Here is a 135,339-nt window from a genome sequence, read left to right on the forward strand (position 1 = left end):
ACATTTGTGCTGGACTGGACGGGGTTGCAGATCTCTCCATGGTACAAACTGGTCATGCTATTCTTCAACCATTAAAAAGCTCAAGCTCAGCTAAATGAATAGCACATGCAGCATGAAGGCTTGGCACAGATGTGTTGCCTTATTAGGGCCCCCAGGACGACTTGTGCACCAGAGAAATGTGGAGACTAAACACAAAACGGATCCCATCTCAAACTAACAGGAGTCGCATGCATGAGAAGAGTCTAGGGAGTGGACGTTCAGACGGTTTCTTGAAACAGAGAAAACTATTCGAGCTTCAGCTTGTGTTGACAACACCTTTTACCTGCTTGCATTTGAGGTGAGCTTGGAGACGAAAATATCCACGGCCATGACATTGGTCCCAACAGCGCCGCCCGGTGGCAGAGGAAAGACTAATCCTGAGTGCAGTCGTCGCCACTAAACTGATCGAGGTGGATAAACCACACGAGGGGCAAAGCGTCTCGAGTGAAGTCGATGCAGCAAGCAAATGCTGTTCCTATCCGTCCTCTCCCTGCCGTTGCTCTCCCCTCCTTGGTAACAGTTAATAACCTTGGGTCTCAGACGGTTTATTGCACTGCACTCCAATTGTACAAATGCCCCAGACTCAGACAGCTTTTATGGCCACGTTGCTGCGGCAACGGGGAGGATGTCCCGTAATTAGGGACGGAATTCCAGCGCGCAGTAAAGGATGCGCAAGGCAAGGCCGGACTATGGCAGAGAGAGGCAACCATAAACTTCAGCCTCTCTCCCCGCGTTTATGGCCCTTTTGACTGTCATATATGAACGCCAATGCGCCGCGGCTAGCTCCCATAAACACGGTGATAACAACAGCAAATATGGCGACCCTCGCCAAAGGAGACTGCTGTTGGAACAGTGTTTCCAAAGCCAATCAGCGTAATGACAGCTTGCACACATAAACTACAGAAAGTGAGAGAGAAATTGTGAAAAACGAATAGAAAATAAAGTGCACATGGTAAAAATGTACACATTTAATGGAAACGGATAAAGGTGGATCTGCATTGGTTCAATAACATACGTTTTCTTCAGTTGGAATGCAAGAGCTGCAAAATGTCGTTAATGGCTAAAAATATTGATCAGCTCGGGATCAACGTAATTGCAGCACAACAGGACAATATTTGACAGCAGAGGAATTATACTTCTTTTTAGTTTACGTCTATATTTGATCAATCGAAACCCATTACAATGTAAGGTTATTTGAAAGTAATTAAGAATCAACAGCTTTATTAACTTTTATTTTAAAGGCCTAACATAAAATGTATACTCTGTGTGCCTCTATCAGGTTGGACAGTTCATATTTTGTATGTATGTTTGCAACATTCGTTGGCACATGCTTGTGATAAAACTATTGAGTTGAATGAGTTGAATGTGTTTAGTGCGTAAAATGTTTCTCATGCACCTTTTCATTCACCAAAACCTAAAGCTTGTGGGGGAAAAAACAATGACAAGGCAGCATTTTTTTCTCAATGATCTTTTCATTTGTTTTTTTATTTGGAAATATAGTACAATACACAATTGGGCATACCAAGCAATTGATTCAATGCGATGACCCTGACCAGCATTGCCTTGTTAGCACACTTGAAAATGTAGTATTTTATCGTCTTTAGACAGCAAGTACCAAAGGATCACGAGTAATGAAAAAAATATTCTGTTATGCGTATCAATATCAGACCAAACAGGCCCGCTGCATATATACCTGTGTGTGCATGTTGGGCGTGTACCTCAGTGTAACTCCACACGGATCCAGTGGACAAGCTTATCTCTCTGGTTTTGGCCTACATTATCAATACTCGACTGATAGGCTCCAAAAATCCAAAAGGACAACATGGATTGGGGTGTTGTAGATACGCAACATATAAATACGTATAGCCCTCATTCTGCAGGCTATACAGGAAAGACGACAAAAGGCCAGCCAAGACTCAACACGGAATCCCTATAGCCTGTTTGTAATAATGGACTTCGACTTGGTTAGCCGTGGCATTAAAGGAAATAGTAAACGAGTGGCTAGAAAATAAATAAGCACATAAAACATAAACACATTACAATCTCATCCGTTCGAACTCACTGTTTGGTCACACCAATATAATTTCAGTTATTTAAGTACATAGCCACCATCCTCCTAAATCCACCACTTTTCTGACTTTAAAAACAGAAAAAAAAGTTAAACAAATCTTGTGATTACAAAATACACTGGGTCAGTCGATCAGTGACTACTAATATTCTACCTGCGTGAAAGAAAAATAAACAAGGCGTCTGTGAGTCACAATAATATTAACAAGGGCAACAATCCGTTTGTACATTTTCCTCAAAAAAAGAGAGTCTGAAGAGTGAAATCAAAGTCCACAGACTGACTGATTCATGCTCACTCTGTGGGTAATTCCCATCGCAGGATACTGTTGTCCTCGAACTTGAAATGAACCATTGAGCAGTGTTGCTGCTGTCGCGGCCAATGTGGTACACAGTGTACACTGGAAGAGTCACAGCCGGAGAACCAGTCTGTCTGTAAACGCAGTCGGTCCCACAGCGGAGGACTATGGAAGCTGTGACGGGGCTTCGTTGACCCCTAAAGCAGAGGATTGGACGTATAATAGTGTAATCTATCTCTGTTCAGTTTCTTCTCCTTCATACGACGGTTCTGAAACCAAATCTTCACTTGTCGGTCGGTGAGGTTAAGCATCCGAGATAGTTGCAGGCGTTTCTCCTTGTTAATGTACACACTGAAAAAGAATTCCCTCTCAAGTTCTCTGATCTGATATTTTGAATAAGGGCACCTTTTCTTACGGGTCCTCTGTCCATCTGGAAGAAACAAAAAGAAAGTGTACTGGTCACAGAAAATATAAACATTTCAAATAAGCCCTGAGCATGTTAGAAAAAGATCTGTATGTCCTGGGTGTTGCCAGATTACGCGAGAGCGGCTTTCCTCTACATTAAGCATTCAAAACACATTTTATATTTCAACATTTCAAGTGTCACATATAAATACATTAGATTACACTGGAAAGATTACCAAACCATTCGTGCTGGTTCGCTAAAGACAATACTTGAGCTTTGACCTTTTCCTGCAAATGAAAACAATAAGGTCGCTTTTAAACATTAGCAACTAAGAGCAACAGGGAAATGAGACCACGTTGCATTAGACAGTTTTTATAATAGTACAGTAGTAGTAGTGGTATAGTAGTTTTATAGAACACAAAGGAGTAAATCTACAAATGGGAACACAAGAGTCCATGATGACTTTAACACAAGAGCTCATGTCCGCTAACCCTTAAACCAGAGGCACGAACCTCATTACATGGAAGTGCTGTTTTAATGCTAAGAAACCATGAAACAATTAAGTTTATAGCACGTGGAATTAACGCAGGCCTGTATAAGAATTCACATTGATACCTGGGTGTTTTTGCAAAACGTCAGGGAGTGTCACAGGCAAACCACCGACCTCATGTCTTTCACGGCCAATTTCAATTCCAAACACGTGATCCTGCAGTTTATAACAAAGTTTTGTTGGGGGTGGGGGGTCTACAGGCCCTCTGTAAACCTTATATGCTTATAAAACAGCATATAAAAATTTTAACAGCAGCGCGCAAGATTGCAAACTTTCTCTCATAACCAAGGCGCTGACTTTAATACGTACTGCTGCTGCTGGATTTCTCCTCATTGTTGCCGGAAGATAACTGCGGGCTGTTCGCCTCATCCCGCTGTTCCTTCGCCTCGGTGTCTCTGCACGACGGTTCGTCCTCTGGCGAGGAGCTGGGCTGCTTGGTCGTCGTTTTTTCCCCTGAATAGCCATGCGTGGAGGAGCTCTCCGACGCGTTCGCGTACGCCGATTCGTAAAACTGGTCGAATACTTGTGGCAGCACGCCATTTCTGCCCACATTACCGTAGAAATTGGTGGCAGCGGAGCCGGCGCTTGTATGGTGGTGGTGGTGGTGGTACGCAGCGGCGGCAGCTGCGGGGCTGTTTTTACCGAACATGTCTCCTACGACGGCAGTTTGAGCCGAAAGACAGTCCCGGTGCACCATGTCCTCCGTGGTGGGGTAGCCGTGGGGCAAGTTCCCCCGGTGCGGCCATTTACCGGACGCTTCAATGGCTGCATAGTCCCTAAACGTCACCTCTCTGACGGGTTGGACCTGCGGCAGGTTAGAGGAGTAAGAGTATGTCATAGGGCGGGTGGACGGGGTCTGGGATAAAAACGAGGGAAGACCGGAGAAATCAGCCCCCGCCGAGACATAATAAGTGCAGCTGGGCAAATACATGTTCGATCCGACGGGGACCCTTTCGTCAAAATCCATCATCGTTGTTCACCCTCTACTATCACTCTATGTTGGGGTTTGATTCCTCTATAACCGCCCTGAACATGGCTCTGAAGCGCCGTGCCTCTCGCCTCTTTGAAGCAGGTTCGCTAAGCAGAAATTTGGAGACGTAGGCTGACGTGGAGAGCCATCTCCATCCACTCTACGGAGGAGGAGGTCACGTGATCACGCGGCAGAAATTGACAGATTTTCAGGCTGTGTATATGTGTGTGTGTGTGCGTGCTTGCGTGCTTGCGTGTGTATGTGTGTGTGTGTGTGTGTGCGTGTGTGTGTGTGTGTGTGTGTGTGTGTGTGTGTGTGTGTGTGTGTGTGTAGGGGAGAAAATGAGTGTGTGTAAGAGTGTAAGAGACATGACTGCTATGTGTCCTAAAGCTTGGCATTGTTGCTTTATCGCCATGTCGCCTTTTAGAGGAATTCCTTAACATGCAACGAAGTCAGAGGAAGACAACTTGAATGCTACTTTTAAGAGAGAAGGTGGATTTCAATCGGAGCTTTAGCCCGATTATTATTATCAATGTTCCAGATGTTCACTGCTTTTCCACACTACGTGCCCTAGAAAAATAATTGTGCGTAATCTAAGCTTTTCTAGTTTTCCTTGTTTTTTAAATTGTGTACACAATGCGCGAAAAATGAAATGATTATGCAAGATAACAATTCCAAACCCCACCTGACAATAACATGATTGAACCAGCATTACTGTGCATTGACAACATTGACCTGAATTGGAGGAAGGAGAGAACCAGCTTATCTGTAAAGTCTGCTTTTAGAAACCTCTTAGTCATCATCACTTGGTGGTTTTACAACATAGCATTTGGCCCAGTGGGCATTTAGGTATCAGGGTCATGTTCAAAGTAGCGGCTAATGTTTCAACAGGCTACAGCCGTGTGTTAGTAACAGTAGCCTATAACAAAGACCAAACTAAAATGTTGACTAAATAAACACAGGACAGGATCTTAATATTTAGAGTGAATGTTTTAATTGTAATGTTTAGAGTAATAAACACATTTTATTATTATAATATTTTGTATTTGTGTGAGTATCAACAGAAAAAAACAACACATGCTCAAGAATTGACAATAAAGCAGTCTGCTAAAAGTCAAATGTAACAACCTATTTAGAATAGTACACCTATTCTATTGCTGACTTATTCTTGTCTTATTTCTCTGCTTTATCTCATATTTAATGGATCCAACAACGGCTAAAAAACTCGCAACATACAAGCCTCCTCGACTTTTACGCACGGAAGTTTCTTAACGTTTTGGTGCCAATATTTATTCAAATGTGCGTTGTCCGGTTAGAAGACAAATTCTACAAATTTAGAAAATGCTTAGGTTTTGATGAATACTAATTTCCATCAGATCACTATTTTTTCTATTTATTGCTGTGACGCATCTATACATTTGCGTAAATACCAACTCACGCACATAATAAAATGAGTAAACATTTCTTATTTTGCAGGATTTCTAAATACCTGCAGCTGTATTTCAAAGTTACATTGTCTTTAAAATCCAGATTGTGAATAACGTTTGTTATTGCCACACATGAATTGCAAATTATGTTGTATTAAAGGTCTCCTTTCCCCTGAAGCTATACAAATTAAGAAAACAATTGTCCATTATGTTTTTTAAATGAATGGATTTTTTGTATTTGCTTTGGTAAACATGCCACAGTGCACATTCCCTGGCTGTGTGCTATGAGGCCACCGTGCAGCTTGATTAGGAGAAGCTGCAACTTGACTCTAATGTGCTGTGAATGAGAGACGTGAGCTCGGATTAAGACCGCCGCGGCTGGCCCCCCATCCTGATGTGTACATTCGGATCCAAGAGGTTCCTGATGCCACATGTGAAACACAACCTTAAAATATCACACACACTAAGACTGTGCAAGCACCAACTAACGCAATGTGAGTTTATAAAAACAGGAGAAAAACCGTCCTGCTTGCAAGCAATTGCATTTGCTCAATTGCAAGGTCACAAACAACTCGAGTGTCTTTGCGACCATACGCTCCGCCTCTCAGTGAATCCAGACAAATTCTATGACTTGTGCTGAAGCTTTTAAGCTGTAATTGAGCACAGGATGCACAGGAAAACCAAAGCCAGCTCTGGACAGACCTGCATTTTTATAGCTGCTGTAGTATTCTGCTGCGTTTTTTCCCCTCCCCGGCCAGACAGACATCACAAAACAGGCCAAGCGTGATAGGAAGTCGCCACCAACGCGGACGCAAAGTCAGCAGCTGAGGATTTTTAACGAAATAGAAACATATCATGTCTGTAAACAACTAAGGTAAGATTTCCACCGACAATAAATGCACTTTTTCTAACCATTTGACTAAACAAATGAAAACAATTAGTTCAATAATAATGACTATTGAATAATGACTATTGTATGTGAAATGTGTGTTGTAGTTCTGTTGATCCTGCATCCCGCTTGTGTGATTTTTTTGGTCACCAAAACCGCAGTCTGGTGCTGCGTAAAAACTCTCAAAGCCAAAGCTTTGACTGCCCGGTCGACTTCAAGTTCGGGGGAGGGTCCTTTACAGAGAGCAAAGGGCCCACTGTGCCCCGGATGGAGTTCCTTTAATTGCTTCTAAGTTTACAAAGGCTTTAGGTTACAAGACTCCTCGATAATGTGAACTTCTAACTCTGAGCTGAGGAAAAGTCTAACGAATCATGAGAGATGTAGGCCTTTAATGTACCGTCTTGTATACATTTGGTTAGCTTAATGTAGCTGTAGTAATTTGAACTCTTACTATTTCGGAGAATTGCTCTCATCAAAACTCCTTATGTTTATAATAAGTTGATCTTGACAATATTAAGTCAATATCAGATTTGGATACTTAAAGATAACCATTAATATACAGACTTTTGGTAATACATGACCACGAATGACTATGGAAGATATTTGACATGAGATATGCAGTATGTACTCAGGCACACGGTTTTTATGGCCTTTAAGTCAAGAGAGGAGCTCTCCTGCCGTTTTTGTATACCTTAGACCACATACCCAGATACAAATAGACACACTTGTCATTTGGATTAAATCAAACACTAGGATTAAACAATTATATATAAATTCACAGATATTAACACAACATATTTAACTTTAAATTAAGTGTAACTTCCATTCTGGAGTGATATAAGCGCAGTGGTTGTGTCAGGGAGCGAGTGAGGCAGACAGACAAAGCCGTGTGCCATAAAACCTTGTTAGACAACAAGTAAACAATCAAGTGTGGGGAGGATCTGAAAGTACAGTTTAACGCCAGGTAGGCCCATAGGCTGTAAAGCAGGCTAAATAGGCGCATTCGGTGTCCTGTAAAGAAACCTCCTGTAGTTTAAGTCTTGAAGTGAAATAAAAAGCCCAGACCTTTAGTACAGGCTGTTTTTGTTTTCATTTTATGGTGGAAAAATGGGCCACCACACCTGCGCCTCAAAGCATCTATAGACTATATTCTTTATCTCAAAAGGAGAACACGGTCTGTATGTGTGCTGAGCAGGAGTCCGAAAAGATACACAGGCATTTGACTATACAATAACAATACGGGTACCAACTGTCACCTTTTGATGCACAGACTATTATACATACATTCAACTTAACTCAAACACAACTTAAACTTGGCGGTTTGTGATATGTACACTGAGCAGTGGGCGTACAACCAAAACTGTGAGCTAATTAATGAATGTAGAACATTTACTTTATGCGTTTACTTTTGGTTTTCCACAATATGAGATTGTTTTAAAAGCGTTTTCGAACTTGAAAGGTGGGCTACATTGATACGACTCTGATGGTTTTATAATCCCCCCTGTACTCCAGACTGAAACATCAAACAATCACAGCACTTAGTTGCGTACAAATGAACGAGGAGGGGAACAAATGTGTATATATATTTGTAAATTTGAACCTGATTCGGCGAACAACTGTTGATGTATCCACAGGTGATAGAAATGTGGGCCGTCAGCGATGGCGACGACAGAAGGGCCAGGCGGACCACACAGGCATGCAGGGAAACTGACCAACTCCACGGTCAACGGGAGCACCTCTGACTCACCAGTGGAGGCTCACAATGCTGGATTCGCCTGTAGAGGGTACCCTGGGAAACGAGGCGTCAGCAGGAGTGGGCCTGTATGGACAAAAGGACATAAACTGCACTTCAGTGGGGGACACATTTTACAAAGGAAAAAAGATAGAGAGGAAAAGAAAGACAGAATAAAATGTAAGTGTATTGATAGGGCTTCATCTAATTTTGCAAAGGGAAGCCACAATGTAGAAACTAGGCTATTGCGGCACACAATCCTCGTCTTAATTGCGCATTAATTGATGGCTGAACGAACACGATATTCAGAGCACAATTGGAAAGTGAATTCCCAGTTCCGTTACTTGAATTATGTGCACATGCTCAGAAAGTACATTATAATCATTTGAATAAGAAATACTTTTTTAAAAAAGAGTCTGAATTGAGCTGGTGGGCCAGAACTTTATTATTTGAAAGGTGTCTTTCTCCCTTAGTTGATTTTAAGATCTATATTTTATATACGACTCTATACTCTATATGTTTGATTGGCTTTCAGCATCTTTTAAATAAAAAAACATCTTAATAAATATTTATAGTTGCTGACGTGGCATTTGGAATATGTTTAAATCAAACCAATGTGACGTCTGTAGTCTTTTTTGATAGGAAATGCAGATGACATTGCGTTGTCCTCATTTTGTGAACATGGCGTTTAACAGTCAAATACACGTGCATCGTTTAGACTCTTAGTCACCTAGAGCCTTCAGATTAAATATATTTCGACTCATTGTTGTTCAACTGAACGAGGAACTTCAACGAAAACGTCGCTGCTGAATTACATTTCTCGCTCTTGTCTTTTACTTATATATATAGAATGTTATTTGATAATCACTTTTGTCTCGCATCATTGTTTCCAACCAAGCTAAAATAACGAGGAACGAATCTCATGACTGCCTATTGTAGTTTCATTCACATATCTGAACTGATCCAGGACCGGATTCATATTAAGAGTGGCCACCAAATAATCCTACAATCATAGTTTCTAAAAACATTGTAGTTTAACGAATGACCCATTTTACTCGGGTAAAGCCCCAAACACCCCTTAAATCCAATTATTGTGGATTAAACCCGTAGGTACTGCGTAGATAATACACCAATATGAAGCATCTGCAGCTGCCAGAAAAGACAGATTTCCACAGTCTCCCATATCGCCTTTTGTAAACATGTATGGATTCAAATATCCAATAAGAACACGCGTTTTGCTGCACAAACTTGCCTTATTATATCTTCTGCACTTTTATATGTAATCGTTGAGTATTATCACTGCGAAATATGTATTTTGTCTTAAGGGAATTGCCAGGGAATGGCAAACAAATCCCACACGAAGCAAACAGACCTTCTGTCTTCACTGTAATCCACGACTCATACACATACAATGTGTATCTTTCCTTTAAAGACATGCACCCTTCATAAATGAACACGGTAAATTATTTGGCATTTATATTTCAAACCACATGAGACCAGGACAGGAAAACCCCGTCTGAGGAAGTAAAAGGCGCCGACTGAGGCTTTAACGTAATCTCGGTCAAGTGCTCCTATTTGACCGCTGCCACGCTCTTTGATAAATGCATGTCTGCTCAGGTCTTAGTGGTGTATTACGAGATTATCTTCCAAACTCGTTCTTTCAAGCTTGACCAGAGCTCTATTGTTGAGTGACTCAAGGTTGCAGGCCTAGCCACCATTACGCATAGAGACAGCGAAGGTCAATGTAAAGAGCAATGCCCAGTGTCGGCCCTGTCTGTGTGTTCAACCACACACAGGCAGGCCAGAGACATACTAATCGGATATGTAATCTATTTGACCAATTCACTGATCCGAAAACCTCAACACATATTAGTATATTTGATAATATTGAGTTTCTGACCTAAAGATTAGTCTTTACGGACTATCTGGGAATAGTACATTCAGTTACTTGATGAATAGAAAGCGTGACATGATTATTTCTTTAAAAGAGAACATTTTCACTGTTAGTGTCAGACGGAATCGAATAATAAAAATGGATCATGCTTGATCATTTGTTTAGTTTGAAAGCGCCTTTAACGGACAAATATTTCTTTCACGGCTACACTTTGCTTTGCTTAAAACAAATAATGCATGGAAGTCCATGTATAGCTTTTTAAATTGAATAATAGGCTAAATTTAACCCTTTCTGAAAACTGAAATGAACTGTAATTCACTATTTTTGCCTTAGTGTGGCGGCAGAACTCCATTTTTGCACAGCCCCGACGTGCTGTGCGTCAAAGACGTGAGGAGGAGGAGTGATGGGCGGAGCATTGTGCTGTGAGCTTTGGACTATCACGCGATGTGTCAGAGGGGAGGCGGGACCTGTAGCATTGTTTTGGTCCTCACGAACCAATAACATGTGGCTGTGCTCGTTTGCAGCCAATGAGCTGCCTAGCTGATCACGTGACTGCACTAAACTTCCGCTCTAAAGCATCAGCTCTTCCGCTCGTTAGTGTTTTCTGGACTACAAGACTCACTGAGCAGTCAGACATCACACATTTATCCCATCTCTGAGTTTATTGTGTAACACGTGCGCGCCCCGCCGTGCCTACGTCTGAGGACGTGGGACCAGGGCGACGCTGCATTCCGTGCTCGCGGGCGTATGCTTCTGTCTCACATTTCTGTGGCGTTTCTCTCAATCAGCAAGCTGGCCGTGTAGATATCATCAATACCAGATATCTGACTGTTTACTAGTTTAGAAAACAATCCAGCCTTCAGTCGACTGTGTAAATAATCCCTAATCACGTTCGTTTACGTTACTGAACATTGGCCATTTTTACAAAACTGAAACAAGGAGGCTGAACTATTTATAGTAAATGAAACTCGATGACGAGCATGTTACAAATGTTGAAAAAACTCCCACTTAGATGAGGTATTATTTGTTAAAAAATCAAAATAAATGAAAACAACAATATGTAGCCTACATATATAACTAACAGCCACAACTACAACTAACAGCTACAACTGACACAAATAGGCTTAATAATATGTATAGTAGCCAAATAATTTAGCATCCAGGTTCTGGGTAAGGACTTAAAGATTTCTTTATTAAAAAAAAGATATTTAGTTTTCTAGGCTATATAAAAAGATATTTAGTTTTCTAGGCTATATATATATACTATATATATCAAGTAAAGCTATTCACGTTTAGGCTTATAACGCATGCAAAGCAACAACTAACAAATATAATAAATTAAAATAACTATAAAACCATACGAGTATAACCCACAGGACTATGTGCTTTCAATTATTGCAAAAAAAAATTAAAAAAGGGATTGATAAGCCCTATGTACAGAGTAGGATATGTGCTTGGAATTATTGAAAGAAGACAAACTGTTCCATATCACAAAATTGGATGAAACAGTTAAATCGCCAAGTAAATCAGGCAGCCTAACAGGTGTGAAGGCCAGCTAGAGGAGCTGGAGCTCTGAATAAGGAGGGATTTGGTTTGACAAGTGACTGCCAGTAAGACTGAATCACATGCATTAAAGCAGTCAAAACAAACATGTTGGGAAGTTGCGTTTTTGGTTGCGTGGTTAGCTGTGTAAAAACTGCACTTAGTCGTTTAAAAGGAAGTATCACACAAGCTCCAAATGTCAGTGAACAATGAACGATGCGAGTGACTGTGGACGCAGTTAATACGTTTCTGCAAGCACAGGTTTTCAACACCACGAAACTGCAAAAAGTTCAAATTAACTCTTTCTATTGAATTAAAAGTGCAATTCACCTCATGTTGACACCACCGATATTTTTCTATAGGGCCCATTTTGTAAGTGACTCGTTGCCATGCAAAACGTTTCCACGAATCATTCAGGTATTGCACCAAATTAATATTCAATATTACATCAATACATTTTAAAACCGACCGAGAGTATTTTACGACTAATTATATTTGATTTCTTGTTCGCGATGAATCCAATAACAATAGAAAGCTTACAGAAATTGTAATAAATGAAATACAATGATTTATTTTGCATTCTGACATTTGTGAATAGGCCTTTGAATATTTACACACTCATATGTATTAGGCCTATAGGCCTACGCTTAAGGGAGAAACAAAATAACGCGGTTGATGCGTATAAAGTAGGCTAGTAATGTGCAGTCGTACAAAACAGATTGACACGCGGTGGCCTGCGCCGTTTAAAAATAGTTGCACACATGTTGTTATATGGAGTCAAAAATGTGGTTTTCAAGCTGACAATTCAATAAGTATTTTTTCTTTGATCAGAATAAAGATACACATATATCAACTTTCAACGTAAATGTAAACTAGCTGCATCTCAGTAAACTCAACCCAATAAGGCAATGTAGGCCTAAATATTACAGGAATTTATTAAAAGGGTGACTAGAATTTAGGAAGTAACTTCGAACTGTATGAATATTACTTTTAACTTGTAACAAAAGCACTACGAAATATATTTGGAGAATTAAATACACAACTTCACCTCACTACCCTTCAATATTAAATGTCCGTGCAAACATTTAAATATTCAGGTAATTATTTGTAATGTTAGTCACTACGAATGAGCAAGAGGAAATGTGTTTAATAGGCCTATATGTTTATTATTAAAATAAAGTTGTTCCTGATATTTACACCTGCGTTGGTTTATTACGGTAGCTGTCTCGATCATAGACCAAATCAATAGCTAATTATTATAGAATTAAATGAAAATGAAATAATTATAACTATAATTATTATCATTAACATTATTATTATAATTATTATTAAGTAAAGTCTGTATAGCACTATTTGACCATTGATCATTCCTTTGGGTATGATCATAAATTCGCCGCTAGATGGCAATGTCAGCCTATATTTCAATACAAACCAGCCTCAACTAACTGATTTCCTCTTTTCCCAGAGCCAGCCAGAACTCTACTACACACTGCAAATATTGAACTTTCAAAATAGAAATTTGCCTAAAGTAGCCTTCTTCTGGATAAAGAAAGCTGCTACAAACCCAGAAAAGCTGCCACAAAACACCATTTAAACCATAGTTGTCACATGCAGCAGAAGTGTGGGCCTTAAAACAATTTTTAAAAAGTGCAGCGATAATGGAGGAGCAAATTCGCCAAAAAGATTAAATAAAAGTGTAAACTGAGCTAGCATCGTGTCATGCCATGAAATTGGTACATGTTCAACATAACTAGATACAGTTCAACAAAGTCCATATTTTATTGGGACGGACTTTAACACCGACATACTGGACTCACACAAATAACCTGGATAACAAGCCGGAATTTACTTTATATACAACCACATGAATATGCACACATTCTAAAAAGCTATGATTGACATGATCACATGTCCCGAACGATTATCTAAGCGTTATAGTAAGAACTGCACCATGGATTGGATATGGATGAGAGCACGGGTTCATATGATAAGACTAAACTTCATACAAGCGAAGCGTGTGAGTTAGGTTTTAAAAAAGGAAGCCAGTAGAGATTAATATTTAACATTTCCAAGGTCCAAATCCTTAACACCATCACTTCCTGTGAATCTTCGCATTTTTATCACCGTCGATAAAGTTGCAGATAAAGGCGTAGCTCGGTGGCGCACACCTCTCTGGGTCAGTTTTCCTGTGTTGGGTGAGCATGTCGGGAAGAGAGGAAAAAAAAGAATAAAAAATATTCACAAAAACTGCAGCTATGTTTTGTCTTTTTCTCTCCACTTGACTCCTTAAATAAAAAGCCATTTAACAGCAAGTGGCAGGAGGGTCCAGTATTCATAGGCCTCAGAAATGTTGTTCCAGAAGCTCCGGGAAATCATTTGGTAACATACAAATAAATCATGTTCAGTCAGAAAGGAGTTTTGGTGTTCCAATCCATGAGTCCAAACGCGCGCATATACATGCGTGTGTGTGTATGTGTGTGTGTGTGTGTGTGTGTGTGTGTGTGTGTGTGTGTGTGTGTGTGTGTGTGTTTGTGTGTGTGTGTGTGTATGTGTGTGTCTAGTGTATATCCCACAGATAGCCTATTGTCCGTAATAAAAATATAAATAAACTAGCTGATGGGTTTCAATTTGTTGACAACTTTCTTCTCCTTTACGCGTCTGTTCTGAAACCATATCGTGACCTGTCTCTCGGACAGGTTGGTCTGAGCAGATATCCTCCTCCTCTTGTCCTTCGTGATAAATTTATTGGCGCCGTACTCGCGCTCGAGTTCCTTCAGTTGCACCTTGGTGTATGGCACGCGCTTCTTTCTTCCACGACGATAAGAACCAGACTCTCCTCCGGAGTGGGAAACCGCGTCTTTAAAAAAAAGACATAATATGCTGTCATGAGCTGCTTCTCAACAAGTGGTTCAGTTTCACATTTAACTCTCAAAATTGAATTTTATCAATAAATGGTAATTTGTTTATTACTGAGCCACACATTTCCACTAGCTATAGAATCAAATCAAATATTTCTGGATTTGCTATGGAGAGTGACGTGTTATAGTATAAAACAAGTTAAAATAAGGTTGACATACTCTTTGATAATGACCGTTAATTAATCTTTATTAATTAAAATAAAGATATGTATCTCTATGCGCTGAGATTATGTCTTCACTTTTAAGGAAACTAAAAGATTTTTTCCCCATTCCATTACTTCAGTAATTTGGTTACCAAGCTATTTGTTGTGCTGTTTGTTCTGCAGGTTGACACAGCAACTGACATTTCAAACACCCCATTCTATACAATGTGCATCCTGTTTACTGTGTGGTAACAAACCAACATGTCAAGCAGCAGCTCTGTCCAGAAACGGCTGGACCTTGAGGGATGTAGCCTACCTTGTATAGAGGACTTCCACATGTGGCCGGGCTGGGGCTGCTCCTTCGCGCAGTAAACCTGGCCGTTCCAGCCGTTGGTGGCGAGAGTCCACGGTTGGTAGGTCTCCATAGGTAGCAGGGACTCGTGCCTGGCCTCTGACTGGCTGAGAGTTGGCACGACAGGAACGTCCAGGTAGCTGGGGACAGGTTGGTAGGGGCCTGTGGAGTAGGTCGGATAAAAAGCGAATTCCTTTGCCCGGGAGGTGAAGTCGTCGCTCGAGGCAGACGTGTCCATGTATTTTTCTCCATACGCGGAGGGGGGCTGCGCTCCGCATGACTTAATGCTGCTGTGATGCGACATTCTGCACGGATAATAACCGCTACCGAAATACCCATATGGCAGGGACGCGCTGGAGGAATTCTGAGCTGCAGAGCAAGGACTGCATTGTTTCACTGACTCGCCAATACCGGAGGTGGGCACGTCGCTTGACGAATAAGCCGTGCTGGGTGCCAGGGACGCGGGGTGCGCCATCAGATTCCGACACTGGCTCGCAGCAAAGTTGCCACCAGCAAAACCCTCCATGTTCTTGATTTCATCGGAACCTCCGCCGTTGTCGTAGAGGAACATCACCGACGGGTCGACCCAGCGAGGACGGAGGAGCAGTGACGTTGTCATAGCACGGCATCCAACATTGAAGCTTCTGGCTCTTTTTTAAAAAGCACAGAGACTGAGAAAAGGAGATACTGGTTCCCAGAGAGTAATACCACTCTGACGCGCACAAGAGCGCAGAGGTTGCGCCGTCATTGGTTCAGATGTTGTCACGTGACGTGGTTATGCAAAGAGGACGGTAAACATCACCCTGTACAGATAATTAAATGGAGAAAAATGCGGCGAGGGTGACCGTACCTATTTGATTTGGCTTTCGCCGTGTTTGATTCTGTTGAGATTTATGTTTCTTTATTCTTAAAAAGTAAGACACACAAGAGCCTAATATTATATTCAAATTAGGTTATATTTCAGAATTTCAAATGCTTGATTTGGATAATGAATGGCTGAAAAATATATTTGTATGTCTGAAGCTCAGATAAGAGTCGATTATTAAAAAGTGGTCAACAATTTTAAAAAAACAGCTACTACACGTTATGACTAATATGCATAGCCTTATGGCCTTTACGCACGCACACTGGCCAGCCTTTGTCTGCTTCGCTACAGGAACAAGGTATCATCACACAGCCATTTACTGAAAGAGATTCCCAGTAATACAAACAATATTCAATTGTGTTCCAATGTTGCACACGATCTACAAGAAATTAAACATATTCTGCCGCCCACCGATGCATCGATACACTATGTAGTCTGTTATACTGTCCGTCTGTATACTGCGTAAAAAACAGCGCATTCAGTATGGGATGTGGAAATGCTAAGCACAAGTCGACATATTTTAAGCAATTTAATTCAACCATTCAAAATGTTTCTCGAAACACAGTCAGTAGGCCCCCCCTTTCAATAAATCCACATCAATTTCAGATGAAAACAAAGAAACAGATTCAACATCGTGGTTTTGGGTGAATATTTAAGAAACTAGACTTCCGACATGTTTACAATATGCAAAGAGAGAAAACAGCACTGGACTCGGCAGTGCCTGCCTGTTTTGACATAGGAGGAAGACGCGGCTGGAGGCCAAGGTCAAGTTGAAAGTTGCTGTCTAGCCATCCAGCCTGTCGGGCCATTCAGGCTGTAAAGGAACCGTCTGAGCGCTTGAAAAGGGCGGAAGAGGGGTGAGAATTCCTGTCCCAATGAAAGCTATTGGAGGACATTAACTTTTACTATCATTTTGTTTTCTCCACTGCTTATTCTCATGAACTAGTCCGTACCCGCTTCACTTGGCTGGTGTCTACTTTTGTATTCCAGCTTTGGAAATATAAAAGGAACGTTGCCGTTTTTTATTTGAAGATCTTTTGGAGGTGTTTTTGGCAGATACGTGTGAAAATGATCTTGATCTCTGAAATGAGGGGACGGGATAAGGTGTGTGTGGTTGTGTGCGTGTGTGTGTGTGTGTGTGTGTGTGTGTGTGTGTGTGTGTGTGTGTGTGTGTGTGCGTGCGTGCGTGCGCGCGCGTGTCCGGTATGCTGCTATGTGTTTACGATCAGTCGCTCTCCGTCTATTCTTTGCTATAGGAAATGGACCTGGTGGAGTGGAGCCTTCACTGGATTTGTTACCAGAGTTTCAACATGCAGCATTGATTTTGGCCCATTTGAGTGTAATTGTACTGGTATTGTATCTGTTATTCAAGGATAATAATCAACTAAACAGAAGCTGCCACTCAAGTGCGTAAAAGACCGATGAAGACGTAAAGTGAAAATGAGAAAAAAATGTGTATTAGTCTCATTTGCTTCCTTTGATATGTCAAACGCTAAACTTCAACCCAGAAAACAGAAACCTTAAACAACATATCAAGTAATTTAGAAATTGAACACAAGTATAAATGATAAACTAAACATTTTCAAAGCCCAAAATGATTAACGTGAACAATGTCAGCTAAATGTTGTTCACAGTTAGGCTATACAGGAATGTTCTGAAGCATTTGGGGTTTTGTGTTTAAGGCCTATTGGCACTGAAAAAAAATAGTACTTTGGAAATGTAATCAAAAATGCCAAATAGAGGAAACAATGATGAACTAATATCATTTTACTTAGCAAGAATCAAGGATGGAAGGTGTTGTGTGTTGTAACCACGAACATGTTCAAATAGGCTACATAATGTTTTGTCTATGGGAGAGGTGCATCCTTTCTTGAATATATAATACAATATGTAGGACTGCATTATCTTTTATGTTTTTGTAAATTAAAGTCATTTGGTAGAGGTATTGTGTCAACGTAAATCGCAATAACAAAACTATTATTTTGTAATTGTTTAATATCATGCTGTGTGTTTGATTAAATATGAAAATATGAAAAATAGCCAATTAATACAAGGCCTTTTGAGGAACAGTCATTAAAGACAGGGTTAAACCGCATATTAGACCAATAGTTACTTTATAATAACATTTGAGAGTTAATCGTAGACAATTGCAATTTTATAAAACACAATATGCTTTTTTTGGGCTCCAAATGCTAAATATCGTCCGTATGCATTTGCATTGCAAAGACTCAACTCGTTCAATATGTACTTTCTATTTTAAGTAACATTTTACATGCACTATTTATCTAGTTTACGATTCAGCTAATCAAGTTCGGTTATCTTATTACGTATGCAATGATTTTAATAAATTAAGTTTGAATGTCCGAATTCCTTTAGCAACTTCGCGTTTCAAAATAAATACATACCAGGTCAAATGAAACGTGATTCAAACTATGATCGACAGGCAGGATGTGTCTTAACGTTATCATACAAGGTAGGTTAATGAACTCATTCAGCAGCAACATGCAGCAACAACAATGAGTCATAGCTGTGCAAGGCCAAGCCTGTTGCCTGCCCTGTGGCGCTTTACTCGATGTAAGCAAATCAAGCTTCAAAATAAACAAGGTGGCGTTAATCATTAACCGTTCCTTAACTTGTCATGTTATATGTCAAGTGAGATTTCTATCCATTCATCTATCCGGATGATAGCCATCAGGCCTTTTTTTTTTATTTGCTTCAGGGTTGGTATTAAATTCACAGATACGTTATGCTTTATTCAGGTTTAGATCATGTTATCCTAAACACCTTAACAACAGTCCTACAGTCACAACAACCATGCGCCATCGCCAAGGTGGCCGCTGGCGTGCACATGTGGTCAGTCCAGACATGAGACATCCCAAAGTACAATGGACACAGACACTTTACTGGAGTGGCGCACACAGTGCCCCGCCAAATAGATACCCATTACACCATGGAGTTAGACTTAATACACACACTTGAGAACACACTTGTTGATTTTGCATTGAATCATTGTTCAGTTGTCAAAAATATGTGGAATATAGCAACGATCCGACTGAATGACGATTTAAAATTGTATTTGTTTAATGCTCTATAATAAGTTTCAAGTGAGATAACTAAATAATGATGAGATATGACGATTCCTGATTTTGATATGGACCCTTCTTGAGCTATTTGAATGACCCCTAGAGGTTTCTAGCACTCCACTGGGATTTGGCAGCAGCCTAGTGGCTTTTCTCCGAGACCAGTATTAAGGTTCAACCCCCCCGGTTGTAGCTACTGGCATCCAAATTACGCAGCGCAAAAGAGAAAGAGCACATTTATTCCATGGCCTATACGCGCCTGAAGCCTGTGCAAAGTGGGGAAACGTCTATTCAAAGTTATGCTCAGCTGTAAATTTCCATCGTTAATAGAATACATTGTGTACCAACAAGACTGCAGTCTTGTTGATGGCACGGGTTTAAAGTAGACGGTTGTCAAAAAGTTGTCAAAACATAACAACCAATATGTTTTTGTGGTCAAAGCAGTGAACCACAGGGCGGTCACAGACCAGACTTTTCCATATTTCCTGGAAGGTGGCCTGTCGTAGGATTATGAATGATTGCATAAAAGTAAAGAAAATCGGACCCACTTCATTCTCTCTCACACCCACACACACACACACACACACCTAAAGGTTTACTGGTAACTGGAAGGTTTCGCTCCCAAAGTGCCATTGATGTGCTTTTGATGGACACGCTCGTTGTACGTTTCAATTTCTCCAGCAGAAGTCTTAAATGTTGTGTTAACTGCCTGCTAAAGCTATAGAGCGCCAGCTGCATGTGAAATCATTTATTGGCATACAGGAATCACGCCAGATATAAAGGTCTGCAGTTTGTTTCATTTCCAGGATGACAACTATGATGGAGGAGATGGGAAGGGAGGAAATAGCTATTTTTTAAAAATCGTATCACTTTGGCAGTGCCGTTAGGATCCTGTCTATATCAGATTAATATGAACACTGACTTTTTCATTCTATCGTGAAAAATGGAGGCGATTTAAGCCGGATCGTTTTATAATTATAATTGCGTATTATGTTGTTTAATATTAATTTTCAACATCATTATTTGTGCTAATGCCGTTACTTTTGTTTTTGGTAACTATACTGTCATCCTCATCGTCATCATCAGAGTACGATGCGCTATCAGAATCTGGAATTTTGGCCTTTTGCCTTGTGCAGCCAGCACAAAGGCCAAAATAAAAAAGATTTAATCCTAACTCCAGTTTTATTAGAATGTGCATCACAAATAAACTGCATAGTGTACATTCAATATGAACCTACAACCTGTAAAATAAGACAATGCACTGCTTTAAACGTGTACACCGGTTTTATTTCAGATCTTTAGTTTCCTTATTGAAAAAAAAACGATATGTACACAGCAGAGAACTCATGGCGCCGCTTGAGTGTATATGTGAGCGAGTTTAATAGCTTTCTCTGAGACTCTTTGGAGAACCAGTTCAAACTAAACGAAGATAGTCCCTAAAGTGAATTACCAGCCTGCCTTTACAGATCAACCAATTATCACATTACATATATGAAAAAGACAGATACGTGTAAACAATTTCACCGGAAACATTTGTACTCAACTTTAAATTGGCAATAAGGCAAAATAATATAGCTACATATCATATTTTCTTATAAACCTTTTTTTCGGCTGCACACTGATTTATTCATTCATAATGTAACATACTACGGGGAACGAGCCCAGAAAAAGCAGTGTTTAAGATACAAACGTATTTCAAAAATATTGTTTCCACGTTATTTACATGAGTCGCAGTTTCATGGCAACATATAGGTCGATATGTAGATCGAAATATACGAGATATACGAGATATGATCCAGAACCAGTGAGTCTTTAGGGGCTAACTGTAAACACTTTCAATCACATGCAAATCAGTTGAATGCCAGTCTGAATGTTACATTGCACCAACAATCAGCACCTGAACTGCACTCACCGCAAAACCCCTGAAATTAGAGAACAATGCATCGAAAATGTTAAAATATAACTCCATTATTAGCCGCTAAAGATAGACGACCTATCACGAAACAGATGGACATATACGTGCAGCTGACAGCAAGCCTCTCTAAAAATAAGAACTCATTTGCAACCAGACAGACTTGTAAATATCACCTTTCTTAAAAGATGCCAGGCACTCTTGCGAAACGCCAGGGTTTTGCACCTGGTGTGTTGCCTTGCTACTGCTGAATTGATGTTAAGCCATGCACCATGATGTTTTCCCCTTTAATGGGGTAATACAGGCCTCGCTAAGCCCTACGTATAATAGTGCGGGGCTTGCTGGATGGGGCAGGGAAGAGCGACAAAAGCGAGTCTTATAGAGTAAAGCTTTTCAGCTGTAGAGTCACCAGGACATGTTTCACTCCAAGGTCAGCGAGTTAACTCTCTGGTAGCTGCGTCATCCTGTTTCAAGGCCAAGTTGCAGCAATGGAGAAGGGAGGGGCCACGATAATGAAGGTGAGGTTTGATGCTATATTCTTCCAGGTTGTGACTCCTTATGTGAAAACCGGTACAACTCAGTCAGCGGCTGACTGAACGACCACCAAACCCATTCATGCGCTGAACCCCTTTTTGTGCTTAAAGAAAATATTCTGGCAGCTCTGCAGTGTGGAGGCCATGGATTGGATTACATGCATACTGCGCAGGCTCCATGGTCAAGTTCAAGTTGGACTGGCTAGTAAAACTGAGGGGCGCATTCTGCAGCGTCTGCCGCATGGGGCGCTCCCCCTCTTTGATCTCCCCGTACAAAACTCCACTGAGGCAGAGCCACTGTGCAGGATCTGGATTGTGTTTTCAAGATAACCCATGCATTGCATGTTCACTCCTGCATGTAAATAAGAGTGAAAAGGTTCCGTATTCTAATCAAACTCTCCAAACCCATCCGCTGTCCTTCACTATCTAAAACACACACAATATAAGTGACACTACCGTAAACTTGCAAGGTCATTCATCTGTTGCGCAAAACCCTTTCCAAGTGTTATCTCCGGATGATCACAAGATCCCATCTGCCCCGGACACGGACCATTGCATAACTCCGGGATATAGCAAAACAATGGGAACTTTGCCATCGTTGTGCACTGCACTTAGACTACAGCCTACATGGTGACCCATCTTTATTATTTTGAAAGCAGAACTAACCAGTGTCTAAAAAGAAGGGGGGGTTTTAGCACCAAAGAATGTGCCAATGCCTCTGATGTGATATGCCTAAATCAAATACAACATGCCAACATACAACAAGCCTTAAATGTTGGTTATACAAAACATCTTGATACGAATGAAAATCCACAAGATTAACCATTGTTTTCCACCTCATTTATATATAATTGTAATTGGGCAATGTACAGGAGTGAATCAACTTTTGTCTGCCACAAAGACTGAAATTTGCCTTTTTCCTTCCGATTCAAGACATATTTTAGCTTTGACTAAGACGTTCCTTCAGTGGATTTTCATTAGTTTGTGGTTCTTCATCAACAGTGTTGACTGAGCTTTAATGCGGTGCAATGGTGCTCTTGGTTCTGTCTTCAAAACAAATTCTCATACAATGGGAGTTTACGTCAAACTAAAACACAATTCTTTACAATTAAGTGATTACAGATAGATAGGCGGATAGATACGAGACTCTCTGATATGGTCATAGCCTGTATTTTAAAAAAAGCATGCGTCTATCATAGCTTTTTTTTCAAACCAACAAAAGCAGCAACATCAAATCACGTCTGAGTGAGAGGAAGAGAAAGAGAGAGAGAGAGAGAGAGAGAGAGAGAGAGAGAGAGAGAGAGAGAGAGAGAGAGAGAGAGAGAGAGAGAGAGAGAGAGAGAGAGAGAGAGAGAGAGAGAGAGAGAGAGAGAGAGAGAGGGATCTACTTTTTTTCCTTTGCTGGCCAGATGAAAGAGTCGTGGTAGAAAGCCAAAGGAATTTCCCTCAACTCCTCAGCTGGCGGGCTGGGGGGAGGGGGCGGCCGCCGCTGGGGCCTCTTCCCTCATTCGGACAGGCGAGGGCGCACAAGGACAGCGAAGGCTGCTGGAGCGCCACAGTCTGTCTCCCTCTCTCCTCTCTTTGACACCACATGACCACCTCTCTACACAAGATCATTGCCGTCCAAGTCTACCAGCTGCAAGTGTATTTGATCAAAACTGAGGGGGGAAAACAGCTGTTTCTAATGGCATCAAGTATAGCCAGGTTTAAATGTAATGTCATTTTCCACCACACCTTGAAACCCTGCTTCAATAGATTACATTTCTAAGACTGTTTATGTATTTTTTTAAGGCATATATGCTAAGGTAAATTAACAGGTGCAGGACTTCATAATAGTACTGCCTAATATAAGCATACAGGGTAAAAGCTAGTCTTCTAAACATTTGTCATTGTCAGGTGGAGCTCATATTTTTGGTTTAGGTTGCAAGTTGGAGCAAAGGGAGAATAGACTTGATCAAAGCCAGAAGAGGGATTAACCTCAAAATATCCAATACTCATTCTGTGTGCTGCATCATTCTTAAATATCAAGCAAATAATGAACTTAAATGTTATACAACTGTGTTAAATCCACATTAGGCCTGGGAGAGAAAATATCTCTTCCATAAAGACACAGCCTTTGTCATTGTTAAGTGACTTTTTACTGAAATACTATATCTTAAGAACTTGAAAGAATTCAAAGCCTCATCCATCACTGCTCTTTGTTGAAGCACTGTCACAGCAGGACACATTCAGGTTATGTTTGTTTGGGTGAGGGTCGGTGACACATTTCTAATTTCTTGCAAATTAAATATGAATTTAGAATTCACATACATGTATGGTATTTATGGGTCTTTACAACTTCTTTAAGAGGCACATAATGAATTGAGCGTTCTGCCTTTGTGTTTTCCTGGTCAGTGGAATTGACTTTTAAGACTTCATGTCAAATGGCCTCTTATCTAAACTCTGACCGCAAGACTTGACCTTTGAGGACTTTACTTGACTCCACTTTAGGGGGAGTAAAGACAGAGAGTGAGGAGAATATAAGGGGCAGGCCATATGGGGTGCATTGAAATGTAAGTAAATAACTCATTTTGATTGATAAATGTTTAATAAAACTATTTTTATTATTAGAATATGACAACTCTGCACTGCAGTAGTCAATCACAGTGGGTAGCATCTGTTTAAAGTTAATATAAAATTGTGAACTGAAATTGTATTTGTGTTTTGATATGCCCTCGGACACCCCCCACCTCAATCTCGACGCTGCCATTGCTCTGTTTACCCATATCAATGCGTGTCGTCATCGGGAGAGGGGGCCGTCATGACGACTGGCCTATTAAGAATGACAGCTCTGGAGAAAGAGAGAGAGGGTAAATGGTGATCCCTCCCAGAGCTCCCTCTGCGCACTCTGGAGCGCTCTTCTGTCAGGGTCAGACCGGATTGCAGCCCCTCTTTTCCAGAAGCCTCTCCTTCTCTTTGGGACGCAACCCCCCCACCCGTGTTGTCACCACACACACACACCCCTCCAACCTGAAAATCATCGCCTTGGTTTTGACGGCTTGCACTCTCCCGCGAAGTCGAGGTTTTTCAAGTCGTGCTTGTGATGGAAAGCAGAGAGGAGATGGTGATGCTGGCAGAGGGTGGTCAGCTTGGCAAGGCAGGCTCCAATTTGTCGGGAGCCATCGGCAGCCCCGTGCGAGAACCACAGGGGAAGCCGGGACACAGGAGCTGTCTGAGCCCCGGCGCTGCGCCCTACTCCCGCAGAGCGGAGGTGGTGATGGAGGAGAGCGCACCGAGGAATATTTGTGCCGATATGAGGCCAGTTGGAAGGTCTTCCTCCGGAGAGAGGCACCGGAGTGATCATCCCCACAAAGACGGCAGCAGCTCAGACACCGAGTCAGACTTCTACGAGGAAATTGATGTCAGCTGCACGCCTGAAAGCATGGACTACCCAACAGCTAAAGGTAGGCTGGGAGCTGCATTCCACTGCGGGTTTTCTGTGACTGCATGGTTGTGCTAATGAAGTTGATTGAATGCCAACGTGGATTGTGTCAATCAAAAATGTCAGTATGCACACGGACGTTGAAACAAATTTATTTTTCGTATCCAGAAATGTACAATGAAATCGAAATTTGAAAAAAATCCTGAACGAAATACACTGTAGCCTCAATAACAACAGACAAAAACTGCAGTCGGTGCTGTACAGCAGTTCTGTCAAGTGACCAGTGTGGCTGGAAACACGCTGAGGTGACACCCACAATCTAACCAAGCATTTTACCATCTGAATTTGACAATGAGTCGCTCAAAGCAAATCAGCCTGTATACTACTGCATGAGGAAGAATGCAGGGTTTTCATGTAAACCACAAGCAAAAACGTGAAGGAAAGGCCACCAACGTAGGGATTGGTGGGGTGTCTATCTGGCATCTTCATGGTGCAAACATCTAACACTGTTTGTTGCAAATGTGTTATATCTTACATCGAAATTATGTGAACAGTTACTCATATTAATATAGGTATATGCATATTTGAAGTTGTTGTTTGCCTCAAACCGAAAAGGATGGCAAAGAGACAAACGAATGACAAAAATACAACCTGGTAATTCATCATTTTAGTCTACTAAAATGATGTGTCTTTCAAATCAATATTCTGTGGAAAATAATAAACAAAAAAATATTAGCAGGTAGTTTTTAAGACTAAATGAAGACCAGCGCTATGTGTCAGGAAGGCCTTTAATAATAAAAGTGAAACACAGTGCAGTTAAAACAATGAAATTAAATTATTAAATTACACGAAATAAATAATATATTTCAATGCGTTCCTCTGCCATTTAAATTATTTTGCTGACTGTGTTTTAAACTGTATGTTAATTATATCTGATTAATTATTCTGCATACTGATTCAGGTCGAAATGGGGATTCTCCGGTTCACCCGAGTGAGACTGGTGTCGACCCGGGTAACATTGTCCAGGGTCCGGGCTCTCTGTCCTATGCGGATCAAATTCGCCGGTACCGGACAGCGTTCACCCGAGAGCAAATCGGACGGCTGGAAAAGGAATTTTACCGGGAGAACTACGTGTCCAGGCCGCGGAGATGCGAACTGGCGGCCGCCTTAAATCTGCCTGAAACCACAATCAAGGTAGGATTACTTTGTCTCAAAGTATATATATATATATTTATTAAAATATATATGGATTAAATTATATACATACATACATACATATATACTATCTTCTTCAACTGACACAACAACAAGTACAAATTGTAATTGGCATGTTAACAATTAAATTCCATGTAATCCCCAAGACCAAACCCGCAACTCAAATTCTTATTCGTGCGTAAAAGCGGAACTGTATGAGCTACATGTCTGCTTTTGTTATTGTTGTTTGTCTTTGGATCAGTGGGGGTTGTGGTTAATATTTGACTCGCTGTGTCTCTGTCCTAGGTGTGGTTTCAGAATCGCAGGATGAAAGACAAGCGCCAGCGTCTGGCCATGACTTGGCCTCACCCTGCTGACCCGGCCTTCTACACCTACATGATGAGCCACGCGGCGGCCACGGGGAACCTGCCCTACCCCTTCCCAACCCACCTGCCGCTACCTTACTACTCCCACCTCGGTGTCGGAGCTGGCGCCGGTCCGGCCGCCACCCCTTTCTCCAACCCCCTGCGCTCCTTGGACAGTTTCCGAATGCTGTCTCACCCCTACCAGAGGCCGGAGCTCCTGTGCGCCTTCAGACATCCCTCCCTGTACCCGGGTCCGACCCATGGCCTCGGTCCCGGGGGAAGCCCCTGCTCCTGCCTGGCCTGTCACTCAAGTCAATCCAACGGTATCTCAACCAGGCCATCCGGCTCAGACTTTGCTTGCTCCCCAACTAGCAGAACTGACGCTTTTGTCACGTTCACGCCTTCAGTGCTCAGCAAATCCTCACCTGTGACATTAGACCAGAGGGAAGAAGTGCCTCTGACCAGATAAAACCAAAACAAGCCAGTATTTGTTCAATGTAAGCCTTTACCATAAGCTTTTTAACCTAACATATTATATGATCAGGACTGAAACAGCATGATGAGGTAGCCTGTAAGCAGTGAAATCCATCTTAAACTTGGGGCAAGATAATTAGCCAGATCTTCAACTGACGCTCAACGGATCTCCCATAAGCCTACTGAAAAATATTTATCCCATTGCAGAGCAGGACGGTGGCTGAAATATGACGACATGGACAGGAAACCAGATTTGATTTTTAGAAGAATAATTTGATGTGTGATAGAGGGATAATTCTACAGAGACGTTTAAATGTGCTTGATGGATTGAGTTAAGCTTTTTATCATTACACGTCGTCTCTTTACGCGTCCAAACCGACCTACATGTATTGCTAGTTACGCGAGAATGATGCTTTCCATCTCTCTTTTTAACAAGGGGATTTGTTAACAGACTGCGGCCGTCTCATTATGAAGCAGCTCTCCACACTGGGCCCCTCCGCGGCGGCCCGGGTTGAAATGTGCAGATGCTAGTGAAATTAGTAAGTGATGTATATGTACGACCCGGTGAATTTTGAGTGTTGAATTAATGATAATACCAGGAAGGGATCGTTACTGCCAAAAAGTAACAAGGCGCCGGGGGAACGGATTACTACAGCCCTCACGGTTTGACGAGGGGGGAGAGAAGAAGGAGGACCCAGAGGAAGATGGAGAGAGACAGAAAGTGGACAATCAAAATGAAAAAAAAAAAAAGTTTAACATTGTTAAGCCCATCAAACACTTTCAGTTCTTCCTCTCAAAGACTTAAGAGACACTTCTTATAAATGATGAAAATGTGATTAATATATGGCTATCGGCCTCTTTTTAAATATGTTTCTTGCCTTGCACTGCTGAAGTGGCACCAGTTTGGTGGCATATTGTGGAGGAAGCGGACTAACAACTGAATTAATGTTTTTCTTTTTTGGATTGTTTTCTTTTTGATTGGGTTGTCCTAAACATTTAATTTGTAATAAACACTGTCAAAGAATCAATTGAGCAAATTCATGTCTCTAAACATTTTTAATTACTTATTTAAAAATCTAAGAGCTTGCTGCTGAGTTAAGGAATTAAGAATTGAAAAAAAAATATCTTCCTAAATGTTACTTTCACCCAAGACAACAGAATAAAATCTAATTCCAACAAGTTTTCCACTTTCGGGTCATTTTATTTCGTTTGTTGGCTATTAAGGATGTTCTATACTCACAATAGGTCTACCACCTCCACCATCCCACTCCAATAATAACACTAATTTTGTTCTCAAGTGGTCGGTGTCAAAACACCAGTGTGCCCCCATATCTCCTAATGGGACAGCTAGATTGAACGTGACAGTTAAGTGGTCCCCGGGCTCCGTTAAAGCCACTCATATTTTCTCTCCGAACACCTAATAGACACGACAGAATTAGTTGTCTGAAGATATTGGAATTGCAGAGAGATCGATGATTCGGAGGGCCACGCCACCAATCAGCGGGATCTTAATTGGCCACGTTTGACCGGGGCTGAGCAAATTAAAAGAGTAACAGGATAGGCGAGATGATGTGGCTGGCAGAGAGACACACAAATCACGATTAAATGGGAGTTTTACATCGTAGATGAAGAGACCACAAGTTACTGCAGTAATGTGCGGGAAAAAAGAGTTGCATTTAGCGTGGGCCTTAAAGTCCACCTGGTAAAAAACATTGGCAATGTTGCATAATTGTGTATAATCCCACAAGCACGTTTACTCCTTTTTATTTTTCAAAAGTACATTTATTTAATAGAAATCTTCCTTAATACGTCAGCCTTAATACTAACGAATAATAAGCAAAGCACATTCATCTTCCTACGTTATTTTCTCCGTGGACACGAAATCTGCGCCCAAAATGGAAAACCAGATACAAAAAATAGATAAAGTCACTACATTTGCATCCTCTGCTGATGCTTTGAGGTAAAAGGTTCATCCTAATCAGACAGTACTGCACCCACATGCACGCACCGCACCGATGAGCCCCCCTCTCCCCTACTCCCTCCAGCATACGCATTTGATTGATGGCCTTATTAACTGGAGTTCTTGTAAGTGTGACCGAGCTGATTAAAATGCATATGTTTGGAATAATACACCGTTTAAGGCGCTCGGGTCGGGGCGAAACCACAAGGCAGATTTATGTAAACTATCAGCCGGTGTCTTTAAGCCTGATAGGGACACGGGTCATGCAGGAAAATGGCTTTGGTTGGTGCATAATAAAATCCAACCATAAAATAAAGATGAACGGATCAGGATAGCTGAATATTCAAAAACAGTCTCTCCAAACTTCTGGTTTCATAGAGGGTTATTTTCAAAGCTTGGAGCTGAATTTTTATTTGGTTACACGGGAGCAGCAGCACTATAAGATAATCTTCTGATACCGCGCCACACTGTGCCAGAATGACACATTAAAGTGAGGCACATTACAACCACATTTACCCAGCCACGCATATGGATCTCCATCTCTCCTCGCTGCATAAACTATTCGGCTGAATCCTCAGCGGCCTAATCCAGCATCAACATGCCATTTAATCGCTGAAAGATTGCGTATGACTGAGCTTCGAGATATGATGGGCTCATAGATTGCGCACATAACACCAATTACATCAGCCATATAAGATCCTATTAGGGAGAATTGGCTCAGGGCTCCCTAGCTCCCACAGCTAGCACAAAGCATTTTGATAAGGGGCGGTGCAGTGCAGCTGTCCACCGACAGCAAATTCAAAAAAGAAAAAAAAAAGGAAAAACAAATGGATCTGTGGCTGCTGCTACCGCTGTTTAAATTGGATTACATCCTAATTTACAGGCCCTTGTCGTAACGGAAGGGGCTGGCGGAGGCGTGGACGGACCAATCACACAGTAATGATGATGAATGGGAGATTAATGCACATACAAGCAAGACAATTTAAGCCTTCATCTGTTTAAATAGGCTTCCAATATCATTTGGAAACGGGGGTCACGTTAAATCAATCGGGGGACGCGTGAAAGTCGTTTTCGGCAGCGTCTTTATCAACCTTATTTACGGTGCACCGGAGACAGCTATGCAGCTGGAAAATGGGCCGTCTGCTACGTGCTTATGTGATATACAAGAGCAACAAAAACAGTAGGATGGATTCAGGATGCTAAAACATCCTCTTATTCAGTTGTTCAACTCAAGTGGAGCCGAATGTGTTTCTGTGTTTCTGCGCATGCACATTCATGCTAAAATGTACCTTTTGGACTGAAAATTAACTCAAAATGTTGTTGTTTTTCGTAACAGGGGTTCTGAAAGGAGGGCAGGATTAAATACATGTGACATGAATCCCTCCACATTCAAAATGGTATGCATATTTCAACAAATCCAGCAAATCTGGTTTGTGGTTGGGTTCATTTGTATTTAATATTTTATCAGACCTCATCAAACTTAGATACAGTATAGGGTTTGAAAGCCTTTTTCCTTCACAATCTTTCTTATCAGCACAAATCAGTTAATTATTACAGGTCATTACGTACCAAAAACCCTTGAAATCATTCATATGTCCACTTATGCAAACATTAAAAGTTAGCAGGCAGGCCTATACCTTATACGCACCAAAACAATATTTTGGCGGCCGGATGAGACTGAAGTCGGACTTTTGGATGTAATGGTAAAGGAAAGAGAACATAAACAAAGTAATGTATGTTTACACTTACAGATGGTGTCGGGTTTAGCAGTTGCGGCCGCTAATTCACATCTGAAATATTCCTGTGGCAGAACTAGCTGTTTTTTTTATAGATCCCCGTTGCAGGTAGGACGTTGGAAACCATGTGGGCGGGAAATAGAGAATAATATAATCAATATTTACAAACAAAAAGACCCAAAGTGAAATATGAAATATATGAAATGAAATATAAGCATACGCATTTGACATTAAAGCAAATATTTCTGTGAGTTGGGAATCCTAGTGATGCAGTGACACAAAGTAACCAATATAATAACACAAATCAATGCTGTCTCTGCACTATAGCCTACTCCCAATCAACGTGGTCTGCTCCAGGAGCTTTGAAATAGTTGTGAGGCCACCTAACGGTTTTTGCCCCCACACCTTGCTGCTGACAGCACTGAAGAGGTGAATATGTACAAACATTTGTGATTCTTTCTTCACATATCTGTTATTCAGAAAATAATGTGGTGCACTTCATATTCAGTTTTCAAATGAAACTATAGCCAGTCGCCATTTGCAACCTCCCAAACAGTAAAACAGGAATGTGTAAAATGGTCAGATAAAAAAAATATATATATATCTTTTAGTTATCAATTATCAATATAAGATAATAAAGCCCACAGTATGGATCAATAAAACTCCACACAAATATATTGAATGGAATCATAGTTTATATTATATATAAACTATTAAATATATTTTTTTATATATTTTTATTTCTTTATTTTTCCTGTAGTATTTTGTCAACTTTATGCTTAATATGTTTTAACAAACAATCACTTTCCTATACTTTTAAATGTATTTTGTATGTGAGAGGTTTATTGTGATCAGACTCATGCAGTGTATCGATGTGTGTGTTGCTGATGACTAAATGGTCTGAAATTACTGAAGCTTTTATTTTATTCTGAAAGATAGGGGAATATAGAAAGATAGCAAGTCCTACCTTTCAAGAATATTGATATTAAAGCATATTGGGCAGCAGCACCACTGTTGATGACATGCAATGTTTGCACCAACAAGAGCTATACTTTTAGCCTTGGCATTCTTCCATTTGGTCACAATTTGCACTCCAATAAACCCTGTGCAGAGCCCCACGATAACCCAAGTTATTTTGCTGTTCAAAAGTAGTCTTGGGTTTTCACTAACATGTGTGTAATGATATGTAGCTCTAGGACTATTAATATAATACATTATTATTAGTTACTGTTACTAATTCAGGACAAGGTTGATGAGTGGTTCAGATTTAAATGATGCAACTTGACCTCACACTAATTTGAAGGATTTAAAAAGAGCTGAGACTTGATTTCAGCTCCCCAATCTCCTTTTATTCTCCCTCTGCTCTTGAGCAGAAATGGAGCTGCGAGTGGCATATCCCAATTATTGTCCTGTGGTAACAACTGAACAAAGATGGCAGTGTGCTGTAGGGCACATGGTGGAATGAGTACAGGAAAATATCCCTTTCTAATGCAGAGCTGTATCAAGTATTCAGTTACAAAGCTTTGTGCAGATAAGTAACACAAAAGTTGTGAATATGTCCTGATAGAGAAACCAGTTCCTTCATTGATTATATTGAAATTAAGGAGACAGGGTCGGTTAGAGTGTCACCTCTTGTAAAACAGCTGTTGGGAAGATGGGTGGTGAACCAGAACCGTCTCCCAGGGGAACCTTATTTGGATTGCAGTGTTGATCCCTCCTCATTTTTATCCTCTTTGCCATCATTAGTTCTTGGACTTAGAGCCATTTGAGACTCATGGGACAAGGGATACACGGTTCTAGTTATTGGTTTAAAAAAAAGACACACATGGTTTGGACTTCTTCTGTTGGAACAGATAGAGCAGAATCTTTAAGGATTTCAGTGTACTTTTCCTTTGTTTCTTGGCTCATTGTTGATGTTTAGAAACCTATATTAGAGGATGGCAAAGGATCAACATTCCTGTGATTTCTGCACTTGTGTGTTTTTTTAAGTCTAAAAATTAATAATATATAAAAGGATAATTTCCCCAAATATTGGGAAGCTGAAGATCAGCTGGTTATGGAGTATACTTGGCATGATAGTGTGGAATCCAGATCTGAAGTACCATTTCTTGGAAAACAACCCTGGCGATGTACAGTATAGAGCATGCAGGTGTTTGGCGTCATGCTTTATGGATTAGGAACCTTAAGCAAAATGTTGATTTAGAAACTGGGTGTGTCAGGGAGCAGTTTTAATGTTTTTTTCCTCCAGTTTTCACAAATTGTCCATCTTTATATTTCATTTTTTCTTGCACTCTGTCAAGTGGCCCCAATCTCAGTCATCTGCAAAAAGGAATTTTGCTTTCCCCAGGCGGAAGCATTTCCTCTACCTTGATTGATGGAGCAGGGAACGGCAAGGACATTTGATGTTGTCTGTTACCCTAATAACACACTATGACATTTACAGGTGAGGAAACCTCATCTATTCTAGCTTCTGGACATAAGCGGAGACAATTACCAATTTTGGTTGTGGAGTAGAAAAGTCATCAAAAGAGAAGTTAAAACTACAAAAAAAAGACATATTGTACTTTTTCTTGTAATTGTGATCCATTCCTTTATGATAGCCATCCCTCTAGGGAAAGTGTATTGAAATAATCTGAAGATCAGCAGCATTTATTCCTTTCTTGGTAATGAGTTGACTGCTTGTTTAAATTTGTTTAATATTCAGTTTACAGTGATTGGCAGTTGTAAATACAGCTTGGCGTTATCACTTCACTTATATAATACATGAGTGATCTCTGTCAAAACAAAATCCTCTGAAATTAAATTGTTTGATAGGTACAAAAAAACAAAGTCAGAGGAAGAGGAAAGAAGGAAACACAGTTTTCCTTTAACTAATTCCATGATGATGATGTCCTTTCATGAGATAGGCGTACAAGTAATTCATACTGTAGCTATTTGACATTACATTCATTTAGCAGATGCTTTTATGCAAAGTGACTTAATCCATTACATGTCCACATAGGGATCTTCATCTTTTGTTTAAGTTATACTTCACATAAAATGCTGCACTATGGTTATTCTTTATGAGACAATAAGTGCGCAACTTTTCTTTACACCATATATCAACAGACCAGTTTTGTCTAATGAGAAACAGTTTGGTCCTAATCTCCTGAATATCACAAAGTAATCACATGCATGAGCTTGTGCATTGTTTTGTATGTTGCTCTCATTGACACACAGAGAAATAACCACATGGGCTTAGTTTAGTAATACAGGGGAGGTTGCACTCCCCTGCTCCTCTGATGTACAATTGTCACTTAAAGTCCAAGTAATGTCCACATAATGGCCAGGTGTCAATTTATTGATAGTGCTGGGAGGAGCTCAGCCACCAAGCCCTCCCAAAAGTCTTACTCAGCGTTGTGATGATGATCAACTTATTAAATTTCATTTGAGCTGCTTTCCCCATGAGATCGTTTTTTTTTTTTTTGTGGAACTGCTCACGGAGCACACCACATCGTGCGATATTGTTTAAAAATGATTTAATAAGCACTTTGTTTTACGACAGAGTGTTATTATTTTACGACCCTCGCGGCATGGCTTTGCAGATCTGTCCAACTCTCTCCACACCTCATTTTATTTTACTGCACGCTAGCCGCTTTACTGCTCCGCAACGGCGGTGGCTGAAGGCGACAGGAAAAGTTGTAGGCTACCCCTTCTTTCCCAGAGAACCATCAAACAGACGATTGGGTATAAGAAAGCCCGTTCCCACAGTCGCTCTGCACTTGCATCACTCAAAATGCAGCACGTTATCTTTTACAGGGGGAATTGGGCTGAGTTTGAGGCTGAGTTTGACGTATTCTTGCCATGATATGATCAGCTCAGAGGTTTGAATTTGACGTCTCCATCGGGGCCCACAGTCGCTGTGTGTCTGCTTGTGAAGGCCTTTTGTTGGTGTGTGCGCGCCTGTGATAGAGCACCTCATTGCTGCAGTGATGTATCCTCATTATGCCCCCGTCCCATGACTGTCACACCTAGCCTACTGGTCCTCTCCTGGGGGACTTGGGTGTCTGGGCTCACCCTTCACTCTGCTCCTCAGTCTCCCAACCCCCTGCCCTTCTGACTCCAACAGCCTCCCCTCTAAACATGCACTAAGGGTGAAGTGCTGAGTCGTCCTGCTGACCACTGACTGCTGCTGTATGGTGATTTTAACTGAACATGAAAAGCTTACATTTGGAAAGTGTTCACAGCTGAACTAGGGGTGTAGATACCTGATAATAAGGATGGACAGAACATTGACCCTGAATGTTTTTCTGGAAATAAATTGTAATGAAGCAAGGGGTTCAAGAGACTTTTCGCTAAACCCCTCTTCAGAACCGTATTAGTCCAATCATAGCTAAGCAACCCTGGCACGACAGGCCTGTGAATTTGTTTTGCATGTTGACACTCAGGCTTTTCTCATACAGCTTTATAAGGAAATGAATGCGCTGAAAATCATAGATATCCCACGAGCCCTAACCAACAATTTGTATGTAATCCACGTCATCATGAACCAGGAAATATGAACCAGAAAGTATGAAGACGGGAAAACCCACGCTGGGCAGGCAAGTATTTGACCCTAATTTTGTTGCCTAAACCTTAGTTGTTTCCTGTGAAGATTGATGATTATTTATGAAAAGATTGAATTTGACACGTGTTGTTGGACTTTCGTACGAAAATCGGGGAGTCATTTTTAAATAAGATATATGAGGATACGTTGTGATGCGATGTGCATGAGGTTGTATTAGGAAGGATACTCTGCATTCAATGAGTTTGGATAGTGGTGTTATTTTTCTCTGATGTTTCCAATACCCAAAACAACAGGAATGGATTAAATGGTGTGCCTATCCAACACATTCTCACTCACTGGTCAGTGGCCCTAAGCTTCAAACTGTGACGTGCTACCCTTCCAGCGTCAGTTTTGGACGTGTTTGGACGTCAGCTTGTCAACATGTCATCATTACATAAACCTTTGTCTTCTCAGGAAGTTAAGTTTAGGCAGCAAAACAAATTAGTTAGGGTTAGGAAAAGAGCTTGGTTGATGTTAACTTCATTGACTTGCGCCTCACGGTACTTACGAGTTTTTAAGAAAATTCTAATAAAACTAACGATGCTCGGATATTGCTGTTGAGATATTCTCGGCTGTTTCGCTGGTTGTTGGATATTAGGGACAGCCAGACTCTATTTGCACTGCTGTTTTTTTTGTCTTGTCTTGCCTGCCTTTAGTTGTTTTGTGTTTATTTATTTTATTTAGTTTGTTTTGCTTGTTCTGTCTACCTCTGTCTTAAATCAAGGACCCAGTGTTTCAAAAATTACAAAAACGTTTTTGTGGTAAATCTCCTAAAGATGTGCATTTGGACACAAGTGCCTTCCAAGCAGGAACAGTGTGTAGTGTGTGTGTGTGTGTGTGTGTGTGTGTGTGTGTGTGTGTGTGTGTGTGTGTGTGTGTGTGTGTGTGTGTGTGTGTGTGTGTGTGTGTGTGTGTGTGTGTGTGTTGAGGCAAGATAACTTTGGGAGGTAAGGTTACAGGATGGGAAAGGGAGCAGGAGAGATAGTGGTACCAGATAGCGAGAGCATCAGAAGATGAACTAAGAGCCTGTGCTTAGTGCCTTAATGGATGATTTCAAAGAACACTCGCACTGTTTGGCTGGAAGCCGACCTCCCCAAAACTATAAAACTGCAGTAATAGACAAGGTGGAAGGTCAGCAGTGTGTGTGTCTGAGGTCATTGTTCATAATGTCTTCAGAAACATGCTTGCCAGCATTATTTCACAAATAATGAATCAAAAGAAAAACACAAATCTGTGGGATTAAAGTATCTGTCAGAGGTATGGGTTAAAGATAGAATACGATTACATGTTTGGCTAAAACATTTGGGTTTAAGTGGTAATCCAGATTGCATGGTTATTAATTTTCATGATCATATTTTACTGCATCTGTTTTATGCTAGAATGTTATAAAGCATCTTACATTAATGTATTTTTGATAACAGCAGATATAACCCTTTATATTCAATAAGGTTTTAGTAATAAGCCCATGTTGCATATTACATTTGTTAGAGTGTCAGTATGTGACAGACTCATCTTGTTTTTATCTTGTGAATATGTAATTTATTCTCAGGTCTCTCTCTTAATGAGACTTCCTTGGTGTGATGCTCAAATTGAGAAATGTGTTTTTTTATGATTGCTTGATCTGGAGTACTTCTAAAAGTAAAACTAAAATGGTTTTATATTTATATGTAAAAGTCGCATTTATTACTCTTAACAATTACTGATCAGTAAAACACAGTTAAGTTTCAGCTCTTATCCTGTTCAGGAAAGCCGTTTTACTCGGGTCTCCCCTGGCAAACAGGAAGTGGTGCATTTTGTTTCCTGTAAAGGCCACAGTAGAATCAATGGCTGGGAATCAATTAAAGAAGAGCTGTGGTATTGCAACAATAGGGGGCAGGACTGAAAGCGCAAGAAAAAGTGGATTTACAGTGAACACTGGAAAGTGCAGAGATGAGCTCAATACCAAAGATGGCCCCACAAGTAAAACAGTGCAATCTCAGATTTCCATTTAAATCAACAAATAATCTCACACAAAAGACAGGCTTCAGTGCAGATTTCTCTTATCAGATGAATCTGAGAGCAGTTAGTGAATAGACATGGATCAATGGCGAGCCGGTTTAATAAGACAGACAGACTGACGCTGACAGACCTTTGGCGTCTGTAGGTTGTGACTCACAGACCAGGAACCCAGATCAAGGGGGGAGCGGGGTTTTAAGGAGGGAGTCCAGTTTTGGTCCGCTGAGGGGGAGGAGGGGGAGGGAACGACAGAGAAGAAGAGTGGGAGAGCTTAAAGAGGACAGAGTCCTTGTTTATAGATTTATGTTTACAATGGCTGTGCTGGTACACTGTAAATAGGAAGGAAGAAATGAGTAAAATATTAAAAAAAGAAAATGAACTGAGGTGTTGAAGGGGAAAAAGACAAAGAGACTGTGGGAGCGAGGGCTGTAGAGATCAAGAGAAAGATGGAGGAAAGGAAGGAGGACACAGTTTATGGTGATGCTCTGTTTGTGACGGCTGTCTGCTGGATGAAAACAGGGCCTCTTTAACTCCCCGTGGGTTAATGGAACTTTTATGAGTTTGTCCTGCAATCATGTATCCCTGGCGTCTCCTTTCCTCTCTGTCCTTCTCACCCATTCCCTCGCTGTCTTTTCTTTTTCCGCTATCGCAGGGCAGATCAGAGGTGAGCCGCTCCTGTGTTTCTGTAAACACTGCGCTCTCTCTGCACTGGGTTTATGGGGACAGGACCAGTTAGGAGGAGGTCTAAGATGGTGGGTGACTCACTGGCCTGGCTTAGTTTACATTAGGTAAAGACTTGTTTAGGTAGTGGTTAGTATAGATAGGTGGGGAGTATGGACAGCAGCAGTAAAATGGCTGCCCAGAGGTCTTCACAAGTGTGAGAAATAATTAGTCCCAAGTTCCAGAGAGTGACAATGGGTGTTTAATTCAAAAACAGAAAAGTAGCAGCTCATTTGGTTGATTGCAACAACCACATTTGTAACCCCAGACATCAAGACTTCTGGCACCACTCGCCCAAACCCCACAACTAAAAACTCTCCAACCACTTGGATCAAAGCGGTTAGATGTCTGAAGACTCAAGATGCATTAAGTACAGGGGAGGTGGGGGTGTCTGTAGGTGTGGTGGATTGATGGAGATTGGCGCTAAAAGGCAATGGGAACCCGACCAGGTCTCCCCATCATAAAGCACGGCTGAGGGATGAACGGCTGTGGGCCAGGCGCAACTTTTAATGCTCGGCCATGACTCACGCTGACTGTCAGTAATGAGTTTTATTCACTTCCATCATTTGAGTGTCGATTGCGATCATGGAGCTATCTGAGAGGCATGATTGACGGGATGGAGTCAGATATGTGGGGTGGAAGAGTGGAATAAAGGAAGACAGAAGGGAGCTGGACGCTGATGCTAATACGTTCGTGCCTTTGGTGGTAAAAGTGTGCAGCGGTCAGCTAATGACGAGTTTAGAACAATGCATAGAGAAAATACACAACCATAGAGATTCAAGGCTTCATTTATAAACTAGAAAGCTAATCTCATCTGGAATTTGCCTTTAATATCCATATCTTACTTTCTCCCTGACATTCTTCTTTCTTTTTCTTGTTCTAGTGCTTCATTTCCACTTTACACAAAACCCTAAGATGACCCCAAAACAAGCCCGTTTTTATTTCCCCAAACTCCAAACCTTTAGGATATAGCAGCTCCTGAAGCGCATGGCCAAAGGCAGGCAGTTTAAAGATGATAATCAATATTGATCCCAGTTATAGAGTGAGTGTTCGGCGATGTGAGGGGAAAAGGGGCATCTTCACTCCGTCTGGATGTTGATAGGATCAATGAGCTTTAGAGGATTGAGGATGGATGGTTCTTTGTGTGTCGGCTCAGTGGCGATGAGAGGGCCAGAAAGATTACACAACCTGGGCTCCACATCTCTTGCATCATCTTTTTATTTCTTCCCTTTTTATCTCCATTTGCTCATAGCCATTTTACATTTGAACACTATAATAAACATGCATGTGAAAATGCATGCATTAACAGTGTCTGTGCGAGTGTGTGCGAAGGGCAAATGCTGAGGTGACTTGAGATGAAAGTAGCCTTATTTTTCACCCACTCGACGGTATTGATTTGGAGGTAAGAAGGCGGTAATCTGCTGGGCAGTTACATTAGGAAGACATGACATACACACCTTCTCCTTTTTTATAGACCAAGAACATTAGTAATAAATTAAGGAGGGTGCACACTCCAACACTCATGTACACACACACCACAACCCAGATACCTCCGTTTTAGGGAAACATGGTCTTATGAGGCATTTGTTCTTTTAGGATTGGTTCAGAAAAGACACAACCCAGAAGTGTGGAGGCTATCCAGAATAGCTGAGGACGACTGTTGGACACTGGCCATTGAGATAAAGATCCATTCCAATCGGTCATGCTTACCTGTGACAGTAACAGAGCTTTTTCTATTCTAATAAAGCCTGTCCTCCGCTATATTTACCTGCTTAGCACAGTCCAGTGCTCTGGGGCCACTGTGACCTGCCTGGCCCTTCCTCTGTGTGTGTGTGTGTGTGCGTGTGTGTGTGTGTTGAAGAGAGACATAATGGTGACTTAGCACCTGGACACGTCAACAATATGTAGATTCAGCGATGTTGATACAGCATCTGAATTGGCAGTGAATGCAAATTTATTTGTAGTGCAGTGTGGGGAGATAGATGGAGAAAGGTGTGTGTGTGTGTGTGTGTGTGTGTGTGTGTGTGTGTGTTTGTGTGACTGGGCATGCAGTGGACAGCATGAGAGAGAGAGAGAGATGAAGATTCAGCTGTGTGGGTGAGAGTGTTGGATTAGAGATGACAGCCAAGAACGAGGGATCCCATCATTCCACGTCCAGGGAGCGCTCCATTCAGTCAGTGACACGGCCCTCTGGGGTGGGGCAGGAGGAGGTGGGGCCAGTTACACCCTGTCAGGGGGTCTTATGACCTGATGGATAAGGCGTTACGGAATGGAGGGAACACCCTGAATATTGCCTCTCGCACACACTGTCATCCAGGAACAGAAATAGACTCACTGACATCAGTGCTGCAGGGCACACAGCTCTTACAACTGATTCATTTTCTCATAGTGTCTTTTTGCTTTGTTATTGTGTGCTCCATGCAGGACGTAGACAGAACTGCACAAATGCATAGATGAGCACACACACTCTGCAGGATCCCATTTGACAGTGCTGACCAGCTCTCCACAACTATCATGGAACTGCAAAGCCCCAAAGTTGCATCTTCTTTTATTAGAATGGCATAATAACTATCCATCAACTCAGCCAGCCAACCGTATCTCTCCCTCCTGGCGCCCGCAGCCAATCGGCAACCTCGATTTTTGAGAGCTAATTTGTCACAGTCAGCAGCGTCCCTCCTATTTATTCCTCTCCCTGAAGTGAGTGTTATTGTCATACCAAGTCTCTGAGGATGGTTTTATCATTCCTGCTTAGTACAGCACTGGGATATGTGACACACACACACACACACACACACACACACACACACACACACACACATTCTTGGGCATCTTTCTCCACACACCAACCACTCTGCAAGCTTGTGATGACTTTTTATGAGCATTTAATTTTGCTCCTCTTTTCTCTATATTCCTTACACACATATATACAATGATTGTGTGTGTGCTGTTTCCCTCCACTCCGCTCTAAACGAACCAATTATGGGTGTTTATGTAGCTTTAATGCGTGTAAGTGTCAGGAGAGAAACATTGCACCGCTCACCACCTAATCAATGAGGCCTTGCATGCTACACCACCCCTCGCTTCTCTCCTCTCACTCGTCCTCTATCACATCATTCCTTCCTCCTCATTCCCCCTTATTTTCTCTGTCTCTCTCTCCCTCTCTCCCTCTTTCCCTTTCTCTTCCTCTCTCTCCTTCCTTCTCTGTTCAATTAGCAAGAGAGACAGGAGTGAGCTATCAGGTCAATTGGCCATGAAGAGAGCTCTAAACAGAGCAAGATGAGGCCATCACAGAGTTGCTATGCTCAGGACAACTAAAGGCTGGTATATTTAGAATGAGTCTTACAATTTTTGGTTCATATTTTAATGGTGCTGCAGTCCTGAACTGTGCTTCGAAAAAGATATTCTCTTCTAGATCAGAATTCTCATGCAAGGGAAGTGATGTAAACCCTCATTGTGTTTTGTTAGGGTTCACACTGCCTTTAAACAACATATAAATGCAAAGCCTGGTGGTTTACTAACTTTAATCCCATCAAAAGGCCAAAAACAATGAGCTGGTGCAGCTAACAAGCTGATATTCCTCTGTGCCATACATTGTTGTCCAAAAACTATTAAAAACATCAATCATCGACATGGGCATTGTGTTTTATTTTGAGTCATTCTTACTAAAAACCACATTGCCAAGCTGCTTTAGGAAAGTATTTAGTCTTATTTAGATTTACATCTTGAGAAAATTGGCAACTGGGGAACTTAGAACTGAGAGCCATGGACAGGCCAAGGAAGGTTATTATAGTTTTGGATATTTTCATGGGGCTTGTTGACGACAACAAGAATATAGAAAATCACCAACTTATCCTTTAAATGCATGTGGGTCAAGTCCCTTTAGCAAAGAGCACTTGTCTTCAATCAATCCAACAATGTCATTAAATTAAATTACATTTTTTATACGAGCTACAGTATAAACGGGAGAAAAAATTGCCCAGCATCAATTAAGGCACTTTGACCTTTAATTCATTTTGTTAGCTGCTCTTTACAGAAAATAAAAAAACTGCTGAGTAATTACAAGCTATCAAATGTGCACCGACATCAATAAATGTTTGCTTTCTGGGGTCATTTCTTATAGTTGTTTCAAGAGGCAACTCACTGAGAAAATTCCCAATTTTCCAGAGAACTGAACTGATGCACCAGAATATATTTAGCATGATATTACCAATCCACAGTTTCTCCATCCATGTCATTATGGCATCCTGTGCTTCTGCTATCATTCCTTCAGTCATGGTAGACCGCTGACTTGGTTTTTAGTGCCTCAGCAGTCCTCTGGCCTCATGATTCCAGTGACTTCCATGCATTGCAGTGCACAGATCTGCAGCATACAGATTTTAAATTGGGGAAGAAGAGAGTTCAGGTATCAGAAACGGGAGACAAAATAGGACTTGCATTAGTAATTTTCAGGAGGTCTTGCCACATTTTCTTATTGTGCAAATCAAATTCAGCTAGTGTGGTAACATCCCACAGTTTGATAAACCAACAGGGCAAGCTTGTTGTGAACATGACTCTGTGGTTTCTCTCTTGGTCCTGTGGTTGATTTGTTACAGTTTATACATTTGTTTGGCCTCCATGTCTCATTTTTCATTCATTCACACACAGATTAATCCAGAGATACTCATACACCTGTTCCAGAGGTTCTTGTAAAACAGAATGTGTTCTTCCCTGCTGACTGCTGAGCCTGGATTGGACTACCTGTTCACCCACCCTTACCCATTACAGGTCTGAAACAGCACAAGCTACCTTCTTCCTCAGCTGGTGGCAGAGATGAATGTGGCTCAGTGGGAGCTGCACCCCCCTGGGTATTTAGGGCCCACCCTGGTGTGTCCGATGGGAACGACGGGGCCAGAGCCCTGGTACCGACGCCGGTGATTATTTACCGGGCCCGGGTCTCTGTGGGAACCGAGCTATGATGAATTCTGACGGGGCTGATGATCACTCTTCCAATGAGAGTAATTCATATAATGAAGAGCTACTGAGCATGTGCAGTAGCGTGTGATATATAGAGTGTGCGTGTTGTCATTACTCACAGGTGACAGAGGGTGTGTGGGGGGTAATGTGAAGAGGGAAGTGTACTGTAAAAGAGGAGGAAAGGGCGGTAAGAAAAAGCCAGAACAGGATAGGAATGTATGAGTGTATCAACATAATGTTGGAGGATAGCAGGGATGTTAACGTCTTACAAATCAGGGGACACATTGATTAAACTATTTGCACGTCCTTGAACACCACATGTCCAGTTTGGAGCAAGTTACAAAGGCAGGAAAAGTGAGTGAAACTGTAACGAAACAAGCAGGGGCAGATTGCAAAAGGCACTTTCTCCCTCAGATTCTCAATTATTATTATTGAGATGCAACCTTTTACCCAGGTAGTGGGTCCATGTTTCACAACAATCCACTCCACCCCCCCAGATATTCTAATGAGGACTTCTTAGTTATAATTAGCTGCTGCTGTGTGCCTCACTGTCGTCGTGACATGTTATGTGCTGACCCGCTGTCTGCAATAGAATTATCTTCACTAATGAACCTAAGCGTAGTCAATGACTCAGGAAGGGGGAATGTTGTCTACAAAACAGGAAGAAGACTTGTGTGGGTGTTGTGCTGATGTGCAGACGCTGTGGGTGTGGATATGGGCTCCGGCTAAATGGCCTGACTATTATTGGTGGGTTCATGTAAAAGATATCAAGGCCACATTACTACGCAGTGAGACAGTGGCTCGTTACGCATTGCCGGGCGAGCTATTATACCTGCTTGAATCCAGCCTCTAATTTAGCCACACGCCACTTAACGTGCGTTTGATATGAATCACTGGGTGCTTAGAGGAGCCCCCCCACCCCCACCCCCACACCTCCCTGCACTGTGACCCCACCGCTCTTACTTCCTTAAAGAGCGAGTCGTTAAACAGCCGAGAGGATCCACCAGCGGTTATAATGGTGATATAATGAACGCTGTTGCTTCAGGTATCTATCACAGCAGCAACACTCAGAGCCAGGCTGTTTTATTCTCTAAATGGCAGAGAGGGGGGGTGTGTGTGTGTGTGGGGGGGGGGGGGGGCAGGGGGAGTTACCAGGAGGGTGATTAACTTCAAAGTCTGAGAAGACACCAGCAGAAATAGGAACTTGATCATCTGTGTATAACGTACATAAGTATAATTTCAAGACAAGTTAAGCTCAAGGAGAACAGTTCCACGATGCTTGAAAAAGTATTATAGCATATATATCTCTCAGCTCAGACTAGACTATTGTTCCAATCCCACATTACAAACACAAGTCTTGCATGAACTCCTGCTGACACATCAGACTGATGTCGTATCCTGGTGAGGACACAATTCAGTGTGGTGTGTCTGGTGGCCCACCACTGGCTGCCTGGCTGAGAGGGCGAGGCCCTCTTGCTCAGACCGGCTGGCTCGGGACTCGGTCGGTCCTTCGGTCGCTCGCGTCCCCTTCAGACGTCAGCGCAGGCCGGTTTCACCAAGGCTCCTTTACAGCCTGCTTTCATGTCTCCTTTAATGAGGAAACCGCCGGCTCAGCAGTGCACGCTATAAAACACAGGCAAATTAAAACACCCAAATATGAATCAGCCACGCTGCCTAATTCAGAAGACTAGTCGAGAGGCGTAGGAAGACCAGAGTCTACTGTCTGCAAAGGTCAAGAGGGTGTTGGAGGCTAAAAGATACCAAATCCTGCTTCACAAGTGACATGGGAAGAGATATGTTATATCAATGGCTTCTTGATGTAAACCTAGACGTAGCTCTCTGTTATTTTGAGATGAAGATAATCTTCAAAGCACACAGCCGAGGCAAGTGCATACTTCCAAAGGAACAATAACAGAGTGAGTCACAAGCCCACGACACAACCCCTGCCACCGACAGCCCACCGCAGTCTGCTGCGACTGTGGCTGCCACTCAGACGACAGAAGCTCAATAAAATGTCGCGAAGAAACACCAGCCCTCAGAAAAAAAGAGTGAAATAAAACAAAACCGCATTTGTTTTTCCCCCCTCATTTCATTGTAATGATGGAAATAAGGGCATCATTCTGAGATTAGTGCTGCTATTTCTCCCCGACTGACGTTAAGCGTTATATGAGCGCCTGCTTAAGAGCTTTGGAGAAACAATGGAACAGACCACTGAAGAGCAGGATATTAGCAGACTCCACATTAAATAAGACTGTTGTAACAGCATCTTAAACTTGGACCCAGATGACCACGGTTTGTACACACATAGTGAAAGACCAAAGGATTACACAGTAGCCTGTTTAGTGTTATTGTCCTGTTGGTCACCTTACCTGTTATGTAATCAAGTCAAGTTTGGTTGTCCCTGAGGGGATTCACAATCTGTATGACATCGTCTATGCCTAGACCCTTGATCCAATTCTGGAAAAACCCCAGAGAATAAATCCTACAGGCTTTTGTGATGCCCAGAATTTTCCTCTGGTTCCACAAGCAGGTTGACATTTTAGTTTTTTAGTGGCATGTCTTTACAACTATGTGATGGATAGCTATGAGATTTGTTTAGGATATTCACGGTTTCCAGAGGATAAATCACGGTGACTTTGATAATCTCCCTCACTTTTCACTGTCAAAAGTTTCAAAGCGGCTCAACTTTAAAACGTTAGAAAATTGAATAATTAGTTTAAAATCATCTCATGAATTGTGAGAATGTAAAACCAACTAAGGTAGTATACATTTCATTTTGCAGTCTGATTTGCTTTCCATTTCCACTTTCTCACTGTCTGGTGGTTCTCACCGATTTCAGTATTTAGATAAGAAAACAACCTTTACTTATCTAAGTAAGACTATAAGACTTACCACAAGTTTTCCTCATGTCTGCTTTCTACAAACTACAAAAAATAAGGGTCTATGGGGAGGTATAACTCTCAAACAATGCATGCTGGGAAGTCTTTGGAAACTTAATTTGACGAGTTAACTCTCAGCAGTTTGTTCATTCAACTCATTTCAAGTCAAAAGACTTAATATCAAATGGAGTCATGCACCAAGTTATTTATTTTTAAGTTCAATTGACTTGAAATGAATGAAGCTTGTATATTTAGTTTTGAAGTTAATGACAAAAGATTGGTTGAGTGCACCAGCAGGTCATTGTTCACCAGAAATATCTCAACATCTAGTGGATGAATTGGTACCAAATTAATTTCATTCATGTTCCCAGAATTTCTGTATCACATCAGTGGTTGAGTGAAATATCAACAACTATTGGATGGTTTGGATGAAATATGTTAGAGAGGCACTTGATAATTCCTTTTTATAGGCAACATTTCAACAATACCTTTTATTGTGACCAAATACTTGCAAAACTTCTAACAGCCTTAGCTGTACTTAACTTGCTAAACAGTCCACGCATCCGCATGTTAGCATCGTCATTGTGAGCATGTTAGCATGCAGATGTTGAAAGCAAGAAAAATGTGACACAATCTGGCCCCATATTTACTTTTTTATTGTGACGATGTTTAATGTCATGTTCCACTATAGTGGTGTCAAAAAAAACGTGGCATTCAGTGAGCTACAGTCAAACAAACTAAATAATGTATATATTTCAAAACACACACATATTTTGATTTCTAATTGATATTTAGTAAAAGTTTAGATTTAGAGCTGGTGGTTTGACTTTTTTTCTCTCACCCCTATGGTGGAACACGATTATCTCATCACCAACAGATGTGTAATTTGGGTGTAGCTAACATAACAAATCAGTGCTCGTGTCTTCTCATTGTTGAATCAAACGATTAGAAGATTTGTATATTGAAACAGTGTTACCTTTTTCCCTACTTCCAAGTCTGATTCCAGTGATCAGCACCTCATCACAAAAAGTGCTACATCTTCAGCAGCATACTGAGAGCTACTTATCTAACAAAACCAGACAAACACCAAATACACGGAACATCTTTTATTTTTAGGCTACAGTGTGACTGAGGATCTGTTTCACAGAGCAAAGACAAACTGTAGACACTATTAATGCATTTTACTACAAAAAGTGACAGTCCATTTAGATTTCTCTTCAACAATATGTAATATACATTATGTACATTTGTTCAGAGGCGGGAGGAAACGTTCCTCGCTTACACACATATCGTACAAGTTGAGAGAGACGGAGACAGGGAGGAGAAATATGCGAGGATGGACTTTAATTAAAGTCAAAATGGGCAACAGAAAGAGTTAGAGAATGAGAACAAACTTTTGTAGTGAACAGTATAAAATTCAAACAGTGTTGGTCACAAAATAATACTCCAGTGGCTCGATAAGCAGATGTAGACATCAGAGAAGACAGGTAAGTTTAAAGAGGTTCTGTAACTGTATCAAAATGGCCCGGCGCACCGCACTGCGATGCACACAGTGCAAAAATAACCAGATATATAATCACAGTATTTCAATGAGCTTAAGTGGTCGGTCCAGTGAGTGAATGACCGTATGTATGCTGGCAACATGAATGAACACTTGAATGACACCACTTTTCTCCCTAAAACAGACAAATGTAACAAAACAAGTGGTTTTGGTAACCTTACATGTAGTGCTGTGAATATTTTCTCCAGCTGAAAAAAGGGTGACCTAACCTCTGCAGTCTCTTGCACTGTCTCTCCAATGAAATCCCCCCCCCCCCCCCGCTATGTGAATCCTCTCTGTAGCTTGCGTTTCCTTTTCTGCCCTTTCATTGAACAGGGACAGGTTACAGTCATTTGGGTAACAGGCAATAAGCACAAACCCGACAAAAGCATACTTAAACTTTTAACCATCATGCAGCTATTACTTATCAATCATCTTGGAAAACCACATAATATTTTGCATTGGTACATATAAACCAGGAGTGCCTCTTCCTACCTCTCATTTCCCACTCCGGCCTCTCATTCCAGAGTGGGAAGAGAGTTGCTTTGTCTCTAGATACTGATCTGAGGTCAGTTTTAGCATTTCTCCCATGCAGAGGGAGAGCCGTGAACTGAAAATATGATTCAGCTAAGGCTATGAGGGAACATGTGCCGACATACAGTATGTTAATTGGACCGCAGATCTGTGCCTGAGGGCATGGCCTTAGTCTCTCCTGAGCATAGTGGGATAAGGGGCACTGGTCTGTGTGTGTGTGTGTGTGCGTGTGTGTGATTGTGTGTGTGTGTATGTGTTTATGTATGGTAACGTCACAGTCAACTCTGCTCCTCCTCCATTCACTGTCCTTCCTCCTCACGTAGGAATTGGAAGACGGATGAGAAGTCCTTGTTCGCGTAGCCGCGGGAGCACATGACTCTGAAGATCTGGTGGGCGAGGGAACCCAGAGGGATGGGTGTTTTAGTGTTGGTCGCAGTGTTTTGAGCCAAACCAAGATCCTAGAAACAGAGACAGCGAGAAAGTGAGGCAGGGTGTCAGATAGTTGGACTAACGTTATAATCTATTTTTGTCAATCTAAAGGCGTTTATCCTAATTTTGTCAGATTTCTCAAGTTTGGTGTGTGTGATAGAAGCACACAGTGCAAGTGTATTAATAGACACTCAGATTCAATAAATAATACACGGATGCAAACTGACCCATAGAGAGTAGCTAGTGCAGTGACGGTAAAATTAAGTGGAACAGCATAAGTCACAGATGGGTTGTGAAGAGGAGTATCACAGACACAAAAGAACAGTACAAAATTGAAAAAGTAAATTGCAGGGTTGACAGACAAAGAGAAGAGAACGAGTAATAGTAGCAGAAAATTAAATGGCAACAACTTTGATAAATCATTAATCAGGTCTTTTATCCTGGGGAAAATACCAAATGGGATGACTTGCTTCTTTTCTCGGTTTTATTTCATTTTGGATTGTGAATCAAGTTTAGATTGTTGGAAGGACTAAACAAGCACTTTGATGTCAGCTTGGGCTGTGGGAAATGGCACGTGCATTTGTTACTATTTATAGATTTAACAGTAAGAAAAAAACACCTTAATAAATTAAGCAAAAATAGCTAGTCAAGAGATTAATCCAAATAAAAAGGATCATTAAAAAAAGTGACACAAAGACATGGAGCAGGTTGTACCTTGGCCATTAGTGTGGTTCCAAAGCCGCCCTGGTAGTTGTTGGCTGAGGGGACTCCCTCCATGACGCCGGGGACTGGATTATACGTGTCGCTGGACCAGCAACGACCTGAGGACATGTTGAGGACCTCTGCCAGCAGCTTGGGGTCCAAACCCAGTCTGAGAAAAGGAAAAGGAGAAGGAAAAGATCAGCATCGCCTTCTTACTTGGTAACGGGGGAATTCATGGGTAAATCAGTGGCACAAAACGGTTAAACTGAAGGATTAGATTTACTGCCACACTGAAGACTCAGGATGAGGTTGTGAGAAAAGGTTGAAAACTGTCGGTAGCGTTAAAATAGGAAAGAGGAATTATGAACCAGTGAGGAAATGGGACAGGAGGGATATAAGATCGCCGATTGTGGAATTTATTTTCAACACAGAGCAAAAAGAGGAACGTGGAGAAAGATGGGTGTGGGGCGGCTGGTGCTTGTAGTGACCCCAATTGAACCTTATGCTAGGCTGTGACCATTCCTCAATGTTAATGGCTGAAGGCTTTGTAATGCTGGCTAATGCAGTATTGATGTTTAAGAGCACATCTATCGCTCATCATCCCTCTTTCATGAAAAAAGAAAGTGGAGGAGGAGGAGGAGGAGAAGTGGTTAAGTAGCACAGGGGAGCAATAAACCTTGCTGTCACTCGCTCTTACTCCTGCTGCCCCATTTTTGCAACTACCCACTTTCATATGCAAGAGGACAAATCTCTAGACCACGGCAAGAAGAAAAAAGGGACAGACAGGAACAGAGAGTGAAACCATTACAGTAGAGAGGGTGTAACTACAACGTCTGTGTAGTGCAGCTTTGGTATATTAACGGTTTAAAGGCCAGTGTAAAGCGGACCACATCAAGCCCTGGCTGCCTCACTTCACTGTTACTTACAGGCCTGTAACTCTATTCTGCTCTCAATATGACTATTAAACCATCATAGGTCCTTAAGGCCAGCAGCCTCCCTCCCTCCCTCCCTCCACCTGGCTCTCATTCTGCCATTATTACCACCGTTTTTATTAGCTGTCTGCTAACTAATTAAGAATGTGAATTGCGTTTACGCTCTCTCCATGTCTCTCCCTCCTCCCTTACCCTTCGCCTCTTTTGTGTCCGCACGTTTTTTTTTAACAAACTGTTTTGGAAATGTGGCATAAGTGGCGCTTGTGTGCGTGCATGCGTGTGTTTGTAAACATGTGTTTTAGTTCGCGATTTTTTTTAACGGCAGTCTCGCTCATGATGGCTTCTTTAGTTTACGTCTGAAAGCATCCCTCGCCATCCTGCTTCTCCTCTCCTCCTCTTCCTCCCCCTCGTCTTCCCTGCTGACACCTCCCTGTCTGAGGACTCTGGGGGACATATGTTTGACATCGCACACAAACCCCCCCCCCCCCCCCCCCCCCCCATCTCTCCGCACACACTCGCACACACAGGCAGGCAGCCCCTCCCTGCGTTCTGGGTCAGTAGCTGAAAAGGTTACTGGCTGAGCTACAATAAAGCGCGTCCGAGCGCGCAGATCGTTTGTTATAGCGACCAGAGACGCTGACGGGGAGCTGTTGTCCTCTGTTAACGATAAATCAATGAAGTTCCCCTCCTGCTCCCATCTCACACACACACACACACACACACACACACACACACACACACACACACACTTACACACACACCACTCACACGCACTGCCGTGGTTATTAGCTGACGCAGTGGTGTTGTTCCTCGCCTGCGGTAATTTGCGTGGAGAAGAGGACATGTCACGCTTTAACAAGATTGACATGGATAAAAACACAAAGATACAAACGTGTTGCTGTGCGATGCCTCTGCACATTAAAGAAATGCGAGAGAGAGAGAGAGATGAAGATAAGACGGGAAGGTGTTTATGTGCTGGGGAGCTCTAGCAGGTGGAGTTCATTGAGATTAGCTTCTCGTCCTTGTTTGATGCCACAGGAGAGGAAGCCCAACCTGTTCCCCATTTACTATTACATTAAAGAGCTAACGAGCACATATACACACACACACACACACAGAAGCCTTTACTATCCCATTTATAGAGGCAACAAGCGCGTTTATCACCCAACTTTAATCGTCATCGGAACATATGCTCACAATTAATTTAAGGAGAGATGTGTGTCTGCGTTCATGTTTGTTGTGGCAAATCTTTTTACGTCTCATAGGGTTGGGCGTTGTTTTGTCCTTCGATTTGCCTGTTCTCCTTATAAAAAGGAACAAATATGTGTGTTCCTACTCGAGACATGCATGTTTGTATGCATGACTGAGTGCAGGTACACAGGCGTGCAAGGTGAACTGTAAGCCGTTAAAGCCTCATATCCCTTCTTGGGCCAGTCGCCTCTCTCCTCTCATCTTCATGTGCATCATTAAAATCACTGCTGCTACTGTCTGCAGCTTCTCGTCTCCCTCTTCCACTGACTGGTCGGCTGCGTGCAGAAATTACAGCAGGCAGAGGAGAAATGAAGGGATTAAAAGAAAAGAATAAAATGAGGAGGTACAGCAAATAGGGACGGGGAAGAAAACTCGAAAGAGAGGGAAAGCGAGGACGGCAGACAGGCAGGGTGGGTGCGTGGGTCTGTGTGTGTGTGTGTGTGTGTGTGCTCATAATTGTCATGCGTGGCCATTCCTCGCACTACGAGAACGCCACGCTCCGTTGGAGACGGCCCGAGTTTCCATCTGAGATCAACAAATTAGCTCCACGAACAGAGCTCTGTGTGTGTGTGTGTGCGTGTGTACACACACACACACACACACACACACACACACACACACACACACACACACACACACACACACACACACACACACACACACACACACACACACACACACACACACACACACACACACACACACAGGTAAGGGGAGACACACACACACACGTATTTGAAGAAAGGGCAGCTCTATCAGGCCCAAGTCCAGCATGATAAAATGTTATTGCCGTTTTCCTGTAAATTGGCTGTGAGTGCTCAGTCTCCTTTGTGTCGGACTGTGTCGTGTGCGAGTGTGTCAGTACACATACGCCTAAGAGAGCGCCCTTTCTGCATAAGAGGCTGGGCCGCAATGCAGCATGGGAGATTTACGGGTGTGGGCTCTCTCTAAACGATGACAGTCTTTGTCAAACCCTATAATAAAGCCCCAGAGATTGGTTAGTAAGAGGGGGGGGGGGGGGGGGAGCACACACACACACACACACTCACACCATGCGCGTGGGCGCACACACGCACACAATCAAAAGTGAAAATGGGTCAGTTTTGCATGTAAAAAAAATAATTCACATTCAAAGTGAAGGGATGCAGTAGTTAGTATTCTTATCCTTTTTTCATAGGCATATGTTATACTGATGTGCACAGTGAGCAGAAGCTGTTGTAGTTTGGTAGAAAACTGCTGTCTTCAGTGTCTGTGGATGTAAATCTGTGTGAGTGTGTGTGTGTGTGTGCGCGCGTGTAACAGAGACAGTGTGGCAATGTGTAAATCTGTGTTGCTCCCTTAATGCCTCCATATTTCAGAGGCCTTGTGGGGGATTTATGTGCGACTGCTCATGCCAATTTTCCTCCTCTGTCTCAGCACAGATAAATCAGCAGCACTAACACAGCTGCACTGTGAGAAGAGCAATTCGCGCGCACACATACACACACACACCAGCTGGGTGCACACACCATTTATGTTGCAAAACCCATAAAACCCATAATAGTATCACGACGAACAGAGGAAACAGTCCATTATTGACAGGGATATGTATAAATAAAGTAGATAATAAATTCACACTTCTAAAGGTGAAACACTAATCTGATGGCTCAGGTAAATTCATTCATGTGGGGAATAACCGATGTGTAGGCCTCGGAGATTCTGAAGGAAATCTGCACTATAATGAGAATCGGCTGCTAAGATGCTTGTTCTTGAATCCTTGGGTGAGTCCGATATTTCAAGTCAAATCAAAATGTTTTGGAGAGACAAAAAATAAAAAAAAATAAAACTTCATATCCCATAATTCTCAGCCTTTGTGCCATGATGAACGATGGGATTTTTAGGCAGTGTTCAGTGACAGGGTTATGACAGGATACCGGTGAGAGCTCAATCAGCAGATGTAAATCAGAGTCTGTGGCTCCACCCCCTCATCCATCTCTCTCCAGCAGAGGCGGCTCCTGACTCGGGGCTGGGCTGACCCCTTTGCACTTCCATAAACTACACGCACACACACACACACGCACACACACGCACGCACACGCACGCACGCACACGCACGCACGCACACGCGCGCACGCACACATGCACGCACACATGCACGCACACACTTCCAAACCTGTATTGAAGTAGTAAATTACTGCCACAGTTACAGCCATATCACTGGTATAGTAACTGTTTTTATAGTGACGGCTATATCTAAGGGCTAGGTAGAAGCCAAATTCATGTGTGGCTAAAATGTAGACGCCTCAAACGTGCCACTTGTAAGTTCATGGTGATTACAACCAAATGATCCCCCATTGGATCTACAGAACAGCTGTTTAAAAAAATATATATAATTACACCTCGCTGGGCTACAACATATTGTTATTACAAGCACATATATGTAATTTAAAGGCTAGCTTGGTATACGTTTAAGTTAGATAACGTTTCCCATGTAAATCTTTCATCCTCGCATTTCCCTTCAGGATAACAGGTATGAAGCAGCTTAACGCAGCACTGGCTGACTATACCTGATGCCAAGGTTCATGGTCTCTGCGGTCCCAATCATCCCGATGGCCAGCAGCATGTTGTTGCAGATCTTCGCTGCCTAGAGAAGATTGACAAGAAAGCAGAAAATGCACTTTTACTGTGTGTGTATATGAGGAGGTTTGCAAGACAACACAGAATGTGGATACATTTAAAAAAGGTACCTGAGACATAAATCCTTATGATCCAGCATTAGAACAGACTTGTGAATGTGCCTCAACAGTGGCTCCCTGAGGAGATATTTAACTTGAACATTTTGAACAAACATTCCTGTATTAGTGAGGCAAAATCTTTATATTGCACGATTTATTACATTTAAAACAAGTTATAGTTTAATATTCAGGATGTTCTTTATGTTTCAGAGCCTTCTGTGAAGCAAAATCTAAAGTTGAAGACCTCTGTGAGATACCATTAAAAATAGAAAATTGTGGGTTTAATGGTCTCCTTGAGGATTGCAGACAAAATCAATTTCATACACATTTTAGTAGAATGTTTATAAATTCTGTGTGAGTTGTATGTGTGTAAGTGTGTTTGCACGATTGCATCTTTACCTGTCCAGAGCCAACCTGTCCACAGTAGACAACATTCGCTCCCATGCAAGTGAGCAGCTCCTGCGCAGCGTTGTATTCCTCCTCCACTCCACCCACCATGAAGGTCAGTTTGGCCATGCTGGCAGCCCCGACACCTAAACACGAAACACATGTTCAGACTCAGCGTTGAGGGTTAACTGAGGTGAACACACACTGTGCTTGAGTCGATAGTTCACACACACTCAAAAAACCATCCCTAGTCTCTGAAATGGTCCAACCCAGACACACACGTATACACACACACACGTATACAAGGTTGAAGAGTGAGTTAAATTTGACTAAACTAAAAAAGTGCAGACGAATCGTATTGTAACTGAGCACAAGTAAACAGGTGGATCCAACTAAAATATATGGATTTGCCACACAAAAGAACATAATATATCAACCACTTGACTGTTTCAACGACTGTACTAACTGTGTCTAAAAGGTCAGCTGTGCACTTTACTCTCGGTGTGTGTGTGGTGGACTCATAGTGGGACAGGCGTGTTAAGTAGTGGTGCACCAGAGGGACAGAGGTATCTTTAAAAGCCGATTGTTGCCATCATCTTCTGCACAACTCTCGTGGGAGCCCTTGCCTTTTGTCCTGTCACCCTTGCTCTCTCGGTCTCTCACACACACACACACACACACACACACACACGCATACGCATACGCATATAGCCACCAACAGCTGTGCCTGAGGCCAGCCCCCCTCATGGGGGTATCGGTGACAGGCGTGAGGGGTAATTAACTTTACACTTTATCATGTTCAATTAGGCGTCCCTCCCCATGCCTGATGGCTTAAGGAGCGTGCCATGTTGTGGGAGGCAACCTCGCCCCCCCCCCACCTCGCCCGCTCCACAGGGTCCTTAATGCAGAAGTAACCCCTTTTCAGCTCTCGGGTTGGACCCAGCCGGCCTGAGTCTCCTCTGCAATGTCCCTTTAATGCTTCATTGATTAGTCCCAAATGTTAACACAATGAAATCTGCTATACACATGCTGTATACACACACACTGAGGCAAGAAGAAGACTGATCTCTGCTACTTTGTTACCGGTTCTTGTGTACGGTGATCTGTTCTGTATGAATGCATCCGATTGGTTACAAATTGTAAAGTCCTCACTCGTCATTGTACGCTTTACTCAAACCTATCGTAGGCTCAATCATTGGTACGTGTTCATTCATAAAGCCATTCTGGGTGAACTCTCATCACGGTAAATGGACATGTATAGTGCTTTTCTAGTCGTACGACCACTCAAAGCGCTTTTTACACATGTCCTTCACCCATTCACACCCGTGCAAGGTGCCATTCATACCCACACATCATTAAGTGCCTTTCCCACGGACACATCAATGATGACCCGCTCTACCACTGAGCCACAGTCGCCATACATCAAACATCTGCACTTTTATTTCACAGAAATCCGACGGTAGTGCTAGTCTGAGAGAATTGTCTCTGTCTAATTTCAAAGCTGCTATCAGTACAATAATAGATTCATCGGTTGGTTCTTGTTACCGTAGGTTGACATGTTCGTGTTTTTCCTCCATGTCTTCTTGTGGTTATTCTGGTTTAATGCTTTAACGGCTCTTAACTGGTTAAATATGGGTTAACTAAATAATATATAATGCTGACCTCACACACAATACTTAGAAAAGTAATGTAGAAGTCAACGGGCTGTGATCGTGCATGCAAAGTAACAGACTTTTCAGTTCTCAGAAAAAAAGGAAAAGAAGAAAGAGAAAGAGGGAGAGAGAGAGTTCAAATGTCTCTTTAGGGTGTCGTCTGGCTCTAATGAAAGGCCTCTTAATAGTGAAAGCCTAATAATGTCAGTGTTAATAATTAAAAGGGAATTACTGGGGACAAAAACAGCTGAAATCACATTATCAGACTTCACTGCAGTGGAGGAGAGGAAGAGAGGAGACTTACTGTATATTTATGACCGATAAACAGAAATATACATCTCTTTTCACCCTCCCCCTTATTTAATTGGCTGTTCTTTTGTCAAGTGTATGATGGTGCCCGTACCAGCACACTGTATATATGCGTGTTGTTTGAGTGTCAGTGTTGAGCTGTCAGCAGGTCATTAGGGCCACATAATGAAGCCCAAAGCCCACGCTGCGGCAGCTGCCTATGGACCACGGCAAACACACGCTCAACATACGGCCGCCACACACACCGATCACACACACATATGGTTCAGAGAGCATGGACATGTTAGATTCAGCTCCTTTCTAGTCACTTCATATGAAAACTAGTTTAGTTTCATATAATGACGTTTGTTATTTAGTGGCAGAATAGCTCGGAGATTGTCTGATATTGTCTGTTTGACCAAATAGCTTGATAACAATCCTGTGTACCGTCTGTGTAACACATAGTGCGGAAGTAGTCAGAAAACTTTTACTTGACAAAGCAAACAAAAACAATAGATAAACAATAACTCAATTAGAGTGTTTCTTTACATTGGTTGTAAAAGTTTGACTCATCCCATCACTTCTGATTCCTTACATCTCATTCAGTCGTTTCCCAGCCTCAGGCTGAGCTTCTCTTTCACAGACAAACACAAACACAGAGAGAGCAGTGTGACAACTGTGCAGGTTCATTAGGGGAGATCACTGCTCGCGGACGACTAAAGAGGAGATTATTGATAACACAGTCAACGTGCTGATCAATATATCTCAGTAAGGAGAGAAAGAATAAGAGGGAGGAAGAAGAAGAGCAAGACAAAAGAGAGAGAGCAAGAACGGGGGAGAGAGAGATGTAGAGAGGAAAACGATCTTTCACTTTCTACCTCCCAGCATTCCCCCCTCCCAACTCTCCCTCCCTCAAATTAACTAATCACCCATAATAAGCTCTTATGATCTGTAGTGGATTTCTATAGGTAGTGACACCGGGATGATGGAAGATCCTTGATGGTAGAAGAATAACACAACATTAGCATAACAATGTGTGTGTGTGTTGTGGGGTTGTCAGAGAGTCTGCTCATTGTGCATGGGCAAAAGCGCATTTGTGTTTGCGTGTGTTGTGCAATTCATAGTGTCTATGTAGTGTGTACACTGTGTGTGTGTGCGTGCGTGTGAGGGGACATCCCGTTCTCGGACTGGTCCTGTCAGAGACGGATTAAAGAGGAATCCTAATGAGGCTTCCTGAGCGCCGGGCCCGCCGGCTCATCCATCCCAGCGGGAGTGACAGTCCTGGATCGTTAGCGCTGCACAACTACACAACGCCCCCTAGGGCGGGGGGGGGAGACAGTGTGTGTGTGTGTGTGTGTGTGTGTGTGTGTGTGTGTGTGTGTGTGTGTGTGTGTGTGTGTGTGTGTGTGTGTGTGTGTGTGTGTGTGTGTGTGTGTGTGTGTGTGTGTGTGTGTGTGTATATTAGGGGTGGGGGGGGCACCTATGATAGAAGATACAGGGTTCAGGGATGGAGAGGAAAGAAGGAAATACTAAGAAAACTTCCATAAGGGATAAAGTTATGTATATATTGCCAGAGCAAATACTGCTTAATAAATATAGTATATACGTTTACCAGAGTGCTAAAGACAGCACATACTGCCACCTCTTTCAAGGGGAAAAACAGCAGATTCAGGATTAAGACAAACGCGGCACTGTAATGTCTAGCAGGAAATAATTCCCTTGGGAAAGAACCACCTCTCTTCTTGGTCACTTTCTCTCATCCAGCTCCAGGGCACAAGTTTTGGGTAGTCAAGTAGTGGGTGCCCACCTCCTCACCCCGAAACGCAATTATTGTCAGAGCATGCAAGAAGCTGGCTGGACTATTAATGAGCCACTCTGTGGCTACTGTGCAGAGTGAAAGGGTTGGGAGAATGAAAGTGGCTCTTACAATATGTTGTATGATGTATGGAGAGGGGACACAGCGTATATCTGTGTCTGTAAGTGTGCATCTGTAGTTGTGTGTGTGTGTGTGTGTGTGTGGCCCGAGCAAGTTAACTTCCACTCAATTAAAGACACAGACATCTCCTTCATCTGATCTCCTCTATTAACAAGGTTCAAGTTAAAAAGCAGGCAATCAGGCACCGTCAGGACAGATGCTCGGCAGCAGGCTTCGACAATGAACATGAGAGGCTGAGACTGGTTGTGTGAAGGCAAAGGAAGATCAGAGAAACAACTTTGGTTTGGCCTGTTTGTAGTGAACAGTCAATTCATTAGCACTTCTTTCATTACACACAAACGAATCGACCGAAGCAATTCATGACAGACTCATAACCTTTCAAACGTGGGCTCTTTCTTGAAGTGGTGTGTATATGTGCAAAGTAAGTGTGAATGTCGGTGTACATGCAGTATCAGTGTGTGGGTTCCTGTGTATACGTGTGTGTAATAGGGACAGGTGCAGATCCCAGAGCCGGCAGCCAATAAGACGTCAGTTGGAGCTTCTGAGGCCGTGTCTTGGAGTTACGAGCCGCATGTAAACCAGTCGGCACTTTTTATTGGTGGTGGGTTTAAATTAAACTACATTTGTGACTATGAGGCTACGCAAACAACACACAGTCGCATACACACACACAAAAAGGGGTGTTCCCAGAGTTTGGTAATGAATGACGCATTTGTCAACGAGCCACAACCCAGCTTGTTTTCTCCCAGAGAGTATACAGAAAAACACTTCAAGTAAAAACCTATTATATCATTAGACCTCTTCCAAAACGATAATGTGACTGTTCATACTTCATTAACAACAGGAGAGATTTTAGGGCTATGCCTGATTTTGTGTCACACCTTTAAGTCCAAATGGAGTTCCTGCAAACAAACTCTGGCTTTAGCAATATACTACAAGTGTTTAAGTACATGCACATGTCAAGCTTTGGCTCGGCTGACAATCATCTGTAATTCAGACTGAAAAGAGCCTTCACACCTAATAGTCCAACAGCCTCGAGTCAATGGGAGTTGACTGCTTGCAGTGTAAGCCAATAGGGGTAGATTGTTTACAGGCCAACAACACAGCCTCATGTGGTCCAGCATTATAATTACACCCCAGAGCAGATCTTTTTCTCAAACAAATTAAAACCCCAAAAAGTCCCCGTAAAAAGGCTAACGGATACCGAGCGAACGCATGAAACAGAAAGAGGGTGTGCGTTTACTAAATTTGCTTACACACATAAAAAAAGAAAAGAAATCAGTACATTTGAACCGGTTTATCTGCCAACTTTGCTAAAGCTCCTCCGTTATGATAAAAGCAGACTCTTTAATCTGTTTCAGTTAACGAGCGCGGAGCCATGAGAACTGATCCGGCTCACAAACACTCCATGAGAACATCGACTGGAGAAAGTTTTGGGGAAAACTTCTTCCAGAACAGAAGAATATTTAATTCAGTTGAGAGCGTCGACATAGTTTCTTGGACATAAATGTTACAACAAGCCTTAAGGGTTTAGTTTGCAATGCCTGTCCATTGACCAGGCCAGCCCTCATCATCATCACTATCATCATCATCATCATCAGCATCATCATCATCAGTAACCGCTCTATTCCGTAGGGGAGAGGCTGGTCAATGGTGACACAGGATGGAGAGAGCAGGAAAGGTCCACAATCAATCCTCTCCTCTGGCCCAATGAGACTCATCTAAGAAGAAGCAAGTTAATAATGATCCCCAATTAGGCTGAGACACACACATGAACTACACACACACACACACACACACACACACACACACACACACACACACACAAACACTTGAGGTGCAGAAAGTGACCTTCATATAGACAGAATGCTAATTCAGTTTTAGGTGAGTGACATGCAGTGGGACGTTTGGGCTACATTTGACAGACTTTTTGTCAGGCTCATACGCCAGCTTACTATGCGTCTGCAGACAGACACACACACACACACACACACACACACACACAACAGATGACATACGAGCAGAGATGTGGGAGCCAGTCCCCAGCTGCTGTGGGTCTACCCCCATCTGGAGCATAGGCTGGAGTCACCCCCCCCCCCCCCCCCCCTCCCTCCATCATCACCATGCCTGGTCACTCTATACCGCCCTACACCCTCCCTCCCATTCACTCTATGTCACCAGAACCCGTCAGTGAGTGGCTTGTTATGCTAATCTAGTCTTTGGACTACTGACGCTCTCTAGTACTGGTGAGCCATCAACTTGACAGACTGCGACAGCACCACCCCCTGCCCATCCAACCCGATTCCTGAACCCGGTGTCAGAGAATCATCGCTAACCTTCACTAAACGGCCCTCGGGGCGCTTCTGCTCCTTCCTCTCCACGCATACCAGTGGCAAGTTGTACAGGCACAAGTTAGACTGGTCTGTGTATTTGTTACTAAGTCCACTAGACTTGCTTTGTTTTTCCTTTCATTTAAGAATGAAGGAAAATCTCAATTTACTGCTCAGTAGAGCGCCAACATAGGTAAAGTTTTATTAAGTAGGGAATAGTGAACAAGGGGGGGTCATTTCAGTCCTGATGACTATTAGTTATACTATTAGTTCTTTAAATATTTAGTTATTTTTTTTACTATTGTTAGACATTTTAATTGTTAGTAGCAGCCCTAGTTAATACTTTGTGAATGGGAACAAAATAATTCCGTAGTAAAAGATTTCCTGTTTTTAAGTAATATTTCTTAAATAAATGTCTGTTCAGTCACTATCGCCAAATGAGGTAACGCAATGGTGATTGAGCCAATAAAAGTGTTGCAATATTTATGTATTTGTAGTATTACTAGTGGGGGGGGGGGGGGGGGGGGGGGGGGGTCTGTGGCAACATTCCCGTAAAAAGTTCCTTTTAATTCAAACCCAAAATTTCCTATTGCTGCAGTTTCACATTAAAAGCATGCAACTGGTAAAAAAACGAGTTGACTTTTAATATGAAGCAGTCACAGGAAATGCAATGCGTTTGTCAGTGAGTTCTACACTGATGAATCAGAATAAAATCAGATCACGGTTGCTCACAGAATGATGGACAGACTTTTCAATGTTAAACTATACATTTTTGGGCAACCAGTGAACTGAAAACTAATAGTGGCTTTCTGAATGCATCTCAAGTCTGAGGTCCTGTGTGCCCCGAGGGAGAAACAGAGTCTATATCAGTCAGCAGAGAAGCGGATTGGCAGCGTTGATTGACGAACGAACTGGTGCCAGCGTTGGTTTGAACAAGCTCCTACAGGCTGGAGGATGACGTTCAAACTGTCGGCAAATGACACACTGCAGCACTCAGCTTCAGTTGATGTGGTACGGATATGATTAGAGCGGTGTTGAGACTTAGCCTAAAGAGGTAGTTAGCTGAGGATTATAAGACCTCGCAAACAAGTAACATTAGCCAGAGTGCCCATGGTCCCACAACAGCTCAGCTCCTTCTTGCTTTCATTTGCAACGATAGCCGACTTTCCCAGCGCTGGGAAAAAACACAATGAAAGGTTTTTAGGGCCTTTTTCTTTTTTTTTTTAAAAGCCATCGTCAGTTAGCAATGTGGCAGCCCACCATGGGCACACAGACACAAACACAGGCATTCTGGGTAATTACTGCTAACGACCCAGCCGCTTGTTAGCCAGACCTCCTATTTTTGCCATCACGGTGCCAACACCCTGGGCCTGTGACATCAGAGCTCGTTTTGTTGTGGGTCAACTTTGAATGCGGACGCGTTTAATGACACCAGACAGTGGTAGAAGTGTGTGTGTGTGTGTGCAAGCAAATGTTAGCATGCCTGAGGAACCAGTGTCTATGCTAATTTAACTGTGTCTATGCAGCAAAGTGTTCTCAACTCTGTATGGACATTTGTGTGTGTGTGCGCTAAAGCCAAGACGCTGGTCAGATTGTAAGAATGGAAGCCAGCAAGATGCCCATGAGAAGAAAGTGAAAGTTTTTTTTTTTGATGACTCAAAAAGGGTTATGACTCCGCTATTCAGATCCCAGGGTTGGCTGCCAAACCTCTAGTGACGCACATAACACACACACACACACATTTCTGTGTAAAATACGCCACCACATACACGATAGGATTCATTTTATCTCAAAAGAGAAATCTAAATGAAAAACAAAAACAAATGCTGAAACCACACAATAAGAGCAGACTCTCTCTGTAACTGTTTAAGACTGAGAGTGTATTGTTATCCTCAGTGAACAACATACATTGATTGGACAATGCCTTCATTTAACTCAAGTCATTCAAGTGTATCCAACCGATATAATGAAGGATATTAATAAAATATAATATATATATTTCATATTTTTATTGTTGTGTCTCTGGGATCTGTCTGAGACGATGCCAGCTGTTATTTAAAAACTAAAATTGAGCACTGAAGTAATTTCTATTTCCTTTATGTTGTATTGTGTTTCATTTGAGGACATACAGTATTAACAAGAGAACTATTGGTTGCAGAGCTGAGCTGCTGTCACCCTCCCTCTTGCACACACACACACACGACAATGCCCTATTTGGGGAGGGTGCCATCTCCTGGTTGGAACAGAGCATGTAACCTCATGTCCCACCCAGAGATGTGGGAAGTGGAAATGTGGGGATGGAGGGATACAGGTCTCGGCCATTTCCCCATGAAGTTGCCACATGCTGAAATACTCATTCACGACCTGTATGTCTCCACAGGTTTAGCCAAGCTTATCAGGGTCACACCATCACCGAAAAAGATTTTCCATTCACAATAATATTAAACAGAACTTTCTTTGAACTAGTGAATGTTTGGTACTTTTGCTTCATAATTTACTTAAATCGGTTATCAGAATTATAACAAGATTCTCAAAAAAAGTGAGTGCTTTTCTGCTGAGAATCTTCGCCGCACTTAACTAGCTGTATGCACTTATGGATACGACTTGTGGATGTCTCGAGGTGACATGGGTGGGTGCGTGCATGCAGGATGTGTGTGTGAGAAAGAAGAGTGTCTGCAGAGCTATAGTTGCAGAGGGCAGAGGTAGCAGGTAAATCATTGGTCATCTCAGGCTAATAAAAGAGGCTTACTTAAGTGACAGGAGAGGAAGAACCTTCACAGAGGACTGCACACACAAACTGTGCACCGTCTATAGTATGTAAACAGTGTGTGTGTGTGTGTGTGTGTGTGTGTGTGTGTTGAGGGAGAGTAACAGGTTTAACGCTCTGATCTCGGGGACTGCAGTCGGTCTGTTCTGCAGACGCCAGCTGGTAAACATGCACGTGTGGGCCAAGTCTGTGTTTGTCTGGGCGAGGGCGGGAGCTGAAGCGTGTGTTGTGCATGAATCAAAGATCGTGCAACAAAAAGCAAATAACAAATGATCAGAGTTAGTAGTCACATGTGCAAGAGTGCCAGGATGTAGCTGCATACCTGAACGACAGAATAGTGTGTGTGTGTGTGTGTGTGTGTGTGTGTGTGAGAAAGAGAGATGGACAGCTTTACTGCGATGTGTCTCCTTCATGTCTTATCTCCCTCTTTTCCTCTCCTGCACTCCATGTGAGGGCAGATTCTCTCCTCTTTATGACTCTTTATCTGACATGAAAGGCACTAACATGGGATACCCGCCATTACGGCTCCATCAACATGAAAAGCTCTGACACGGGATTCTCCGCCGCGGCTCAGCCCATTAAGGACGACTGGTGATCCTGTGCTGTGTCAAGGAGCCATCACGAGCAGACAGCACCAACATAATGAGGACTTAAAACCTTAACCTTGCCTTTAAGACCCCCGGTCAAAAGCAGCAATAAAACCTCAAGAGGGCACCCAGCGGCTGGCCCGCTCAGTAATTACAACCCATGTCCTAGCACTAACCCAGAGGTTCATAGTTTAGATATACAAAAGAGTGTAAGATAGTTCAAAAGTGAGGCTGAGGGGTCAGAGGCCTAGCACAGTCAGTGGTATTCTCAAATGAACAAACTAGCAGTCGGATTCTACTTTTGATACCGTCACCTACTCTTAATTCCTTTTATAATGCCTGACCGTTGGTAATGCCCTTAAAGAGAGAAATAAAGCCTGCGATACCTTCAGACATCAAATTACAAAGATCAAGCTGCACGGAAAATAACAAAATCAAATATGCCGAGATGGACTTTGACGACAGCAACTCAAAAAGGTGCACGTTACCTCCTGATACCGGAGCGTCCATGAACACTGCACCCATCTTCTCTGCAGCCAATGCCATCTCTCTTGAGACGGCAGGGTCGATGGTGGAGGAGTCAATCAACAGGGTTCCCTTCTTCACCTTCCTGAAGAGAGCAAGACAAAAAGCATTAACACTTCATGTACGGTGCATAAAATAATCTGTTGGTTCGTTAAACACGCTGCAATGGTGCCGTTCCTTTATCGCTTTTAAAGAGGTAGGTTTGGGGTGCATGACGTTCACAAATGGAGCCTGTGACAGTAAAGTTGACTTACTTGAGGATGCCGTTCGGGCCTGTGTAGACTTCAATGACGTTGGGACTGGAGGGTAGCATTGTGAGGATGCGGTCTGCCTTCTCTGCCACCTCTGCGGGAGAGTCTACGACCTGAATATTGCACAATAGCATCCCGTCAACAACACAATAAAGCGTCGTCATGAACAAATTGGCTGTATTATAGCTCTTCTTTATGACAACATTTCAGCTCAGAGGCACATTTTCATTGAGTAGCTATCCTAAAGAAACTGCCCTGAGTTTTAATGAATGGTGGTAAAAGCCTGTGTGTAATCTTGGCCGACTTGGCCCGTTTAATGTCAAATGTGACATGTTATATATCATTTACAATCTCTTAAATGTGCAAACGTCCATATGTGATAGGTTACTGGCTGATGTGTTACCTGGGCACCGATGTCCTGCAGCTCCTTGCAGGACTCAGGGAAGACATCAGTGGCGATAACAGGATAACCGTTTCTTAGCAGGTTTTTGGCCATGGGGCTGCCCATGTTTCCCAGACCAACAAACCCCACTGGTGTCTTGGAGGCCATTGATCGCGTTGACACTGAGGGACGAGACAACAAAGACGCCTTCAGAGGTGTGAGGAGATTGTTCAGAGCAATACAAGCACGTTACAATCCTCAATGCAAGAAATGTGCTTGATTCTGCTCATCTAATGAATGCAAGGTACGTTTATGTAACACTGAGGGGATTCAAAGTGCCTGACATACAATGAAGGCAGGACTACTTTCCACTATGAGTAGTGCAATGAAAGACTTAATGCTGTGGCTAATGATGTCAGGTCAAACGGCAATGATAAGCAACTAAACTGCTCTCCAGGAGGAAATGCTCTCATCAGAATCAGTGTCAACAAAGAAAAATATTTCAGCTTTTTGGGCAGTCTGGCCAGGCTAATAAACACTGATGGCTCAGTCAAGGTCCAGCCAGGTTAACAGATACTAAACAGAGTGGAAACTCTGGCAGTGAACCAGCCAGACTACAACAACAGGATTAGGTCTGGATAGTGACGCCCAAACAGAAAGGCCGACCTTAAATTCAACCAACCCTTCAACGTATACAGTAGACACCAGATTGCTATTGCTCCAGGAATATTATTTTTCACGGTTCCTTCAAGACGATGCACTAAAATGACAAATGCTTCTTCCAGAGGCACATGTAGCCTTTCTGCTCGGTCTGTCTTGTAACACTGCAGTCCATAGATGTTGTTACACCTATTTTCCCTCATCTGAGTTTAAGAGGGGAATAATGTCACGCTTACAAAAATACATACAAATTCCAAAAACTGCAACATGTCGATCTAATACTTCTTTTTTTCGCAAGTTGAAACAAACTTTCTTTTTTGGACCTTTTTCGGTGGCATTCATCAGGTTTACGCTGGTCATTTAACTGAAGTTAGGAGTGTTTGCTGAATCTGACGTGGCAACCTCGTACGAGCTCACAGAACGGAAAAAGTAAAGATAAGAAAATGTTCTTGCATGAGGTCCACTGTTCCCACACTTAAGGCTGATTGTACATTTCAGTTGTCTGTTAAAGCTTAAAGTCCTTATTCAGTCTATTATCTATCTATAAAAATATATATCTATTCTAATATAATAAAAATATGACTTAATGTATTCACACAGATATGTCAGCCTATTTGAAGTGGTTGCTGGCATTACTTTACGATGGACTTGGACAAGAACCACCTCTGCTTTTAAGGAAAAAGAGAAAGCACCGTATTTGGGCATTTGGAGGAAGGTCCCTGTAGCTGTAAACTATTTTAACAAAAGAGAATTACATACAGCGACGAAAGGACCAGAGTAACTGTAGCATAGTGTCAGTGCTCCCTGGATTTAAAGTAGCATCTTAGGAACATTCACATTAATATCTACTGTTGCTGATTTACAAAACATAGCTGTTGTAGGAGGGACAGGGAGGACAGGGAGGTGTGGACAATCCAAGGCTAGTTAATGTGTGTGATGAAGAATTAATTGTTGCACTGACAACAACAACACCTAAAGTACATATTCAGAGCCCAGTGCAGATCTTACTACCCATCTCAGGACATCACTGTTATTTAACATTAGCTTGTTACTGGCCATTGCTTCACGTTTCATCATGCTCTTGTACATCAAGCACATTGTCCACCACACTGCACGAGTGAACACCACGCAGCAGGTGGTCCACTCAGGGGACAATGTGTCTCCACTGTTTCACTTCACTAGCACGAGCAGTAAGTATCCATACTTTCTTCAGATTGCTAACAAGCTAATAGCTAACAGGCTGGAGCAGACACTGTTCCGCTTTCCGTTTCCTCTCAACACGGGGGGGAAACACAACGGCACAGGAAAACGGGACAACATAGACATGTATACGTTACCGAAAGCAAAGTCCACATGCTTATTCCACCGTAACAATATATTTCGCGACCCTCTAAACAACGCAGCCATGCTTCTTTCCCCTTGACCTCGGCGTACAGTGACAGCTGTCAAGCCAGGGAAGCACAACTGAAATGCTATGATTGACTGTGGTTTTAGCCAATCGCAGCTCTCGGTGAGTTTCCACAGCCAATGGGAACGAGTCAAAAGGCGGGACATCCTGTGGTTTTTAGCTAATGCCCTTTAGCCGTATCTGTGAGTGCAGTGTCCACTCTAAATGAACAAAAACGTAAAAACGTATACATTTAACAACATTTCAACTAGCTGTGCATTGTATATATCATGCTTTGCAACAAATTGTGGCATTATATAGTCGGCACACACTAGTACATAGACTGCAGAGGATCTCCACATTAATTATGTTGTGTTGTTGAAAGTCAGAAGGGATGCAAAGCAAGGGGAGATGATTGCTCAACTGTTTTAAGTAAGTTAAGTATTTATCTGAGTTCTCTCCAGTCGTCTCTCCTCCTTTCGCATCCTCAGCATCACGCTGCTCAGCATCCCGGAAGTGCAGCATCATCTGCTCCTTCAGGAAGAGACGCATCATCGTCAGAGCTTTGTCAACAACGGGGGACAGTGGCAAAAACATCGGCCTGTCCGGCAGAAATCCCCTCTGTTTTTTTGCAAGTGGAATTCATATGAAAAGGGTACTCTTTCAATTTCAAGTTAAATACACGCCTGCGATGTCTGTGTTCTCGTGTGTGTGTGTGTGTGTCAGCAAGCTAGCTGACCGACGAGGCTCACGTTCAGCTAGCTGGTGACTTGACACGACATGGCCTGTTCTCAAGCTAATGTTAGCTGCCTAGCCTCCGTAAATAAGGTTATCCTGACTAACAGAGGTAGCTGGTTTAATGTGGCATAGCTGTGCATAAGATGAGTGTTTTCCATTGTGGCTGTTGTGTTATTTCTAGCTGGTTAGCTGAATAGAGAGAGAATCTGTCATGACTTGGTCACTTGTACTTTCATTTATCTTCGTCGGGAGTTGGGTTGAATGGAAATGTGTAGGGCAAGAGAGGTCTGTTGTGTTAGCTGTGTTATCATACCCCTGTAAACGATGAAGCGGTTGCATCACCTGCAAGCAGCTGCACATCCTCACCTGCTCCTCCTCGACTCGTGACCATCACTGCATGCTCGGTTAAAAGTCAACCTGCTTTAATGTGAAGGTAATTAGTCACAGTGGTAGATGGTTACACTGTGGCATCCAACCTCCTTTACTACACTACCGAGGTATTCAGCGTGGTGAAAGAACTAACCTTCACTTTACGGGGTGATCTAATTTAGTATTGTGTTTTTGTAAAGTTGTAGGACTTGCAGAAGACAGAGATATGTTGAGTTTTTATTATATGTGTCAGGCTCCAAACACCCTGGACACCACATGTCCTCTATATGCCTCGTTAAAGCCCAAGGCTCTGACTCACCAAGCCATCACCACCTCATCCAGAGCCACAGAAGATGCATTATACCACTGTTTTCATAGTAGCTCTGTCTCACTATTACTCCAAAAATGTACAAGTAAAATAATGTATTTCCCTCTTAAGTTAAGGTACAATACCACACTATAATAATACTCCCATCGGAGGTAAAACTGTAATGCAAACTTGAATATGTACTCATCTGTTTTATACCCCTTTACAAGGCTCATAGGTTGTGGAATGTTGTTGTTGGTGTCATTTAAGGACGCTGCACCAGTTGCATGGGTGACAGCACTAAAGGCAAGTAATGAAAGTTTTCTTTGTGTAGTAAATGTCATACGTGACATGAGATATTGCAACACAATTGGCTGCAGGTTTTGCTCTTTTAAGACGGACACTGAGGTCCTGTGATTATTTTAAATATAGTCAGATCAATTTCAACGCCCCAAATCACAGAGTTGCCTCAGAGGGCTTTTACAATCTGTACAGCACATGACCCCCTCTGCTTGTTTTTAGAGAGGAATATGGTAAATACCCCGGGCCTGAATTGGTGCATGCTGTGCACATGTGCTACACCTCTGCTTGGTCTTTTACTTAATCCATATATTGTCTGAGAATGTGTGGGAACTCATCTTGCCATTGGAAGCCCGCTCTTTGACTACATTTTGACTTGATTTGTCTTTTCGTTGTGCGTGTGTTTGACTGAAAGTGTGACTTTCGCTCTGCTGTGATGCTCATCTTCTCTGTGCTCTGCTCTTTTTGTCTTGCAGACAAATGAAGTGACCGACAGGACACAATGTCATCGTTCCAGGTGGTGGACTCGTCGCCGGGCAGCAGCGTCAGCGTGATGGAAACGTCCAACTTTGCCCACGTCATCTTCCAGAACGTGGGGAAGAGTTTCCTGCCCCAGGAGCCCCTGGAGTGTTGCTACACCCTGACCCCATACATCAATCCCAACCCCAAAGACTGGGTGGGCATCTTCAAGGTACGACACACACAGCGGCTTTTACTCTCACCATGCTTCAAAGACATAGTGAAACATAATCAATTAAGGACCAGCCTTTTATTTATCTCAATCATTTATGCTACAAAGAAGATATTTAGAGATTGGAACTATTCCCAGCCCATTACCAGAGTGTTTCTTAGATGGATTATGTGTTACGGTTTTATTAATTGGCCATAGGTTTGCAGCTGGTACACTAACACATACATCCGCCTTGACACTAATGGTTCACCTCTTCGCTACATGCCTAAAAACTCACCACAAGCTTTGGTGTGGTTGTTCTGCTTGTGGAAAGAGGAAGAGTATACATGGTGGGCTGGTTGCAGTAGGTCTCGCTGGGGGGGCAAACATTTGGTGCTCTTTATGAACCACTCTGATTCTTATTAGGACCTCTTTTTCCCCCCACTTCACTTGTTCGCTCCCCTCTGTCTTTCCATCAGTTTTTCCTTCTGCTTCCTGCTAACCGACCTCCTCCTCCGCTCTTTTATCAAGGCCATCAAAATCTCACACATAATTAACAGGAAATGTGAACTAGGAAACTTAATGTCTCGTAACGTCAAAAGACAAACATTTTATTGTTGTTTAAGAACTGACTTCAAATCCACCAGCTCAATTAAAAAGGAATAAAGACGCTGTGTTTATATGGAAAAAAAAAAGTCAATTTGGAAAATGTAATTGTTGTAATCCACGCTAATGAAAGCTGTTTGATGGCGCTCACAGACCACGCTTCTTTAATCCTTTTGACGTACACGTCTGTCTTTTTGCGTGTTCATAGATCTATCTATTTCATACTGGCACAATCTTGGCCATGTGTTTGTGTATATATATACACATATATACTATTCAGCTCATTATTTCCTCTTTTTGTCAGTGGAACATATATCAAGAGATCAGTATTTCTGTGTGCTTTTACAAATAATAATCATCCCATGTGACGACAACAGGAAATTAACTCGTGCCACCAAACAACTGCTAATAAATCTCACCCTGACTTTTGGCTTAAAGTCAGGGTGTTTGTTAACTCTGTCAAACTCAACATTGATGGAATTCTGTCATGTCAGTCTTTTTGCCCCCCAGAGGCAATACCTTTGTGCTGAGATGACTCAAGGAGAGGGTATTCTCTCTCTCTCTCTTACTTTTCACATCTGTAGGCGTTACCTGTTTCAGAGGACGAGACTGAGCAATAAAGCTGACTCCCTATGAGGATGACTCAGACTGCACAGACCGCCACTGTTCATTTGAGTTGTGCACAGACACCCCCTAGTGGCAGAAGATGTCCACAGTACAATAATAAAGACCCAAACTTGCTCCTAGAATGGTGGTGCGCTCAAACAGCACACACAGTAAACATCAACAGTGTACAGTAACGTTTTTCTTTTGTTTCCTAGCATGATGACTAATTGTGCCATACATGATACATTGAACTTATTTGTTTTCCAGTTAAAGCTCTGGTAAGTTTGGGTTTCAAACACACATGCACACACACTTGCACAACTCCCTAAAAAGCCCTTTGGAGGTTTTCGGTTGTGGCATGTTTGTTGGGTCTGCCGGGAGAAACCCGTTGTGTGACTATAATTAAAGTGTCATCGTGCTGTTCCCGCACACCTTGGCTGCGTGATTGATAGCTGCTTTGCCTGTGATTATTTTATAACATCACTCCTGAGTTGGAATGTCACCATACCTAACAAAATGTCAGTCAACTTCACTCTACAATTAGCAACAATTTATGTCTGTTCTGTCTTAAGCAAACACATGTGAGCACACAAGCAAACCTGGCAGGTGTCCATCGCAGCACCCCAGCCTCTCACCGAGATACCGCTGGATGTGGAAAGAATGTACTTGGCCCAGGATTCCACACCGGCAATTACCATTTGTTTGGAATAGCATTATACTGAGTGTAATGGTTTGATAATGCACACACTGCAATTATATGTATGCAGCAGCATTATCTACATTTTGACAGATGTTTTGAGGAACTCGGTTGATTTACTGATTGACTTATTGTTGTCAGGATTTCTTTTCCCCTGTTAGATTAATTGATTGATTGATTGTTAATTTAAGTATTTACCTGCAGATATGTGTTTTATGTGAACATGGTTAAAACAAATATTCAGTCCCTCCCAGTGTTCCATCCTATAATTTCCAGTATATTGTCGTCAACCAACTGCCTAAACTGTAATATTATATGATTGCTACATGGCAGCTGTCCAAAGGAGAAACTTTCTCCATTTTAAACATGTAAAAAAAAAGAGAAAGAAAACGTCCCGAAGAGCCCCAGGTGGTCGAGTTCTCCACAGCTGAAGTGCAGTTGTGTAACGTCACAAACATGTATCCCACATGTGGGTTGAAACGAGGTGTGTGTTTGTGCGAAAGCGGCCCAGACAGGGAGAGGTTTTTTTTTGCGCGACAGATTTACGACGCAGGACCTGAGTTATGATGTTCACAACACTCTTTCATCATCTGTCACCTAACAACACATGAAATCCATAGAATTACATCTCCCTTGCCATTTTGTGTAAAATGTTCACCTTTTCTTCGACCCCCCCCCCCTCATTTCCACGTTGGTTGTTTCACGAGTCTGCGGATGTGTACATGCATTCAAAGCTACGTACACCCCTGCTCTCCCACCCTATTCTCACACCTCCACTGCCCCTCTTTTTTGTGAGCCCAAAAGGGGAAGGAACTGAGGGGAGTGAGAGAGGAGGAGGAGGAGGAGGAGGAGGAGGAGGAGGAGGAGGAGGAGGAGGAGGAGGAGGAGGAGGTGGTGTGTGGAAGAGTGAGGGGGCACGGTTTTAAATGTTTCCATTCTTGCCTTGAACATTGTCTGTAATCACAGCTTTCTTCATTCACTGTGTTTTTTAACATCTAATGATAAAGAAATGGTAAAGGGTCATCTGGCTATAGACGGGTAATGCGAAATATGAATATATATATATATATATATATACATCGACACTGTCCAGTACGGCACTTTTTTGTTGTTGTGGATCAACATCTTGGATGCTGTTTACATCCTTAGGTGGGTTGGAACACAGCCAGAGATTACTACACCTTCCTTTGGTCTCCTATGCCTGAAAACTGCGAACCAGGAAGTACTGTGCACAGGACTGTGGTGTTTCAAGGTATACACACACTCACACACTCTTAAGTAAGCCACTATGCAGACCTAGGATATTCCGAAGCAACTCCTTTCATTTTACGGCATGTATAAAAACCAGCACTTTTATTTAATAAGGGAACACAACCGCAAGCGGCGGCCTGGGACCTGAGCACCACTCAAACCACACACACATACACAGGTTGAGGGCCTGCAAACTGGTTTTACTGGGCCTGGAACGGTCAGATATTACACAGTGAAAATATGAGAGCGTGCTGTGGTGTGTCAGTAGTCAGTAAAACCGGTTGGCTGCCGGATGTTCTGTACTTGCTCCTCCGTCCCTGAGAACCAAGCCTAACATGTCCCCGATGCACTGCAGTGAGCTCTCTCAGTGTAGCGAAGGGCTGCCTGAAATATACAGGACTGTCTCAGAAAATTAGAATATTGTGATAAAGTTCTTTATTTTGTGTAATGCAATTAAAAAAACAAAAATGTCATGCATTCTGGATTCATTACAAATCAACTGAAATATTGCAAGCCTTTTATTCTTTTAATATTGCTGATTTTGGCTTACAGCTTAAGAAAACTCAAATATCCTATCTCTAAATATTAGAATATCATGAAAAAGTATACTAGTAGGGTATTCAACTAATCACTTGAATCGTCTAATTAACTCGAAACACCTGCAAGGGTTTCCTGAGCCTTGAAAAACACTCAGCTTGGTTCAGTAAACTAAATCACACGTATGGGGATTATCACAATATTCTAATTTTCTGAGACAGTCCTGTAAGCATATTTAAATGTGTCACCTATGCAAATATTGAATGTTTTTCGATAAATGTACGTGCTGCCATGCTATCTTGTATACTACCTGATTAAATGAATATTCAGTCCAATGAAAAACAAAAGGAGTTCACACACCCTTTATCTCTTTGTAGGTTATTATGTTCCCAAATCTGACGGAGAGTTCTACCAGTTTTGTTATGTCACACATGTTGGTGACATCAGAGGAGCCAGTACGCCCTTCCAGTTCAGGTCAGCCACACCCACAGAGGAGCTTCTGACTGTCACCGAGGACGACAGCAACTCGGACATACTGGTCGTCACCACCAAGACCGGCCTTCTAGAGGTATGCCAGATAAAGGCGTTTACCCGGGTCTTGGCCCCCATTTAAGTGTCCTGCAGGAAGATAATAGATCTCTACCGGATCCAGAGGTTCTGTACCTGACTGAGGAGAGTTAATCCTCCTTTTTGGCATTAATGGATATATAGATACAATGCACACATATATCACACAACACAAATTTAATTCTATATAAAACACAGAACAATTAAGCATCTTACAGCATTTTTCCAGTGTTTTCAAAATGACTAACTGTCCCAAGACAGGGGCACTAAAAGAACAAGACGAAGTGACTTAAGCTACCCAAATCTTCAAGAATCAGGTGCCACCCTCACCTTCTCTCTCTCTCTCTCTCTTTACGCTTAACTTCCCTCCTGCCTTGCAGCATGTGGATGAGGCGCAGCAGGAGCGCAGGGAGCTGCTGAAGGCCATGCGCCTCCTTCAGGAGGAGAAACGGCAGCTGCAGGAGGAGCAGAAACGACTGGCCAGGGAGAGGGAGCAGGAGAGGGAGACGTGCAGCTTGCTGCGGACACACAACCAGGTCAGAAAGAGTGACGGCACACAATGCACAGTAGTGTGTAGATGTAGCAGATGTAGTTTGTGAATACATTGAGATTAACAACGGTGGTAGATTGTGTCTTTTAAACACTCCTTATCTCACGTGCGGAATTATCCAAATCACAGTGCCACAGTCGCAGAAACAGTCGCCTTGATTTCAGATTATTTGTCTTCTCCTTTAACAAACAAAACAGTTCGGAGTCGGGAGATCAAAGACTTCCGTTCCCATTTCTACGTGTGTGCTCGAGTAAACTCTGTCCAACCGTTCCTTATACCAGAGGAGATCATCATCTAGTCAACAAAAAAAAAAGATACAAAAATGATCAATTAATGAAAAAAGTTCTATAGATATATTAAACAACCACAAAACAGGGCTCTGACAACATCATTGAGAGTTTCGGTGTGTTTTATTTGTCTGTAAGTGTGTACATAGGCAGACTGTCCCTATTTGCATACGTCTGTGGAGTCGGTTCCTCGCCAGTGATCACAGGTCTGAAAACTTCAAAGAGTCGAATTTATGAATAATCTGTGTCCATGTTTGAGAGACACACAAAGAGCGGCAGCGTGTGTTTGTGTGTATGTCTGTGCTGGTGTATATATATGTGTGTGTGTGTGTGTGTCTGTGCACGCCAATCTTTCTCTCCCTCTTTAACGACCTGACTCAGTGGGCCAGAACGGAATTGGGACGCCGTTTTCCTGGGCATCTGGCGTCAGGGACGATGCCATCGCGACCGCAGAGTGAACAAACATGACGTCAAACACACAAACTCACACACACAAACACACACACACACACACACTCATGCGCAAACACCAACTGCCCCCCCCTCCTTCACTCTCACACTCGCATTCAGGTTCCACACCACAGGGCCCCTCTAATGTGCAATCACACAAGAGCACGCACACACACACAAACACACTCATTATGCCACCCGCTTGCAAACCCTTTTAGTCTGTGTGTGGAATGAGAGGAGGGTAGTCCGCAAAACCGCCTGCCTGAAAAAAGAGCCCTGCCCAGCCTCAGGGACAAACACCACTCAGTCACGCGATTCAGTGGCCACTGCTTTCTCACTGTCTATTTTCTCCCTCTCCGTCTGTCTCTGACTCTCTTTCTCCCAATTTCTTTTTCATTTCAGGGTTGTTTTGTTGGCATTAGAATATTATTATTATTTATTTTGCTGAAGCAAGGTAAATAAAAACACATGTGGGAACATTGATCGAAAATCAAGTTAACCTCTACCTCGATGTCATCGACTTTATACTCTATTCCCTCCCCATTCAGTCACTCACCAGGATGAGTCAGATTTTGTCATTTATGAGTTGCTCATATGATAAGCAGTATCTTGGCACACACGCACCTAAAACCAGTCAACTCATGGAAAGCAGAGACAGAGAGGGGGGGGGTGGTAGAAGGAGGGAGAGGCGAAACACTGAAACTTGCCAAGAGGTTTGAGAGTTTGAATCCAGTCTCTTATCGCCCCCTAGTGCAGCTCTCCGGTCTTGGCTTAGAGTAAGAGCAGCCTGCTTTGAGTTAGTCCGCTGCTCTTTTTACGAAGGACAAAATCGCCATAAATTACTTGGTAACACACACACACACACACACACACACACACACACTGTTTTTACCGTGCTGCTTTTCATTCAACAGGCATGTCCATCTGTAGATATACGACTTGTGTGAGGTGTGTGTCTCTTTTACATTTACAGTAGGTGCCACGCTGATGAAAATATCCTGAGTTTAACATGAAAACATAAGTACATATTTTGTGGCTGCTAATTTTACGAGTACACTTTTTATAAGGTCTTTATGCACTGCTAAAGTGCTTCCCGAACGCCAGCCGTAAAAATCATACAGTAATCTACGCAGAGCCATGCCCAGAGGGGGACAGGCCTGAGTATGCATTGGTGTGTACAGGTGTGGATTGATGGCTGTACTCTCTATCTGTCTGTCTCCATATGTCCTTTGTAGCTTTGTGTTCCGTCCTTCTTTAACTGTGTGTGTGTGTGTGTGCGTGACATACAGGAAGGTGTGTTCAGAGGAATGTTGTTCTGTCACAACCAATATTAGCAATGGATGATTTAGCATCCTTCACTGCTGATTAGCAGCAAGTTCAAACAAGGCATTTCCACACCGGGAGGACAAACCTTATAAGATCTGTTGTGCTCCACCAGGAATTTGTTTTAAGGAATTCACTGATACTAGACCGGTTGGTCCTGCATGCTTTGACAGGATACTACGATTGATCAATAACTTGAGTGTATGTTCTGAGTCCATCAAAGGTCATAACTAGAGATTTGAGATATTGTAAGACTGTCACAGCTGCAACAGACTTTAGAGGTAGGGAACAGTTAAGTGACTATTTAAAATTAAATTAAAAAAAAGTAATCAAAAAACAAAATTTAAAAAGAAGATATGCATCACAATACCTTTGACCATATACTGAGTTGTGCAAAAATAATATTCCGGTAGCGGAAAATCATAAACATTTTAAACCAAAACTAAACATTCTAACCTTCATGAGGGCAGGATTTTTAAAGCAGCATATGCAACATGACCGTAGTACTTCCCATGAAATGTCTCCATCTGTGATTGATCATAAGTGTTGCACAAGTTCCTGTCTTTGTTCCGCATTCATTCTCCTCTGCCAAGTTGCGCCTGCTGAATCAGCCGCCGGGATTGGCTGCAGCGCCTGTCACCGTGATCCACAGCTGCCTCTCTGTCCCGCAGGAGCTGCTGCGCTCGTCGCAGGGCCTGTCAGAAGAGAGGGAGGACGTGAGGCGGAGGCTGTCAGAGGCCACGGACCGGGTCCGCCAGCTGGAGGAGGACCTGCTCGGAGTCACCCAGAGAGGCCTGCAAAAGGAGACGGAGCTGGATTGGTGAGTGGAGAATGCTAACACATGACCAGCAATCATCCAGAAGTCATCCGCTTCTTTGAGGATGTGACTGTGTAAATATCTTTGGGGAGGAGTTCTTGCCAGCCTTCTGCTTCCACAACGTCTTCATCATTCCACTTGTCGACATTGTGTGGACAAAATAAGACAAAGCACAAACCACTGCCTAAAAAAAAAATAACTCCTGCCTGTAAAAGTAGAATGTATTTCTCAATCCCCTTAGATGATCAATGGGAGGTCTCCATGCAAAACAGATTTGACCGACATTCAGTGGGTTGTGGTTGATCATTTGAGAATGTACACACATAGTACCATAGTGCCATTGAACAGAGAATTAGTGTAATATAATGATGCCGGTGGATTGGTTTGAGGATGATAGCCGTACAAAATGTGTCGATTATATTTCACAGCCTGCGTGACCGTCTGAAGAAACTGACAGCAGAGAGAGACGGTCTGGAGAGCCAGCTGAAGAACGAGAAGGACGAGAGAGACCTTTACAAGGTGGGAGGAAGCTCTTCATAGCTCAAAGGCTGGATAAACGAAAAGGTGCATTTTGAACAAACAGAGCCTGTTTGAGTCTTTATTCCGACTTCTGCATTTTTTTTTTTCTTTCTGTCTCTCCGTGTTGTCCCATGTGCAGGCCCACCTGCGCAGCACCGAGCTGGAGAACACTAAGCTGAGCGCGGAGCTGCAGATGCTGAAGGCGGTGGAGCTGAACCGGGAGGTGACCATCGCTCAGTTCCAGGAGGAGATGGACAGGCTCCGGCTCTGCGTTGCCCAGCGGGACAGCCTGGAGAAAGAGCTGCTGGCACACAAGGCTGACAAGGTAGCAGTGGTTGTACACCCGTATGTGTGTGTGTGTGTCTATATGGTAAAATCAGTTCATCTGTACAACATATATGGTCCGTCTACATGTCTTTATAGGCAGATCTGGCCCGTGTGCGTGAGCAGCTGCGTCAGGCAGAGGAGCAGCTTCAGGCGTCCCGGCAGCAGGCCTCCCTGCTGGCCTCGGAGCTCCGCGACTCAGCCAGCGCCCGTGACCACACGATGACCGAGCTGTACCGCGCCCGCTTGGAAGCTGACAAGCTCCGTGCCAGTCTAGCTGATGCTCAGGCCGAGTGCCAGTTCATGGAGAGCCAGCTAGACCGCATGAGGAGCACTGCACAGAAGGAAGTGGTCAGTGTTTCACTTTCCGTGCAATGTTTGGCAACAGCCGAGGGACTTCTGAAGCAGGCCACGGAAACGTTTTTTTTTCAAAATGTCCTCCAAATTTCCTTCTCTCTTTCTCAGGGTGTTGGGACCAGCGGGGAGATGACACCCAGCATGATGGTGGTGTCGGAGGCAGAGGCGGAGCTGCAGAGAGAGGTGGAGGAGCTGAAGCTGCGTCTTCACATGGCCGCTGAGCACTACAAGGAGAAGTACCGGGAGTGTCAGCGCCTCCGCAGGCAGGTGGCCAAACTGAATACAACTGAGTCACAGGGAGTGAGTACTGTACAGTAAAGCACATATGACAAGAAATATTACACCCAGATCAGTTTTATGCATAAAGCAATTATATTTTGTTAACACAACGTTCTCGTTGGGGGGTGTGTGTGTGTGTGTGTGTGTGTGTGTGTGTGTGTGTGTGTGTGTGTGTGTGTGTGTGTGTGTGTGTGTGTGTGTGTGTGTGTGTGTGTGTGTGTGTGTGTGTGTGTGTGTGTGTGTTTTTAGCAGGAGCCAAAGAGAAATGCATCCACTGAGACAACACAGGAGCCACTGACCCCGAGTCCAGAGTCACCGACGGCAGGTACATACATGCATGATGGTACATTTTAAGTATACTATGATTACATTTTTGTCAAAAACTATTTATGCAAAACAAATGAATCCAGAAACACTTAAACTTGTTTAAAACAGTCTCATAGAGATGCACATTGCATATCCATTTTCTTGTTTGACGATTTGTGCTCTACTTCACTTATTGCCACGTATAACTGTCCAAATATACACAGGTTGACACCATGCCAACAGAATCTAGAGATTTATTTTATTTATTTATTTTTTTTGTCTTCGAAAAAGTAATTAAAAGGTAGAAATACAAGATGTTCCACGACAGTATGATCAATCATCAGTAATCCGTTGCAATCACATGTCATGAAGAAAAGTAAGTGCGTGGTGTGACTCACCGTGCTTGACTGGACAAAACCTTCTTCTCTCACTATGCTATTACTGTTGCTGTCTTCGCTGAGACAAACTGCAATCTAAGAACAACAAGTTGAGGCAGACTCTCGGGAAATTTTCAAAAATCTTTCTTGGAAATTTAGGAAGTAAATTAAAAGTAGACGAGTCTTCGTGGCGGAGAGTGATTTCACAAAATATGTTAATTACAGTGTTTTTTGTATTGAAATATCCATAATTATCGCTTCTATTCAAGTGTTAATACCTGAATCAAAGACTGTCCTGCTGGCTATGTATCCTCTTTGTTCTACTCCAACTTTGTGTGTTTCCACAGGAAACATAGCTGCTGCAGTCCTACAAGAAGCCGCTGAGATGACAATAACACCAGAACTTAGTAACATGGAATCCACACACGCTGATGCATACATCAGCATTGAGAGGGGAGGAAGGCAGAGAGAGAAAATGCCAAAGGAGAGGGCCGAGGTGGAGGCCGAGGTAGAAGCCAACCAAGGGGAGGAAAGGGAGAAAGAGGAGAAGAAGGAGAGTCTGCCAGAGGAGAGCCTGAGGATGACGAGCTGGGTGGAGGTGGAGAACGAGAGACAGAGTGCCGACGAGAGCGGCGAGGCGGAACTGGCAGGGAAGGCCGAGGACGTAAGGGGTGCTGCGGAGCACCAGGTGCTGCCAGAGGTGGAGGGGAGGCGCATGGGGGAGGCAGAGAAGGCGCAGACGTGCTCGGTGGAGGAGGAGCTGGCGATGATAGAGGAGAAGTGGAGGCAGCAGTGTGCGATCAACGAGACGCTCAAACAACGGCTGGCCAACGAGGAGGAACGATTCAGAGTGAGACACACACACACACACACACACACACACACACATGTACCCAATATGAGGGATCAGTACTCTCCCAATGCTCAGAGGTTGTGTACAAGCCCTTAAGTACCATCAAAGTGCACCCAACAAAACATTCCATTTATAAATATATGTTAAAACAACAAGCATGCTGCAGTGTAGACGGGCACACGAACCTATTCTATTCATCATATCCTCATCGCATGCACAGTAACTCCATTTTTATTACACCAGAGTGTTTTGTAAACCTTATCCTCCCCTTTCAAAATTCAATTTGCCAGTCCATTTAGTTTTGATTTCTTTTTTTATCACTGGATATAGTTACACACACAAAGAAAATTAACTTGTGAGGTTGTGATCCAGTAATAATGGACCATCATTATAAAGTTTACTCTTACCTAATGTATTATTACCTGTCTTTAAACATATTTCTAACTCATTTTACAAAAACAACACAATAGTTATGAGTACGGCGTTCTGAGAGTGAATTCCTTCTCTGCAAAATGTGTGCTTTGATTTATGATTATTTTCATTACTGATTAACATAGTCCATAAAATCTCCCAAACTAGTAATAAATGCTAGTCATAAAATTCCAGAGCCCAAGGGCACATCTTCAAGTAGGTTATTATGTCCATGCAACGGCAAAAAAAAAGATATTAAAATTCAAAATAACCAGAATGCAGCAATTCTCACATCTGAGAGGTTGGAAAGAGAAAACGTAAAAATGTTTTTGCTGAATTTTGCTTATGAAATTACTGAAACAATTATTTTCTGTTTAATTAATAATGTCATTGTTACATCACTGTATACATATTCCAATAAAGCAGAACAACTATGAGACAAATCTTTTTAAAAGTGTCTTAACATTGCTGACTCAAGGACAGCGCCAGTAGTTGCTTGATAGCTAGTTGCCCTGGGACAGATGAACTAATTGTTGGACTGCTGTGTTACGAGTGAGAGCTTGTGCGAGAGCTTGTAAGTAGCAACAATTACACTTGGTCCCAGAGTAGCAAATGTTCATAACAGTTTACATGAGCAGGCATTAACCAGAGCAACCGGGTTATTCCATGCCACACATGAGCCAATGTGTGCGGTATGTGTGCGCGTGTGTGTGTGTGTGTGTGTGTGTGTGTGTGAGAGATTCAATACGACCACTTGAGCTTATTGCGTCGATGTGGGGCCTGTTGCATTTTGCGTGCGAATGTCTGCCAAAGTACCTACTGGCATTTAATCTCCTTGAGTGAGTGTGTGTTTATCGGCGCTGTAAATAAGGCTCTCCCCTGTCTTTGATAGAGTCTCCTGTCTGAGGCGAGTGCCCCGGGCCTCGAGCCGCTCTTAATGGCCCCGGAGACTGACAAGAGAGGCAGCCGCAGAGCGCCCGTGCTTTACGGCTGTTTACATCAGCCACCCAGAGGATGGACCGTGGGGGAGGAATAGACGGTGGAGGGGAGGGGAGGGAGGGCACAGGAATACACGGCTGCAGAATCCCTTCACCTGAACTTAACCCTCTAATGCTGCGCAGTAAATTCATGAAAGAGGGGGAGAGAGCGAGAGAGGACAAAAGGAGATGAAAGAGAATGACGGGGGGGGGCGAAGAAGCAAATGGAATTTAGGAGTGAAAAAAGTGGGACAGACGGACACGGAGCAGAAAGAGAAACCGCGGGAGAGGAGGGGATTTGGAAAATTTGCGATGAGATGAGAGAGGAGCAGGCATCTAGCCATGTAAACTATCCCACAGGGTCAGTCCTGTTAGAAAGTTTGAGATTTACTGCGGTACCCTGGTCTGCTCCAGACTGCCCTGGACACAGGCCGTGTTTCTGTGGCTTTAACTGTGTGTTTTACAGTAAGCACCGCACATTTGACGCCGCTCCAGGTTAAATAAAAGTCAACCGAGCAAATATTTTTGTTCACTTGCTTGCCTGTGTGTATGCCGACTGATATTCCTCTCCGTCAGTTAACACAAATGGAGTGGAAATAAAAGGGATCGTATCAGGGCCGTTAAAGTTAACATGTTTCCTTTCCCTCAACTGCGGGGGAATCTGTCAGCGTTGCTGCTGGATTGTTGTTTTTGGAGCTGTACCAATCAGTCAATGTAAAGATGGTTAATTAACTATCATTCGGATATTCGATTAATCACGTTTAAGTATTCTTTAAGCCTAAATGCCAAAACGTCCTCTAGGTTTCAGTTGTAAACATATGCAGCACGTCTGTGTCTTATGTGATTAAATTAAATTTAATATCTTTGGGTTTTGATCTATTGGACAGAAAGACATTTGAAGATTCTGCCTGAGGCGCCATTATTTAATTGATGAATAAATTATGAATTTAATTGTTAGTTGCAGTTATGTTATTATTCAAACTATTCCTTACCTGTCTACTAGTTGAAGCAGTACGGAGATACAATAATTGAGCTGATGTCCTCTCATGTCACGATTTTATTTTTATTTTCACTAATCAGACGTTTTTTATGATTACGTTTTGGGGGCATTTCATGCTTTCATTACAGTTGACCGGGGAGAAAGATGGGGAATGACGCAACAAAGGTCACAGGCAAATGGTTGGCGCCTTAAAGACGCAGTGAAATGAAACACTTCTATGAACCATAGCCGTACTATGTTTTGTTTCCCTGTGTGTGTGTGTGTGTGTGTGTGTGTGTGTGTGTGTGTGTGTGTGTGTGTGTGTGTGTGTGTGTGTGTGTGTGTGTGTCCCGTCTGTAGTTGCACATGGCAGAGCGAGCCAGCGAGGTGACAGAACTGAAGCGAAACCTCGCCCAGGCCCTCAGAGACAAGGAGCAACTACAAGAGGTACGGGCTTTAAAGGAGTTCGTGCCACTCTCGTCCATATGTGTGGGTGCTCGCCGCACCTGGTTTTAATGGTGTTAATGGCAGAGAGAGCTGAATCGCAGCTGTAAGTCCATTCAAACATGGACACGGTGTGCAGCGCTACTTTGATGAGATCAGGGAGTCTCGGACACGGTCTGCAGACAGGAAGTGGCAGGGTCAGTTGCTTCACGCTGTCATCCCTGTCTATGTTCATCTCTATGAACAGATATAAGCTCATGAATGCAGGTAATACAAATACAGGTTCTGCGTTCATATGCACATATCTGTTTATAGAGATTATAGCCGTATTAACTGGCTGCAGTGTCTGAATTCCTCATTCCTGTAGCTTTTCCTTCCCTTCTCTATTCTCCCCACTAATTAATACATCTATACTTGCTTCCTCGCCCGCTGGTACAGTGCCATTAGACAGTGCAAATGCCACGCGACGTGTCTGTTTCACCTTTCCCAACCCTGGTTTAAATGTTAAACCTGATAGCTGCGCACTAATGAAGTCATCAAGAGAGGAGGTCAAGAGAGGAGTAGCGAGAGGATGGAGGGAAGTAAAAGCGGGAGAGGGCGAGTGCCTCCATCAGCAGAGCCAGAGCACAGGGAGCCGGAGTCTGACACCCATTACAGTAATGAGTAGGGTACTAATGCTCTTGCTTCATATATAATCACAAAGGGCAGAAACAATGTAGAGGGAAACTTAACTCTGAGCTGAAAATATTGAATCCCCGTGTGGTTCCAACAGTGAAAATGTGCTCTCACTGAATTTCTTTCTCTGCAGCTATTCTCACCGGTCCCTCTCTCTTCGAACAGATAGTTTTACACATTCAACATCAATGATCTGAAAGAGGATTTAATGTGAAAGGAAAACATACAGAGTATCTTTCGTAGTTTGGCTTCCTATTTGTATGTTTTCAGAGTGATTGCTTAACTGGACAGCATAGACTAATGAGTAACATGAAATATTAGTTTAAAAGGCATGCTGACAATATGTAGTTTATACCCGAGAGATGCTGTGACGCTGGATTTTGTCTCCGTCTCCCACTCAGGAGCTGCAGCGCTTCGTGTCCAGGCAGCAGGAAGCCGGTGTTCAGGGTGCTGAGATCAGGCAGCCGATGGTGCTGCGCTACCCGCTGCCATACCCTCAGGACCCCTCTCCTCCACCACTGGTCCCACACAGGCCTGCTGAGTTGCAGTACGGCAACCCCTACTCCACTGACAGCACACGAGGTGGGAGGAAGTCAAACTTTGACAGACCTTTCACGTCGACTCTCCATCCCTTCACTGTTTTATTTTGCTGCTATTTGACAACACCTCCGTGTCTCACTGTTTTTCTAGACCGGGTGGATGTCGCGCTTTCTCCGGAGGACATGTCCCGTCCTCCCCCTGAGGCCCCACCCTGCGCCCCTCCCTGTGCACCCCCAATCACACCCCCGAGTCCGGGCCCCGGGGCACCAGGCTGGGACCGGGAGGTGGTCCGCATCCAGCCCTGCCGCAGCACGAGCCCCCCCGAGAGTCTGGAGCATCCACCGGAGGAGCCACGCAACGTAAGTGCACACAAACACCAAATACAGGATGGAAACTCGCTCACAAAAAACCCAGGCGCCTATTAACAAGCTAATTAATTTTGAATTAATTTTGTATCGGTTGAGGTTTTACATGCGTTAGATTATGCAAACATGATTGTTTTCTGCCTGCTGTCCTCACGGATAGAATTCATAATGAAAACATCTAGTTTGTAAGTTATAGTACGATAATTGATCACAGCATCAGTTTGATCTCAATACAGCGGTATGTTCGATATTCTTCTATAGCACCTCCTCCAAATGTTAAAGCAACTTAAATGCATGACAAACTCAGCCCCAGGCTTCGGCTTCTTACCCTGCCGTCGTGTTTTAGCATCCCAAGAACTGCTGTCACGGTAATCCCTCTCTCTCCGTCTCTGGAGCCCTCCCCCTCAGTGAATGAAGGGAATAGTAGCTTGCCCTTAAAAGATGAAGCCATGAACTAATTTGCATAGAGCTCTAATTAACGTCACTCCCTCAGAGCTCAAGAGGGACGAAGATAACAAGGGCTTGGAGAGTAATTAGGGGAGATTTTGCAAAGGGACAGAACGAAGATCACTTTGTGTCCGTCAGATTATGTCTTCTTGTTGTTTTGGGAGCAAACTGACTCGAGGCAAGCGAGGCAGGTTTTCTGTGGGTTGCCGTCACAATCGAAACATTACAGCACATATATGCATACAGCTCGAGGAGCGAATAGAGGGCCAGTACTTTCCATCCTTTTGTGTGCGTTTGTGTTTCATAGGCTGCTGATGGGGCTCAGCCGTCCTGTGATCATCAGTCCAGTAGACGTAGAGAAGCCAGGGGCAGCTTCTGCTTTGACTCCAGGTAGTGTGCCTACTACCCACACACATAAAAAATACGTTAGAATAAATGAACACAGATGTGATTAACACAGGTTGCAAAGAGGGACAGTCCACCCCTGTGCCAGTGTTGAGCCAAAACAAGGCTAATGTTTAAAAAAAGTAATAAAAAAGAATTTCAATCCCTCGCTGTTTGGCCAGACCCACAGAGTGGCTAGCTGACATCATGGAGTAAAGAGTCATGTATGCATTCACTTGAGAAAAAAAAAATAATTGCCGTGTTTTAACAACATTATTATCTCAATAATTCCCCTGAAGAGCTTGTTTTCATGGAAGCGAACATGTTCCGCCTGTTTAGTTTAATACAGCTCTGAGAAACCTCTGAATGGCTTTGAGTGCGACTGAGGCGCATTTGCCGGATTGTCTCTCGAGTCACCAACGTAGCCAGCCCGAATGCATCTCAGATGCCTAATCGTGTAAACATGAAGCACGCGATATCGGTCCCACTGATCCTGCAGAAACACCACAATGTGTACCCTGAGGGTGGGATTTTTATCCACACAGATCCTATCAAAATACATTCATTTGTTCATTTTCTTTTCAAACGTTATTGTCGTATTTGTCCGTTAAGTATGAACTAAAATCCAATTAAGTATGCACATATATATGCGCAATATGTATAATATGCAGTACATCTACAACATGTACTCTAACTAGCTGTTTCAAAAGTGAACTTTAGGAGTGAGAGCTGAAACTATCATTGTAGAATTTCTTATTTTAAGGATGTTTTAAGAAGTCGTAGTTACATTTGAACTGAACGGAACAACATACAGAGAAAGTCAGTGTACACCTATAGGATCCGAACCTAACGGACACATCTCACCAACTCTCCACCGCCCTCTCCTTTTCTCTCTCCAGTAGTGTTCACAAGCGCTGCCCGCTATGCGAGGTGATCTTCCCCCCCCACTTCGAGCAGCGCAGCTTCGAGCAGCACGTGGAAAGCCACTGGAAGGTCTGCCCCGTCTGCTCCGAGCAGTTCCCCCTCAACTGTCAGCAGCAGCTCTTCGAGAGGCACGTCCTCACGCACTTTGACGGCCACGTGCTCAACTTCGAGCAGATTGAATGAAGGGTGCGACGGGCCGAAACCCGAATTCTGACTCATCGTATGGGTAAATGTGTGTCGTCAGCTATTAGTTCATTTTGATTGGGTCAAGGTGTCTTGTTAATATACAATCATTAGCACTTTTTTGCAATCTTTAACAAAGGTTAGAAAGAATGTAGTCCAGGAAGCTCCACCAAGGTTTAAGGTACTTAAGGTATTAAGTAGGGTAGCTTTCACCTTAATACACCATGGGTAAAGGGATCATTAACACTCGCGAAAAGTGCCACGGTCCTTTACTTTTGTATCATTTCTATGCTCATCTTTCTGCTTCAAAGGGACTAAAGCACCATTGGTAGTGCATGCATTCATTATGTGTTCAAAACTACAAAGGTTACAGCTGTTCAGGCTGAGAGAGTGAATTGTAGCTGGAGCTCGAAGCAGGTCTCTGAAGAGAAAGCATTTCAGTATGTCGATGGTTCTTTGTCTATCCTGGATATTATTTACAACGAGTAAGCTTCTCATGTGATAAAGCGGCCGAGACATCTTCATCTTTTAATTGTCCACATGTTTCAAAGCTTGGAAAGGCAGAAGAGATAAGAACATGTTAGTTTTTTTTAAGTGTAAATGCAGAGTGAGATCTGAATATATGTGATGTCATCTGAGTGTGCGTGTGGTGGGAACAATTTTTTTATTTTGACTTGAATGGGAAGTGATCTTTGATTTCTCCCAAAAGTACAGTACTACTGTACGTGTAAGACGTCAGATGGTTTAAACAGAAACGGCACTACGTTTTCATGTATCTGCACTAAATAAGGCTTTATTCTGAATGTACTGTACATATGAAAATAAGTATAAGTTGTGGAGAGACCTGTGAATTACTGTCGTGACTCTGCCTCCCCTCATTGTTCATTTTTTAGTTATGAAAGAACGACGGACCAATGATGTTTTACTTTGGTCAGTTGGTAAAGAAAAACTAGGCCGGCAAACGGCCTAGTTTCAGGCAAACGGACCGCAGGACACCAAGTTACAGACACTTCTGTTGTTATGTAATTCCACGTTTTAACGTTACAACTGTGAAGAAAAAACATCCGTTGCTTTGTGTGCAGGTCCAAATCATGAGTGAGTGTCATTTATATGTGTGTCTCCACATCACCGCTTGTCTATTTACAAAGTGACCCCCCTGACAGTGTTGTATTCAGGCTTTAAAAATTGCACATGCCCAGTATGCCATGTGTCCAGTCCCTTTTTCACGTGAGAATGTCAGGACGGTGGTTTAAGTGTGTACTGCAAAGATCTTTATGAATAAAGTAAGCTTGTCTTAATGCATTTAACTGAAGCGTCTTCGTCTATTTGGGTTGAAAAGGGGGAAGAAATAACCATCAGTCCGAGCTACAGAGTTTTACACTTTTATTTTTATGTTTTTTTTTCAGTAATTTCCTGTTTACATTTATGCAGCTTCTCTTTTTATATAGAAAGACAGTTTGACATCATTTACAAGTCACTCTGCTCAGAACCTGTTGTCCCCCCCCATACAAAAAGGAAACATCGGTCTCCACGTTACATACGAAAATATAATTTAAAAGCACTTGACAACAGACACGTTACAATACATTCACTGTACACAGTATATTGAAACCCCCTCCCTCGTCTCCTCCTTCTGCACACAGCCTCCGCTCCTCCTCCTCCTCCTCTCCCATATGTGTAATACTGCAATTGGACCCTGTGTGAAGCTGAAACTATTGCCATGGTGACTGTGGGATGGTTTTACGAGTGTTTGACAGAGACTCACAGTCTCCGTCTCTGAAACTCTTCCCCTATGCTGAGAGGCAGGAATGAAGCTTTTCTAATCGCACGCGAACCATTACTGTCAGGGTAGTAAGTCCACGTCCAGTACTTTGAAACTGATACCAGGCTTTTGGGAGATCTTGGTTCACTTATTGGTGCTTCAGAAAAGACATGGATGTCTTGCAGGCACACACGCACACACACATACACACGTACACACACACTTGTGCTTATTGTTAGGTAGCACACTAGTTAAAGGCATTGTTAAGTACAGTACAGTACAGTACAGAATGTTAAAAATAAATTAGAGTTCAATAATTAGCTTATTCAACCCCCTAAATAAATAAGAGTGTGGAAAATGAAGTATCAAAAGGTGTATGAAAATAAGTCTGGAGGACAGGAGGGTGTGTGCATGTCAGAGGTCACTTCAAAAGAACAGAAGCTCGGTTCTTTGAGCATTCTGCAGATTTTAAAACGTTGTGCACGATGTGGGAAACGATGCTATGAAACAATGTGTGTTGGCACGCGGCGGCTGCACTGCAACGCTCTTGTTTTTTTTTTCTTAAGAGGCAATGAACGATGAATTCCCAGTCAAGGGGCAACAAGTTGGCTAACCGCTACACAACATAACGCAACACTGCTAGCTAGCCGTCCTGTGCCACAGGAGTCCAACCAGCGGCATGGCGCACACACACACACACACACACACAACACGACGGACTGAAACACACAGAATACAGGAACACTCTACAGGCTGATGACTTGGATACTGCTGAAAACACACACGCACGCGCACAATGAACTGGAATGCTCTTGTCTACAACACACACACAGAATGACGGGTTGTAGGTGATAATCTCTTTCAAACACAAATCTTCTTTCACACATTATTCCTCTCTTTACGACACAGAAAGCATGCATGAGAACATTCTGTCGATGTACATCCATTCATGCGCACATCGTGGAGGCGCAACGAAGAAGAAAGTCATTGCCACGCGTTCGGCGACCTCCAGGGTGAAACCATTTTATCTCCCACCCTCTACCCACCCACCGAAACCTCCCTCCCCACCCTCCTCCCCCCCCCCTCATCAGGCACATGGTATGGTCAGTGTTTGGCAGTGGAGAGCTGTTGGCAACATCATGGAGAAAAAAAACTAAACAACAACAAAGATCTTGGCAACTGGAATACAGTATGATGCTTAGCCGGCGCCCGCGGCTAAGTCTCTTGAACACAGCTCTGGCACTCTGAATGAGGAAACACTGGAGATGTGGAATACATGGGTGGCTTTCCGTGGGGATGAAATGTTCACGATATGGACCGTTGGGCCTGGGCCGTGTTGGAATAGGTTCGGCGCTGAGCGCTCCTTCCGGATCAACAGTGAAACATCGCACACAATTCAAGAGTGTCAAACCGAAAAGGCGTTCTTGGCTCTTCGTCTCTAGGGTGTGGCGAGAGAAAACTCTCCAAACCTAAAGGCAGCTCAGCAAATAAGGAATGAAAGGAAACACTTACTGATACACAGAAAAAATACACCGACAAAAATATAAAAAATATATAAAATAAAGCTTGAAGTGTAACTATTTATGTATATGCTCATGAATACTTTTATATATTTGTATGTACACATACATATCTGTCTATTGTTTATATATCAATATATCTATTTAAAGTATAACTTAACTCTTGCACTGGAACCCTCAGAAGTTACTTTGAAGGCACAGATCTAAGCTCAGTGAACTGTCTGAATCTAACGAAGAAGGGACACAACCACTGAACTCGGACCGGCACTAATGTGACGTGAACTTCATCCCACTCGGAGACGAGTAGGCAAAGGGGCGGGGCTTGGTTGCACTTCCTGTTTCACATCTTTTACGTTTACCCTCTTCTTTCATGTCGTTTGTTTTTGTGTCTTTTCTTTCTGTTTTTTTTACATTTAGCACCTTATGTGAGTCAAACAATAGAGAGAAAAAAAATAATAACGTGATAGCATATACGAATGTGCAAATGTACAACAATAAAAAATACTACTAAGATACATTTCTTTCCAAACTACAATTGATATAACATGGATAGAAAAGAATAATATAATGCATACATACGAAAAGATGAAAAAAAGAGAATTAAAGCACGCACTTGATCCCTTAGTGTGTGGGATTGGAATAAAAAGGGTCGGGTGAGGAAAGTCAGGACAGGGCTATGTTTGGGGCAGAGATCGGTGGGAGCGCGGCCTCTAGCCTTGAATCTTGCGCAGGATCTCGGTGGAGACGGGCGGGTGGAAGTTGATGGTGTGGTGTCTCAGGCCCTGCGAGGTCTTGTAGCTCTTGCCGCAGCGACACTTAAAGGGTTTCCTCACACGGATCTGCGTGCGGTGACCATTCTTGGCGTGGTACTTGATACCGTTCACATTCTGAAAAGACAGGGAGGAGATACATTATAGAAGTGGAGACGTGTAACAAGCACCCTTTTTTTTTTTTTTACACACGCCCATGTTTGACACGCAGTACTGAACATGCAACACGACCTGTGTACGACCATGGATGTATAAAAAGGAACTGGACACAAATTTGACGTCTAGTATAAAAATCAACCAAAACATCCCAACTTTTAGGACCTAATGCTTTAAATAAGGGCTATTTAAGTGGTCATACTGGGAAGTTGATTTTCCTCAAAAAAATTATCCGCTGAGTCACAGACAGCACTTTCCCGATGCAAGTCTGTGGAAAAAGACTTTTTCCCACAGACTGATATTGGGAAAGTCTCTGGGGAAAAGTATTTTTGGGCCCAGTGGCATCACGAGAGAGAGCCAGACGTTGTAATTCCATGCTTTTGCCTCTATGTCACACTGGCCTCAAAGCCCGCTGCTCTTGCTGGGGGAGTTTCCTACCAGACTGCGGTCACAGGTCGATTGCTTATTGAGCTAACCGGCTGCTGGCCGAAGCCTTAACACTTACTAAATGAATCAAAAGTGGTCACCGAAATGTTTACACTAGAAAACACAACAGTGGGACAGTGCAATGTTTTGGTCTCCATATATGATCATTACGTTGTATATTTTATTGAATGCCCTTAAACTGAAAGTTGCTAATTTTCTACATTTATACTCATTGCTGATAACTTAAGTGACGTTATTACAGGTCGGACAACACATGTGGACCCATTCAGATCAACAGCAAATGTGACTTTGTCCCATGTCACTGTTTTGGTCTGAAAAAGGTACACACTGAATGAGGTTTTTGTTACCAGATGTTACCAAATTAAAAAAAAAAAACCAAAGCAAATATGCCATGATATATTTATCACTGCTTCCAATTATGCCTTCTTGATTTATAATGTGCTTTTTCAAATATCATGTCCAGACATGTGATACTCAAGACAAAAGCTCCAGTGTGGACAGGGTGGCAACAACTGAGCCTCGTGTCCCATGGCAGTGTGAGGCCTTACCTTGTATCTCTTCTTGCAGCCGGGGACGGGGCAGGCGAACGGCTTCTCCTCTCCCCCATTCATGCACATGGAGCTGAGGATGGACTCAGAGCTGATGGCGCTTTCTGTGGTCCACGACTCATCGCTGTCCGACTCCTCGTAGTCTACCTCCTCCTCATCATACTCGCTGCCTGGAGGCACGATGCAGACACGCAGAGTGAGAAAAGAAGGAAAAAAAAGCTAGTCATCCCAGATGAAATCGATCATGATGGGGTTATGCCCCTGAAATACATCATGCCGTGGGAATTTACCAAACAGGAATGATTTGTGAATTTTTGTTAATACGCCTCTCTATATTCTGCTCCTTTTGTAATGCATTAGCAGCCCACATGCCACTGAAAGCACCGTTCAGACAAAACAGCAGTGTGTGTGTGTGTGTGTGTGTACGCATGTGAGTCAAAACGCAGGGGTTGGCACTGTTAAAGAGATCATTAAGTGGGAGTGATCCCCATTGCTCAGTCTGGAAAAAGTGCATTTTCCACTCACATGCGCACGCACGCACGCACGCACGCACACACACACACACACACACACACACACACACACACACACACACACACACACACACACACACACACACACACACACACACACACACACACACACACACACACACACACACACACACACACAAAGACCCACTGACCCCCCACCATCTCACAGGAAATGCTGCACCTCAGCATGAGGAAATGGATGGCACCCTGGCACATGTCAAAAGAAGGGTGTGTGTGTGTGCGCGTGTGTGTGTGTGTGTGTGTGTGTGTGTGTGTGTGTGTGTGTGTGTGGAGCCGTGCTGGTGTATAAGGCCAGACCTAACACTACGTTTGGAACCATTTGGGCTGGAATTGGACATCTGCTTCTGGGCTGTGCAACACACGGCCCCATGCGAACACACAGCGTGACAGCTGCTATGTAATTAGCAGAGTGTTGACTGGTCTGCTCACTGCAGGAGCCACCTAGCCCAACACACAAACAACACACACACACACACACACACACAGCAGAAGACAGTGATTGGGCTTTGAGCCTCTTCTAGTTTGCATTATTCTGCATTATTGAATAAGCTGCATTCTATTTACATTGCAAATGTCTTCATTTGCTTATCAGAACGCCGTCTGAATGTGATGAATGGGCTCCGAATGGCGTTTCCTGCCAGCTCCGGTCACTCGACAAGTACAAACAATCTGTCTTTCTTTGCCTCAAACAGACATTTCGACAAACACACCTGTCGTACCTGTAGGTGTGCTGCTGCGGAAGGAGGAAGAGGGAGTGATGGGGGGTGTGACGGGAGGCGTCAGGTTACCGCTGGTGTGTCGAGGAGGCGTGGCCGTGCTATTCCTGGACACTCCGCCAGTGAGGGACAGGGACAGCTTGGGCGTGGCCTTCTTCTTCATGGTCTCCTGCTCCCGGCGCGCTGCATCTGTCATGAACCTGATCGCACGCAACGGTGGCGAAAGGGGGGGGGGGGGGGGGGGGGGTGTCATCAGTAAATCCCATGACACGGTTAAGTCCCTGAATCTAATACAATTTACCAACATTAATGGCGGCAATGCAGGTGAACCTACTGAAATGCTAAACTTAATTCAAAGAAAATATAACTGTTTTAATCCATCCAAAAGTTTCCCTTTTATTATAATTTCTATAGTATAATTCTGGTTGATTACAACTTGGGTCTTAATTTCTTTAGCCAACATTTCTGTCAGTTATGACAACTCTATGCTGATCAAAGCAATTAACTTGGAACACACGGACATTGTTATAATAAATTCAGATGGGGCCGTACATAAGCAGTGACAGCAACTGACAGGATGCAAACAAAAGAGAGTGTACGTAACATGTCAACCCTTATTGCACAGGACAAAACGTGCAGGTACACCCATAACTAGTACATGAGGGAAAAAGTGAACCAGAAAGCAGTCTTTAAGCTGTGGTGGATGTTGATAACAGACCATTTTATCTCCCAAATAAGTTCAGGCTTACAACCCGTCTGCTGGTGTTTCTTGTCCCGTCTAAATTCTTTTTAGCGATGTTGTAGAGTTCCCAAATCTTAGCAATTTCGTTGGCGAGCACTGTGATATTTTTACTGAAAGGAACGAAAAATATAATCCCAGTTCAGTTGTGATGAACTAGATTTATACTTTAATAAACCCTATGTACCATTTTTCATTTTTTAATTGAAGGTTTCATCTAACTATGGCTGTGTCTACGCACTGGTGCGACGAGAGGGAAGTCTAAGGTTTGTCAAGACATCAAACATACAGTCGTCACAACATTGTACAGTAAATGCGGCTGACATTTACAGCCTCGCCACTTGAACAATTACCACAGAAACACAAACCTAACTCTGCTTTACCGTTATCTTTCTCAGCGTTGCGTCTTGGGAGTGATTTAACGGTGCATGACACATCGGTTCACCGCACAAAAACACACACATGCAGTAATCCTGAAAGGCAGCCTTTGGCTGTGCCGTTTACAGCACGGGGGTTTAGGAGTGATTGTCTTGTGTGGTTTTCGGTGCTGGTCTGTGGATGAGTCACTGCTGTGTCTATGGGAAGACATCATTCATTTTAGCTGCTCTCCGCAAGCCACATGTACGCACACTCACACACACACACACACACTTAAATACAGACCTTCCACTGGTAGAGCAATGCTGCCCTCTGTAGACACCTTTGCTTCTGTGTGTGTGTGTGTGTGTGTGTGTGTGTGTGTGTGTGTGTGTGTGTGTGTGTGTGTGTGTGTGTGTGTGTGTGTGTGTGTGTGTGTACCTGTTGATGTAGCTTAGGGCCAGATAAGTGGGCTGCTGTTGCTCCTGCTTCTCCAGGACCCGCGGATCTGTGTCTGAGAGAGAGAGAGAGAGAGAGAGAGAGAGAGAGAGAGAGAGAGGGGGGGGGGGGGGCATTCAGATTAATCACTGCTCTCTCTGGAGGGAAAATGTTGCGTGAATACTCTTAGTATGTAGCTGACTCATACGTCCATTCTTCCTGCCAGACTGGCTGACAGATTGCAGGATGTTTCTCACACTGCATTCTCTGTGCGTAATATGCGAGAGCCTGCAGATACATTTCAGATACTTGTGGCACATTATTGCGCCAAGCTGTCTGTAATTTACTATGAATGCCTTTCCTAAAGTGACCAAAGGCTGATTAATCGTTGCCCGAGTCTGAATGTGGCAAAGACGAAAATTTGTCCCGAGAGTGAAAAAGCGACTTGGAGGCTGTGATGAATGTACACAGTGTATTACTCGAAACACACACACACGCTTTTTCCAGTTGACTTGCTAGGTCAGTAACACTACAGTAGGCAACTTCCACTGCCTGAGGGAAGCAGCGTTAACTTCAAAGCCCCCCCTCCCACCTCCCGCCCCCTGGAAAACAGGAGCAAGTGTGCATGAAAACCCTGCGGGTGGGTGCATCTGTAAAGTACCAGTGCCATCAAGTGTTCAACGCCGGAACATTCAGAGCTATCCACACAAAAAAAAAAAAAGGAGGTTTTAGCCGTGGCTATGCCTGTGTGTGTGCATGTAGGCATAATTGCAGCTTTATATGTAATGGCTAGCAGATGTATTGCAATTCAGATCCAAGAACTGGATCATCACTGTGCAACAATTAACAACACACTCCGAGACGCGCCTTCCAACTAATCCCATGTGCGTGTGCGTGTGTGTGTGTTGGCCTTCTTAGCCCTTTAGTTTCAGGCTTTCACACCTCATAATTAAAAAAGAATGCAGACTTCCCACAGTGCAGGAAAACACCAAGGGGACCAGCAAACACGAAAACAACCCAGAAGAAGAATTAACACTACCACTGCTGCAGTGTACAGCAGAGTCTTTTACATTTGAGTTTAGGTAAAAAACACTGAAGAGGCTAGGTGAGGAAAAAAGATAGCAGAGGCACGCATCCATAAACACACACACACACACACACACACACACACACACACACACACACACACACACACACACACACACACACACACACACACACACACACACACACACACACACGAGGTGGTCCACAGAGGTGGTCTTCAACAGTCTTTTATAGCTGAGCCTTAATACTCCTACCTGCTGCTTAGATGTAGAGACCAGAGCTCTCTGTGCATGCATTAGTATGCGCGCACACACACACACACACACACACACACACACATACACACACACACACACACACAGACACAGAAACACCAACACACATCGAACTACACTATTGACAAGGATGAGTCGGGACGCATCTTAACGTCGGACCTCTTTAAAACCACTGAGTTTGAATATGTTGGCTCATCTAAACACTGAACGTTTGGCACTTTTCCTTAATAAGTCACTTCAACGATCGATTATCAAAAACATGTTGTTGATAGAATTTCTGTAAAGTGACTAATTGATTCATCAACGAATCTTTTAAGTATTGTAAATAAGAATCATCCATCTGCAGTGATGAACCAGCAGTATATGGAAGGGTATATTCATAAGAACCATGAACACTGTAACAGTAGCAGGCCGCTAAATGCCATTCAGGCAAATGTTTGACAGCCGGGTATAGAAGAACAAGAACGAGAGAAAGAAATGCCAGAGTTAATAACTCGGGATGTACAAGAAGCTCAGGTCTTTGCTTTAAGATGAGGTAAGTGTGTGTGTGTGTGTGTGTGTGTGTGTGTGTGTGTGTGAGTGTAGAGAAGGGGGGAGGAGGGCAGGGTGTTGGTGGGAATGGAGTAAGCCAGGTGCAGAAAGAGAGAGCGAGAGAGAGCTGCAGTAAATGTTCACCGGCTTTATGACTTCCGCTCACCTAGCAGGACAGGAAGCTAACACACTGCTGATCTGCTGGAGCAGGACGGGACCTGCACATACACACATTCACACACTCACACACAAACTAAATGAATATACATGCTCAATGATTTCATTCGGACGTTTTACATTTCACTGACACGGTGCATTGCGAGCGGCCTGCTCTTCGTGTTTTGTCATCTGCATGTCTGAGACATTTTCAGAGTCTCCAGGGTCTATAAATATCTCCCTAATTAGCGTTCCTGTCATTAAAAGCAGCAGCCAATCAACTGCAGCACCACTCATTTCAACACAGCCATCCATCTCTCTAACCGGCAGTACACTGCTGCCCCCTGCTGAATGCACACTGTGTGCATGTTGTCCACATGCATGTGCACATGTGTGTGGGTCTGCGCGTGTGCCTTTACATGTGTGTGCGTGTGTGTGTGTGTGTGTGTGTGTGTGTGTGTGTGTGTGTGTGTGTGTGTGTGTGTGTGTGTGTGTGTGTGTGTGTGTAGAAACCAGGCCAAGAATGCATGGCTTGTTTTGCAGGCTGCTAATTAAGCCACAGAGAGCATTTTAACGTGTTTCTAGAGCAGCAGGCAACCGGATGGAGGGAGAGGAGCGGAGGAGGAGGAGGAGAAGGGAGGTGGGGGGGGGTTATGGGTGGGGGAAAATGCAAACTTCTCTGTAATTACACTTCTCAGTGCTTGGCGGGGCGCTCGGGTCCCTGCGACTTCCGAAAAGGTAATCTGTGTGACTGTGTGTATGCGGATGTATGTGTAGCGTGAAAGGAGAGGGCCTGCAGTTTCCAGTTGGGGATGTCGGTCCACTAATTGCTCCACTACACCCTGACAGGTCATTTAGGAAGTACATTGAAACCCTCTCTCTCTCTCTCTCTCTCTCTCTCTCATGCACTAACACACGCCCCCTTCCCCTCTCACACCTCAGAAAGTGGGATGGGAAACAATCTGGCAACTACAGCCGGGATTTATGTTTCACATCACCATCATCATGTCAATAGGGGTGTGTTCTGATACTGATTCGTATCACACAATGTGGCAAATGTATGAAAAAGCAATCAATTATCATCAGATAATACATCAGCAAATATTTCCACTATCAATTCATTATTTATGTAGTTTTTCAAGTGAAGGGGCTGAAGATTTCAGAGTTTCAGCTGCTCAGTTGGGATGATTTGCAGCTTTTCTGCATCGGTATAAACTGAATATTTTTGGGGTTTTGGACTGTTGGTCAAACAAAACAAGACATCTGAAGGCATCACCGTGAACTTTAGGGTATTGTGATGGCCGTTCAGTATTCTGTGACATTTCACAGACGGACTAAATCACGAGGTCACCGATCAACAATTAGAGATAGATAGCAGCCGATGCAGAGGGGCCTTAAACGTGCATTCTTTCCAGCAGGGGGCGACTACTTATCGTCATGTCCATACACATTGTATAAGCAGAGAATCTTCAGATCTGAGAAGCTGGAAAAAGCTGAACTTTTGGAATTTTCCATGAGAAACAATTTAAACTATTTAACAATTATCAAATTCATTTTTTTTGTTGTTCAGCTTGTGTATTAATCGACTAACCATGAAGCTCTGAAGATCAAAATGTTTTCATCTGAAAGTCAATTATTGCTCAGACTTACTGGCAACATCAGACACACTAATGCAAAGACACATTCTGGTAATTCACATAATACCTCCTCTGCTATGCAATTATGTCATTATTGAACAAGAAAAAATCAACAGCAGCAGGGAAGGGCGTTTTTCAGACAAACCTGGCCAGTGGGCTGAGTGATTACGTGTTTAAAAGTTACTGTCGGTCAATTATCTGCACGCTTTAGCAGAGACCGCTTTATTACAGCACAACGCTGACCTGACTCATCTCGTCAAGTCACACCTCAGTCTTTGATCCCGGCTATAAAACCAAATCCAAAAGAACAAAAATCAAAGTTAATTGCGTCTAAACAAAGCTGAGCATTTCCCCGTGATCGACCCCTTATTTTTCCTCCCTTAACCTTCTCTTTCCCCCTCTGTTGAATCTCTTTCTCCCTCCCCTCCTCCCAGCTCCTATTTGTTGAGGTAAGAGGCAGGTATGTGCTTGTGCAGGTGGGAACACAGGCAGATGAGCCTGACATCATTGCATTCCTCAGACCTTACCTAGAGTCACCGCACAAAGCCGCAGCCACAAAGACAACAACCAACCACCACACGGAGCACAGTTCACCTAACCCATTTGCTCTCGCGTTCAGCCGCAATCTAAAGAGCGCTGGTATGTTATTGGAAGGCTGCGGTCCTTTCTTCTGGGATGAGGTCACACATTAGCTCACTTTCTCATGGAAAAGATCACGACGGGCTCATCTGGTTGGTTTTGCTGCCAGCTATTGTGTGCGGTGTCAGAAGAGGCACGAGTCCAAATAAGATACAAGTTGAGATCATTGACACACAGGCAATGTAGCACACAGTATGTCCGGCCACAAGAGGGCAGCACAGTCTACGATAATGACCAAAGTCTTTCTAGCACAGGCCCACACTGACTTTGAGACCGACTTGACTCACTTTTACAGCTGTTTACGTCTGATAGTGCACATCTGTTGTCACCTCTGGATTATCCGATTGATTGTTAGCGCCTGCTTTTTTTTTTTCATAATCTGTTAGCACACAGCAGGACGGACCACAATCAAGTCAATCGGTTATCTGCAAAGCTTCAAACAGCTTATCTGAAGTCTCACGTGCAGGAGCTAGGAGGATCAAATTAGCTTATCTTTTGATTGACTGTTGATCACACACACTCACACACACACACACACACACACTGCAGCACCATTTCAAAACCTGGAAAAGGGAAGTCACAGCTAAATGCCGCTAACCCCCTCTTTCTCTCCCTCACTCTCACCCCAATCCCTTCCATTTGTCACACTTATCCCTGTGGTAACTGATCTGTGAGGAGTATTGATTAGACCGTGTGTGTGTGATCTCTGATGACCGGCCGCGGGACGAGTCGGCAGAAGGGGAACTCATTAATCCGAGCTATCTAACCGGTAAACTGACATCCTGCTCGGTTGACGGCTGGGGTCAAATGTCAAGCTAAGAGCCAGATGGGGCGTATATCAGTGTGGGGCACGGCTCTGTGCCTGAAAGCACCATATCTGTTCTTGCATTTATGTCACAATATCCTTTCATTTGTTTTTCTGATCGGTTTGGAGTCTTTATCAGAAGATATATAGTGTTTAAAATAAAATCAAAACGGTCAATCACAGCGTTTGTTTATCCCCTCTATTTGGTTAATTTGCAAGTGATCTACGGAGCATATGGTGGGATGAAGACCAGCATCACCCACGCGCACTCTCTCCTCACGCACACAAAAGATGACCTCATGTTTTTTTTTTTAAAACATCAGTCCTGTGACAACATCACACGTCGGGTGTCCTCGACACAGCTAGCTGCTCGGTAGCGCTCTTTGTTGGCGAGACAGCAGGTGTGCAATAACTCAGCCAATATACTGCCCCCAACCAACCCCTTTGGAGACGGCCAGTTGCCATGGAGACTGGCTCAATGAAGCATCCATTCTACCCCCCCCCTCCCCCTCACCCCCGCCACCTCACCAGCTTCAAACAGCCTCCCGAGGATGGATACACACCACAAATAATGATTAGAGCACGTCAACTTTGTTACAGTTTAGCGTGCGATTGTTTTTCACCAAATCCTTCCACACTGCAATTTGCTTTTGGTGGATTAATGTTTAATCTATTTGTGTTAAAACAGAAGCAAGCATTTAACCTGTGTTAAAATACTTAACAAGAATTACATTGCATGGTACTAATTAGGCTGCATTTTAATGATTTAGATAAGGTGAACAGCAAAGGGAGAACTCACTCGTAAAAAAAAAAAAATATTCATATTGTATTTGCAACTGCATCTAAGAGAGGTACAGTCATTATTTAACAATTAAAATATGTCTGTTATGTTTTCATTGATAGGCCACATCTGTCACATGCATTTGATGGGAAAAAATAAAAGGTAATAAATGTATCACCAATAAAGACAATTATGTTATACTAAAGCAATAGCTGCGTCCTTATTACCTAGACATAACTTAAATAACTTGCATTAATGTCATACTAGTCCACACTGAGGTGTTTACACAGTGACTGTCTGTATGTCAACGTGTGGGTAAACTGAGTGCGATACATGCAGTTATCAGAGTGTTTACCGTTAGATGGTAATCTAATACGCGGTGCAACAAGTTGACGCTTGTGCATGTGCAGGAAAATACATGCAATTTCCTTGCATGTCTTTTTCCGCAATACGGGGTCAATGGTAATTAAGTGACACAAACATGATCGGATAGCGCTGCAAAACAAGGTGATGTCTCGATGCGTAAAGACACCTGAGGCGACAAAAAAAGCGACGCGGGCAAGCTCAATACACAGGCGGTGCGAGACTGCGCCGCATCAGGCCTGGAAAACGTAAACACACGCACACACACACACACACACACACACACACACACACACAGACAGACTTCTCAGCGACGTTAGCTGTGAAAACCGCTGCCTGGTCGGAATGCTAGTTACACCTACGAGACCTTACGCGGCCCTCGAAGTCGAGTCACCGCTGCGAGAGGTAACTATCGTGGCGAATGCACAAATACAAAGCGAGCCGGTCACGTATTTCACAGAGCAGCAGTGTTGTTTTTCAAAGGAATTAAAGTCTCGTGTTGATGAATAACTCGCTCGCCGACGAGCGTCGACCGAGAGCGAGCAGCAGGAATAGCGGAATGCACGCCTATTTGCAGTCAGCTAACTAGCTATGGATGCTAACGGCAGCTAGCTGCCTAGCTCTGTCTCTCCCCCCCCCCCCCCTCCTCTGGCCTGACTCACCGATGTGATTGTCCTCGATGTGGACGATGAGCTCGGCGAGTGTCTCGAACTGCAGACCGCAGCCCCCGAACCTGCAGGAATTGGAGAAGAAAGAAGCGGCGGCGATGCCCGTCATGTTTGTCGGCGCTGGTGCATTCACCGGGTTGGGAAGGGGAGCGGGGAGGGGAGGACCGGGGAGCCGGGGGAGGTGAGAGAGGAGGAAGGTTGAGATTTTGGGATTCGGGGTGGGAGCGCCGCAGAGCGCGGAGCAGCAGACACCGGGTCGGCCAGACAGGACAGCGGCGAACGCAACTGGGAGGGCAGGCGGGACGGTGCCACGGTGGGGGTGGGGATGGGGGGGAGGAGAGGGGGAGGCTGGGCTACGTCACGACCTGCCTACCTGTTGGGATCTGTGCCCCCGAAGCCTCCGTGTCATTATATTATGAGGGCTATTGATGACACACTGAAATAAATCAAAGTTACATCTTTGACATGCGTTGTACAGACACCAAACACGTCTAACACATATGCATATATGTTGGCCTTTATTTTTTATGTACATAATCTAATTAATCAGTTTATTTCATATTTTGCCTTTTGTTTTATGAACACCCTTGTTGGTATATGTTTTGGTTATATCTCACATTTAAATTGATTGTAAATGCAAATGTATTACACTGTACCTTTTTAAACACATTGACATATTGCCTTTCACAATGCTACAGACTTTAAAAACAATTGGTTTTTCAAATATTTAAGGATTTGAGTCCCTGATGGAACGCTGTACACAGAGAAATGAAGTAGTCATCCAAAAAATGTATGAAAGAGTATACTTGATACAATATCAATTCATTTGATATATTATATTCATTGTAGATGGACTAATGAAATATAAGGAATCAGTATAAATGTCTGTAAAATCTTCTTTAACTGTAAACCACCTGTTTGAGCACCAGCCTGTAATAAAACATTAAAATAAGAGTCCCGTTATGGATCATAGAGCCCGCCAATGAAAAGGCCTGAGCAGTCATCCTGATACTGTGTGGATATGATCTGGGGGAGGAACCATGAACTGCTGACCAGAGTCACCTCGTGGCAACATCATAGTCCCAGAATAACAACTTGTGATCTGGACATGCGCTGACAATCTAAATTCTTGTCTTTATAGTCATCATGGTGAATAGCTGGCCTGCATTTTCTTTCCCCCCAAACATTCATTTGCAGTAATGTGTTCAGAAAAATAGGTCTTGCTGAAATTCCTTGTCAATGTCTTTCAATCACTTTGAATTGCCTATGAAATGTGCAATACAAATACTTTCTTGTATAGTTTTGTTGTTTTAATAATTACCATGAAATGGGCTGGAGCGAGTATTTTACATGTTTATAAAACAAATCAGCTTTAGCTTTTACAACAGACAGAAATATAATTTGGACGCAAAAAAATCAATCATTGTTGTTATCATTTTAAATGATTGTTGTTTATTTTTTCATCACTGTTGCAAAGTCACCCGGCGATAACTCTGTGTGTTAAAGCATATAGCTGCACACGTTGGTGTGTGTCAATATTTAAGATATAGCGGTTGCATAACCCATTGACAACAGCATCCATCACATCCATAAAGTTTCAGGGTTAATGTTGCCCCGTAATGGCTCAGCGGTGAGGAGAGGACTTTGTAATGTGTGTGTGTGTGGCCCCCAGAGAGAGGAGAATGTCCTTAAATCACTGGGGTTGGCTAACAGGGGCCGGCTGGCCTGTGTTGGACCTGTTAATGGAGCGTTAACATGGCCTGTCATAAACCACTGGCCAGTGACTTCAGCAAACAACCTGAAGACCTACGAACACACTCACTATTTTATTTCTGACTGCCCTCTATACCCAAACCTTTTTGAAACACATATGCATACATACAAAAACATGAAATAAACTCACAGCTGCAAAGGAGTGCTAACCACTACAAACACATACATTCACGGAAAAAACAACATGACATCACCTGGCGTCCACAGATGTACAGTATAGAGATCCAGTGACTTCACCAGCCTAACACAGATGTTCTCTCTTACACACATGTAGACACACACTCAACATAAACACACTCATTGCACACACATGGTGTATCAGAGCTGTGACAGTGACGCAGCTCCCAACACCATTACGTAAATGAGAAGTGGTTGCATGTGTTGTGAAATGCAAGAGAGAAAGGGAGAGACTCGAGGCGAGTTTACGGTGCATGACATCATCTGATCTGAGGCCTGTGGGTGGCGCACAACGCAACAGTACGGGACAGATTTCAAACAAACTAGCATGTCATTTCTGTTTGTCAGCTTCTTTTTTTCTGAATATCAAACCGTCCGACTAGTGTGATGGACAACACACAACTCGCAGTGTACATGTGCAGTGCGGGCCACACTAAATCGTAACACACACACACACACACACACACACACACACAAGTCTGCTCTTGAGTGGATCTGCATGTGAGGGCAGAGTTGAATGTAAATTTAACACCAACCAACACCTTACAAAATCAGATGACTGCAACTTGTATACTTGGGTGTATCTGTTTCCAGTTACTTTTTTTAAGTCCCACATTAGTCTTCACTGCACCTCACTGATAAAAATAGTCAGAAACCACCATGTGTCAAATCAAAACAGCTCGACAGCTGATGGCTGACTGGCAGATGTGTGATGTAGCTACAGTGAGGGTAATACTACATGGGGTTTGAGGTCAGTATGTTTGTTTGACCTGTGACCTCAACGGCTATATTCTTACAGACAGGGTGACACCAGGCTCTGAGCTGGCAGCTCTCTAAAGCTCCCAGTCTGGCTGTTAAGAGCCACGCTGAGGTGAATAGGATGCCAGATGATAATGGCTCGTTCAGCCACTGAGTTATGGAGGTAGTTGTAATCTCAGCGGCGTTGTCTGCTCCAGGGCACCAGCCAGAGACTTCCTGGCTGCCGTCATACACTTTTTACTGTGACTGCGCACTGTTCACGGGCACGCACAGTACACGTGCCGTAAAAACATCCCATATCTTCACTGAAAACAAAGCTCAGTGATTCACATCCACACATGGGGGAAGAGCTTAAAACACAGAGTGACATCATCACAACTTCCTGTTTCTTCTTGTTGCCGTGGCTGCCAGTATTTGCATACTTTATGCGATTGGTGGATGATGAGTCAGTCGGGTTTGGTCCCATTTTGCTCTTCAACCACAACAAAACCATATCCCTCTGTTCAGCTCCGGCTTGGCTGTACCACCGGAAAGCCTGACCAAACATGGCAGAGATATTACTCCATGGCTTAGCTCAGTGGAGAGTAGAATGACGAAAGTCCCTCCTGTTATTTTGTATGACGGATGGTATTTCATGGCATCATAGGAATGATTTTGATCAAATTACAAAACAGTGAACATTTATTTATTTTTGTAAACACAATTGAAATCAGTGTAACTTAAGTGAAAACCATTAAAAAGGCTATAAACCTGAATACTTTAAATCTCATGTCTCTATCAAAACTGCCAAACCACCAAAGGTCTCCCTTTAGTAAAAAAACACGCTATCAGCAGCTTGTTTTACCGTCCTTCTTCGTCACTTCTTGCAGGATGTAAAGGGTTCTGACTCTTTTAGTGACTAAAACCCACTAATAGGAGTCAACCAAAAATGATCTAAAAGCAGGACAGACTGAAGGAGCTTTCAGCCACAAAACCACACAGCAAAGCACATTTTGCAACATGACCAATTACCTTAATTCTATTGTATGGTAAACATTTTAAAGGGCATGACTAACATTACTTTTGCGATAAAAAATAACATAAAAATACTATAAACAATATAACATGGCTCTTACACAACAATCTGTTGTTCCTGTATAAAATATGTGTCCCCTATATACAAACTTGTGTCAGAACTGGGTGAGTCGTTGCCCTGTTCATGCCTTATGACATCATATTGAACACACAATGGCTACCAGTGTGTAGTGACTGCGATGTATTGATGGTGACAACAAACGCAGTCTATCAGAATGTGTTACATTTTATCAATAACATTGAAATGATGTATGTATATATATATATAGATATGTGTGTTTGTGTGTTTATTATATTAATTTGGGTTGTCACTTGATTGTTGGTTGTCTGACTTTAGATTTGTTTTACACATTTATGTCTGATTATAAATGTTTTATTATTATTATTCTCAGACATGAAAAAGAGATCTTGATCTCATTGTGACTACCTCATTAGATAAATATTTAGGGGTAAAGTGGCAATACAACTTGTTGAGTCATCAGAGATTAAAACAGGGGGTCAATCAAGTATCATTAATATACATTTAGAATTATAATATCAACAATAAGATTATTATTATTATTATTGTCAAGATTATTATTATTATTCTGCAAGCGTTAGTTGTAGAAGCCTATGTATAGCCTATTAGCACTGTCATTAGGTTAATATACTAATCATATATGCTTATCATGCTCTCCGTGTTGTTTATAGGAATCAGTGCGGGACAAAGCACTCGATAATTTTTACCTCACATCAAGACCATGGTATGTTTCATAATAATAATTTGGTTCTCTCAAATAAATAGAAGCCATAACCATCGGAAAAGTAAAAAAAAACCCCGCATAAACTCGATGCAGACGCTGGGACGTCCCATTTCAGAAAGACTGAAAGTGGGGTGAGAGAGAAAAACTGGGTCTCATCCGCCCACCCAGTCTGCCCCGTGTCCCGTCACGTTGCCGGTGGTGCGTGAGACTCGGTTTTGTCCGTCGGTCCAGGTCCACCATGCATGCTGTCCCGTCCGTCCCCCTACCGACCGGTGTCTTAACCCCGCCCCCCACCCGCTCTACCCCTCTCTTCGTACGGGACCGCAATGATTTAGAAGTTCAGGAATCCCACGTGACGTCACCGGGAGAATGATGTAATGCTTCTGTAAATAGAACGTATTGTAATCTCGCTCCAGTCCAACGTGGTTCCTCTCTGGAGCGCCGCTTGTCCCTCTCGACTTGTAGGTAAGCCTCCGCAATTTACTTTCATTCACAAAACTTTAAACTCCACAGGAAGCGCTCGCCTGACGCCGCTACAGACTGCTGAATTTATCTTTAATCGTGAATTTTCCTTTCTGCTTTACAAAAAAAAAAAATGTACGCTGTAGCTACTGGAAAGTTAAGAGGGAAGTTTTTGGCTAGCGGTCCCGGTGAAGTCTCATCACCAAGCGGACGAGGTTGAGCGCGAGTGTCTATTTGGGGGGTGTGACAGCACTCTCCTTACAGCTGTGCCGGGCTTGTTTATGAGTCGAGCAGGTTGCGCACACGGAGCGGTAGGAAAGGAAACACAACCGGCATGTTCTTGAGACGCATACAGGCACTGACCGCCCGGCTGCCGGACGGTTCGCTGGTCAGAACCGCCGCCTAATTTGAGCGGAATGAGCTCCAAGCCGGGGGGCGAGCGGTTCGATGTTATTGACGTTCATCCTCCAAACATGGCAACTTTGAGAAGTAGTAAGTAAAGTTGGCTCATTTTTAAAGCTGGATGATGTAGATGAATCAAAAGCAGGTGGTTTTAAAAGTTGTGACTGCATTATGTCATCCGTCACGTGTGTAACAAGAGGAGGAAGCGAGGAGGGGGGGGGGGGGGGGGGGGGGGGGGGGGGGGGAGTCTTATGATTCAGTTGCCTCAAAGTTAAACATAGTAAAAAAGAAAAATCGGAAACATTAGAAACATTAATCCGTTTAAATTGGCAACATGCTGTCCGATCTGTTGTGGGATTTGGGTTATTAAGGATGACGTCATTCTGCGTTGATGTAATCGCTCTGACAGAAGGTTTTGCTGTAAATGTGCTGAGTCTGCTCATCTTGTACTAAGTGCTGCTGAAAGGAGGACAAAGGAGTAAAAAAAAACGGTTATCATTGTCGAGGCTATCTGTGTATGTATCTCTAAAATATCACATTATGGAGCCTAATACCATTGCAGAAAAGACACGTTTAAAGTGCAGCTACATAAAACCTGCAAAACTGTGAAAGCTATCTTTTTCAACTGAGTTTTCTAAATTGTCTATCTATCTATCTACAGTTGCGGTGTTGTGGACACCTTGTTTGTTCATTCCATTTTGTAATACACACACAAACACACACACGCTCACACTCACACACACCTATGAAGTCATCTCTACTCGCAGGGGTTGGAAAATGGGGGTTGAGGCAGGTTCAAACCTGTCAGGAGTATAGGCCTACAGTGGAGCCCTCCCTCTGCCTCCTCCCACCCTCATTCCTCCTCTTCCATTCATTGTGTCCTCCTCCTTCTCTCTCTCTCTCTCTCTCTCTCACTGCCATTTGCCCTTTCCATTCCTCTCTCCATCACCCTAATGTCACTCTCCAACCCCCCCGTCCCGTCCCGACACACACACTTTCCATTTCTTATGGAAGCATGTACTTTTGCCCTCTTTCTCTTCTCTCACTCTTTCCCATAACATCAGGTCCCACTTTACTGTCTCCTCAGCGCTTTCTGCTCACGCGAACCCAAAGGTTGCTTGAGGGGAAAGCATGTGTGTACCTGTGAATTAGTGTCCCACGCACATCTCATCGCCGCCATCAGCACCTTTAACATTTCTCGATCCCTTCTCCCCCCCAGCAGTTGTTAGTAAACATAGGGGGATGAAACGTCTAGCGAGGGTCACCCTGTTGACCTCTCTACAAAGTGTATGGATCTTGTTTGGTGACACACAGCCCAGAGCGATGCCTGAGGGCCAGGGACTTCTTCATTTGCTCTCTGTGGAAAATGAGGGGTCAGCAGCAGTCGCAGTCGCACACAAATAAGTCATAATTACCCCCCCATCACTGGCTTAATATCTCCACGGAAGACCTGAGTGGGTCAAGCCTGGGTTAGCTCTGTGTGAGGGTTCATCATTGTGCTCTATTCAGTGTTTGTGTTGATGTTTTTAACCTACGATGAATTTATTTTTATGTTATGTATGGCAAGCATCCTGTCACACACATATTATTAACTGAAGCCCAGATGAAAGTTTAATTGCACAACACAAAGCACTTCACTATAATAACCATGAAAAGTAAAGATCATGGTGCCGTAAGGCTCTGATTCCCTTCTGGTGCGTACATGTTATTAGTCATGAGTAATGAATAGTTAGGAAAAGCACAAACAGATTGTATTTATTACAGTACTTGTCCTAATAAGAATGACTACCTGCAGTACACAGCAATGCTGTTGCTCTCTCCGCCGGCACCAAAGGGATCACTTTCCCCCAAGATAATGTTGTGTCTCTGGGTGAAACATCCATCATCTGTGGCATCTACCTTATTACACAACACTTCCACAATGAAGACGTGATAATGGGAGGGGAACTGTTTCATACAAGCTCAGTGTGTGATTTATCTAAGGCCACTGTAATTAAAAATACAGCACCACTAGCTGCCTGCTAAATCAAATCATCATACAGCAACTGTGATCCGAGAGGGATACAGCAGCGCCCTACGTACTGTGCAGTAATGATGAGAATGCAAGTTAAATTGTTGTTCTTGCTTCTTCTGTTTTGTAGGCTTGTGTATGACATGAATGACAAACAGGACAGGACTTATGTGTGCGGCGCCCCGGGCTGCTCTCAGGTCAGTTGGATACAGAGCGTGTGTGTTACACCTGCCTGCAGCTGTAATGACTCTTTGTTATGCAGGAAAATATATGATTATTATTATCACATTGTATTATTAATTCTGGCAGAATAAAGTTGTTTGTTGTAGCTGAAATAAAATGCTTTAATATTGCAGAAAGTCATGTGATTTTTCATTGTGGGCACAATGTATTTCCAGGTTGATAATAATAGGATTGCAATGTGGCATACACTCAAGCCTGTGCTAAAAAGGCTAGTGTGCAATAAACACCTATAATAAGAGTACAAATAAATAAAGAAGTAAACATTACAAATACATTTTTTATTTGTTTTATCATGTGGAGTGATACATATTCTCAGATAGTCAACTGACTTCAGACCATTACAACTGATTACTCAGCCACAAGAGGCGTTGGCTGATTTAACCTGAACGTCCCATGTGTCATGTCATGCATCTGCACGCATCTCTTCATATCTTTCTCACTCTTGTCGGTGTGCTGCAGCGCTTCCAGTTAGAGGAGCATCTGGTCATCCACAGACGCAAGCACGAGATGTCCCTCAAGTTCTCCTCCATCAAGACGGACACGGCTTTCACAGGTGAGGGAGCACAAAAGAAACCGTGCACGTGAGAGAAAATAAAACATTTGGCCTGTCCTCTCTCTCCCACACCCACCAAGAGCTGATATTTGAGTTTGTGTATCCCCTTACCTCCCCATAACCATAAATAATCGTCCTCATTTTTTCACGACTTAGACATTCTGTATGTCACTCAGTTCAGCTGTTGTCTGGCTGCATGTGAGTGTGTTTGGTGACCTCTTTTCAGGATCAGTGCTTGATGAAAAAACGATGACGCCAGTTATACAGTATGAAAGCAGATAAGCTCGATACAGGCTTCTTTCCCTCAGATTGGCTGTGTTGTGAAACAGAGCGTCTCATGTTGCAACATGCACAGTATACTCCATCAGGTTAGACCGAACATGCGGATAACGCTATGAGTGAAAACCAACTTTGATTGTGGAGGGGTCAGCACAAACCATCTTAAAGATCCTACTCTTTTATGGTTCATATATTTTACTCTTTTATTTATATTTATATATATATATTGGGTAAAGTAAAAGGGACAGGAGATCATCTTAAAATTGGGATGCAACCAAATGCTTGATACCGCCGTTTTTTACTGCGTGAACCTGTGTTTGCCAATAATACTAGTTTGCTGAGAAATTGCACAAATATTTATCAATATCAGATGGACCGATTTTTTAAAGAAAGTTTAATTTATTACCACAGCAGTGGCTTACGTACAGTAAATATACCACAGTGGAGTATATTGTTTTTCTTAATTAATCACACTATTGTTTTGTCAGTTAAATGTCACAAGATAGCAAAAGCAAAAAGTAGTGAAAAGTAAATCACAAATTTCCAGAGCCAAATGTGACTTCTTTTAACACTCCAAAACCCAAAGATACTAAGTTCACTGTCCTAAAATACAGAAAAAGGCAGCAAATACTCCCATTTGACGAGCTGGAACCAGAAAAAAAATCAAATAATAATGATTTTTATTACTAATTTTTATTTTGTAAATTCCTCATCTTCTTCCTCTTCTAATTCTAAAAGCGATCATTCAGTTTCTAATGAGCTGCTGACCAACAATTATTTAATTATCATGGAGTTTAGTGGGGAGAGGTTTTGCCCTTTGATAGTTTAAATGCTGTTTTAGATGCTTTTTTTATTGCAAATTCTCCAGAACCACAGTCAAACTATATGTACGTGCCGCACGCTACAATAAATCAGTATTGCTGTGCTTTTTACTCCACTGAGACATTAAATGAAACAGATATTGAAAGGCAAAAAATACATGTTTTTTGTTCAATCTACTAAGTCACATCTTTAGAAGCTCCTACAATGCAGTGCATGACGAGTAGCTTCACTCGGCGAACATTTCTTCTATTGCACCACCGCGGTCCAGACTCATGATCATAACACTGTCACGTGACAATGTCTGTAGCCATAGAAACAGCTGTCCATCTGGAAATAAACATGAGCTTGGCATCTAACCTCTGCAGACCCTCCCTCTGCAGCTCTCTCTCTCTCTCTCTCTTTCTCTCTGTCCTGCAGCCTGTCACGCCTCCTGCAGGAAATCTCATGTCAAAACAAAGAGCCCAGCTGACCTCTGACCCCTGCATGTTTAGACGGCTCAAAGAGACAGACACAGACTGATGTTATCACAGAGAGAGGCAGAGAGCACGGCTGAGAGGAGACTTGGTTCTACTCTCGGCGTTGCAGCTTGGACGAGAGTCGATTTTAGAAAGCAAATAAGCTAAAACGGGGCAGACTCAGCGATATATAAACGTCTACACATTTTTTAAAACCTGTCCTTTTGTTTATGTGTTTGTCTGTAATGCTTCCAGACCAGACTCCGACGCCAACTCGATTTTTGCAGAACTGTGAAGAGGTCGGTCTGTTCAAGGAGATAGAGGAAGAGTTTCTTCAAGCACAAGAAGAAGAGAAGAGCAAACAGGTACATAAAAAAAAAAAAAATCCAAACCAAAATTAAGCAGAATTTTAAATATTTTGGCTATTTCTGGCTCAGTTCAGCGTTTTGAGTGACACTTGAGCGTGAGGGAGATAAAAGCAGTGGGACCCAATTAGGCGACTGCAGATATCTGACCTGCTGCGAGGAAAGACACACCGGGCGATCACATTCTCCTCTGTAAATTAAACAGCCAGACATCAAACACACAATCACACGCAATGACACGCAGACGCACACATCGACATCCCTTCAGATCACAAAACACACACTAACTCAAAGTAGATACCGCAAGCTCAAAAAAAGGTCCCAGCTGACTGTCGCTCCCACTTCTCCCCACAGAGGCTTTCTCACAATGGGCCGCCCTGTTTGAACCAGCAGCAGCTCAAACCCCAGCTTCAGCTCCAGCACCCACCCCAACCTCAGCACCCACAGCCGCAGCCACCGCTGCACCATCCTCAGACCCATCCCCTGCAGCACCCTCACTCTCATGGCCCCATGATGGGCCCCAGCTGCAGCCTGGCTGCCCAGCAAGCTCTGTCCTCCTCGCAGTCTGGATCAGTCATCACCCAGGCTTCTTCCACCCTCACACACTCAGGGTGAGTACGGCTGCACACATACACACCTGAGAGGCACTCATACACACACACACATACAGTAGAGATTTCACTGTGCATCCATGCAGCTACACTCAGTCCTTCATCACACACACATATTTCCTTTTAATATTGCCTTTTCTCACTCTTTCTTCCTCTCCTTTACCCTGTCTCGCCCATCCTGTTTTGGACGTATTATAACTCATTCTGTCTGGCACAGACTGGCATTTCCCCCTGCATAATTTATCACTGCACTAATGAACTGAGAGAAAGAAAAAAAAATCAAACATCAATTTACTGAGAGAACAAAGTCCTAGCAAAAGAGATGGAGAACGGCTGCACACCACCCACTCAAACCCACTGCCACCATCCACCCTGCCACCCAAATACTGCCTCTGTTATGTCTGTTAAGACTCAGAACCAGACTGGAGTCTCTCAGCGCCTGAGCAGCTTCCATGGCTCCCTGGTTATCAGCCAGTCCAACAAACAGATTAGAGGAGTTCCTGTCTTTCATCTGACCAGCTCCCACCAACTGCTTTCCCTCCTCCTTACATTTCAACTTTGGATTTATTGTTCTACATAGACTGTTGGTTTAATGAAAAATGTCACACCAGTTTTAATTGGAGCGTTCTGTTTGATGTGAAAAATAGTAGTGTAATGTTTTAGGTGGGTCAAATTTAAACTTTTTTTATTATAATTATTTACAGATTGAAATGACTTCAGGCAATGAAAATGGTAACATTGTAGTTGATAATACAAGCAGCTCTTTAATGAAGACAACATTATGTAGCATTTATACATTCTAGTAAGTAACATTTTTAGTAAGAGTATCAATGACAACATGTCTGTCTGCATTCATTTAATCTAATTATAAACATGTATAAGTTATGCTTATTTAAAAACCAAAACACAAACAGAAAAACACTTTTATTACTTAAGCCTCGACTTTAACTTCCTTCAGCACCTCCATTTCCACTGCCACATTTATTCGCTAAAAGTCATTCCATATAGTTAGTTTTTGTATTGCTTTGTCTACTAGTCATAGTTGTCAACTAATGAATTAAAAGGGGCAGTTTCATTATTACATTTGTGACACTTTGGCAAATGTTTGTTGGACATTTAATGTCTTTATTGTAGAGTAGACAGAAACAAGAAATAGGGGAAGAGAGAGAGAACGACACGTTCAGTGCTGTAAAACTCCAGGTCACCAGGACATCTCTCCTTTATAGCACTTTTCTTAATACTTTGGAGACTACTAAGGAATTTTAAAGCTTAGGAGATAAAAGCCTTGTGATTTCTGCCTGCAAGACATACAGTAGAAAAACAATCTGTGTCACATCTCTGCAGTTGATTCAATGAACCAAGGTACCAAAAGTAAGTCAATGACACAATAAGCTACAAACATCTGTCCAGGACCAGACAGGACAGGACAGTGGGGCGTGAGCTGTCGACTATGGTACATAATCGGTGCCAGCTGAATCCAGACAGCATGTTAGTCAGTGAAACCAGCTAAGTGTTGCTCTATGAAACATGGATTGAGTGTCTGACTGTTTCCCCTTGTGTTTACGACCGGTTTCCATACCGACCTGGTCTCTGAGAGTCTGGCTGTTGGCCCGGTAGAGCTGTTGTGGTTACGTTAGGAAATGCTGTTTTGGTTTGTCTGTACTTTGTTGTATGTTAAACGGGCCGCTTACCCCGGATTCAGTGATGACATCATTGCCGATGACCTCAGCACGGCCACGGAGGCCCACGCTGTCCGATTGGCAGAGAGCCAGACCGGTTAGGTCAGCACATGGCACCCCCGGGTCTCTAGCTCCCCCGCTGTGATCCCTGAGCGTCTCTCCTCCCTCTCAAGCTGTCACCTTATTTTTCATATTTCAGTTTTCTTTCACGTTTTTCACCTCATAATAGTTTCCATTGACGCTGCCTCACCTCAAACCTCTGCTTACGCCTTTTTGCTCGCATACAATAACATTTACATTTTTTCTTTCCTTCAGCGGATGCTTTTGTCCAGATTTTAAGTGTTGGTTCACCCAAATTGGGAAAGAGCATATCTTCTCATTTGCTTCTAGTGGTCTGTAGCTATGTAGATAGTTCAGGTTTTAAGTGCTCACATTTCCACCCCTGAGATTTCTTCCTCCACTCGGTGTTGCCAGATTTGACTGACACCAAATTGCCCAATAAGAAACCAGAACCCACCTTTCTTCCCTTGCTCGTCTATTTTCTCAAATGGGGTGTGATGACATTTTGTTAAAAGAACACAGGCACACAAAGCTTGGTTGCAAATGTACCTGCAACTCCAGACAACATTAAACACTTAACTTCAGATCATCCCCGTTAAATTCTGTGGCAGAGTGTAAGAAGAAAAATGAAGCATTCATACAACATACCTCATAAGATATTTTGTTCTAATAGTATAAGTTTAGGCACATTCAAAACCACCAGTTACAATAATGATATAATATATGCTTTATATCTTTTGTTACAATAAACAAATATAACAGACATGAACAGATGAAAATGATTTTACAAGCAGTTTATCACAGTGGTATGAAGGAATAATTATTTGTACAACAAAAAAAAAAACTGCCCACATGATACAAAAAGTAATCCCCAAATTTTCACAAACTGCTGAAAACCATTTTTACTCACCAAATAAAATAAAAAGTAGTTAATTTGGGCCAAATCTAGGATGTCAGTACAGTGGAGGTGAATGGAATTAAGAGTGTGGTGCTCACAGTGAAAACGGAAACTCTTTCCAGTAACAGATGTCCCTACTATGCTGGATAATCCACAGAACAATAGTTTTCACAGGGACTCATTTTTCAGCAGGAAGTAATAAAATGTCCACAGTGAGGTCCGTGGATTATTTAGAATAACTGCAACATTGTTTCTGAAAAGACACACAGCAAAACATTTAATTTCTCAATTTTTTGAGCATCACAAGTAAAATTCCAGTCACCTCCATTGTATTGGGGTGGAGGCAGAAAATATATTAGATAGATATTACAATGGATACCTCATACGGTAAGTCATAAAAAAACAGCTCAAGTCAGTGACCGATCAAGTCCTTTCATAGTAGATTTGATCATAATTCCTCTTCTATCAGCCTGTTGATTTATAACATCCATTTATCCATCCATAGCTGACACATTGACTTTTTTTGACCATCTTTGTCAGTCTCACCTCCGTCTGCCATTAAAGCTATAAATGTTTCAACTCGAAACCGCTCTCTGAACTTGATTAGTGAAACTTTAGCTGTGGATAGCTCTCTGGCTTGACTCGCCCCTCTCTCTCTCTCTCTCTCTCTCTTTCTGTGGCTGACCACAGGCCAGTTCCCGGGTCACTGTCGTCCCTCCTCCACATGCGGAACAGACAAAGACAACCGCTGGCAGCCTCTTTACCTGGCACCCTGCCAGACCCCGCCATGCAAGGGGCATCTGCTCAGCACATGCCTGTAAGTATACGGGAGACTGGTTACTGCATTTGCATTCAGACGCGCGTGCGTTATGATTTATAGATGCAGGGATAGTGGCCAAAGTGGTCAAGATTCCCGAGTTAGAAATATTCATGGCTGACAGAAAAAGTCACTTCACGCTTGTGTATGAATTAAACAAGTGTCAAACTCCAAATGGATATGACCTTGTGGGGAACTCTTTATACTGGAGGTTATGTATGTGTGATAGCTTTTCCTTGTCACAGTTGAAAGGTTATTTTTGTGTCAATTTCTTTCCTTTCTTCAGATGGAGAAGCAGATGTCGTGTATAATGGGTATACCAGGTCCAGGACACAACCCCTCCTGTTCCTCGCCCCAGGTACTGACCACATACTGTATGCCATTGTTTATTGAGTATTAAAGGAATAGTTTGACATTTTGAGAAACACAATTATTCACTTTCTGAAAGAGATGTGGATGAAGATATTTGTATGGTAAGTATGAAGCTACCACCAGCTAAGCTGGTTAGCTTAGCTTAGCATAAAGACTGGAAAGAGCTAGCATGGCTCTGGCCAATCAGCGACAAAGCCCGCCTACTAGTAGCACCTCTAAATCTCACTAGTTTCACTAACTGAAGTGTAAAAATTACAATTTGCCGTTATAGGGGCCAGACTATTTCTTGGTTGGAGGCCAGTCATTTCCTGGAATCTCCGCTGATTGCCTGGCAACTGCTTGGAGCCAATAAATAGTAAAACATGAAATTGATGTTTTCACACTTTTGTCCAGATTACGCATGCTAATTAGAGTTCTTTAGAGGTGCTGGTAGGTCATTTTTGTTACCTTTGAACAGAACCAGACTAGCCGTTTCCTTCTGTTTCCAGTCTTTATGCTAAACTAAGATTACCGTCTGCTGGCTTTAGCTTCAGATTTTCCTCATATTGAACAGACGAGAGCGGTAGCAATCAACGAGCTATACCTTTAAGTTGTTAATGATTTCACTATTCTCATCTCTACTCTAGAATTAAAGCCATGAAACACACTCATATTCTGCCTTTGGCTTATTTTTTCCTAATCAGTATAGACAGGAAACAGTGTATAATTCTACACTTTAACAGACTCACGCACACACTTGCACACACAGGTCCGCACCACAGGAAGTCACAATCTACATGCTCTCTCTGGCTTTCTTGGTTGTTTTATTTACCCTGTGTCAACATGCTCTCAATCTCTCCTCTTGTAAATTTTACATTTCCTCTTTCTAGGTGCATGTAGTATGAATTGTTAAATATGTGTGCTATCAAAAGCAACTTCAAAAGGAAAGCTGTGAAATGGCCCTGCATCCACACACACACACACACACACACACACACACACACACACACACAGGTTATGACTTCATGTGCAGAGATTGTATATAAGAGTGGCAAATCAAAAGTGGTTTTAGGTTTCAGAGCTGCTCAGGTCGCAGGTTCATATCTGAAAATCTCTTCTTTGAACACACACACACTTCTTCTCCAGACCAATTCAGTTAAATTCTATTGTGATTTAGTCTTGCCAGGTGTTGTGTTTTGCATTCCGAGGGTGTGAAACAGGACTCCTTTGTAAAACCACATAGGGTGTACTAACATGCCTTCGTTGTACAGTAACTCCACACTCAGCTGAAGTGGAAAAGTAAACGTTTAACAAGTGGATCAGTGTTTCATGTACAGTTCTGTGTCTTCATTCACTGATCCCTCCAGACAGAAATATCAACGTGATGTGTCATCCAGGCCAAGGAGACCCATGATGTAACCACAGGCCCCAGTGTCAGGGTGTTTCTATGTAGTAAACAGAGCTGAACTACTCGTGTCCCGTCCTGTTCAGTGTGTGTGGCTGTGCGTGTGTGTGTTTGACTGGCAGCCTGGCAAAGCTGGCACAGACAGCTCGGTGACCTCATCCTTGGCACCCGCTAAATGTGCTCCCTTTTTTCGTTGTTGAATGGTTGAAGAGGGGGAAAAAAAATCAGCTTCTTCTCTTAAAGAATTATTGTGTAACAGGGAACAGATAGCAATTTGGCCAGGGAGGGGAGGGGAGGGGGGGGGGGGGGGGGGGGGTGATGTCATGCTCTAAACATGACCTCTCCCCCTCTGCGTCTCCTCTGCTTAGTGTAGGAGAAAGGTGAGATGAGGTTTAATTTAGCTCTTACAGTCTGTTTAGTCAGTTGATACGTGGTAATGATAAAGTGTGAAGGTATCAAGCTGCAGACTGCAGCATTTATTGGAACACATTATCCCTCTTATCTGCAGTTGTTTTCACAGTTGTGGATAATTAGGAGAAAAGGCGATGATGGGCTAAGTGGGAGTTGGTGGCTGACAGCAGTTAATAGTTTTTATTTTGAGACATTTTGCTCCGTAGAGTAAGGATACTGTGGCCTGCAATGTAGGTTAGGTGGCTTATCTGCTGCTACCAATTTAGCCGGTGTTGGGGGTCAAACACACCACACCCAGTATTAGAGAGACGGAAAATGTTTATGTATATCCTCAAGCTTTTCATATACAGTGTTTAGTTTCACACATATCAACTCAAAGGTGGTTTAATATCCCTGGGTACAAAGTGTTCAGTATGTGGAAATATACGTTTATGTTTCTCAATTGACTCTCTTTAAAGTATTTGAAAGTAAAGTATTTAAATATGGCATATGTTTCCAGGGGAGTTGTAAAATGGCTGATTGTCCAGAAATTGATGTTTTTAACAAACTCAGAGTCAATTGACGTAAGGAGGTCTCCAGTTGCCAGGGCTTCAGGTGTAATGTTGAAGAGTGTGAGTGAGTAGAGTAGGGTATGGGCCATGAGGAGTGGAGCTTTGTAATGAAAACGCATCTTGATCCAAGCTTAAGATGTTGCCAAATCTTCTCAGTGCTTCAAAAAGATAAGTCCATTCAAGACGTTTATTGGCCTTTTTGGGGTTTCGAATACGTAATGGCCACGTCAGAGGCCCTTTCATGCTCAGAATGCAAATAGCGATAATACGACACACATAAGACAATGATTCAACCGGGAGATAGAACTGTAGTTAGCAGGATCTGTGGCATCTTTGCCCTCCTTTAATAACTTTGGATATCTTTGTACATAGAGTCCTCAATTATTTTCAGTAGGATTGGTGTTAAAATCTCACATGTCCAATGGAACTCAACCCCAAATCCGTCTTGGCCCAAGTGAACTTAATTTCATTGGTACTCAAAAGGCTTTCACTAATGTTTAGCGACTAAATTCCCCTTGCCTTAAATAGTAGTTAAGAAATGACTTGCAATAACCAGCTCCTACCCAGTGTCACTGGGGCTTGGCCCTACACGTCCCAGCGTGCAATTAGTTCACCAGCCTGGTTAGAAAGTGGTTGTCAGTAACATTCCGAGAGGCCACAATAAACTCAGAATGAATGCGCTGCTTGCATCTGAGAGGATGTGAAAGTCCACAAGTTCTAATGAGAATGTCAAGTACTGAGGCTCCACTGTGTATATCTTCTTCTCTGTCTGTCGGAACTGAACGTGTACATTGGTTTTGGAGATTACCCTGATGGATGCACATGTGGTGATATGTAATCAAATCTGTCAACAAACAGCACTGTACATCGACTGGATGGTCTCCATAAAGGCTGTCACTGTGGTTGTTTCTTTCTAGTATTTAATGCTTGATGCAACTTAAAACGCTTTCTACAGTGCATCACATGTACACTAATATTACATCTCATATTTTAATCTCCTCTCAGAGATCCAAACAGGCTCTGGGCCACCATTTCCAACAGCACCACCCAGCAATGGTCGCGGTCAACAACCCCGTGACATCCATGGGTCACATGATGGAGATGATGTCACAGCGTCATCAGGCACCTCCACTACAACACCACCACCATCATTCTCATCATCCACAGCTTCAAGCTCCACCCCTCACCTTCCAGCAGCGATGCCATGCTTCACCTCCGCAGCATATGGGAAGCAGCCACGGCCACCACGCTCAGGCTCACCAAGCCCCGCCTCCACATCTGCACCAGGGCTCGCCTCCTGCACCTCCCCTGTCTGTTCCAGCACAGGTACATTTGCTTTATGTTTATCGATCAGCTCAGTGACGATACACCTATGACTTCATACTTTTTGCATTCAGGCACAGTGAGGTTACTTTCAAGATGTTTCTTTTTTGCTCGTAGTTATCTCCAGTTGCACAGCAGATGCAGTCCTCCCATCCAGCCCACTCCCAGCATGCAGTGCAGGCAGGTGGTAGCTGCAGCGGTGGAGGAGGCGGCGGCGGCGGAAACCGTCGCAGGAGGTCGTCGGAGCAAGACCCCGACGAGCGCAGGCAGAAGTTTCTGCAGCGGAACCGGGCTGCAGCCACCCGCTGCCGACAGAAGAGGAAAGTGTGGGTGTCGTCGCTGGAGAAGAAAGCTGAAGAGTTGACGCACACAAACCTGCAGCTACAGGTGGGACACGCTCTGAACACACACAAGCGCACACCATCTAAACTTCAAGGATACTTAGTATTTCTCTCCCTGTTCCCAGAACGAGGTGACGTCATTGAGGTCAGAGGTGGGTCAACTGAAGCAGATTCTGCTCACCCACAAGGACTGTCCCGTCACCGCCCGGCAGAGAGAGGCACAGGGGTACCCCAGTGAGTAAAACCCCCTACCCTGCACTTCCGCTCTAGAACTCTCACCAGCTTTTCCAGACGCCTGACACCAATCATCTCCATCCACCACAGAGGGTATAATTCAGATACCTTATGCCTTGTATGTGCACATCAGCGGATACTCCATGGTTACATTTTGTCGTGTTATGGCGCTCCACCCCTCAGCAGACATAGGGACCTTAAACTGTATCTCACAGAGTGCAACTAAACAGCACTTAAGACTCTGCTTTTCACCCCATTCTCCAAATATTGGTACATGCACTTTTATTCCTATATGGAGAGGCAATCAGGGGAAAGCACTGCACTCTTAACTCTCCATTTAAAGGAATGCATTTTTCATTTCCATTTTCATACCCGTTCAATGAACCAGACCATGACGGTATTTGAAATACTCAAGAGCAGTGGTTCTCAACCTGGGGGTCGAGACGCATCGAGTCGTAAGATCATTTCCCGGGGTTCCCAGATGGTTGTGGAGACATTTTTTTTATTACATACTAAATATAAAGATTAAATAAAAAATGTTTTAACTGGGGAATGTTTTTTACACTACATCGCCTGTACCAGTGATATCATTTCCCTCATAATAGATTTTATTGAGTTGGGGGCGATTCAGAAACATTGAGAACCGCTGCTCTAGAGTGCAATGCAATATTCTGCCATTTTGCCTTGCATGAAGTTGCTTGGAACAAAATGTAGACAATGCCCATCTTGCACTCAAGGCAGGCTAAAGTTAATGTTCAACAATAATTGAACCTGTATACGACCTTAAAGGAAAGAAACAAATACTGCACCTTGTGGCTTAAATGAAAGCAGCCATTGTGTTCTCAGCGTTGAGCTTCAGAGAACAAAAGTGGATGCAATATTGGTGTTACTTTCGTATATTTCTATTGTTGTCTTTTTACCTGTATGTACAGTATTCATTTATTGAAAATAAAAGAGATATTTTCCTTTAATCTGAGCTGTAGTGAGTTTTTCATTCATTTGCATGCACATGCTCACAAACCCCGCACACAGAACAGACAATCCACACAGGATCTGTGACTTTGATTGACAGCTGTCTTTGTGTCCAGCTGCAGGGGTGAGCCCAGGCGGAAGTCCCACCCCTGTAGGTCCTGGGTCTCATCTGCAGGCCATCCAACACAACAGCATCTCCACCTCCTCGACGGCTGGAGGCGACACTGGGCACGACCCCAGGCCTGGACGTTAGCCCTCACCACACAGAGGAGGGGATGGGACTGGATGGCTACCAGACTGAATTATCTTTCTGTCAAAACTACACTAAAGTCTCACTCAGCTGCGGATCCGTGTGTCTTTACATTGTAGATGAAATACTGAACTGGATAGGTGAATTTAGAAATCCATGTGAACACTGAGGTATTTTTCTTTTCTGGTTGGAGAGGAGACCAGAACCACATACGGATACATTTCCATAACAGGTGCAAAAATGACCTTTTCTGAAAGCCTTGTTAAAACCTGTGACGGTTACATGGCAACTGGATCCTGTGTTTATTCAGAAAGTGTTTCCGTTCACAGCAATCTAACCATTGCCTGCTACCCACTGACTATGCACAGAAACAACCATACACATCTTTTCAGTATGTTTTCCTCTTTTACCTTGCACTTGCACAATACAAAACAAATATTTCAAACAGAGCATCTGCGAGCACACACCTTCTGCCTTCTCTTGTCAAAACTATGTAATTTTCATACTAAGACAAAAAACAATATTTTTCATTTTTGAATCGAACCCACAGCTGTTTTGGAAAGCCATTTAGAACAGGATTGTACAGTATTTCCTTTCAGCCACTTTTATAAACAGCCCAAAGACACAAAATAACTATAAACTGCACCCTAATTCCCAATCCCTGTCAGTCAATAATAAAAACTCTTATTCTGGTATTTCCTTGTGTTTTTTTATATATCCTTTTCCTATGATATAAAATCTGTCAGATTTCTTTTACACTATAAACCTGTGGTTTTGAGCAATGAGATTATAGTTATCAATTTGTTTCTGTGCATACAGTATGGTCTAGTCTGCCATCTAGTGACTGCTTTTGTCAGTGATAGTTGACCATAACAACTGGAGTGGTCAGCAAAGCAGATCATTGCCTGTTTTATGTTTGACCCATACAAAGATATAAGTGTGTCTTAATGTATAAAACATAAAGAAAGTTAAAATAGCCATTTGTCTTTTATTTAAACAATGAATTTGTCTGGCAGCAAATGAAAGTGACCCAAACTTAAGGACTTGATTTTGGTACCAGCTGCAGACTCTTCAGTTTGGTTTATTAAAATGTTTTTTTTCCGTTCTGACATCTTGAGCATCCGCCAAGTGATATGAATATAATTTGCATGCATGCAATTGTGCATCCATATGTGTGTGTACATATGTGCACGTGTGCTTGACTTGGACAAAGTGTGGGAGGCCCTCCACCCTGTCTACTCAAACAAAGGGACTGCTTAACTGTTGCCAGACCTCAACTTGATGCACATGCAAAAGCATGGATGCATGTGCTCACACACGCATACACACACACACACACACACACACACACACACACACACACACACACACACACACACACACACACACACACACACTCTTCGGGCCTGCCTCTTAAGCACTAAATATCAGTTGCAGATGAAAGAATCAATAATTGCTTCATATTTGAAAACACAAGAAAGCTATTAATATACTGCTAAAATTACCAGTGACCCATTTTGACTTTTAAAAACAGGTATCCTAAAACTATAGTATCGTTTTGAGCAGTTTGAAAATAATCTGGCATGCATTTTTCTGAATGTATATATAAAATACTCTTCATAACCTCCCCTAGAAATATAATCCCTTTGTTCTTTACATAATCAGTGATTTACATAATAGATATTTGAAAGCGACGGCTATATAGTAACATCTGTCATAGAGGTAAATCATACATAAAGACTCAAATGACAAATCAATCACATTGTTGGGGATTTTACTGCTTCATGTAATGCAGGTTTATATATAAAAGTATAAAACACGATAGATGTCATACAAAACAAGTGTTGTTTTCCCTGCCAACCAGCAGCCATCATTACATACTGTACAAATATGAGACAACAGGATGTCTACGAACTCAACATTAGCACCATAGTTGAAATCAGTGAGCAATCATTCATGCGTATACATACACACAAAAAGTCGCACATTTAGGAACACTTATGCACGCAGGTGCAAGGAAATGAAAGAGGAAAGACACAAAGCAGGAAGAGGAAGTCAGAGGGATTGGACTTCCTCTGGTGTCTGAAAAGGTACTGACGAGCTCAGCTGTTCTATTGTCACTTTAAAAGCTTTCTTTTGGTCAAATGAGAAACCAAGACACAAAATGGCGGGACTGTTGCCTTGGTTTGTTCACAGCCACAAAAATTCATGTTTTTAATATGATACCGAGGTCTGGGGACAAGACCAAAGATTGCAGCAAAAGCCAATTCACATGTCTCTCTGTTGGAAGTGTTATGGCTCTAGTCAGAGAATCTCTGCATGTCACCGTCTCTGCGAACACTGTTGCTGTCCATAAAGCGGTCACAAGGGAACTCAATGAGGTCCCCTTCCTCTAGTGGTGAAAGACGTGCTGGACGGCTACTTTGGTAGCTGGTGAAGTCAGTGGACACAGAGGCGGTCGCCACGGCGGGACGATACGGTCGCCGGGTGGAGTACATGTGCCGCACGTGCACCGCCGTCTTCCTCCTCTGCAGCCTCCTCTTCAGGCTCCGCCCCAGCCAGACCCCGCCAATGACAAGCAGCAGCACGGCGTTCCCAGCCAGTGTGGCCACCGTCACCAGCTGGAGGTCAGAGGTCAGCATGCCTCCATGGCTGAAACCCTCAGGGAGAGTGACCAGCCCTGCACAGTGGTCACGGGGTGCAACTTGACACACAGATCCTCCGACTACTCCTTCCACACAGACCATGTAGGTCACATCAGAGCTGAGTTCTCGAAGGGTTACGGAGCGAGCTGTGCCACGGACGTAGACATAGCGGGGGAAATGGTCCGGAGTGCCAAAGCGGTCAAACAGAATCCGGTATTGGACTTCATCTAGGCCTGGCCCAAGTGCTGGTGTGTAGCGGTGATGATCCCTGGTGGTCCAGTAGATGGTGACAGTGCTAGATGTCACTTGATCCACTGAAACATTAGTGATGACATGGCGGTTGAACACACAAGGATCTGTGATTACAGGCTGAGCCTCCTCCTGATCGGACCTCAGAAGGTCAAACTTTTCTCCTGGCTGGACCGGAGAAGTGGTGGTGAGCCCTGTGTTTGGATCAGTGGAGTTCCTATCTTGGTTTCCAGCATGACTTGGTGTAGAAATAGCTGGTGGATCGGTTCTGGAAATAGTATTTGACCTTCGTCTACCCTTGGCACGTTTCCCAGCAGCCTCTGCAGCAGGTCGTGACCTCGGGCTGAGTGGCTCTTTCTTTGATTTCTTTCTTTCCAGTGAAGAGGAGGGTTCTGCCTTTGCTAGACCCCTTTGGTCTCCCTGGATTCCCACCTCCTCATGTCCTTCTTTCTTCCTTTTCTCTCGCTCTTTCCTCATTATGACTCCATCCGCATACCCCTGTCTCAAAGCAACACCTTCTGTCTCCTCTGCCAAGACTTCTTCACCTCTCCCCTCCTGCTTCATTGTATCCACCATCCCTACCTCTTTTCCCTCCACCTTTACCAACACACCCCCTCCCCGGCTCTCCTCAGGCTCATCTTGGCTCCTGCACAAGTGGGTCCAGTTCCCGAGGGGCTGCAGCTGGGAGCTGTTCACATAGTCCAGATATTTCCCCCTCAGTGTTGCTGGGTGGTGACACTGCACAAAAACAGTCAATAATTTGCCCTGAGAATGCGCAACAGTCATCCATCTTTTCAGCTCCTCCAGCCGACAGTCGCACGTCCAGTTGTTGCCATGGAGGTCCAGGTTGTAAAGCACGTTGTTGAGGGCAAAAATGTCCCCGGACAGGCTGGAGAGCACGTTGTTCTTCAGCTTCAGCACTCTCAGGTGTTTAAGTTGTGAAAAAGCCAAAGAGTCCACGCTGGAAATCCGGTTGCGACTGAAGTCCAGCTCCTCGATGCGCTCCAGAGAGTCCAGGAGAACGGCGGGGATTTCCTCCAGCTCGTTGCCGTCAATCAGAAGCTCTCTGAGGCTCGACAGCCCCTTCAGAGCCCCGCTGTCAAGGCGAGAGATTCTGTTGTTGCTGAGGGACAGTTTGGACAGCTTTTTTAGGTTTTGGAAGACGTGGTTTGCGACGTACTGGATTTCATTTTCAGACAGCAGCAGAGTGGTCAGAGCTGTGAGTTGGGAGAAAGTGAGTGCATTGCGCACGGCTGACTGCTTGTTGTGGGCCAGGTTTAGAAAGCGCAGGTTGGTGAGTTTAGAGAAAGCGTTTCTGTGAATATGCTGCAGTTTGTTGGATTCCAGGTGGAGATAATGTAGGCTGGTCAAACTTTTAAAAACAGAGTCCTGCAGAACGTCTATTGAGTTGCCATCCAGACGCAATTTAACAAGATGATCCAAATCGGTAAAGAGCTCCGGTGTGATTTTCTGAATGTCATTATTATTTCCACAAAGAATAGTTAATTTATTCAGGGATTGTAAAGTCCCAGCGGGTATATTTGATAAACGATTATGTCCCAAGTACAGCTCCTCCAACTTGGAGAGTTTCTCGAATGCTTTTGGGTGAATAGTTTGTATCTGATTGTACTGTAAATTCAACCGTACGAGGTTACTGTACCGTGTGAAGTCGAAGGCAGAGATGTTACTAATGAAGTTACCACCAAGGCTGAAGATCAGCACTTCTTCGGGCACCCGTGCGGCAGGTTTGGGGACACTGCGCAACCCTCGATTGGTGCACATGAGGTGCTGCGGGTGCTGACAGTCACAGCTGTCGGGACAAAAGCTCGTCGCCTGGGAGGAGAAGATGAACCCGTTGAGCGACAGCAGGAAAAAGCAAGTCCCCACCAGGAAATAGCCGGTATCCATTCCCACTGTGCGGCTGGCACAGCCAGAAACTGATGCGGCATTCGCTTTACGTTGTTCAGGTGCAGTCGCCCCTCTGCTCTCTCACGCGCAAAACCGAGTCGTCCATAATGCACTTGTTGCTCTTAAAAAGTGGAGAGAACAGCGCTGCGCACATCAAGCACGCGGCTCTATCACTTTTCAGCATCTTCTATAGACCAAATTAATTTGTGCAGTGCGCTCTGATGCTGTCTGAGGGAACGCTCACCACCCCAATAAAGCCTTCATCCCCCCAAGTGGTCATCTGCTGCGAATTACAGAGTTCATGCGCAAAGCGTGCTCACACACACACAGAGGGAAATGGTCCCTCCCCCGCAACTCTGCGACCCTGCCAAAACCAGATGTGCACAAGTCTTGACGCACGAGAGCCAGAGTTGTGCGCGTGCACGCAGGTAATTAAGCACACACAAACTTGCCTGCACAATGAGAGAGGGAGGGAGAGAGACACATTGAGAAACCCATTGGCCGAGTTTTTTGCGCGCCCCCGCAGCCACCAGGGGTCTGAGATCTGGATCGGATCCATGGTATGGACAAAGCAGACGAGAAGATTTCCTTCCCACGGAATCCCAAGAGGAACCCAAAGTCTTGGATTCCCCCGCAGATAGATCAAACTCACTCATAAAACAAGTTCAACAAAACGCTTGAATTCGTGTTATCATAGGTTTTGATAAACTATGAAAAATGATAATTCATAAAACAGCTGTATAATGAACAGCTTATATAGTGTATTCTGCTAGCTGGGCTGTCTGAAGACAGACATTGCATACAGTGAGCTACAATCAACACATCAACAGCACAGTCTGCACTCTGTAGGCTACAGTAAGAACGCCATCATCATGCAGCTGAACTGTAATTTACCATTCTCTCATTAACGCGCCTTGTATTGCTGGGGCCACGAGGAGCACAGATGGTTCACATTTGCAGATGAGGAATTCAGGACGTTAAGTGTGTGTTAAGACTGAGGAGGAGAGGTGCCAAATCTGAGCGAAAGATCTTCCAACTTAAAAGTAGGGGAATAAATGCAAAGCGTGTGGAGCATGTGCAGATTTTGCTCAGAATCTTTTGCAGATTGAGGAACGATTCTCCGTGTAGCCGAGCCTACATGAAGGTTTATGTTCCAGTCCTGTCTGAAAAGCATGCAATGTTACTGCCAAGACATCTGCACATTTATGGCACATGAGGTAGAGCGCTTACTCACTACGGTACAAATAGATCAGTGTTTCCTGGCCTTTCCTGTCCGATACACAGCCCTGTTGGATGAGCTCAAGCTCTTCTCTATCTACACCACATCCCGTAATTTATAACTGGATGATATTTGAACGATTAACTATATAAAATCGTATATTGTTACATTATATACTACTACTTGGAGAGGCAAGTGGTTTCAACCGTTTATTCTTTTAGAAAACTATTTAAACTTTATACTTTACTTTTAGCTCACTGCTTCAACTTCTGTGCTCACATGCTAATATGTTTTCACACGCTCTCAATTGCAACTGGTGAGCTAAATGTCTGTGAACAGAGAATAAGCAGTCCTAACTTACTAATGCACACAGAGAATCACACATTTACGTGCACACACATGCAACTTCCCCCGAGAGGCAAGTGATGCAATGGTTTCCAGAGCCGTGCTAATGGATGACTGTTGTAGCTCCATGCATTTCCAGCACGCAGCAGAAGCCGCAAAGACACCCTGATTGGCCTTCTTGTTCTCATGCATATCTGTTGGTAGACATCATAGACATTATAGCCGTGTGTGTGAGAGACAGAAAGAAATACAACCCTTGGGGAAGCCCCCTCTCTGTGGGAGGTCATTTCCTGTCTGGCCATTTCTCCATAGTAGTTCTGCATCCCTGCAGCCCCCCCCCCCCCCCCCTTCTGTCTCTCTGAGGAACACACACATTGAGAAAACACTCAGAGATTTGGCCTCAGACACAGTAGGACCAGTCCAGTTAGTTTTATGGCTGTCGCCTGGTCTCTATCAGAGTTGAAAGGAATACAACAAAAGATTTCATCAGCATGGATTGGCTTACACCGTAGCAATTTGATCTTAACTTAAATGTAGTAACATTTGGAGGAGGATAAGGGTGAAGGGTCATTCCCAAGAGAGCAAAGTGTGTAAAGGAGATGGACAGATAGCATGAAAGATGGAAACAGGCGAAGACAAAAATTAAAACAATCTGAGGAAGTAAAGTGAGAGCATGGGATCGGGTGTAAGACTGATGTAGACAGAGATTGTTGTGAGGGAAAAAGTGCTCTAGAGTTGACCCAGATTCATGAAGTCTCTGGCACAATAGGCAGCATTGAGGACCCGTACAGAGCTGTCTGCCACTGTGCCTGCACACAATGGCGGCTGCGGACCGGTTTTACCATCCCATCCTTTCATCACCTCCCTCTCCCCACTGCGGGCCTCTCACAGTCCAATCAACCGACCATATGACATTTGAGTCTCTCAGCAGAGAGAGAGAGAGAGAGAGAGAGAGTGCGTATGTGGAAGAGAAACCTAATTCCATCAGGGGGAGAAAGACAGAGAGAAGGGCTTGTATATATGTCGGCACCTGAGCGTGCCTGTTTCACGGCACTGACTAATTCTGTGTTTTTGCCAAAGTATGTCTGCATGTAACAAAGAATATCCAGGTCAGTGCAGGTGAGTTTGTGTGTGCATGTCAATGAGCTGATGCTGCAGCGTATGTAGGTCACTCAGGAGTGTTACATCTCTGCAGCACAGTCTTTAGGTGTTGAAACAGCTTTTCTGTGAACGAGGGAGAGGGACAGAGAAGGAGTGTTGTGTTTGGAGGTGAGGAATAAAGTCAGTTTGTCAGTCTGCATGATGTGTCATTGTACAAGCAACGGTAAGAATGATTATACCTGGTTTTATTATATGTATCCTCTGAGGTGGAAGTAACTAGAGTATTCATATGTTGTGACTTCACAATATTTTAAAATGAGATGCTTTCTATTCTTCTGAATAAGCCCTTTTCACAGCAGACATTTCCACTTGTCATAATAAGAAATGCACAGGTGTTATTAATGATGTTAACGAGGGCTCCATTATGTTCAAATGGCCCAGCATGTACAATGCCAGCGCTACGTTCAAAATCACTACCTATTTACTATATAGTGAGCACCACATTTACAGCCCGCCATTTTGTTTGAGTGTCAGAAATTAGAGTTGAAATAGTGCCCTTCCACACCGAAACGAAAAGAGTGTTCATGGTGTGTTCACTGCTTTCTGCTAACACTCCCACAATACAATGCTCAACCTTTTATAAATTACATTTGCTCGACCCAACACCTGTCAAAAAAAAATTACTGACTTTCCATTGTGTTGAATGAGCGAACAAGGGAGTGATTTCAAACACAGCCCTGGAACCCTGAAACTAAATCAGTTATGGGATTCAGTCATCCTTATTGCTATCATTTCCACCTGTGCTTTTCTGTGTGAAAATGTCTGAAAACTTTATGAGTCAGTGGAGCTTGAAGGGAAACTGTTTTGTCAACTGACATTTAAGGTCGAGAATAAAGTTTCAAGTTCAACCTTTGAGTCAGCATGAAGATGATCCTAAAAGTGCTTAGGATAGTGGAAAGTTTTAACGCCACGGCTCAATGTTCAATTTGACTTCAAACTAGTACGAAGCAGTTCAAAAATATACAACCGTACAGTGTTCAAATTCAGCTTAGATTGGTGCATTAATAATGAAATACTCCAAAGAGAACACTTCTCGAGAATAAAACCCTTTTTCATCACAGACTTTTCATTTATACATTTTGTACAAAGGTATTGCGTTTAAAAGGAATTTTCCAAAATGTTAAGACATACAATTTCTTGACATGAGTTAGATGACAATATTGATACCACTTACTAAATATAAAGCTACCACCTTCAGCCGGCCAGTTTAGCTTAGCATAAAGACTGGAATCGGGCTGGCTCTGTCAAAAGGTCACAAAATCTGCCCTCAGGACCGCTAAAGCTTTTTAATTAACACATTATGTTCAGGACAGGCTAACTGTTGGCCTCTGTTTCTTGTCTTTAAGCTAAGCTAAGCTAACCATCTCCTGGTTGTTATTTCATATTTACTACATGAGAGTGGTTTCCATCTTCTCACCTAACTCCCAAATCTTTAATGAATTAAGTACATTTAAAAGTCCCACACATTGCAGCAAGGCTAAAATGTCCAAAGAGATCAAATGCTGCATCTTACCATGCTGTGACAGAGAATGTACACAAGTAGAGATTTAAAACACATATACACGCAAGACTATAACAATCACATTAAACACTGTTAGTGATACTCTTGAAGTGATCATTTATCCTGTAAAACGTTCCCAGAGACATGCCAAAATGTGCACTAATACACACACAGCAGGACGGACAATGTAAGGGACTAATGAGCCTCACACAAAGCCACAAACTTGCAGGAAGTTGTGCTAATGGTAACATGAGAATCCTATTGTGTGTCAGAATGCAGGGATCTCAGCGGCTCCCTCTCCCCTGAGGGCCCAACAGAGTTAATCCGTATGGGACACGTCCTGGTAACATAACACTGCATGAAACTAGCACATGGGGCTTATCATAGTAATCAGTGTAAAGGATGCGGCCGCAGTAAAGATGAACCACATGCTTTGTTCCCCAGATAAGCCCTCCAACGTGGCTCCATAGAAAACTGTCCAAACAAATAACAAATGGTCCCTCTGTATGGCAGAGTTGGAAATCAAGTGTATAGGTCCATTTGTGCGTGAATGTGTGTGTGCACTTTTGTTTATGAGCATGTTTTTATGTGATGTCTGTTTGAAGAGTTTCTTAGTTTCTGGAAATAATCAATATGCAAGGATAAAGAAGGCAGAGCGAAGCAGAGGGAAGGAAAAGAGGTGACGAGGAAGTGGGATTGTGTGTGTGTGAGGAGAGTTTACACGAGCAGCAGCTGCTGGGATCGTTAAGTGCTTTAGCTAGAGCAAGGAATCATAGATCTAGTCCATGCTCAAATGCATTAACGGTGTGTGTGTGTGTGTGTGTCTGTATGTTTGGATGAGTGAGTGTGTTTATACACTTAGAGGGAGATGGTGAAAGAGAGTCCCATCCTCTCCGTGCAACATGTGTCTGCGACTCCACTCACATGTCGCTGTGAGCAGAGATGGAAGACGCTGAATGTTATACAGAATTCAGACACATTTAAGGTGCACCTACATGTATATAAATGATAGAAGAAGAGTGGAGGGAACACCTGGACCCCATGCCTCTAACCCTTAATATTCCCCTGCACAACTACCCCAGTTGGTTCCCATCACAGGAAGTAGAAAAAGGAGGGGGGAACAAATGGTAGAGACAGAGAGTCTAGTTGCAGTAACTTGAAGAAACTTCTCTAGTGCGCAGAAAATACTCACAATCTAATCGAAAAATCAGAGCTTGTCACAAACAGCTGGCGCTGAAAATGTACCGTGGACCGTACGGCTGATTGCAATGTGGGAAACGCGTTTTGCCTCAGCATTCCTTTCTGCTTTGGGAGAGCTCCATGCCTCTCCTGCTTGACCTCCTAGGGTCATGTTTTGTCGCTGAGGCCAACATGTTGAACGAGCAGGGGGGGGAGAGAGAAAGAGGGGAGGAGGAGAAGAGAGAGGGAGCGAGGGAGGGAGGGCAAAACTTTCCAGGTTTCAGTCAACCCTGTGAGACTTAAAAATGGAGGGAATAGAGGAGGGAAAGGGAGGAAGGGAGGTACTTTACATCTGGGAAAAATTAAAGAGCATGCTATTGCCCTGTCGAAAGGGTGGAGAGAGAGGAAGGGGAGGTAGAGGAATAAGGAGGGCAGAGTAAAGGATAGACTGTGTGTGTGTGTGTGTGTGTGTGTGTGTGTACTGGGAGGGCAACCCTTTGATCTACCGAGTATGATAGGAACTGTCTGCATGCACATAATCAGCCTCAATCACATAATAACACCGAGACAACGTAATGCCTTAGAATCTTTAGATCACTGAGCTGTACAGAAGATAGCTCTGAGGCACTCAAGCCCCCTGATAGGCTGCAGAAGGCCGCATGAGCACACCGAAACATGAAAGCGAGCACACAAACGCTCATATGCACATAAAGACTGGATAGGCATCACTCAAGCAAACATAACGCAAAACAAGTCACAAACTAGAGTGCAAGAAACGTGGGCTTTATGAGTCACTAAAACAAAGCCGTCAGTCAGTAATTCAGAGAGCTGAGACATCTGATCTGCAGCTGTTGATTCTCTCTGTGGAGTCCCCACAGTGGGTGCTTCTGTGCAACATCGCCCTCTGCAGACATGGAACATTATAGCACGAGAAGGGGCCGGTACGGCGATATCATTGAGTGCTGATCCCTTCTGAGAAACTTTATTTGTGCCTTGTTCCTAATAAGGAGACTCCAGGCTGATCTTGTCACAATCGGTTTCATTTAATTAATTGCAAATGTGTTTTTTAATACGTACGCAGCACGACATCACAATATAAACTGAAATGATAGGGCCCTTAAGACAACTTCCCAGTCGTAAGACCTCAAGTCAAAATCTGGTCAGAAGGACACTTGCAGAGAGTTGAATGAGATCGATATCACTCTCATGTCTGTATGATGAAGCTAAGATAACAAAAGCCACCTAGCGGCACCTCTAAAAGCTCACTAAATTATATTTAGTTTGTTTAATCCATACAAAATCTGATCGAAATAGTACAGCACATAACCCCGACATACAACAGTAACATTTTTACACTTTGTTTTTTGTAGGGGATAGACAAACAAGGCACAATGTGTTAATAAGAGTTGCTGGTAGTTTGCATCTTACATTGAAATATCTGGATTAAACAGCTGTTTCCTGTCTTTGTACTAAACGAACCGCTGATGGATGTAGCTTTTTGTTTACAGTACAAATGTGTATTATATCAATATTGTGCTTTCATGTTGCATTTTACGAAGTAGAAATGTGTTTAATCAAGTTAAATGAGTTACACTAACATCACTGTCTAAGTGTCCTTGAGCGAAACACTGAACCCCAAGCTGCTCCTAAAAAGCTTAGGATTGGTTAAATGCAGAGTAATGCCTGTTTATGTCTGTGACAATCTTTCTTTTTGTTTTATGTTTTTTTTTATGAACAATAAACAGAGTGGGAGAAAGAGGAGGTTAATAGGGCCCACATCTCCAGCGTTAATAGGATCACAGGTCATGTTCCGATATAGAACAGGGACCCTGTCAGTGTCCTGCTCAAGAGCACTTAAACTTCTAAGACATGAGGCTCTCTAGTTGAAGGGTGTTGTGTCTCTTCCATTACCCGCCTTTAAACTTCAGGTCAAATTGCACAGTGCAAGGAGCTCAGTAAATGACAGACCTTCTTGTGCAGTTAAAACAGCATTAGGGACTTCCCTGTGATCCCTCTTTGTTAACACGAGCTCACTGACGACCAGCAGCACTCAGTGCAGCGAAGGCGTCTCAATTTCCTGCATGAATGCAAACTGCTCTCTGTGCAGTAACCATATCTAACCTATAGATGCCACTGTCACACATAATCTGCTCGTGTAATACTGTACTGTCTGTGTTCGTACTGTAAGGGACAGCGATGTGATAATGTCAGCTCAGTATCATGTATCGGCCTCGTTCTTATTTATGAGGGTGTCGATGTCTCTCAGTCATCGTTCCCTTAGATATGTACATTGTGCTATTAGTGGAACATGTTTGAACGTCATTATTAATGGATGTCTGGTACATTTTCAGGTTTTCTACCTCACTGTGTGTGTGTGTGTGTCTGTGTGTGTTTGTGTGTGTAGGCAGGTGTGGCTCAGAGTCTGTCTCTTGTCGGGTATGCCACGGGGTGTTTCCTTGTGGCAGCAACTGTGCACTGCGTAGGTAAGCACGAGGGAATCCACCTGGGTTGTCCAATGGAAAGATCTGATAACACTGATAACCGTTTCTTTCCACTTCCACCATCACACTACTGCACTTCCAACATTCCTTTATTAAACTCCCGGAAAACAACAACATCAGTTTTGTCGGTTTCTAAGTTCCTGGATACACCCAGCTCTAACTCCCCCTTTCAAAGAAGTCTGACACCCCCCCCCCCCCCCCCCCCCCCCCCCCCTTGTTATGTTTTCCCAGCCCTCTGTTGCCATAGAAATAAGCCCAGGCAGGAAGTGACAGCCTCATGCCCATGCAAAGGAGGAAATTCACTTTGTATAGTAAACAAATCCAATGCATGGAGGTTCAGAGAGCTACAAAGACAAAAGAGGACGACTGAAGGCTCTCCGAAGAAGACATAAGGAGCAGAACTTAAGACGAACATTGAACAGAGACACACAAACACATGCTCATTCATTCACACACACACACACACACACACACACACACACACACAGACACACTCATTCCGTCTGGGTGCAATCACACAACTTCTCTCACTTACTCATCGTTTCAGCAAACAGTCAGCACTTGTGGGTAAAGCCATCTTTTCCAACCAGAATGTCTGAAGAAAAGCACCAAACAATCTGCCATTGGACTGTTTACTGTGTTATGAAGCAATGACACCAGACAGATTATTATTAACACATATCTCCACACCCTCTGGCTCTTATTCATGAACTAACTGCGCGCTACAATCAGGTAATAATAGGAATTCATAAATTGATTAACAGTAAAATGATCGAGCAAAGATACCAAACATTCTCTTGTTCCAGCTAACAATTACTTACTGTATTTAGTGATAATAAACTGAATATATTTAGATTTTGGGGAGATATTCAGACAAGATGAGCAATTCAATGATATAACTTGTGCTTCTAATGGGCCATTTTCACTTCACTTTTTGACCATTAATCAATCAAATAATTGGCACATTACTAAACAGTTTATTTGCATCAGTAATTTGTTGTTATGGGATGGAGTATGACGTTATCTGTGATGCTGCTTATTTTGCTCTTGAACACATTATTCCTGATAATGTAGTAGTACACAATTAGTGTCATGGTCTGAGATTAAGGAGAGAAAAAAGCCTTGTTTTTT

The 135,339-nt window shown here is 43.2% G+C and overlaps 8 protein-coding genes across 9 annotated transcripts; 3 read left to right on the forward strand and 5 right to left on the reverse strand.

Annotated features, from left to right (window-relative positions):
• Positions 1-1,637: 1,637 nt before the first annotated feature.
• On the reverse strand, positions 1,638-4,400 carry hoxa11a (homeobox A11a). Its single transcript, XM_079175738.1, has 2 exons — positions 3,668-4,400; positions 1,638-2,832 (listed from the first exon to the last, which is right to left on the reverse strand). The coding sequence occupies exons 1-2, from the start codon at positions 4,326-4,328 to the stop codon at positions 2,600-2,602; spliced, it is 894 nt and encodes a 297-aa protein (XP_079031864.1). The 5' UTR covers positions 4,329-4,400; the 3' UTR covers positions 1,638-2,599.
• A 9,167-nt stretch (positions 4,401-13,567) lies between these two features.
• hoxa13a (homeobox A13a) lies at positions 13,568-15,874 on the reverse strand. The gene is made up of 2 exons (XM_079176655.1): positions 15,190-15,874; positions 13,568-14,669 (listed from the first exon to the last, which is right to left on the reverse strand). Exons 1-2 carry the CDS (start codon positions 15,842-15,844, stop codon positions 14,422-14,424), a joined length of 903 nt encoding a protein of 300 aa, XP_079032781.1. The 5' UTR covers positions 15,845-15,874; the 3' UTR covers positions 13,568-14,421.
• Positions 15,875-24,697: 8,823 nt separating this feature from the next.
• On the forward strand, positions 24,698-27,064 carry evx1 (even-skipped homeobox 1; the record flags this gene model as incomplete). Its single annotated transcript, XM_079175494.1, has 3 exons — positions 24,698-25,058; positions 25,998-26,230; positions 26,537-27,064. The coding sequence occupies 3 exons, from the start codon at positions 24,698-24,700 to the stop codon at positions 27,062-27,064; spliced, it is 1,122 nt and encodes a 373-aa protein (XP_079031620.1).
• Positions 27,065-46,988: 19,924 nt separating this feature from the next.
• Positions 46,989-67,213, reverse strand: hibadha (3-hydroxyisobutyrate dehydrogenase a). Its single transcript, XM_079175591.1, has 8 exons — positions 67,102-67,213; positions 65,126-65,286; positions 64,726-64,835; positions 64,435-64,556; positions 54,399-54,532; positions 53,832-53,908; positions 49,115-49,271; positions 46,989-48,429 (listed from the first exon to the last, which is right to left on the reverse strand). Exons 1-8 carry the CDS (start codon positions 67,169-67,171, stop codon positions 48,271-48,273), a joined length of 990 nt encoding a protein of 329 aa, XP_079031717.1. The 5' UTR covers positions 67,172-67,213; the 3' UTR covers positions 46,989-48,270.
• Positions 67,214-69,367: 2,154 nt separating this feature from the next.
• On the forward strand, positions 69,368-87,863 carry tax1bp1a (Tax1 (human T-cell leukemia virus type I) binding protein 1a; the record flags this gene model as incomplete). The annotated part of the gene is made up of 16 exons (XM_079175723.1): positions 69,368-69,556; positions 72,594-72,696; positions 73,610-73,800; positions 74,180-74,335; positions 77,081-77,229; positions 77,655-77,745; positions 77,885-78,070; positions 78,169-78,420; positions 78,535-78,726; positions 78,955-79,030; positions 79,736-80,238; positions 82,969-83,055; positions 84,129-84,309; positions 84,418-84,626; positions 85,387-85,469; positions 86,363-87,863. 16 exons carry the CDS (start codon positions 69,368-69,370, stop codon positions 86,568-86,570), a joined length of 2,856 nt encoding a protein of 951 aa, XP_079031849.1. The 3' UTR covers positions 86,571-87,863.
• Positions 87,864-89,428: 1,565 nt separating this feature from the next.
• Positions 89,429-101,739, reverse strand: jazf1a (JAZF zinc finger 1a). 2 transcript variants are annotated; one of them, XM_079176299.1, is made up of 6 exons: positions 101,474-101,739; positions 94,581-94,653; positions 93,047-93,243; positions 92,625-92,768; positions 91,774-91,943; positions 89,429-90,739 (listed from the first exon to the last, which is right to left on the reverse strand). In XM_079176299.1, exons 1-6 carry the CDS (start codon positions 101,586-101,588, stop codon positions 90,563-90,565), a joined length of 876 nt encoding a protein of 291 aa, XP_079032425.1. In that variant the 5' UTR covers positions 101,589-101,739; the 3' UTR covers positions 89,429-90,562. The 2 variants fall into 2 exon arrangements, with proteins under 2 accessions (XP_079032425.1, XP_079032426.1); XM_079176300.1 differs by lacking the exon at positions 92,625-92,768.
• A 5,088-nt stretch (positions 101,740-106,827) lies between these two features.
• On the forward strand, positions 106,828-121,567 carry LOC306707849 (cyclic AMP-responsive element-binding protein 5-like). The gene is made up of 11 exons (XM_079175489.1): positions 106,828-106,959; positions 109,011-109,077; positions 109,583-109,676; positions 111,488-111,597; positions 111,952-112,208; positions 115,536-115,662; positions 115,949-116,020; positions 119,386-119,706; positions 119,821-120,090; positions 120,170-120,278; positions 121,367-121,567. The coding sequence occupies exons 2-11, from the start codon at positions 109,024-109,026 to the stop codon at positions 121,501-121,503; spliced, it is 1,551 nt and encodes a 516-aa protein (XP_079031615.1). The 5' UTR covers positions 106,828-106,959; positions 109,011-109,023; the 3' UTR covers positions 121,504-121,567.
• Positions 121,568-123,235: 1,668 nt separating this feature from the next.
• On the reverse strand, positions 123,236-126,345 carry tril (TLR4 interactor with leucine-rich repeats). Its single transcript, XM_079175743.1, has one exon. The coding sequence runs from the start codon at positions 126,300-126,302 to the stop codon at positions 123,801-123,803; it is 2,502 nt and encodes an 833-aa protein (XP_079031869.1). The 5' UTR covers positions 126,303-126,345; the 3' UTR covers positions 123,236-123,800.
• Positions 126,346-135,339: the final 8,994 nt, after the last annotated feature.

The sequence above is a fragment of the Pholis gunnellus genome (genome assembly GCF_910591455.1).
Source record: "Pholis gunnellus genome assembly, chromosome: 16".
NCBI lineage: Eukaryota > Metazoa > Chordata > Actinopteri > Perciformes > Pholidae > Pholis > Pholis gunnellus.

Coding starts and splice junctions, on each gene's coding strand:
- hibadha (XM_079175591.1), bottom strand. CDS start 67,171: ATGGCTGCGTTGTTTAGAGGGTCGCGAAATATATTGTTACGGTGGAAT. Junction 65,287..67,101: donor GCATGTGGACTTTGCTTTCG/GTAACGTATACA, acceptor CTCGTCCCTCAG/TGTCAACGCGATCAATGGCC. Junction 53,909..54,398: donor GACAGGTTGGCTCTGGACAG/GTAAAGATGCAA, acceptor AATCTTCTCTAG/GCAGCGAAGATCTGCAACAA.
- hoxa11a (XM_079175738.1), bottom strand. CDS start 4,328: ATGATGGATTTTGACGAAAGGGTCCCCGTCGGATCGAACATGTATTTG. Junction 2,833..3,667: donor GGAGAAATCCAGCAGCAGCA/GTACGTATTAAA, acceptor TGTTTCTTCCAG/ATGGACAGAGGACCCGTAAG.
- hoxa13a (XM_079176655.1), bottom strand. CDS start 15,844: ATGACAACGTCACTGCTCCTCCGTCCTCGCTGGGTCGACCCGTCGGTG. Junction 14,670..15,189: donor GTGGAAGTCCTCTATACAAG/GTAGGCTACATC, acceptor TTTTTTTTAAAG/ACGCGGTTTCCCACTCCGGA.
- jazf1a (XM_079176299.1), bottom strand. CDS start 101,588: ATGACGGGCATCGCCGCCGCTTCTTTCTTCTCCAATTCCTGCAGGTTC. Junction 91,944..92,624: donor GGTTCCAAACGTAGTGTTAG/GTCTGGCCTTAT, acceptor TCGTGCCTCCAG/GCAGCGAGTATGATGAGGAG. Junction 90,740..91,773: donor GCTGCAAGAAGAGATACAAG/GTAAGGCCTCAC, acceptor CTGTCTTTTCAG/AATGTGAACGGTATCAAGTA.
- tril (XM_079175743.1), bottom strand. CDS start 126,302: ATGGATACCGGCTATTTCCTGGTGGGGACTTGCTTTTTCCTGCTGTCG.
- LOC306707849 (XM_079175489.1), top strand. CDS start 109,024: ATGAATGACAAACAGGACAGGACTTATGTGTGCGGCGCCCCGGGCTGC. Junction 109,078..109,582: donor GCGCCCCGGGCTGCTCTCAG/GTCAGTTGGATA, acceptor GGTGTGCTGCAG/CGCTTCCAGTTAGAGGAGCA. Junction 112,209..115,535: donor TCCACCCTCACACACTCAGG/GTGAGTACGGCT, acceptor GGCTGACCACAG/GCCAGTTCCCGGGTCACTGT.